This window comes from Elgaria multicarinata, chromosome 19 (assembly GCF_023053635.1).
Source record: "Elgaria multicarinata webbii isolate HBS135686 ecotype San Diego chromosome 19, rElgMul1.1.pri, whole genome shotgun sequence".
Taxonomy (NCBI): Eukaryota; Metazoa; Chordata; class Lepidosauria; order Squamata; family Anguidae; genus Elgaria; species Elgaria multicarinata.
In genome coordinates this window covers 4681758-4824316 of record NC_086189.1, presented here as the reverse complement: position 1 = coordinate 4824316, position 142559 = coordinate 4681758, and the positions used below count along the sequence as shown (strand labels likewise).

Below are 142559 nucleotides of genomic sequence, written 5' to 3'. Positions count from 1 at the left end.
TGATGTCCAGCCGGAATCTATCTTCCTGTAACTTGAGCCTATGTATTGCAGATGTATAGAAATTTGCCCTAAGGTTTTGCTTACATGCAAGAGAGGCTCAGAGAGCATAAGACAGTACAGATGGAGACAAGAAAGACAGCTGAGAGAGTCAATGGCTGTTCCTTTACGCCTGATCAAAGATTGGTTCCACTTCCACAGGCCGAGTTTGAGTCAGAGTGAATTTCAGGAAGTGGTTGCAGGGCAGCCAAGTTATTTGACTTTGCTGAAGGAAGACGTATACAGGGAAAAGGTTATGCTTGATGCATCTGATTTAGACGAGGTTGCCAGTCGCAGGGCCCAAAACCCAGGATGCTTAAGGAGAAGTTTGGGACTTTTCGAGTTTATTTGGAATTAACAAAGACAGCAACAATGGCAGTAGATGGAAGGCACAGGGATTTAGAGTAAGGTGCTTCGAAGGAGCCGGACCACCTTCTGATAACCAATTAGGAGCTTAAAACGTAACAGTGACCGCAGATGAAAATTTTATAAGGGGTATAAAACAGAGCTTCACCGCTGACTTCATTTAAGATCCCTAAAGCCTTTCCCATTTGTAGGCAAAGGGTCTTTAAAACGTGAAGATCCTTCTCCAGGGAATCATAGAATCATAGAATAGCAGAGTTGGAAGGGGCCTACAAGGCCATCGAGTCCAACCCCCTGCTCAATGCAGGAATCCACCCTAAAGCATCCCTGACAGATGGTTGTCCAGCTGCCTCTTGAAGGCCTCTAGGGTGGGAGAGCCCACAACCTCCCTAGGTAACTGGTTCCACCGTCGCACTGCTCTAACAGTCAGGAAGTTTTTCCTGATGTCCAGCCGGAATCTGGCTTCCTTTAACTTGAGCCCGTTATTCCGTGTCCTGCACTCTGGGAGAATCGAGAAGAGATCCTGGCCCTCCTCTGTGTGACAACCTTTTAAGTATTTGAAGAGTGCTATCATGTCTCCCCTCAATCTTCTCTTCTCCAGGCTAAACATGCCCAGTTCTTTCAGTCTCTCTTCATAGGGCTTTGTTTCTAGACCTCTGATCATCCTCGTTGCCCTCTTCTGAACACGCTCCAGCTTGTCTGCGTCCTTCTGGAATTGTGGAGCCCAGAACTGGACGCAATACTCTAGATGAGGCCTAACCAGGGCCGAATAGAGAGGAACCAGTACCTCACGTGATTTGGAAGCTATACTTCTATTAATGCAGCCCAAAATAGCATTTGCCTTTCTTGCAGCCATATCGCACTGTTGGCTCATATTCAGCTTGTGATCTACAACAATTCCAAGATCTTTCTCATTTGTAGTATTGCTGAGCCAAGTGTCCCCCATCTTGTAACTGTGCATTTGGTTTCTATTCCCTAAATGTAGAACTTGGCATTTATCCCTATTAAATTTCATTCTGTTGTTTTCAGCCCAGCACTCCAGCCTATCAAGATCACTTTGAAGTTTGTTTCTGTCTTCCAGGGTATTAGCTATCCCACCCAATTTTGTGTCATCTGCAAATTTGATCAGCGTTCCCTGCACCTCCTCGTCCAAATCATTAATAAAAATGTTGAAGAGCACTGGGCCCAGGACTGAGCCCTGCGGCACCCCACTCGTTGCCTCTCCCCAGTTTGAGAAGGTTCCATTGATAAGTACTCTTTGAGTCCGATTCTGTAGCCAACTGTGGATCCACCTAATAGTTGTTCCATCTAGCCCACTTTTAGCTAGTTTGTTAATCAGAATGTCATGTGGTACTTTGTCAAAAGCTTTGCTGAAGTCAAGATATATGACATCCACAGCATTCCCACAGTCCACAAGGGAGGTTATCCTATCAAAAAATGAGATCAAATTAGTCTGACAGGATTTGTTCCTGACAAATCCATGTTGGCTTCTAGTAATCACTGCATTGATTTCAAGGTGTTTACAGATTGACTTCTTTATAATCTGCTCCAGAATTTTCCCAGGGATGGATGTCAGGCTGACTGGTCTGTAGTTCCCAGGTTCCTCCTTTTTGCCCTTTTTGAAGATAGGGACAACGTTAGCCCTCCTCCAGTCGTCCGGCACCTCACCCGTCTTCCATGATTTTGCAAAGATAATAGACAAAGGTTCTGAGAGTTCTTCCGCTAGCTCCTTCATTACTCTTGGATGCAGTTCATCGGGCCCTGGAGATTTGAACTCATTCAAGGAAATTAGGTGTTCTTTGACCATTTGTTTATCAATCTCAAACTGCAATCCTGCCCCCTCAACTTCTGCTTCACTTTTTCCAGGGGGGTCATAGATCCGCTTTTGGGAGAAGACCGAGGCAAAGTAGGAATTGAGCACTTCAGCCTGTACTTACAGTACAGTAAGCCAATTCTGTTCTTTTTCTGTTTCTGTCTTAAGGATGAAAGGTGTGCGTGCCTGTTACTTTCCTCCCCCCTCCCCCAAGAATAGCCTTTCGTTCTATAATAAGCCATTTCTCTCTATATGGAACACAGCGGTCCTCAGCCTTGATGCGGACACTTTTCCTAACCGGTGTCAAATACGCGTAGACAGCAACTGGGAACCTGCCCTAATTTTAAACAGATGGTTTAAGGGAAAAATCACCAGTAAATTCTAATTTCCCTATACCGCTCCTCAGAAGATGATGATGATGATGATGATAATGGATGTGTGTCCATCTATTCATCTGTCTGTCAGTGCCACAGCACCACAACCGTGGAACCTCGACACCTGAAATTGGCATGCGTACAAAGGGGCCCCTGAGGCTGTGCACCTCAAGGTTATTTGCTTGTTAAATGCATTAATTAATTTTAACTGATTGTGTGATGCGTCTCTGTGTTGGAGCCAGCAGTAACATCTTCAGCCACAAGGAGGCAGATTTCCCTAACAAGTACAACGCAGTCCAGGCAGTTTGAGACCAAGGGAGATTACTAGGCCGATAATCCAGAATTGTAGGCCTGTCTCTCCCCGCTGCTGTGGGGTAACACATCTTCAGGGGATTGGAGTGGACAGACCCCATCCCTCAGGGAGCTATAGGGGTGCCCCATGGCAAGGGCCTTACCCAGGGATGCTAGTGGCAATGATTTCACGCAGACACAATGTGTCCAACTCTGTCAGCTGAACAAATTTGTTTGCAGACTTTGCAGTATCAACCTAGGAGCTATTCTAACCCGTACAATGAGAGCCAATTCGCTAGCGTATACTAGTGTACACACACACACACACACAGGTTCCAACAGGAAAGTCAGACAACTAGAGAAATGGAATCTACTGCACAGGACCATAAATGTTGGTTGCCAAACAAGGCCGTGCCATCGGAATCTTTCCAAGAGAAACAGTTCAACGCCCCACAGGCTCGAATGCCAGTAAATTACATTTTTTTAAAATGGCTCAGATTATTGTGTTTCCAGGCTCAGCTTCCTCAGGGGGGCCAGGATGAAAATCCAGGCCCTGTGTCTTTTTTGTATTAAAAAAAGAGAAAGCCCCAGGAGTTGTGCACTGGGGATTTGAGACACGTTAGCAGCTAGAACTGGCTTGATCTCCTGCATCGAGGGCCCAAAAGTCACTTACTTCGGCCAAAAAGGAGTACCTTTAAGAGAAAGATTACATGGGTACAATGTAAATACCACACATAAAAACATCAATTTTTCAATCAGAAAACACTTTAATCAGAAAACACTTTAAACTCCCCGGATGTACCATCAAGGACTTCAAGACGGCAGGTCTAAAGAAAATGAATTCAGGGGCTTGTTTGGAACGTGAGATTGAGGAATGAGATGATGAAGAAATTTGACTGGGTTTATCAGGGACTCAATAAGGACTAAGGTTTTTATGCACACGATAAAGACTCTTAGTACACCTCGTGGTTTGTAACTGTTTCAGAGAAAGGAATGCTTGTTGCAGATCTACCTGCTTAATTGTCTTTTTGGACTCAAAGCCTCGAGTTCGGCTTACAGCGTCTGAGGGAGAGGGTTGTAACCTACAAAAGATCATGCTAATTTATTAAAATATCTGAGCAACTAAAACGGTTGATCTATATTTGTGCTACACTTCACCTGTGATTTGAGGAGTGAATTCTGCTAATTCAAAGCATACCCCAACCCTTATCAGAGACGTTTACAACCATTGTTTGTAGATTGAAAATACCAGCGCCACTTTCTGGGTATGATTTAATCCCCTCTTCCTTCCCTCTGGAGGGAAAAGCCTGGGATTTAAGCTTTGCCATCAACTACCTGGAGCCCTAAGAGGCTGCCACATGCCAGCCATCCCTCTATTTGCAATACCCACGCTGTGAGTGCCGTTGCTTATTTAATAAAACGGCACCCTCCCACGCACAATAGGGAGGTATCAGGCCAGCTTTGCAGTAGGACAAAAAATATTTAGGAAAACATTCCCCCTGCAAGTGATGGATGGGGGAACTCAAACAGACTGACAGTGGGGAAACAACAGAACGCTGGGTAGGAGGAAGAACGGAATGGAATATTGATGGGGAGGGACTGGACGGCTTGCACAGTGAACGGGAACACCCCACACTGCAACAGTTTGTTGCAGCTCTTGCTCGTTTTACCCTAATATCTCATAGTGCACAGTTGTAACGGATATCACATTCTCATAAGCTGCTAGGAAGTGGGATATAACATACAACCAGGTTTTTAGTTTAGTTTAGTGGCATTTTAGTAACTAATTGCTGTTGTTTATGTATGGTGTATATATCCTGTGTTATTTTTGCATACACGTTTCGATTAACTGTTTTATGGCCTGTGGTTACAACAATAAGCGAAACTACTTCTACCGTGAATAAACACTGGAGCGGCAAGCTCTGGACGCCACCACAAGCATCTGCAACAAACCCTCTACGTGAGATTAAACGTCAGACATTCTGGTATTCGCAAGTCAGACAAGGACAGCAAAAAGGCACGGGAATCGTCCCCCTTCGTTAGCCAGGATAGCAAACCCGGAGCCACTGTGGTGCAGACGTTAGGTTGTCCGGTTAGCCCACTGCATTACCTTGAACCAGTCGCTCATTCTCTCTGCCAAACCTACCTCGCAAGGTTGTCGTGAGGATGAAATAATAATAAAACCGACACCGCATGCCGGCTTTCGCTCCTTAGAGCTGTTTTCCCCCACCCCAACCTCTGGCTGGATTGGACTATAACTCCTATCCCTACCCCTAACTATGATCCCGAAAGCTTAAGCTGGCCGGGGATGATGGCAGTTGTAGTGCAAATCATTTAGAGAGCCCCAGGCTGGGGGAAGGCTGCCTTAGAGGAAGCGCAGAATCAAAATGTAACCTGCACCCATGCCTCATTTTTTAAAATTTTATTTGCAATGCTTTGGAAAGAGAGGCGTGGCACCGAAATCCCAACCTGAAGCGTAGCTGCGGAGACAGTGACTGTGTTGTGGTGCTACCATGGGACCGTAGCCGCACCTTGGATAGTCAGACAACATTCGAGAATCACAAGCAGGGCAGGCGCGGGGGAAGGAGAGACTGGTTACAGGGAGCACACAACAACTCCCCTGTGAAAACAGCTCCACTGGCTTCCAGTCTGTTTCCGGGCACAATTCAAAGTGCTGGTTATGACCTATAAAGCTCTATATGCCTCGGGTCCAGGTTATTTGAAAGAACGTATTCTCCCTTATGAGCCTGCTCGTGCTTTGAGATCTTCTGGAGAGGCCCTTCTTTCAGTCCCACCTTCTTCACAGGCACGCTTGGTGGGAACATGGGAGAGGGCCTTCTCGGTGGCTGCTCCGGTGCTCTGGAACTCTCTTCCCGGGGAAGCTAGGCTGGCTCCCTCCTTGATGGGCTTTCGGAAGCAGGCGAAAACTTGTTTGTTCAAGCAGGCCTTTGGAGAATAATCCAGCCCTCCACCTATGTTAATGTCTTATAATTTTGTTGTGTATTTTTTAATTGTTTATGGGTTTGTTTCCCTCCCCCGGCCCATGTATATTTTAAACTTTGTAAGGCCGCCTTGAGGCCCAGCATTGGTCAAAAGGTGGAATACAAATAAATATAATAATAATAATAATAATAATAATAATAATAATAATAATAAGGACCTTGTGGGTTTTGACATGACCGGCACCAACACTTGGTACCCTTGGGCAGTGGCCAGCGTCCCATCACTCTAGCCGGGCCCTCTGCTGGCACTGCTCTAAGCCCATTCAATTTCCCCTCCACCAGTGGAGGCTGGCGGCTCTGATGTCACTGGGGTGGTGAGTCCACTCCAGGTTTGACTCAGAACTCTAAAAGAGCTCCACACCTTGGAGAGCAACTTTAGAGTTCTGACTGGTTCCATCTGAAACCTGGAGCGGATTCACTACCCCACTGACACCAGAGCCACCACCCTTCATTTGCCTCTGAGTAGCAGCCAAGCAAGCGAGTCCGCTGTTAATTCCCTACAATGCCCCTGACGGAGCATTGCTCTGGAGCATTATGGGAAATTTAAATGGTGGGCCGTAGCCACGCAACGCTGCTGCCTGCAACCACTGGCATGTCAGCCGCCTGCTCTCGCCGACAGAGGAGGGGGCCCCACAGGAGTCCATGCAGCCCAGCCCCACGCCCTCCCAAACCTGGAGCCGCCCCCGATCATCAAACCGCGCTGCAGATTTTGCTGCCATAGCATGTAACGATGACCAATGGCTTCATCTTGACCTGTATACCACTGTAAGAAATGGTCCATTCAGGAAGTGTAATTATTAGTCTGCAACATTATCAGTTACTCTAAATTGTTGCCAAACATGTTAGGTCTACAGGAGTACCTGATAAAGACTTATAGAGTTGAAACATAAATATGTTCAGGTTCTGAAGACATAACTGATATAGTTCCCCCATCCCCGAAATAGACTAACACAACTGTTATAGTGGTTTTGAAATAGACCAGCAGAACTGATATAATTGCTTTGAAATAGACCAGCATACCCCATTTAGTTGCTTTGAAATAGACCAGCATAAGGGATATAGTTGTTTTGAAATCCTACCTGATCATTTATGATCTTAAATCAATTGTCACAAAGCAAAAAGGGCAGAGTCCTCAGTAACAAGATCAATACCAACACTTCAGGTGTGAGAGACCTACAACACAGCCCTTAGGCCTGTTAGTTAGGGTGAATATATGGAAAGGAGGACGGGGCTCCTGTATCTTTAACAGTAGGTTGACCATATGGAAAGGAGGATGGGGCTCCTGTATCTTTAACAGTAGGTTGACCATATGGAAAGGAGGACGGGGCTCCTGTATCTTTAACAGTAGGTTGACCATATCGGAAGGAGGACAGGGCTCCTGTAACTTTAACAGTAGGTTGACCATATCGGAAGGAGGACAGGGCTCCTGTAACTTTAACAGCTGTATAGAAAAGGGAATTTCTACAGGTGTCATTTGTATGCATGCAGCACCTAGTAAAATTCCCTCTTCATCACAACAGTTAAAGCTGCAGGAGCCCTGCTAGAGTGACCAGATACAAGAGAGGGCAGGGCTCCTGCAGCTTTAACTGTCATGATGAAGAGGGAATTTTACCAGGTGCTGCATACATACAAATGACCCCTGCAGTACAAAAACCAAGATTTTTTTTAAATTTTTGTGAACCGCCCAGAGAGCTTTGGCTATTTGGCGGTATAAAAATGTAATAAATAAATAAATAAATAAATAAAAAGTCAAAACTCTATGTGGCATTTGATGATTTCCAAGTAGCCTTTGACTCGATTAATAGAAACAGGTTATGGGGCAAAACTGGCAGAGTTAATCTTAGATCGACGCCTCTCGATTTTGTTACAGCTGCTGCTGTACATGTGGAATGGGTAGGACTCGGGCAAAGGGGAGGAAGAAAGTGGATCACAGCCCCGGGGAGGGGGGGGGCAGCTAGATAATTTTAGACGCAGGATTCAATGGCCTTACAGGAGGGGGGCTTTAGACAGCCATGAGGGAGGGGAGCAGAGCTCAGGGGTGGAGCCCCCTCCCCTTTGCATGCAAGAGTTCGATCCCCGGCACATCCAGGCAGACTTGTTCCCGCGTGCGTTCCTTCAGTTGTGAAGCACCCCATTTAAGACTGCGTTTTATGGTGTTTTTATTTGTGTTGTACCCCACCTCGATCCAGAGGGAGAGGCGGGTAACAAATAAATAAATACATAAAATTATTATTATTATTATTATTAAGAATGCTCTCTTCCCCAACACCCCTCGCCTGGGCCATCGGGACAACGCAGCAACCAACGCTTGCCAACCCTGATCAAAGAAAGACAGGCTCTGAGCGTGTCCACCTTCCCATGTTGAACTCGCTGCAATCACAGCACCATGACAACTGCAGATATCACAGGGAATTGGCCAACCCAGGTGCTGAGTTGTTTGACACCTGCTGCTCCCTGGGTAGTCATCCGGGGGAGCCCACGGCCAAGGGAGCAAAGCCCCTCAGAGGCCCAGTCCTGGGCGCCCCACTGACTGCAGCAAAGCGTCTTCCTCCAGGCCTTGAACATGGTGCTGTTTATCGAGGGTGACCCTATGAAAGGGAGGACAGAGTTCCTGTATCTTTAACAGTCGCAGAGAAAAGGGAATTTCAGCAGGTGTCATTGTTTTGCATAGTGAAATCCCCTCTTCATCCCAACAGTTAAAGCTGCAGGAGCCTTGCCCTCTCTTTTGTAGCTGGCCACTCTAGTATAGCTCCTGCAGCTTTCACTGCGGTGATAAAGAGGGGATTTCACCAGGTGTTGCATGCATACAAATGACACCTGCTGAAATTCCCTTTTTAATGCAACTGGTAAAGCTACAGAAGCCCTGTCCTCCTTTTCATGGGATCAAAACTCTCCAGGTCCCACCACAGCTGCTTAACAGCTCAATCTGTTGCACTCCACACACACACACACACAGACACGAACGACTCTCCAGTGGGCAATAAATGGGCCAATTAATTTAGCAATCAATACCATTTAAAGCACGCTTGGTTGCCAGTGTGGCTCCGAGGCCATCAGAGGAACAGCGATGCACCCTGCAAAGAAGGTAAGGGTGCAGGGAGACAGACCCACCCACCCGGAGGTGCTGAGGTTCCCAGGCGACCTCAAATGCACAGTGGTGTGCCGCTACGTCTTGACACTTGGCATGTGCTCAGAGACACACGCCCTTCTTTCTTTACTCACACACCGCACATCTCCTGGGTCAAAACTCTAGAGGAGCACGGAATCACTCGGCACATGCTCAGGGGGCATGGTTTTCAACAGACTTGTCTTCAAACCCACCCACTCTGCTGCGCGGGGGCTTTTGCCTTGACCAGAGACAAGGGAGCTACAGTTTCCCACCTTAAGGTTGGGGGTGGGGGTGGGGGAAACACAAGCACTTTGCACGTCCCCAGAGGCACACTCTCCTTTTCCTCCTCCTTTGATAAATTCAAATCGGAGATGGGAGGTGTTAGTCGCCTTTCTGGTTCATGACGAGCTAGGGTGGTCTCTCCCCAGCGCCCGATGGAGAGGTCCTAGGGGTGCTTTGTACATGCTCAGAGGAGGAGGCATCCCGAAACAGGTGGCAGGGTAGGAATCAACCCAGCTTGCGAATAACAACCCCCCCCCCCGGGATGTCATCACGCGGCAAGCCCCCGCCCCCATCTGTCGTTCGCTCACCTCGAAAAGCTGCGGGATCTCCCTGCGGGAGATGTATTCCCTGGCGCCGGCCGGGCCGCTCATTGCGGGGCCGGCGATCGCCCCGACGGCGCGTCCAGCCTTCCTCGCTCGCCTGCCTGCCTCCGACTGCTGCTGCGTCGGCTGCCGCTCTCCGCCCCCGGGGAGGGGACCGGCGGAGGCAGCGGGCGGTGCGGGGAAGCCGGCGTGGGAGAGAGGGAGGGAGGGAGGGACGAAGGGCGCCCCGTCGAACCCAGGCGGAGCTGGGGCAGGCGAGGCGCTGGACGCGGAGGGGGAGATCTGGGGCGCGGAGGGGGAGGCGTTCCCTCGTAGGGTCGCCCTGGCTCGTAGGCAGGCAGGCAGGCAGGCAGGCAAGCAAGCCAGCCCGTGTTTCTCTCTCTCTCTCTCTCTCTCTCTCTCTCATGAGCTTGCCTAGTCCCTGAAATCTGGGGTGGGGGGTGGGGTGGGGTCTTGTTGATTTTAACAGCGCCATCCTAGGCACGTGTTCACTGGTGCCAGGCTATTTTGCGCCCTGGGCAGGTGAGCTGCTTTCACCCCACCCCACCTGGGGGGAGCCATCTTGCCCGCCCAGCCGAAGCGAAGCCAGGACGCTGGAGCGGGCAGGTGGGTGGCTTTGGAACGGTGCGCCCGGAAGCCGCCCTCTCAGAACCCCCATGGGAGAGCGGCTTCCGGTGCGGCGTGCGGCACCCCCCTAACCTTGGCGCGCTAGGCGGCCGCCTGAGTGGCCTCTATGGTAGCACCGGCCCTGTGTTCACATAAGATCATCTTTCCCAACCGAGCGTCCTCTAGAGAGCTCGGACTCCAAGGCCCATCACCCGTTGGGAAAGGGTCTCCTAGGGACTTTTGAGTCCGAGCTCAGGCTGTAGGGAAGGGGGGGGCTTGCTTGCCTCCCCAGAAAAAAAAACATCTGCCACCCCACCCCACTCCCCATTTTTATTTTACAAACAAACTATTTAACTTTTTAAGCCTGGGCCTGCTGAGCCAGCTGGAGGGCGCCGAGGTGGGGAAGGGGAACTGGTGGTCTTACTCCCGAGGATCCCTGCATCACAGCCTTCCAAAGTGGCCTTTCTCCGGCCTTGTCTCAGGATCTGCGGGGAGGGAGGGGCTGTTTGGTAGTGGCCTAGAGAGCTTTTGCCATTCACTCTGCTGCTTTTAGCGCCCACCACCCTCCCAGTTGAGGCACCAGTCTGGGCTGCTCCCTGGCCACCCAAGTTACAAACTTTGCAAGTGCCAAGCTCCACCTATCCTATCAGGCCCCTCCCCACCAGGCTCCACTCATAGCATGGGGCTCCTCCCCCACCTGACAACCCCCAAGCCTTGTGTCTGCAGGGCAGGCCCCTTTTTTGGGTTCCCCCCCCCCATGACCCGCATTTTGGAGCTCATTTCCCTACCTCTGCCTTCTGGGAAATGAATGTTTTGGGAGCAGCCACGCCCAGCATGGCAGCCATTTTGCAAAAGCACCTACAATGCTCTCCCCAAATGCCTACTGACCCCAAAGGTTTCGAGACACCAGTTTTATGGTTTTATCATTTTTGTTAACCACTTTGACAGTTCACTGGAAAGCTATCGGTGTAAGAAATAAATCATAAAATACTGCCGGGCTATTAAGATTTGCAGGAATGGTGCCATTACCCACAGTTTGTCGGGCCCCTAGGGAAAGTGGTTTCTCCTGTGCTGCTCCCAAACGATGGAATGTGCTCCCTGAGAACTGCAATTGCCCCTCACTCACTTGGCCTTTAGAAAGGGCCTGAAACACATCTTTTCAAGTTGGCCTTCCAAAATACATAGGGTAACCATATGAAAGGGAGGACAGGGCTCCTGTATCTTTAGCAGTGGTATAGAAAAGGGAATTTCAGCAGGTGTCATTTGTATATATGGGGAACCTGGTGAAATTCCCTCTTCATCACAACAGTTAAAGCTGCAGGTGCCCTGCCTTCTTTTAAATCTGGTCACAGTATAGCTGCAGTATAGCTTCTGCAGCTTTAACTGTTGTGATGAAGAGGAAATTTCACCAGGTGTGACATGCATACAAATGACACCTGCTGAAATTCCCTTTTCTATGCAACTGTTAAAGATACAGGAGTCCTGTCCTCCTTTTCATTTGGTCACCCTACATAACCCTCAATAGGGTGACCATATGAAAAGGAGGACAGGACTCCTGTATCTTTAACAGTTGCATAGAAAAGGGAATTTCAGCAGGTGTCATTTGTATATATAGAGAACCTGGTGGAATTCCCACTTCATTACAACAGTTAAAGCTGCAGGAGCTATACTAGCATGACCAGATTTAAAAGAGGGCAGGGCACCTACAGCTTTAACTGGTCTGATGAAGAGGAAATTTCACCAGGTTTTCCATATATACAAATGACACCTGCTGAAATTCCCTTTTCAATACAACTGTTAAAGATACAGGAGACCTGTCCTCCTTTTCATATGGTCACCCTAACCCTCAATGACTGAGTTCAACTGGGTTTCTAAGTTTAAAGCCCTAAATGGCTTGGGACCTCGATACTTGAGGGAGCGCCTCTCCCTATATCTGCCTGCCCGAGACTTGAGATCTGTTGGAGCAGTCCTTCTTCGTGTCCCACCAACATGACACATACGCTATGGTAGGACATGGGAGAGGGCTTTCTCTGTGGTGCCCCCCCCCCGGCTGTGGAATGCCCTCCCCTTGGAGGCCCGACTAGCGCCACCACTACCTTCATTTCAGCGCCAGGTTAAGCCATGGGTTTTCAACAAAGCCTTTGATGGCTAAATTCACCAAGCCTGTACATCGTTTTAATTAGTTTTACTGTTTTTAAATTCTATACTGGTTTTAGCTCGTTAATAGTTTAACTTGTTTTCAGCTGCGTATATTTCTTGTTTTATATTGTTGTATAATTTTATCTGTACGCCGCCCTGAGATCCTAGTGATAAAGGGCGGGATACAAATGTTTTAATAAAAAAATAAAATATAAGTGTAGACCCTGTATACCAGATTGGAATTTGTAACCCTAATGGCAGGTCAGCTCTGGAGAGATGGGAGTAGAGAGAGAGAAAAATATGAGATGCAAAGGTGACTTTGCTGGGGATGAAAACTCAGAGGAGGCCCATTACAGAAAGCTTTTTTTTTTTTTTAATAGGGTTTGCCACATTACGGTGATGAATAATTCAGATGTAGACGTTTGGATTGACTAGAAAGAAAAGTGCCTCCCCCAAATAACTGGGCAGTGGTTTACTTATTATTTTTGTAGTCTATTTGAATACCAGTGCATACTGAAACACAGGTGGCATTTAGAAGAGGCATTCTCCATTGTGTCATGCCTCTTCTCAGATGGGAATGCCTCTTCCCAGACGGAGTCAGCGTGGATATCTGCTAAAAAGCAAAGAATACTGTTTTATTTGGAATGGTTGTTTTACAAAAATTGTGGATTACAACCCAATTAAATCAAATAAAAGGCATAGAATCATAGAATAGCAGAGTTGGAAGGGACCTACAAGGCCATCGAGTCCAACCCCCTGCTCAATGCAGGAATCCGGATGCAGTTTTCAAAAGGAAGGCTTATTTTCCGTTCCAGGTACTGAGAAATCCTCTTTGCGCAAAGGTCCTCCCCTCAAATCAAATGGGAGGGGGAAGGCCATGAACAGAGATTAACTTTTAGTTTTATACAGAGGGAAAAACTTCCTATACTTATAATTGGCTACTAGCCCAAATCATCACCTTTAACGTCACCAGACATGCTCAGATAGGGAGAGACCCTGTTGACCTTGCAAAACTCCATTTTAACAGCATTTAACAACGTTAAGTTTGTTTTTAATGGACCTCAGAATTGTTTTTTAAATGGATACTGTTTTTTATACTGTTTTTATGTTTCCGATGGTTTTTTAAATCTTGTATACTTTTTAATGTTTACTGTTTTAACTTTTGTGAACTGCCCAGAGAGCTTCAGCTGTGGGGCAGTATATAAATGTAATAAATAAATATATAAATGTAATAAATAAATCACATGATTCCCTTAGCAATGAATCCTGGGACATTCCTGCCACATATTCCATTGTCTAACTAATCCCTGTCCACCACTCCCTCCCTGGTTCCCCCCCTGCTGTAGAGAAAGGAAAAAGCGTGTGTCTGTACAACCAAGCGCCTGGCGATTTAACCAGCGGGTAGGACTCATCCTTTACACCTGAATAAGCGACCTTACCAAAATAGGTAAATGGGGCTTACTCGTCTAAATCACTTAGAAATCACCCAAGGATGGCATTTTGGGGCAGGGAAATGAGGGATCTTGGAAGAAGGAGGGGAGAAAAGGGATGGACGAAAGGAATAGTGGGAAATCAGTTATTTTCCATAACAGTTGTTTTAGCCACACATGCAGACGGACCCAGAATGTCATCGATTTGTCAATTAAAAACTTTGTACGATGTATCGAGTTAAGGTTTCCATAACTGGTGGACAGCCATGCATGAAAAGGTATTGAAAAAGGAGTGGTCCTCTTGGCCAGCGCCCCCTCCCCCTCTTCTCTGGAGCCTAATTTTTTAACTTTTCCAGTATTTTCGATGAGGCCGCTTCGTTCTCGGAAGGAGGGTGAAAGGAAAAGGAGGGGGCCGTTGGGGCTGTGGACGCAGCTGGATGGGGTTGCAGTTTTTTCCATAAGAGTTGTGGGAAAGTTACTCCGTACGGCCTAAGGCTTTTTTCCACCCCTTTGGAATACGTGTGTGTGTGTGTGTGTTTCGGTTTTGTAATGTGAGACCTAAGTGCAGATTTGGGACACTGGAAAGAACACACGCACACGCACACACAGGCCAGACCAATAGAGGATATTTATAGGGGGGGGGGCATGCAGAGTGTCCATTGCCCAGGTTCAATCTGCTCCATTTAAAAAAGGGTCAGGTAGCAGGTTATGAGGAAAACCCTTCTCTGCTTCCAGCCCTTGGAAAGATGCTCCCAACCAGGGTCGACAATGTTGGACAAAGCGTTTGGCCTGGTATAAGCCAGCTTCTGATGTATTTAGCTACCAGGTTAAGTCTTCAGCATCCTCAATTTAAAGGTTTTCAGGTTGTGGGGCCCTCACACATCTGGGCTTGTGATCTCAGCGCAAGGGGTCACTTATGGCTGGCTTGAAGCCCATTTCCTTTTATTTTAGAAAGCCGGAAGCTGTTTGTCTGCCTAGTCCAGTATTGCTTGCTCTAACTGGTAGCATCTCTCCAGAGTCTCCAGTAGAGAAAAGTTCCTTCCCTTGTAGCAGGAGGTGCCTGGGATTAAACCAGAAACCTTTTACTTGTCTGACGTGTGGTCTGCGACTGAGCAAGCCCCCCAACCTAATTTTCAAAAGCAAACTCTGAGTTTTAGAACCCATTTAGGGTTCAGGAACACGCAACGCAATGTCAACAGTTCCTCTGCGGATGGGCAAACTGCCTTTTCCATCGGCTGGGATTTGCCACACCCTGAAGAATTTCAATTTGGGGTAAATTCCTGGGATACGGCAGATACCACATCTCATGGTGTGGTTTGTAACAAAAGAATGATGGGGAAAGGTCACCACAAGGTGATTTTTTAGTCTCTCTCTGATCTCACCAGGCCCTGATCCTCAGGGTGATTTTTGGACACAAAAAGACCCTTGACCATCAGGTCCTGGGGAGATCAGAGAGAGACCTAAAAGTACCGGGTTGGTGGAGCAGAAATGCCTTCTTGTACAAACTGTCTTCTTTCCGACATGAAAGAAGTCAAGAATTACTCACAGCTCTATCCTATGTGTCTCTACTCTACTCTGAGTTCAGTGGGACTGTCTCCCAAGCAAGTGCACGTAGGAATGAGGCCTGGCATTTTTCAGCGTGATCCTAGGCATGTTTACTCAGAAGTCAGTCCATTGGAGCCCAGTTGGGCTTACTCCCTAGTAAAGTGCCTTTTAGGATTGCCACCTGAGATTGCTACATAAATTAGGGTGACCCTATGAAAAGGAGGACAGGGCTCCTGTATCTTTAAGAGTTGCATAGAAAAGGGAATTTCAGCAGGTGTCATTTGTATATATGGAGAACCTGTTGAAATTCCCTCTTCATCACAACAGTTAAAGCTGCCCTCTTTTAAATCTGGTCACGCTAGTATAGCTCCTGCAGCTTTAACTGCTGTGATGAAGAGGGAATTTCACCAGGTTCTCCATATATACAAATGACACCTGCTGAAATTCCCTTTTCAATACCACTGTTAAAGATACAGGAGCCCTGTCCTCCTTTTCATAGGGTCACCCTACCTAAAATGGGCTAATTTGTAGGGTGACCAACTGTCAGGATTTCCCCGGATTTGTCCTGGTTTTTGTTCTTTCCATGGTGTCAGGGGGGATTTTCTATCATTTTCAATAATGTCCTGGAATGACACACCTTCCCCTTTAAGGCTGCCATTAGCATGGCAGGAGGGAATGACATGCTTTCTTGAGGCACATCATTCCCCCACCCTGAGCTCCAATTGAGGTCTTAAAGGGGAAAGTGGGTCATTCATGGACATTATAGAAAAGGCCCCAATTGGCGTGGATGGTGGTGGTGCAGAATGAAATCCTTTCCCCTCCTCCGCTCCAATCGGGTTCTTTAAGGTGGCGGGGGAATCACGTACTTTCTGCAGGACTCAGAAAGCTGCTTCCCCACACACACACACTAGGTGTCCTCTTTTTTGGTTTCCCAAATTTGGTCACCCTACTAATTTGGGTCGGGTTGTTTGAAAGCTGATAAGAGGGGGAGGGGAAATGCCACAGTATAAAAGATGTAGCGATATTTATTGTCATACAAATCATTACAAAACTCTTCTTTCGTTGCAGGTTTGGTGCACAGCGCCCAGCTGAGCACTGCAGACTCATTGCACGTGAGTCTGCAGTGTGCAAATCCATGACCATTTCTTTCTTGATGGACCCAGAAATGCGGGCTGGGCTTCAAGAAGGCGGTGTTGAAAGGATGCAGCCTTCAAACGTCTCAGCCCTTAGGGGATTTTCAATCCAAACAAATGGCATCATTAGTAGCAAATGCATTTTGACCCCTGCGGGCTTTCCCTCTGAACTCTACGTTGTACAGGTGTTTGATTGCCCATAAAAACGTGAGACAGTCAGTGGTCATTGTTTTGGTCCCAGAAGATGCAAAGGCCTCCTCGATGAGGCCACATGCTTCATTGCAGGCTTTTGCGTTAGGCAGAACTCTTTGTCCGGTTGAAAAAGCTCCATTGCAGGCTTTTGCGTTAGGCAGAACTCTTTGTCCGGTTGAAAAAACTCTGTGCTACTCAAAGGCTTGCGTACTACTTTATCAACGACTGAGTATACATAATAGGACCACACCTGCTGCTTGTCTCCAGGTACCTGGGCATTTTAAATGCTCACCAGAGCCACTCGGATCAATGAGCCCAGGTTGTGTTTTGCACTCGAGCTCCTAATAGTATCGTAATTCTGTAGGGCTAGGAGCAAGCTTTGTTTCTGCATCGCTAGGATTGTCATAGTTAGCTAGGATTATTGTACTTTTAAGGTGCATGGATGGATTTATTCAAAGATTTCTTTACTAGCGTTTAGGCCAAATGGTGGGTTTCTGTTGCCTTTTCAAACTATTACCATTTGGATGTTTTGACAGTGCTGACTTGGTTATTTATTTATTTATTATTGCATTTCTATACCGCCCAATAGCTGAAGCTCTCTGGGCGGTTACGTTTTGCTGTTCTTTCAGGCCACTGATTAAGACTGCTGTCGAAAAGTGTTTGACTTGTTCTGTTATAGTTTTTAGGTTCTATACGTTCAGGTTCAGCTGTTGAGATTTGCCATTGTTATATTGTTAAAACCTGTGTATTTATTTGTGTTAAATAAATAACACGTTTGCCGTACGTTCTGTAACTTAAGGAAAACTTACACAACTCTACAGGTAGGCCACCTGGTGCTCTTCCATCACCCTTGGCCATTGTCCGTGCTGGCTGGGGCTTATGGGAGTTGTATTCCCAAACACCTGAAGGGCCCCGGTTTCCTCACCCCTGAACTGCAGCATTACTACATTAGCACATTTAACAAAATCTGTCCTTGAAAATGGGTCCCACTGGGAAATTTCTCCCTCTCTGTGTCTAATATTCACGGAGTCTGAGCTGCACCACACTGCAGGTAGGGGGCGTACATAGGACATCAGCACCTAAAAGTGCCTGCATGTAGAAAACTAGCATGTCAAGGGGAAAGGGCCTAGCCTAGCCCTCTTGACAGTGCAGCTTTCTATGTGCAAGGGTTTGTTTGCTTTTGAATGTGGATATATCCCACGATATGAGCTCTCCCTCTGCCTTGTACAAGCTGGAGTGGTACTGTCCAGGGAAGGTTTTATACCAGGGGTATGCAGACGTTTTGGGGATCAATTCCCATCAGCCCCAGCGAGCATTGCTAATATTCAGGGATGGTGGGGATTGCACTCCCAAAAATCCGGACAGCGCTGGGTTGGCTACCCCTGATTTATCCTGGTAAAGGAAAACCAGGACTAAGTGAAGGCAGTTGCAAAGGAAATGTGGAATCCACAAGGGTCCACGTGTTCCAAGAAAACAAGTGGTTTAAAATCATTTTTCCGGTCTACCTTGCCAAGATCCCTTCCTCAGCTGGGCTGCAGCGGTGTGCATTGCGAGCCGCTAGTACTGCAGATTGTACAACGATGTGTGCTTGGGGTGCTGGCAGGATTCCACAGTCCGTGCAAGCTGCAGCTGCCACGGCAGAACTGGTCGTGAGAAAAGATCGTCCCTGTTCGTTCTGAGAAATACCGGCTGCCCTGAGTTGCAACCCCACAGGAGCCGCACCAAAAGAATTCTGCATGGGGCATGCACAAAATCCTTCCCAGGAGGGCTGGCGTTGTGCAAGCCGCTGTGTCTAAACACTCTGTATCTGCCAGGCTCAAAAGAAGTCTGTAGCTTTGGGCTAATGTAACGGGAAAAGCTGACAAATCCATCCCTTCTCCCTGAACAGCTACAACATTTTGCCATTCCCATTTTACAGGTGGAAAACCGAGACATGGAGCTAATCTGCATGAAGGAAAAATCCTGCAGCCTTACTAGGGCTTTCTCTTCCCAATTTACAGATCGGAGCTGTAACCACATTCCACCCTCCCTTGTTTTTGCCGGTTCCTTAGCATATGTTTCCTTTATACCGCCAGCAGATGGCACTGCTGTATTGCATGATTTAGATTTATTACCGCATTTTCGGTGACTTCTAAAGTGGCGGATTCCCTCTTGAAAACGGCGGGAGAGGCATCGAAAGTTGACGTCATGAAAAGGACCTGCAGACTCCCGAGAGTGAACAATCACAAATGCACACGATAATGTTACCAGCCTTCCCCAGCCCTTCAGGGGTGTTACACTACAGTTCCTATCATCCCCAGACTCTATAAGGAAGGCTGGTGTAACTTCACATGCAAGCATCCACACACTTGAGGCCATTTGTGTGAAGGGCCGGTGTGAACTGATTAAATAAAACTTAGGTCAATGAATTGTATATGCATTAATTGATTGATTGATTAGCCTACTAAGGGCGCAATGCAATGCATGTTTAGACCGGGGGGTGGGGAGTCCTAGACTCCCAGCATGCCCAGCTAGGGCATTGTTGGTCTTTTTCCTGTTTAGATTGCACTCTAAATTTTCATAGGTTTGCAAAATGGGGGAAGCGATCTGCCTTTGAAGCCAAAAGCACGCTTTGTTTTCAGGTGACGTAGGCAAATATCGTAGCAAGAATCTTAGAAGATGCTGCATCTGAAAGTTTCAGAAATATTGTATTCAAATATTACACACACACACACACACACACACACACACACACACACTCATAGAATAGCAGAGTTGGAAGGGGCCTACAAGGCCACTGAGTCCAACCCTCTGCTCAATGCAGGAATCCACCCTAAAGCATCCCTGACAGATGGTTGTCCAGCTGCCTCTTGAAGGCCTCCAGTGTGGGAGAGCCAAGAACCTCCCTAGGTAACTGGTTGCATTGTCGTACTGCTCTAACAGTCAGGAAGTTTTTCCTGATGTCCAGCTGGAATCTGGCTTCCTTTAACTTGAGCCTGTTATTCCGTGACCTGCATTCTGGGAGGATCGAGAAGAGATCCTGGCCCTCCTCTGTGAGACAACCTTTTAAGTCTTTGAAGAGTACTATCCTGTCTCCCCTCAATCTTCTCTTCTCCAGGCTCAACATGCCCAGTTCTTTCAGTCTCTCTTCATAGGGCTTTGCTTCCAGACCCCTGATCATCCTGGTTGCCCTCCTCTGAACACGCTCCAGCTTGTCTGCATCCTTCTTGAATTGTGGAGCCCAGAACTGGACATTCATAAACACACACACTCACTTGCCTGTGTTAAACAACTATATAGCCAGTCAAGCATTTCATTGATTAATCTGATTAATTGATCACACCTTGTGAACACGAAGGCACACAACCTGCTCTCAGGATCCAGACATCCGTTACCTGTCCTTCAAGTTCAAGAGAGCACCCATCTTCACCTGTGAGCTGCTGAGGGATGTGCCATTACTCGCTGGAGCTCAGAATGCTGGAATTCAAATCCCTACAGCCCTTCATGTCATTTTGTCCCGTTCCTCCTTATCTACTACTTTTTAGAAAGTTCATGGGCAGGGGGGCATAATTCATCTAAAATCTGGAATGTGGATTCAAGGTGTGGCCTTCTGGATTTCATTAAGTTCCCCTCCCTAATCTGAGCACTGCAAAACAACAATAACAAATCCCCCCCCCACACACACACATACACAAAATGGAGCTTACATTGGTAAATTGGCATCAATGCTTGCGCATGGATCTGGGTTGCCATGGCGATCTTGTGGAGCGCACATCAGGCAGATGTGCCTGCTTGACAAAAAGAGGGAAGAACAACTTGAGCTGGCCAAACACCAGGGTGGATAAAAATCAATGTTGTTGTTTTTAAAAAAAGTTGGATTTTTTTTTTTATTTAAATCGGATTTTTTAAAAAATAAAATGCTTTTTGAGGAAAAATCTATCTAAAGATAATTTTCTATTTAAGATACATTATAGTCCAAAGGTTATTCATTATGAAATGAGGATTCGTTTTTAATTATGTAGCATGAGGCTGTATATTCATGCAATGTTTAAGTTTTGGGGTAAACGGGTTCCATTCATCCATTCACAATGTCATGCTCTTCCAGAGTTTTCTGTAAGATTATTGGGCAATTTTTCCTATCTAGAAGATATGATCACATATGCTTGGTTTTACAGTTCTCAAAACTGAATTTGTGTCTGCAGAGATCACTGTCCCTTTGCGCCTTTGCAAGTCTATGTACACAGAATCAACCCCTCTACCTCTTAAGTGCTAAATTTCAAAAAATTCAATGAATAGAGTGCACTTTGGGGGGGGGGGTCACATGATTAAATCGAGTCTTTCTGAGTAGTGATTTAAATCGTGATTTAAATTATGATTTAAATCAAATTGATTTAAATCAAATCCACCCTGCTGAACAGAAGAGCTTCGGTGCCTGCGAAGGACAGCTGTTGCCCAGGAAGATTGAGAAAGTCAATTCATTCCCGTTTCACTGCCCTTTTAGTCCACCCAATCAAGGACGCTGAACAGCGGTTACAAGGATTTGACCCCCATTCACCCAGTGCCTTCAGGGCAAGCTTAATACAGACTTCACGGGCCTGGTGTCCTTCAGATGTGTTGGACTACAACCCTCAGCATGCTGGAGGGCCCCAGGTTAAGGGAGGCTGGTTTAATACAGGAAACGCCAATTCAAAAACTGGGTTAGCGATTGATTGCACATACTTGTGTGTCCATGGAAATTTCCCTCCTGGGGGAAATAGCAGCTTTTTCGGAGCAGGGGAGATTTAGATCAGGGCTATGGCATGGTGTGTGTGTGTGTGTGTGTGAAGTTTACCACCCTCTCCTTGGGTACCTTGGTCCCGAATTTGATTCCTCCCCAACCACTGTCCTAATTCGCAGCTCCCGTTGTGACAAGAATGCAAAGACAGGATTCTCTAAACCGAAAAGGGCTAGAGAAACGGCAAAACGTTAGCTTGAAGCTGCAACTCGGTTAAAGCTTTTTTTAAAAAATAAAACCAATCAATCCATGCGAGTTTTAGTTCATTGATGTTTCAGCTCAATTTGCATACATTTGCATGGGGGGGGGCAGCAAAAATATTTCTCAAGCAAGAAGCATATTTTAGTCTCTTGAGATGATGTGTACCTGTTAGCACTGTGCCAAATGTTTCAGTCTGTTTATTTCCAACCATTTGTTTGCGGGGAAGAGGAAACAAATTGCACCGAAAAATTGTGGGAAGGGGTGAGAATTTTGGAGAATTTTCTCAGGGTGTATGGCTTCAGGGCTTGTCTTACCATAAGGAGGGGGGAGCTCTTCTTTTACTATACCTCACCCCCATTCTACCCTTGCATCCTCTCCGACTGGTTAAGCTTCTTGGCCAGGATTTAGCCAGGTCTTCTGCCTGAGAGCATTAAGGAAAATCTCATTGTTGACCTGGCTTTTGTGCTTCCCCAGTGCTTTGGCATGATTGTTATGGGCTGCATTACACAAGAGGAGATGGGGTTTGAACTGAATACTTCCCCTCCATTTAGTTCCAATGACTTCTATTGAGACAGCACCATCTAGTGGCAGGAGATCATGCTGTTTCGCAGCTAATACCACTATAAAAGTGGTCCTTTTCATCCCGTGATTTCCAGAGGATTCCACGGGAGACATCCTGGTTGTTGACATCATGAAATCAACCCCAAAACTTCTGTGAGTAACCAATCACGAGTGTGCAATAAATCACTTGTTTAGAGGAACCCTGAGAGAGGCATTTTTGGTTTTGCTGTGTTGTTATTAAAAGTCCTTTTAACAAGGAGGAAGAGGAGGAGGAGGGCCAGGTCTTGGGGCACCTTCCAAGAAGCTCAAGCAGTCGCAGAGACTGCAAGGACAGAAAGAAAGAAAGAAAGAGCACACACATACACCCCTCGGCCACGTTCTTACAGTAAGGCAAGCACTGAAGCCCGGCACCCTGAGAAATATCTCCGAAATTCTCAACATCCCAACTTAAGAGGCAGAAGAACATCTGCTTCTTTCACAGGAAAATGAAGAGTTGCAAAAGGGCAGCCAGCGTTTTGACCCAGCACTAATACCTGTGCCACAGAAGATCTCATTGTAGAAGAGGCATTCCCCTCTTGTGTGAGAGAGGCGGGAGAATGCCTCTTTTAAACTGCCACCTGCAGTTTCAAGAACCGCTTCTATGCTTGCTGCGGTGCGGGCCACACTTGGAATATTGCGTACGGTTCGGTCGTCGCATCTCGAAAAGGATATTGTAGAGTTGGAGAAGGTGCAGAAAAGGTCTCGGGAATGAGGGACGCTGGAGAAGTCCTCCTACAGGGAAAGGATGTGCCCTCTGGGGCTTTTTGTTAGAAATATTGAGGATGCTTTATGCATGGTCTGATTCTACATAGAGCAAACATTCTACCAGTATAAAGTGGATTTCTGCTCTATTCTATTGCGGTTGTAAAAAGGCAGTTAACTTTTCTCTGTTGTCTGTATTAAGAAAAGGACAGACTGCTTTTGTAGTCTCTCTCTCTCATTTGATGATGTATTCTTTACTACTTTCTTCAAGCTCATCATAAAGAAACACTTTAATATACAACATCTGGTCAAGTCTTCTGTTGCTGCTATCTTTCGCTCTGCTAAATAAAAGTGATAAATCTCCCACAAAACATGAAGAGATATGTCACATATAACTCCTAACACACACACACAGAGAGAGAGAGAGAGAGAGGGAGAGAGAGAGAGAGAGAGAGAGTTTCTAATATTTTTTGGTTTAGGGGGGGAAATAATAAGCTGGGAGGGGCAGAACGTAAGAGATTGAAAAAATTATGCACGGTGTGGAAAAACTGGAAGGAGGAACAACCTCTCCTGTAATACTAGAATCCGGGATCATCCAATGAAGCTGATTGGTGGGAGATTCAGGATGGATGGACGGGAGGTCTTCTTCACAGCGCATAGTTAAATTATGGAACTCACCACCACAATTAGTAGTGATGGCCACCAGTAAGGATGGCTTTAAAAGGGGGTTGGATAAATTCATGGAGGATAAGGCTACTGGCTATTGGTCACGAGGCCAGGATCAGAGGCAGCAGGCCTACGTACCCCAGTTGCTGGAGAAGATGGACAGGAGGATGCTGTCGAACTCGTGACCTATTTCCCATTGGGGCATCTGTTTGGCCATTGTGTGAACAGAATACTGGACTAGACGAAGCCTTGGTCTGATCCAACAGGGCTCTTTTTACGTTCTTCGGTGTTAAAATAAATAGTATTTTTTTATTTTTAAAAAATCTGCTGCCCAATTAAATCGTGCCACCTTTTTAGTCAATTCAAAGTTTATTAAAAGTATTTTTTAAATTCAGTTAATCAAACTAATTAACCAATTAAATGTTACAACCCTAGCCAAAATGACAACCACATGGCGGTAATTATTCTGGCTTAAATAGTTCAGAAGAAGAGAGAAGACACCTGAAACGAGATGCAAAGCAAGAGAGGGTCACATTCACCATTGCTCCAAAGGAGGAGGCCAGTACCAAATTTGGAAGAAGAGCTGAATGTTTAAAAAGCTTGTGACGGTGGGCAGAGAGGTGTTTGGAGTTCTTTGTTGGCTTAAATCCCCACTTTTGCACACAGAGACAGCCGGAGAATTCCATTCAGAACATCCTGTGCTCAGAACAGAAGCGGCGTGTTTTGAGTTTTGCTTTCGTTTGACGAAAGTGGACGATCAGAATGAATTACGCACCTTCAACACAGTCCACGTGGGTCACGGGATTTGGGTTCTTGCTGCTGCGTTTGTTCACATGGGCTTTTCGTTTTGGGTTTTTTGGGTGTGTGTGTGTGTGGAGGATTGATGTTGCGTTGCCAGGGGTGACATACCTTTTTGGAAAGGGGTGGAGAGACCCTCAGCGATCAAAGTGCATGTGTCCGACTGGTACAATTTCACTGATTTATTTTTAGATTTGGGGGTAGGGTTTTTTTGCTACAAGAGTAGGGCTGTGATTGCTGGAACCAGGCTAGCATTAGTGGGCGTCCGCTGACCGGACAGCAGCTGACCGTTTTAAATGCTGCAACCCTATATTTGCCCCTGCCTGGGAACTCCATGGGGCTGACTCTTGAGCAGACATATAGGCTTGCACTGCGGGCGCCCCATCATTCCTTCTGCACCCCAACTTCTCCCACAAGCGTTTTGGCTTTGTGGTAGAGGAAGGATCATCCATCCTTTAGGAATTCCACGGAAGAGACGGTTGGCACTTTTGAATATCGAATGCTGCCGCTAGAGGCAGTGCTTTTTAAAAAAGTTCTTTGGAAGCAGAAGTGGAGAACCCTCTAGATCAGCCTTCCTCAACCTGGGGCGCTCCAGATGTGTTGGACTACAACTCCCAGAATGTCCCAGGAAGTGCAGTCCAACACATCTGGAGCGCTCCAGGTTGAGGAAGGCTGCTCTAGATGTTGTTGGACTACCAACTCCCATTATCCCCGACCATTAGCTGAGGCTGATGGAAGTTGGAGCCCAACAACCTCTGGAGGAGGGCTGCCGTTGGGTTAGATAAATTCACGGTCTGCCTGGAGGCTGCCTCCCTCCGCTTGCGGCCAACGTGGCTTCTGAATCTCCATTGCTGGAGGGGAGCAGAGGGCGGGAGGCAACCCGTGAGGGCGCCCCGTTGCATTTCTGCCCCGCTTGGGGGCTTCCAGAAAGCATTTGACTGGCGGGCGCGAGATGCTGGACGCTTCAGCAGATCCCCCAGGGGGCGTCTTGTGTGCTTATGCTCTTCGTGTGCTGCGGAGAGGGGATGCATTGTGCTCCAATCGCCTTTCAGGGCCTTGGAAAGGGGTCCGAGATGTGCGTACGAGCCAAGATTTGAGGGGCCGCTCAGCAAAACGCCCTCTGGCGAGCCTCAGGGCAGCGGGAAGCCACCACTGGGAATTTCCCACAATGCCCTCCGCAGAGTGTTGGATTGTGGGAAATTTACAAACGGCGCCTCACAGACCCAGAGCTCCGCCCCGGATGAACCAACGGTTGGCCAAGGAAGTCCACTACAGAGGTGTCCCCGCCCCGACTCCCCCGCCCCGCCAGCCAGCGGGATTGGCACTTGTGTGGCTTCGTCGCCGTCTCCCCCGTTTAGGCCTTAATCCCAGTCCGGGTGGGAGAACGTGATGTTGTAGAGGCTGGCCCATTTGCCAAAGACCCGTTTCTCCGTGATGAAGCGGTGGTGGTTGCCTTTGTGGCTCCGCTCGTTGTGGATGTAGGTGGCGCACTCGTCGGGACTCTTCGGCTCGTAGTAGTGGTACGGCATCTTGTGAGGCTGAGGCTTCTGGCTGTTGGAGGGGAGGACGGAAGGGCACCCAATGAGACAGACCGGGGCATAAAACCCTCCACGGAGCCCACCGAGAAGATTCGGACCGCCGGGCGGAGGGGGGGACGGACACTTACGTGCAGTAGTTCGGGGGGACCATCCCGTAAACGTGGACGCTGTCACACAGCTCGACAGCAATCACCATGGTAAACCAGCCCGTACTCAGCCACGACCGTGAGGACACTCTGCGGAAGGGTGAGGGAGAAGAGAAACAAGTCCAAGAATTGCGAAACGAAAGCAAAAGAGAACGGAAGGCAGATAGAGACACTCCTTCATCCCGACAGATTCTAGGGCGTTGTATACTCCTCGAAGTACAATATGATAAAGACGGCATACTCCTTTTATATAAAATACAAACTGGAGGGCCACCAAACCATAAATTTGTAGGGAGTGACAAGAAACGTTCAACATCTAAGGTCCTCCTCCAGGTGCCTACTCCGAGAGAGGCTCGGAGTGTGGCAACGAGGGACAGGGCCTTTTCGGTGGTGGCCCCCAGACTATGGAACGATCTCCCTGACGAGGCTCGCCTGGCGCCAACGCTGCTATCTTTCCAGCACCAGGTTAAGACTTTCCTCTTTGCCCAGGCATATGGCAGCACATCTTAATCACCCACATGTTTAGTTTTTTAAACGGTTTTTAATGCTTTATGTGTGTATGTTCTGTGTTTTAGAATTTTAAATTTTGTATACTCGTTTTTATCTTAATTTTAGAATTTCTGTAAACCGCCCAGAGAGCCCTGGCTATGGGAGCGGTATATAAGTGTAATAAATAAATAAAGTGTAATAAATAAAACCCAGTTTAACAAATCTTGTACATCTTAAACTGATCATCATCATTTATTATTATTGTTTTACCTTCAAGTACCCGCAGAGAACAAAATCAGATCACAACCTGTACAAGCGTACTGGAGGTAGCCAGCTGCAAATTGTACTGCTTTTAGGAGACCCTCCTGCGCACTCTCTGAGTGTGACCCTGGCCGACTGCACCAAAGTCCTACCCTGCTGGACCATGGCTGATTCTCGCTGCTACTTTGCCCCTGGTGTGTTCCTACACCCCACCTCTTACAAAGGAATTTGCCTGACTGTTGCCCACAATGAAGTAATTGGATCAATTCCTGGAGGAGGAGAAGGCTATCAATGGCTGCTAGTCCTGATGGCTAAATATCAAAGCAAATCAACCTCCAGTATCAGAGGAAATCAACCTGTGTACACTAGTTATTGGGGAACATGGGTGGGAGGGTGCTGTTGCACCATGTCCTGCTTTGTTGTTCCCTGCCCAACAGCTGGTCGACCACTGTGTGAACAGAATGCTGGACTAGATGGACCCTCGGTCTGATCCAGCAGGGCTCTTCTGATGTTCTTAGTTATATAGCATAGATGTTGGCTACCCCAGTAAGGTGAAGCAATAACTAGATTTTATTTCTTCGGCTTTCTACATACAGTTCTCCGTCCAGCATCCGTCCCTGATGCATTGAGCCGGAGTGAATTCAGTTCCAGCTTTTTCTAAAGAAGCACGCACCGTCTTGCCTTTTGACCTCTAGGTGGCAACAACCTACACAGATTTTTCACTGGTTGGTGTGTGAAAATCAAAAAATTACAAAAGAGGCTTAAAGACTGATGAATTGATTGGGAGAGACTGCTTTCCCCAACCTGGCACCTTCCAGATGCCAGTGGACTACAAATCCCATCATCCCCAACTGTGCTGGCTGGGGATGATGGGAGTTATACTCCAACGCCATCTGGAGGAGGTCACACATTCCCCATCACGTGCTTTCTCTGCCTCTGTTTCCCCATCTTCACAGGAACGCAACCCTTCTCCTTAGGTTGGGTACAGATCACAGCAGGGGCTACATTGGGAAATGTACTCCCAAGACTTCATAGACCCATTAGACTAGTTTTATCCATGGATTTTTTAAAAAGTAAGGAGAAGTATTCCGTCATGTGAGCTTCCACTTTCCTGGGTTACAGCCCGTAATCTGGGCCCCAGATACAGGTTTATCCAACCTAGCCCCCTCACTGAGAATTAATCTGGAGTGCTCCCCTGGGCAGGAGATTCCAGAGAAAGGGTAACACATAGTGGCAGCCATTACATCAGAGCAAATGGAGTGAAGAGAACAGGACTATTCCATCACCTCCACTGAGACACCAGCTGCCTTTGGCTCTTCCTTAACTGTCAACTAGCCAGCTGCCATTCCATCAGGATGAAGAGCAAAGCGAAAGAAGTGAACAAGACTATTCCATCTCCTCTGCTGAGACACCAGCTGCCTTTGGCTCTTTCTCAACTGTCTCCTAGCTGGCAGCCACTCCTTCAGGCTGCCTGAGCTGTTTTCATCTCAGCTGGTCGTCCTGAGAGCCATAACTTTAGGAACCGGCACCCGAGCTTCCTTTTCTCCCCTCCCCATCCCTTTTTCTTTGTGAGTTGTATCATTTAGGTTGTGAACTTGATAGCAGGGACTGTTTTACTGCTGATCTTTGTTAGCTGCAGGGTAAAAATGCTTTCAATAAATACCTTGAAAAACGTTTCCATCAGGGCCCTCATAATGCTTGTTTCTGAATGCAAAGTTGTGAAGAATGTTAGAAGTGCCATGATGGATCAGCCCAAGGGTCCATCTACTCCAGCACTCTGTTCACACCAGCCATTGACCAGGGGCCAACCAAGCAGGACATGGTGCAACAGCACCCTCCCACCCATGTTCCCCAGCAACTGGTGCACACAGGATTACTGCCTCGGATACTGGAGGTAGCACACAGCCATCAGGGCTAGTAGCCATGGATAGCCTTCACCTCCAGCAATTTATCCAACCTCCTTTTAAAGCCATCCAAATGGGCGGCCATCACTACATCTTGTGGCAGTGAGTTCCATAATTTAACTATGCACTGTGTGAAGAAGTCCTTCCTATTATTTGTCCTGGATCTCCCACCTATCAGCTTCATGGGATGACCCTTTGGGTTCTAGTATTTTGAGAGAGGGAGAAAAATGTCTCCCTCTCCACATTCTGCACACCAGGCATCATTTTGTACACCTCTATCAGGTCTCCCCTCAGCCTCCTTTTTTCCAAGCTAAACAATCCCAGCTGTTGTAACCTTCCCTCCCAGGGAAGATGCTCCAGCCCCTTCATCTCTTTAGTTGCCCTTTTGTGCACCTTTTCCAGCTCTATCATATCCTTTTTTAGGTGTGGTGACCAGAACTGTCCACAATATTCTAAGTGTGGTCACACCATAGCTTTGTATAAGGGCAGTACGATACTGGCCGTTTTATTCTCAATTCCTTTTCTTATAACGCCTAACATGGAGTTTGCTTCTTTCTTTCTTTCTTTCTTTCTTTCTTCATTATTAATTTATTACATTTCTATACCGCCCAATAGCCGGAGCTCTCTGGGCAGTTCACAAAAATTAAAAACATTCAAAGTATAAAACAACAGTATAAAACCATAATATAAAATACAATATAAAAGCTCAACCAGATAAAAACAGCAGCAATGCAAGATTACAAATTTAAAACACCAAGTTAAAAACTTTTATAGACTGCTAAAATGCTGGGAGAATAAAAAGGTCTTCACCGGGCGTCTAAAAGCATATAATGTAGGTGCCAAGCGAACCTCCTTAGGGAGCTCATTCCACAGCCGGGGTGCCACAGCAGAGAAGGCCCTCCTCCTGGAAGCCCCCTGCCTCACTTGCACACTGGGTGGACATTTCCTACATTAACCTGCCTGTACGTAGAGATTATCTGTGCAGATTCTTCTCCAAATACCCCTGACCCTTTGACATGAGACACGTGACAACCAAAAACAGGGTCTTCTTCATGGCGGCACCCCCTTTACTGAACGCCAAACTCCCTCCCTAATGAGAGGCCCGCCTGGCGCCTACTTTGCAAACTTTTTGTACGTTTTCCCAGAGCTTTCAAGATTTTTAACATGCCAGATTGGGCTCATTTTCAATCACTGCTTTTCAACGCTGATTTTATAGTGACATTATTCTTATTCTAATAAACCACTATTCTTATAATTGGTTTTAAAGTTTGCATGTTAAAAACAACTAACTTCGACTACGTTTTTATCATAATGTTGTATTGTTGTATAACGATAGAAAAAGCCACAGCTATAACAATATTACAATTTAATAATCACTAAGGCAATGAATTCAGAGCACAAATTTTGTTCAAGTTTTTATTCAAGTGTTTAAATCGTCGTAATATTGTTATCCCTGTGATTCCCCCCCCCCCCCCCGTTGCTGTACATTGTATATCAAGTATATATACTTTTCCCTTTCTTGGTTTGTATTGTTGCATAATCCTTGAATTTCTTATGAATTGTTGTGAACTGCCAAAAGAGTTTCCGCTATGGGGCAGTATAGAAGTGAAATAAATACTTCTGTTTTATGGTATTAATTTTATTGGTAGCGATGGGGCATTATATTTTGTTGGTAAACCACCCAGGGAAATATTTGGGTTGAAGGTGGTATAGCACAATATTTCAAGCAAACAAGAAACATCTTTCTTAACTTGAGAAACACATGGCAACAGCCCAAAACACACACATTCCATCAGGAATGTGAAACCATCTTGTGAAACCAAAAATACGTTTCTTGGTCCACCGCTACGTGTGCGTGTGTGTGTGTTTTAGATCAATTCGACCCTTTTAGTATTCCATAGCTGAGCCTTGCAGAGTGCAGCCCACCGAGGTGGGGGCCAGCCCTGGACTTTCCAAAGTTGTAAAATATAGCCGCTACACCACACCAGGGCCTAATCTACACCAAGCAGGATATAGCCCTACGAAAGCAGTATATGATATGTGTCAACGGGCCCCAACAGTTTTAAAATCTCTTCACTGGCTGCCAATTAGTCCGGGCGAAGTATAAAGTGTTGGTTATCACCTTTAAAGCCCTACGTGGTTTGGGTCCAGGCTACCTGCGGGAACGCCTTCTCCCATTCAATCTGCCCCGCACACTCAGGTCCTCTGAGAAGAATTTCCTTCAACCAATGGAAATTAGGCTGACAGGTATTACCCAGAGGACCTTCTCTTCTGCTGCTCCCAGACTGTGGAATGGCCTGCCAGAGGAGATCCGTCAACCTAGCAGTCTTTTAGCATTTAAGAAAGCTATCAAGACTGATCTCTTCTGGCAGGCCTATCCAGGGAAATTTTAGGATGTTTTTAGGATGCTTTTTAGGATGTTTTAACAATGTATACTATGCTTTTAATCAGTATTTTATTGTTTTGCACTTGCTGCTGTTCCCCGCCTCAATCAAAATGAGAGGCGGGTAAGAAATATTATTATTATTATTATTATTATTATTATTATTATTATTATTATTATTATTTGTCAGTGCACTTCAATACCACTATAAAGCAGTGTGTGGCTCCTGCCTTTGATATACCACTTTCATAGTGCAATATCCTGCTTGGTGTAGATTAGGCCCCGGTGTGGCGTAGTGGATAGAGTGTTGGACTAGGAGTTAGGAGATCCGGGTTCTAGTCCCCACTCAGCCATGGAAGCTCACTGGGTGACTTTGGGCCAATCACAGACTCTCGGCCCAGCCTACCTCACAGGGTTGTTCTTGTGAAGATGAAATGGAGAGGTGGAGGAGGATTATGTAGGCTGCCTTGGGTTCCTTGGAGGAAAAATGGCAGGATAGAATTGCAATAAAATAAAAGCCTCATCCCAATGTATCAACTGGTGGCAAGGTGCTAGAGACGGATTAAGAGAAAGACGCTGTCAATGTACCTTTCCTCCCCCTGTCTCCCACCCCCACCCCCTCCCAGGCCAGCAACATCAAGGCTGCAGGAGGTTGGAGGGCCGCCCACGTTTACCTGTCCTTTCCCGTCTCCATTCTGAACAGGTCGTCAAACTGTTTCATGCGGCTGGGGGAAGCCACAAAGGCCGACATGTTCGGGAAGGACACGCTGACCCGTTGGATGACCTTGATCAAGACCTTCTGCATCCTCACAGGCGGCCCCCAGAAGATGAGGACGGTCTCCGGGGTCTTGTTGACAAACTCCTGCGGTCTCTTCAGGACCCGGAAGATGCTCGAATGGGCCACCACCCGGAAGGTGGTCTTGTTACCCACGTCCGCCGCGTAGCCGGTCGTGGGAGCGTCGTTCATGCGGATGGTGCATTCCGACCGGTCAATGGTGGCCCCGAGTTTGCTCCCGAGGAGGTGGCTGGAACTGGTGACGATTGCGCAGTGGTGGCAGTGGCGGTCCAAAGTCTGGGAAGGAAATGGGTCGAGATAAGATCATTAGCAGAGCCCTGATGCTAGATCAAGCCAAGGGCCCATCAACTCCAGCACTCTTTTCACACTTTGGGCAGGCAGCTGTCGACCAGGGACCAACAAAGCAGGAGACGGTGCAACAGCACCCTCCCGCCTATGTTCCCCAGCAACTGGTGCACACAGGCTTACTGCCTTAGATACTGAAGGTAGCACATAATCATCAGGGCTAGTAGCCGTTGATAGCCACCTCCTCCAGCAATTTATCCACCTCCCTTTTAAAGCCATCCAAAGAGGTGGCCATCACTACATCTTGTGGCAGTGAGTTCCATAGTTTAACTCTACAAATTATGAAGAAGGACTTCCTTTGATCTGTCCTGGATCTCCCACCAATCAGCTTCCTGGGATGACCCCACTGGCTTCTAGTATTATGGGAGAGGGAGAAAACTGTCTCCCTCTCCACATTCTCCAGGCATCATTTTGTACACCTCTATCCTGTCTCGCCTTAGCTTCCTTTTTTCCAAGCTGTTGTAACCTTCCCTCATAGGAACATCAGAGCTTCTCTCTTTGGCCCCGATTCATACATCCTGCAAAATCGGGTGGTACATTCCTTCCTGTAGTGTGGCTTCACTTTTGCAGGCTCCCCTGTGTTGAAAAATAAAAACGAAACAAAAATTCCTCGTACTTAGAAAACTAGCATATAAGGCTCTAGAACCTTTCACGTTGATATGCTATTTTCTAGATGCGGGGATATTTGTTTGTTTTGGATTTACGTGGGGGAGCATTTAAAATACGGAATTCTCCCATTCAAAGAGAAACAAGTCCACAAACTCTTCTGTTGTGTCCCTGAGGCCACCACCTTTCATGCGTTTGGAGAAGGAAGATGTGACACAGGGAGCACGCTTCACAAGTGACGGCTTCCCACACAACTTAGAACCCAGTGCAATCTCTCCTCTGGCAGCGCTCCATCCCTTCTCCACCAGCCTCACTCGCCTTCATGTAATTCCTTGTCACCAATGGCGACCAGGATAGCATTTACAATACAAAGCTGCTTTACCCAGAGTTCCTTGCACCTGAGTTATACAATATGCCAGGACTGGATCGGAGGGCTGTGGCTGATTGCATTAGCTTTATTATGCCTGCAAGGATACCGCCCAGAGAATTTCGGCTATGGGGCGGCATATACTAAAGGTTAATAATGTTCCCCCCTCCTCCTCCCTCCCAGTCCCCTTTCCTTTTGTGTCGTGTCTTTTAGATTGTAAGCCTGTGGGCAGGGACTGTCAAGAAATACTTTTGTAAGCCACCGTGAGAGCCTTTTTTGGCTGAATGGCGGCATAAAAATGCTTAAATAAATAAATTAAATAAATAAATAAATAAATAAATAAATAATAATAATAATAATAATAATAAGCCCCACCCCCCCACCCCCAAACACTGGAAAATCAGCAAGACAAATGTGATGAACGATCCAGAGCTCCCCATTACCTTGTTTCCAGAGACGGGGAGGTATCCATTTTTCACCCCCCACTTCTTGAGGCTGGAAGGCAGAGAGGGTTTCGCTCTCAAGGTGTTATAATGGAAGACCTCATTCCGGTTGTTAGAGTTGTAAATAATTAGCAGCATGACCAGACCAAACAAGACCACAAGGACAACAGCATGTGGGCTCTGCAGGCCAAAGAAACGAGAACAGACAAAGGATGAAAGAGCCTGAGAATCATAGACTCATAGAATCGCAGAGTTGGAAGGGGCCTACAAGGCCATCGAGTCCAACCCCCTGCTCAATGCAGGAATCCACCCTAAAGCATCCCTGACAGATGGTTGTCCAGCTGCCTCTTGAAGGCCTCTAGTATAGAATCATGGGCTTGTAGATTTCTATTTCTACAGCTTCTTCTTCTTCTCTCCGGCATGGCTGTGATAGGTGTGAAAAGGACCTTGGGATGGTAGCCAGTCACAAGCTGAGCATGAGCCAGCAGCGTGACGCGGCTGCAAAAAAGGCGAATGCAATTTTAGGCGGCGTTAGTAGAACCGTGGCTTCCAAGTCACGGGCATCAATACTTCTGCTTTATTCTGCACTAGTCAGACCTCATCTGGGGTACCGTGTCCGGTTCTGGCTGTGCCCTTTTAAGACAACTGGATTGGGGTCAAAGGATGGCCATGTACAAATGGCCAGGGGTATAGCAAACAAGTCCTAGGAGGAAAGGTTCAAGGAACTACCGTATTTCTTCGATTCTAAGACGCCATCGATTTTAAGACGCACACTAATTTCAGTACCACCAACAGAAAAAAAAGCTTTGATTCTAAGAAATAATAAACGCACCTGTGATTCTAAGAAGTAGCCCGTTTTTAGAGATGGGAAAAAAGTGTGTCTTAGAATTGAAGAAATACGGTAGGTATGTATCGCCTGGGGAAGAAAAGACCGGGGTCAAAGGCAAAGACGTGTTCTCTGTGTTCCGACTAGATCCAGTGGGCTTAAGTTATAGGAAGGTAGATTTTGGTTGCACATTAGGAGAAGGGCTGCATTTGATGGTCTACGCCAGGCCATTTGAATTGCATGACTCTCTGGTATTGGTCTGCATAGGCGAAAGATAGACCGTAATGGCGTTTCAACTGCAGTTGTATCATTTATTTATTTTTTAAAATGGTGTGGATTTATTCCTGCATTTTATCTGTTATTTATTTAATTTCATTTCTATGCCGCCCAATAGCTGAGGCTCTCTGGGCATTTCACAAAAATGACCGATGGCGCCAGGTTGCCGCTGCTTTTGCTAAAACCCATGCTTTCTCTGCTGCGAGGGAGCGGTGGCTAATCCCGATGCAGAGGGAAGGCACGAGGTTTCTGGCGGCCATGCGGCTGGCCAGTCTGCCCCCACCCTCTGCCCGGACTGACGGTGACCAATCAGGGGTCGCCTTCTGCCCAGGGACGCCTCCGCATCAACACTGGAGTGAGATTAGATGGTGGAAAAGCCGTCTTCGCCTCGCTCCAGCCTAAAAAGTCGGGGTAAACCCCTGACTTCCTAAATACGGAGCTTCACAGGAAAGCCCTGTAGTGGCTTTGAGGTGGCTGCTGTGTCATATAACCGATGCAGCGCCAACGTGCACCCATGACGGGGCTTTCAGAGCGTGTAGGCAGCCCCCAAATGTTTTATTTATTTATTTCCTGCACATGCACACACACACCATAGATTTGAAGGTCTCGCTCCAGTCTGGATGTTTGTCAATTTCACTGAGGAACAGATAGAGGGACCAGAAGGAGAAGGCCATTGATACCATGGAACTTCCCCACAAAGTGCTGGTCTGAACAACGCTTGCAAAACATTAGTCCTCTATTCATTGTGCCTGCCGAATGGGAACACGGGAACTGTTTTATCTTTTGTACACACCACCAGGGGGGAAATTCAGACCATCATTATCCAGTGTCTTAGCATGCGACCCCAGGATATTATAGGAAAACTTCTGTGTGATGATCAACCCACCATAAATTACAAGTTAGCTCTCTTTGCTCTGGCGTGACGAAACTATGCAGCTGTTTTGGGAAGAACAATTGTTTTGCTTCACCTGTTTTCCCTTGTTTTATTTTCCAGTTTTGTTGTGAAGGCCTAGGTTTAAATGTGAATAAACTGCCCTCATGTTTTAGGAACTTGGGGAGCTACTTTATGGACCAAGATGGACTAAATCAACACTTGGTCTATCAAGCCCAGTAATAACTGATCTGGCCAGCATGGCTGGCTGGTGAACGCTGGGAACTGTAGGACTTTAATGCTGGGAGTTGTAGGACTTCTTTTTTCTGTCTAAACATGCATAGGGCTGCACCCTAAAACGCTAAATCCTGCCCCGTCCCTCCAGGGCCAAATGGCATCATTTCAACACTTGCAGGGATCCTTTTCATTTCTTAAATATTGTAAGCCGCTTTGAGGACTCTAGTTAAAATGAAATCAACTAAATAATAAATATATAATTATTTCTCAATAAAGTAACAATCATAGAATCATATAATAGTAGAGTTGGAAGGGGCCTACAAGGCCATCGAGTCCAACCACCTGCTCAATGCAGGAATCCACCCTAAAGCATCCCTGACAGATGGTTGTCCAGCCTCCTCTTGAATGCCTCTAGCGTGGGAGAGCCCACCACCTCCCTAGGTAACTGGTTCCATTGTTGTACTGCTCTAACCGTCAGGAAGTTTTTCCTGATGTCCATCATTTTATTGTTCACTGCTCCGGGATCTCTTTAGATATGGGGCTTTATACACACACACACACACACACACACACACACACACACACACACATATATATATATATATATATATATATATATATATATATATATTAGGCAAGGTGGTCACGCCTGCCCACCACCTGAATTCCACTCTTGCCCCCTAAAATGGTTCAATTTTTTAAAAAAGATTTAATCTCCCTCCCATTCTTATTTGACTCTATTTATGCACACAATTTATTGGGTAAAATCCAACGTAAGGCCTACTTAAGAGTGAACTTTTTGGCTACTAGGTGGCTACTAGGAGGAGGGCCTTCTCTGTTGTGGCACCCCGGCTGTGCAATGAGCTCCCCAAAGAGGTCGGCCTGGCGCCTACACAGTATTCTTTTCATTGCTGGCTGAAGACCTTTTTATTCTCTCAGTATTTTAGCACCTAATTTAACTTAAATTCAAATTTTGCTGTTTTAATTCTGTATTTTAATCCTATATCAATTTCTGCTGTGTGGTTTTATCCTGGTTGTGCTTTTTATATTGGATTTTGTATCTGGGTTTTTAGATGGTTGGTTGTTTTATTATGTTCCTCGTGGTTTTAATTTTTGTGAAACGCCCAGAGAGCTTCGGCTATTGGGCGGTATAAAAATGTAATAAATAAATAAATAATCTTAAAATAGTCGTGATTAACTTAAATCCCATTCATTTCAATGGGGCTACACTAAATAGAGCTTACGTTTGATTTCTCCCACTCTTTTTAGCACAGGGGGAGAGGTGTTGGAGGGTGGCCAGAGGTGGTGGTGGTGTGGGGAGAGAAATCACTTTCCAAAATGTAAACTTGTGGGGCCAGGAAGTCCAAAGCCTTCGTCAGATACCCCACGAGGGTGCTTTGCCCTGCCCTGTGTTGCCACCAGAGCCACGCAGGATTCACCAGGCCCACGGCATGATGGACCCCGTTGTTTTGTTTACCTTCTTAGCACCAGCACCAGCTGCAGCACTGAACAAATTTCTGCTTCATTTTATGCTACGATTCCCCAAATCTCCCCAGGCCTTGTTCCTACTTGCTAGTACTAGGGTGACCATAGAAACGGAGGACAGGGCTCCTGTATTTTTAACAGTTGTATTGAAAAGGGAATTTCAGCAGGAGTCATTTGTATATATGGAGAACCTGGTGAAATTACCTCTTCATCACAACAGTGAAAGCTGCAGGAGCTATACTAGAGTGAGCAGATTTAAAAGAGGGCAGGGCACCTGCAGCTTTAACTGGTGTGATGAAGAGGGAATTTCACCAGGTTCCCTATGAAAAGGAGAACAGGGCTCCCGTATCTTTAACAGTTGTATTGAAAAGGGAATTTCTGCAGGTGTCATTTGTATATATGGAGAACCTGTTGAAATTCCCTCTTCATCACAACAGTTAAAGCTGCAGGTGCCTTGCCCGCTTTTAAATCTGCTCACTCTAGTATAGCTCCTGCACTTTTAACTGTTGTGATGAAGTAGGGTGACCATATGAAACGGAGGACAGGGCTCCTGTATCTTTAACAGTTGTAATGAAAAGGGAATTTCAGCAGGTGTCATTTGTATATATGGGGAACCTCGTGAAATTCCCTCTTCATCACAACAGTTAAAGGTGCAGGAGCTATACTAGAGCGACCAGGTTTAAAAGAGGATAGGGCACCTGCAGCTTTAACTGTTGTGATGAAGAGGGGATTTCCCCAGGTTCTCCATATATACAAATGACACCTGCTGAAATTCCCTTTTCAACACAACTGTTAAAGATACAGGAGCCCTGTCCTCCTTTTCATAGGGTCACCCTAGCTAGTACTAGCCTTCTTGACTCTCGCTTATTTTAGGGAACTAATCCTTGCAGGCTCTCCAGGAGGCCACCTCGAGCTCCATCTGAGGAGCGTGTCATTTCACGCTCGTTCCTGGGCACTCACGGACTTTTCGCAGGTCCCTGACATGACGCCGTCTGCCTCTCGTGCCCCTCCGGGCCTTCCTTGCGCCGCAAGAAAAAACAGAAAAAGTCCGGTTGCTGTTCTCTCCTGCTGTGTGTGGGAGAAGCAGCGTGATCACAACGCCCCCGACTGAATGGGCTTCGTGCTCCTTGTTTACTTCCTGTTTGAAAACAGGACTGAGCGACAAAACCAGGAGCGGAGAGATCACGGTTGTCCGTGTTTTTCCCCAGGTGTGATGGAGCTCTATCTCTCAAATTGTTCCGCGCCCCCTTGCAGGCTGAGGCAGGGGTGAGCTGTTGAGAGACACTCTGTCCCATCGTCCCCAGCCAGGATGGTCAAGGGTGATGGGAGTCGGAGTGCTGCCATGGTGCTGGTTCCTCACGCCTGCTGCCTAGACCGAACTAGGCCCAAAGCCTCCCCCTATTAAAAATGTCTGGTACGAGCGTGCCCGCTTCTTTGCCATTCTTAGCAAGGCATCTGTGTGCATGCAGAAATTTTACTGGGACAAGGGGATCCAGAAAAAAATCATCTTCCATTGCTAAGCCGCCCGGTTATTTCCTCGTTTCAGCCATCTTTGTCGTTACCAGAAAATTCTCAGCGAGGAGGAAAAGGGAATCGGTGCACAGCACATGTTGATCGCAGAACGGAAGGCAAATTCCCCTAAAAACACAGCCTGCCCGACACCACCCACCTTGTACATCCAGATGCCCTCCAGATGTTTGGGACTAGACCATTGGCTATGCTGACTGGGAATCATGGGACTTGCTGTCCGACACATCTGGGGGGCTGCTGGTTGGGGCAAGGCTGATTTGCAGCAATCTGCACTTACAGGAGAAGGCAGGGATGAGGAGACACCGGGTTTGGCAGGTTCACGTATTTTCTAAGAACTCCCAAGATCTACCAACCGGTTGCAAAAGACATACAATTAGGCAGAAAGGAGAGGATGTCTCTGAGCACATTCAGAGCGTAGGAGTTTGTTTTCAGTCCCAAAACTGAGCTCAAAGTCCTTTCATACAAAATGTCTGCTCCTGGGTTACCCAAGCCTCTTGGACTTCCGGAGCCCAACTTAAAATTTAGAGAATAAAGAAATGTAGAGAACAATTTGGTAGGGGTGCATGCTTCTCCTCTTCACCTTCTGCATGGACTATTAACCTGTCGGAAACATTTTACGAAGTTCACACCGGCCTTTTCCCCAGTAGGGCCTTATTGCTCCTGGGGAAACGGAAAAACCTACACCCTTAAACATATTTTGTGAAATCTAGCAGACGCCCTTCTTACTGGGCCAGTAAGTCCTCCCAAGCCAGCCAGTCCTCGGAAAGCAGCCAGACCTCAGTTTGTTAAGAGGGAGAAGTGGCTCAATGTATGCAGAGATTGCCGTTTCGTTTCCTTTTGAACCGTAAGTGCTTTATTCTTGCCTTGTGCGAGTTAATTATTCAGTATTATAATGGAGAGAAGGGAAAGGGAAGCTATGGGATGGAGGGTGCTGAAAACATAACAGCCTGACGTTGCTCAAGTGCACAAATGTGCGTACGGTTCCCTGGATTTAATGCGCAGTCCTGGACTGCGCATTAAAACCAAAGAAACGTAACTGTGTTTGTGAATTTGAGCAATGTTTGTGCGCATAAGTCAGGGGTGAGCAACCTTTGTTTCCCTGAGGGCTGCACGTGGCGATAGGCAACGGATCAAGGTAAACACGCCAGGGGGCTCTCACACACGCAGACATGCACATGTGGAGCCTTCTCTCTCTCACACACACATACACGCTAACACACACACACACAGAGCTCCCCCCCACTCATTCTCAAACACCCTTTCTCAGGATGCATACCACAAACACACACACACTCATCTCAGCACATGAAGATGGGGAAATCTGAACCTACCTCCCTGCGCACTGAGATGCCATTGCGTCTCCCCGCCGCCCAGCTGATCGGCCCTGGGAACAGCTGAGCAGCGTGGATCATCTCATGCCTTGTTCCCCCCCCCCTGGCGCCGATCAGCTGTGGGAGGGGGCAGCGGGATGCACAATTTAAACGGGGAACATGGCATAGAATCATAGAATCATAGAATAGCAGAGTTGGAAGGGGCCTACAAGGCCATCGAGTCCAACCCCCTGCTCAGTGCAGGAATCCACCCTAAAGCATCCCTGGCAGATGGTTGTCCAGCTGCCTCTTGAAGGCCTCTAGTGTGGGAGAGCCCACCACCTCCCTAGGTAACTGATTCCATTGTTGTACTGCTCTAACAGTCAGGAAGTTTTTCCTGATGTCCAGCTGGAATCTGGCTTCCTTTAACTTGAGCCGGTTATTCCGTGTCCTGCACTCTGGGAGGATCGAGAAGAGATCCTGGCCCTCCTCTGTGTGACAACCTTTTAAGTATTTGAAGAGTGCTCTCATGTCTCCCCTCAATCTTCTCTTCTCCAGGCTAAACATGCCCAGTTCTTTCAGTCTCTCTTCATAGGGCTTTGTTTCCAGACAAAGCCCTATGAAGGGAAGAATGTGGGGAAGAAGCACCTGGTTTCCTGAATTACAAAGACAAAATTAGTAGGGGGCGGGGAACCTAAGGGGCAGGGCATCCCCAAAACAAACCAATGAGAATTGAGTGTGCTCAGTAGCCACAGAATGCTGGTGCTTGGAGGGGGGGGAGGAAAATCATGTGAGAAAGTTAATGGAATGGAGCATTTTGGTGTGGGGAGGATAACTGGCTGGTTGCCTGGAACTCTGAATTGAAGCAATCCCCACGGCAACGTTTTGTTGAAGGTCCTACTTGACCAGTTTCCATTTGTATATTATTATTATTATTATTATTATTACTACTACTACTACTACTACTACTATTATTAGCATTTCTACACCACACCATAGTCAAAGCTCTCTGGGCAGTTTACAAGGGTATGGAGCATTTCCTTGGGATTCCAACTTGTAAATAAAGTAAATGTTAAGAACATCAGAAGAGCCCTGATGCTGGATCAGACCAAGGGTCCATCTAGTCCAGCACTCTGTTCACACAGTGGCCGATCAGCCATTGGCCAGGGACCCACAAGCAGGACACATCACCCTCTCTGGCACATGTTCCCCAGCAACTTGTGTACATAGGCTTACTCCCTCTGATACTGGAGGTAGCACATAGCCATCAGGCTAGTAGCCATTGACAGCCTTCTCCTCCGGGAATCTGTCCAACACCTTTTAAAGCCATCAAACTTGGTGGCCATCACTTCATCATGTGGTAGCGAATTCCATTGTTTAACTATGCACTGTGTGAAGAAGGACTTCCTTTGATCTGTCCTGAATCTCCCACCCATCAGCTTCATGCGATGGGTTCTAGTATTACGGGAGAAGGAGAAAAATGTCCCCCTCTCCACATTCTCCACACCATGCATGATTTTGTACACCTCTATCTGGTCTCCCCTCAGCCTCCTTTTTGCCAAGTTGAACAATCCCAGCTGTTGTAGCCTTCCCTCCTAGGGTTGTGTACCCAGCTAGACCTCTATTAAGATGTTTAGTAGAGAAGCCAGGTTCTGAGCGATGTTGAAGAGCATACCATAGTCTCACTGAGTTCCTTGGGACGCACTGCAGCAACCGGACCACAAGTCCCCAGGCACACACTCAGTGTACGATCAATGCACATGTGCCAATCGTATGGGCGAGAAGTTGGGTTTTCTTCATACCCTCGCCACAAAAGCCTGGAATTTGGGAGGCAGATGTGGAAAGGAAGGGGAAGGAGCCCAGCCGTCTCTGGTTCTTACCTTGTGGTTTTTCATTTCGCTGTCCGGGCTTTAGGTTGGAGCCTTGTTCAGCATAACATGGGCACCTGTAGAGAAGTGAAAGAGAGAGGGTTATCTTCGCAGTGCAGCTGGGTGCTCCAAATTAGTTTACGCTTCCTGGGGCTGCCTATATGCACTCAAAGCCCAGCGGGGGCTGCAAATCGGGGCTGCATCAGTTATATGATGCAGCCACCGATTTACAGCCACCAAGGGCTTTTCCATGAAGCTTACCCTGACTTTTTCGGTGGGAGCAAGGTCAACCCTGCTCTTCTGCCGACTGACCTCGCTCCATGGTCGATTCAGGGGGTGCGAAGGGTTGAGGCCTACACAGGCTTGGGTTTTGTTTAAGCCTAAAGGCCCAAAAATCTCCTGATGGGAGGGGGCATTCCTTCAGGGCCGGTGCTACCATAGAGGCAACTCAGGCGGCCACCTAGAGCGCCAAGGTAAGGGGGGTGCCGAATTCTGCACTGGAAGCCGCTCTCCCACAGCGATTCTGAGAGGGCGGCTTCCAGGCATACCGTTCCAAAGCCACCCGCCCGCTCCAGCGTCCTGACTTCACTTCGGCTGGGCGCCCACCCAGCCAAAGCGAAGCCATGCCCGCCCCCCCCACTCCAGCGTCCTGGCTTTGCTTCGGCTGGCCGCCCAGCCGAAGCGAAGCCAGGATACTGGGGGGGGGGGGGGAATGGGAGGTCAGCTTCAGAACGGCCGCCCGGAAGTCGCTCTCCCAGAGCAGCTTCCGGCCGGGCACGCCATTCTGAAGCCGCCCACCCCACCCAGTGTCCTGGCTTCGCTTCAGCTGGGCGGGCAAGATGGTGCCCCGCACCCAGGTATGCTGGGGTGGGAATGGGGGTGTGTGTGTGTGAAAGCAGCTCACCTGCGTAGGGCGCAAAATAGTCTGGCACCGGCCCTGCATTCCTTGAGCTTAATTTTCCCCCTAAAGGAGTTAAGTTTCATTTCCCCAGTTTTAGGTTACCTGATTGTATGATTTCAGTTCTGGGGGGAGGGTATAAAAAGGGATGGAGTTAACTGTTCAGGAGGAGAGAGGAGAAGAACTACAGAGAGAGCTGCAGAGAGGGGCTCTGAAGAAGAACAGCCAGGAGAAGGCTGGAAGGGACTCTAGGCCAAAGCCTACAGGTGGAAGAGTAGCTAGGCTAGAGGAAACTGCGTTTTTATTTCTTTTATGCCTTTTAATAGAATCATAGAATAGCAGAGTTGGAAGGGGCCTACAAGGCCATCGAGTCCAACCCCCTGCTCGATGCAGGAATCCACCCTAAAGCATCCCTGACAGATGGTTGTCCAGCTGCCTCTTGAAGGCCTCTAGGGTGGGAAAGCCCACAACCTCCCTAGGTAACTGGTTCCATTGTCATACTGCTCTAACAGTCAGGACGTTTTTCCTGATGTCCAGCCGGAATCTGGCTTCCTGTAACTTCAGCCTGTTATTCCGTGTCCTGCACTCTGGGATGCCCTATTTGTGGACTTTCTAGGGGCACGTACTTCATAGAATCATAAAATAGTAAGAGTTGGAAGGGGCCTACAAGGCCATCGAGTCCAACCCCCTGCTCAGTGCAGGAGTCCACCCTAAAGCATCCCTGACAGATGGTTGTCCAGCTGCCTCTGGAAGGCCTCTAGTGTGGGAGAGCCCACCACCTCCCTAGGTAACTGATTCCATTGTCGTACTGCTCTAACAGTCAGGAAGTTTTTCCTGATGTCCAGCCGGAATCTGGCTGTCTTTAACTTGAGCCCGTTATTCTGTGTCCTGCACTCTGGGAGGATTGAGAAGAGTTCTTGGGTATTTACAGCTCTGTTTGAGTAAATGCCTTAAGTTTATCTGTCTTTGCCTTATGTCATAAAATCTAGTAAATACTTGTTGTTAAAACCTGGTGTTCAGGAGCGTCATTTACACTACGCCTAAAGCTTAAACCAGACGTCACTAAGAGGGGAAGGTAAAAACTTGACGTCCGATGAGAAGGGCTCTTAAAGAGGCAAAACATCTTTAAGGAGCAGATCAAGGGGTCCAGGTAAAGGAGGAACCTTGACAGGAGGCGTTCTGGGGAAATGGTCGCCGGAAGCCAGGAAGAGGGCAGGCAGACATCTCCGTTACCCGGATGGCCGCCAGAAACCCTGCTTGGGGATTATCCAACACCACCCCACGGGAGCGAAACCATTGGGTTTCGGGAGAACGCGGCTCCAACACAGCACCGTGAAAACAGAACACACACACACGGTCTTAAATCCACATCCTGAACCTCAGAAGAACCTTGACAGAGTCTGAGAGAAGCCAGATAACAAAAATGAGCAGAAGATCTGAAGGAATGGAGGGAGAGTGCATTTTGGTGCTATCCCACCTCTTATATGTGCTAATATTTTCCACTGGCACACATCACTTCAATGTGCAGCCCCCTATATTATCATTTATGGTGATCTGTCCACATATACAGGGCTTCTAGACATTGGTACATAGAGAAATAATTACTATTATCAGAGGAACAGTTGTATATGAAGCAGAGCTATTTTTATTATCAATATATAAAGGATCTAACAGAAGTATTAAATGTAATGGTGCCAGAATATATGGTCTTTGGCAATATCAGAAAAAATAAGTCATGATTTGCTTTTGATTCAAGGAAAGACAGAACCGTTAGCATTTTATGCCATATGGTAGGAATTTATTCAACATACATTACAACCAGATTTACAACAATATATGCCTGCTTATTTATTTATTTATTTATTTATCACATTTCTATGCCGCCCAATAGCCGAAATTCTCTGGGCGGTTCACAAAATGCTTCTGCTTTGAGCATCTGGATAATATAACAGCTAAATGAAGATTATTCAGCACACATTATTAATTATTATTATTATTATTATTATTATTATTATCATCATCATCTCTTTTCTTGCTCGTGGCGGTTTTTCTAGACGTACATGACAAGCTTTGCCAAGTCATGCTGTCTTTTATAGATTCAGGAATTTCCTGACAATTGAGCATGTTTTGATTATGACTGCTTTCAGGATGTTGACGAGGACGTATTTTGGTAGGCCCAGTTTTTGGTGGTTTTCTGTAAAGTTTTTTGATGTGATGCCAGTGACTGATGTGACTAATGGAATAACTGTGACCTTTTCCTGTAGCCATAGTTCTTCCATAGGCAGTGGTGTATATTTTTCTCTCTTTTCCTCTTCTTCTTCTATAACAATTTTGTCATCAGGTATTTCTACGTCAAAGAGGTAAGTGTTTTTCTTTTTTGCCTATAACTGTTATGTCTGGTCAGTTGCAAAGTATTGTCTTGTCCATATGAATTCATTATTATTATTATTATTATTATTATTATTATTATTATTATTATTATCCTTTTTTTCTAAAATTATATTAACCAAGTATTTTGTAACAGCCTATTAAGCCCCAGATGTTAGTGGACTGTTCTTTTTTTGGGGGGGGATGTTTTACATTTAAAATATAATAATGCTGTTATATTTTAAATACAATAATGCTAATATATTACTTATTCTTCAGTGTGGATCCTTATGGAGGCAAAATACGCAGACAAGAGGGAGGAATCAACAGGTTCAGGACATCCCAAGGTTTCCATCTGCCAAATGGGGATAAATGCCAATGGATAAATAGGGATGAATGCCAAGTTCTACATCTAGGAAATAGAAACCAAAGGCACAGTTACAAGATGGGGGATACTTGGCTCAGCAATACTACAAACGAGAAGGATCTTGGAATTGTTGTAGATCGCAAGCTGAATATGAGCCAACAGTGTGATGTGGCTGCAAGAAAGGCAAATGCTATTTTGGGCTGCATTAATAGAAGTATAGCTTCCAAATCGCGTGAGGTACTGGTTCCTCTCTATTCGGCCCTGGTTAGGCCTCATCTAGAGTATTGCGTCCAGTTCTGGGCTCCACAATTCAAGAAGGACGCAGACAAGCTGCAGCGTGTTCAGAGGAGGGCAACCAAGATGATCAGGGGTCTAGAAACAAAGCCCTGTGAGGAGAGACTGAAACAACTGGGCATGTTTAGCCTGGAGAAGGGAAGATTGAGGGGAGACATGATAGTACTCTTCAAATACTTGAAAGGCTGTCACAAAGAGGAGGGCCAGGATCTCTTCTCGATCCTCCCAGAGTGCAGGACACGGAATAACAGGCTCAAGTTAAAGGAAGCCAAATTCCAGCTGGACATCAAGAAAAACTTCCTGACTGTTAGAGCAGTACGACAATGGAATCAGTTACCCTAGAGGCCTTCAAGAGGCAGCTGGACAACCATCTGTCAGGGATGCTTTAGGGCGGATTCCTGCATTGAGCAGGGGGCTGGACTCGATGGCCTTGTAGGCCCCTTCCAACTCTGCTATTCTATGATTCTATGATTCTGTGTCACAGAGTAGGTGTTTGTCCCCATGTCTGAAGTACTACACATGACGAAAGAGTTTTGCGTTCTCCTCCAGAACTCAGGAATGTCTGCATTTGAGGCAGAGGCCCTAGAAAAACCTTCCAGACGGGTTCACTGTGCAGTTTTGGTAAATGCCATTTTATAAAAAAACATGTATGAAAAACACATCCTCCCCTGCGCGATGAAGAGATTAACTGGATGTGCACAAACCATGGAGAAATCCACTCAAACAGATCCCCGATTTAACATCGGCTATCTCATCAATGTTTAGCTTACAGTGGTCAGCCCCATCTCTCTAAAGGGATTTAAAGGGCTCCTGGATGCGTAATCCTGTTAAAAAGCCATACCTGGCAGATGGAAAGGACGGGGCTGGCGTCTAAGCTGGGACTTTATTATTCCGTGTACAGGAAGTATCATTTATCATTAGGCCAAAGTTCCAAGGCCGAGATGGATGGAAACGCCGTTGGCGGTGCTCAGCAGCACAGGACTTTGGGGCAGGAGTCAGGGCCCCACATTTTGAAGTAAGCGCAGCAATGCACATCTATATACTGTATTTCTTCAATTCTAAGACGCCATCGATTCTAAGACGCGCCCCGTTTTTAGAGATGTTTCTATGGGGGGGGGGGGAAGTATTCTGCCATGCCCGGCAAAGCCTGGGCATGGGGGGGGGGGGATTGCAGGCAGGTAAGGAAAGAGCTGTGGCCAATTCTTATTGGGCGAATGGTTTTGGCGCCACAGGGCTGGGACAGGTTACAAGTAAGCCCCAAACGAGACACTTACCCCTAACGTCGCAGGCCCACGTCCCCTGGTGGGGTGGGCCTTGCCGGGCGCAGGGTAACTGCCGGGGGCAGGGGCCAACCGGGGAGCACATGCAAGGGCCCGGAGGCTTCATCAGCTGCCACCACTTCGTGTGGGGAGCGGGAGCGGGTCGTTCACGAGGCGCCCACCTTCGGGCCAGCTCCAGCTGCCGGTGCTGAGGGGCCTCTTCCAGGCATGGCTAGATGGGCCGTGGAAACTCCCCGAGGTGCGAAGGAGCGGGCCGCACGTGCATTGCTGGCCCCGGCCCAGCGGAAGCCCCCCAGCAGTGGCAGAGAGACACCCCCCGGGCTCCTTTCCTGCACGCGTTGCGTGAGAATGGCGCAGCTGTGCGTCCCGCCCGGCCCCCGGCCCGGCAACTCACCTCCCGGGCGTCGCCTCCGTCCTCTGCCGCGCAGAACCAGCAGCCGCAGCTGTGCAGAGAAGCCAGTGGCGCCCGCCTCGCGCAACCCTCCGCAAGCCCAGCAGTGCCCGCCCGGCCACCCCGGCCACATGCGCAAGGCGAGGCGCACACCAGGCCCAACCCGGCCGGCTGTGCTCGTGGCGCAGCAGGCGGGGCCCGCTTAGGGCTCAGAGCTCCGTTGGCGCGTGTGTGAGCCCGGTTAGCTCCGGGGAGCACGAATAGGCCCAGGGCAGCCGTGGATCGTCACCAAGGCCCCCAATCAGGCCACGCGCATTCCCCGGCCTACATCGTGAGCACAGAGCCGCTTAGGCACGCTCAACAAGCCCTCAAGCCGCCTGGGCAGGGTGGAGGGATAACAGCGCACTTTGCAGGCGATTCTAAGACGCCACCAATTCTAAGACGCACCCCGTTTTTAGAGATGTTTATATGGGGGGAAAGTGCATCTTAGAATCGAAGAAATATGGTATTACATAAAAGCCCAGACTGCTCCTCCAAGCCAGTTATAATTTTTGCCCTCTTTCGCCATCTATGGACGTTCCTCGGAACTGCGGCCTTCTATGGACGTTCCAAGTTCCGAGAAATAGGTTTTGCCCTCTGGCGCCATCCAGCGACGTTTCTCGGAACTGCGGCCTTCTAGGGAAGTTCCAAGTTCCGATAAAGATAACTGCCAGGAGCTTCCAGCCTAGCAGATGGGCCAAAACCCACCAACCTCCTCACCAGACTGCTCCTCACAATTAGAAAATAGTGAATATGCCCCCAGCGTAAACGAACTGTTGTGAAAGATGCAGCAATGAGGGAACTGGTTAAAAAGAAGTGCTAACAAAATAAATACACCTGTCGTATGACGGGCTTTTTTGCTGGTTACCATATAAGAGTCCAGTGTCTAAAATTACCTAACCACACGGGCCCCAAAGGGAGAGCGGCAGAGCACAGACACGGCTTTCGTTGTGCCGGGGCAGAGTGTTGGAAGTGCTGATAAGGAAGTGGCGCCTGGGCATATGCAGAGTGCCTTTTGCAACATCACTCGTAGCCACAGGAGGACCCACAGAAGGTCATAGAATCCTAGAATAGTAGAGTTGGAAGGGGCCTCTAAGGCCATCGAGTCCAGCCCCTTGCTCAATGCAGGAATCCACCTTAAAGCATCCCTGACAGATGGCTGTCCAGCTGCCTCTTGAAGGCCTCTAGGGTGGGAGAGCCCACCGCCTCCCTAGGTCATGGGTTCTATTGTGTTCTTGATGTCCACCATTAAGGAATGCAAATCTGGCATATAGCCATATGTAGCCACCCTTTGGGGGAAGTGGGCCTTTAAATCCCTGGTTAAGGGACAACAATTTGGCGACCAACACGAAGGGACGGCTTCCCTGAGTTCCGCGTAGCCTCCCCGGTCCACCTTGCTAGCTCCTGTGTCGTTTTGGGAAGACGTGAAAAGCCAGCGCGCACTGGAATGTTTAACCAGAGGTTAATCCATCAGTCCATTTCTGCGCTGGGGCTAGCAAGGGGTACAAAAGGCGTATGCAGGAAAATTAGCTTAATCCAGCCAGGCGTGGTGGGGCACGCCTGAAATCCAACAAGGAGGAAGGAATTCTTCTGAGACTGGTAAGTTTTTTCTTTTTACCCTGAGTTAAAAATCAGACAAAGTGTCTGAAAGTAGTAAAGAGGCAGCTGTAAAAAGATCCACTTGCAACAGGCATCAAGAACAGGTTCCAGTCCTGTGAGTTGCCTTGGAGAGCATTGGATCAAAGGCGAAATAAAGTAAAAAGAGGATTGCTTTAAAGTGTAAGCTGCCACCCAGTAGTCAAAAAATGGGAGTTACTTGGTCAAGAAGAATTCCTCTTTCAACCCCAACCCCACTGAAGTGCATTTTAAGAAATTGGTCTAGATCAGACGTGACCAAAATGTCCAAAAGCAAATGAAATTCCTGTGTTCTAGAGTGTAACCACAGTAATTAAAACTTGAATGTGAAGCGGTTTGACCAGAAACGAGTAGTTTGAGTTATAATGTAATGTTGCAGTTAAGTTTGTTTTGCTGGCATAGAGGAAAGATAAGAAAAAATGTGTTACATGTAAGAGAGAGTGTGTGTGTTCATGTTTTTGTTACATGATGAAGTCGACTCAAATGTCTTGTGAGTTACAAGGGGGAGGAAGGGGGGGAAGAGAATGTGGCTTTCTTCGTTTCTCCTTCCTCAGCCCCTGCCCGGCAGTTGCCTGCCCACCCTGTTGCAGCCCAGGCCCTGCCCCCTGCTTTTGATGTAAAAAACTTGCGTCACCAAAGAGACAAGGAGGTGGAGAGCCTGCAAGCCCCCCCCCTCTTGCCCTGGAGCTGGCGGATGGAGGGGGGGAAATTGAGAGGTTTAGAAAAAATTGGGAAGTAGAAAAAGCCTTTCAGAAAGCCTCCCTCCCAGTGGCCACTAGAGTGAGAAGGTGAACGCTATGAATCTACAGTAACTCAGGATCCAGGGAAACAAAGAGATGAAGATGTCCTCTGTAGAAAGAGAATTTTGTTTTCCACGCTGTTATCTTGTCCTTTTGGACTCTGGCCAGGTTATCAGTGTCTTGCGGGAACATAGCCAGACATTCCTTTTACTGGTTGCTATGCAGTGAGACGTTAACTCACAGTTTTCCAGGAAAGAGGAAAAAAAAGAGAACCCACTCACCCACCCACCCCCGACAAAGCCAAGAAGTCCAAAGTCCAGTGTGGGATCAACACTCACAAAAGTTCAAAAGGCACAGGTCACAGAGAAAAAATAAGAAGATGAGCAACTTCACGAAAGTTGTAGCAAGCACCCACCCAACTGTCTCAGCCAGCTATTTTTAATCATAGAATAGCAGAGTTGGAAAGAGCCTACAAGGCCATCGAGTCCAACCCCTGCTCAATGCAGGAATTCACTGTCAGCATTCACCAAGCTACATTTCCACAGCCGCAGATTTCTTACCAGCCGCACCTGCTGTGGACGCCTTAGTCTCCTTCTGTCCCTGAAGTGGAGACTGCTTCGTTAGAGACAAGAAGACGTAAAGAAGGAAGAGGAGTGGCAAAAGGAAGAGGGGGGAATCACCCTTGAGAAGTACCCAGAGATAGTACCCATCTGCAGGCAGAATGAGCACTAGATATTAATGAGTGTCCTGGCAAGAAGCCACCATGGACAGCGAAGGGGTACGACAATGGACTGTGGAATGTTGAAAAGGCCTTGAAAACTTGAAGTTTTAAGTTCTGAGTTTTTCCCCAAAGCACACCATCTGAAGGGCCAGCAAAAGAGAGACATTTGGGAACAATTCCCCCCCCAAAAAATGTTCCCACTCCAGGAGACTTTTAACCCAGATGGAGAAAAGGCACTGATATATGTCCTCTTTACCACGTTTGATTTATTTAATTGGTGAAACCAGAACCCTTCTCTTAGAGAAGATCCCGTAAAAATGCAAGGGACGTTTGCCTCAATCTTCAGAAGCCATCACCCACCTGGGGAGATGTGCAGACCATGCTGAATGAACTTTTCAAAATGCATGGTGGAAACACGAGCTAGGCCACAAGCAGAGGCAGAGCGGCTGCCAGGAACGGGACCAGCTCTGGCTGAAGCCCTCCCTGACAAGGAACCCAATTGAGACCCCAACGCAGTTGCAGGGAGAAAACGCCCTTGTCAGATATAGAAGGCTGATCATGGAGAGCCTTAAAACAGCCATTCCAAAAAAACCCACCAATTTGTCAAAATTGGAAGTCAAGCAAACTCCCACAGAAGACCCTAGAGCCTTCTTGCAAAGATTGTTTGATGCTTTTAGGTGCTACAGTGACATTAACCCAGAAGCCAAAGAAATTTCCAAGATGCTAAACACCATGTTCATGGCCCAGTCAGCCCCAGACATTCGAAAGAAGCTGAAGGAAAAGAGGCGGGGAGACTGTGGCCATGGTGTAGGGGAAATGGTTATCCCTCTCTGGCACACATTCAGTATTGGCATACCATGCTGAGATGTGCTGGAACACAAGGATAACACTTTTAAGATAAAGCCTTGCTAAGAAACATCTTGGCACTTGCTGGCCATGCCTTGGAATGTGCTGACGCAAAAGCCACAGAATACAATACAGTATTGAAGACACTATGCTATGATCACGTATTTCCTTAACCCTTATATGGTATATTCATGCTGAACACACACTAACAGCACCTTCTGTGCACGAGGTAATCATGCATTTAACATGCTGTACTTAACAACCAATCATAGCTTGTACACAAGAAATGTAACCACTTAGTTCTTAATAAAAACCAGGACGGGGCCGCCTGTTTGGGATGCCTCCCCTTCATGCAGTTGGACTCCTTGCCAGTTAGTTACCACACCATGGCACAAAGAAGGAGGCCAATCAGGATTTGGCTTTGCTCCAGTATACCTTCTAATCACTACAAATTCAGAAGAAAGATGTATAGAAGCTGCTGTGTTTTTGCTATGAAACCCTAAATGAAAAAAGCTATAAGGTATCAAGAAAAAAAGCCCAATTGTGCCAAAAGGAGGTTGTGTTTTTGGGCTACCAGTTAACAAAAGAGACTCAGACTTTGGGGAGTGAAAGGGTGCAAGCTATTCAACAAATGCCCCGTCCAGAGAACCCCAAAGCCCAGAGAGGTTTCCTACGACTTACTGGTTTCTGCAGGCTGTAGATTCCAGATTATGGGGGGAAAGCTAAGCCTTTATATGAGCCCCTTACCAAGAAAATATCAGTAGCTGGAGATGGAATAAAGAAATAGAAAAGGCTTTCTTTGAAAATCGTGGTGAGTGCAGATATAGAAGTGCACATGCCACATGGAGTTCCACAGATCCTTGGTGTCACTAGCGAGAAGTTCCTGAACTCATCACAACCTGCTTGAGAGTTAATCCAGAACCCTCAAGACCACCTGCACCAGATAAAAAGCAGCTCATAGACAATGGAACCAGGAGATCAGAGTATGCAGTAGTCACGCTGTGCGACATCGTGGAAGCAAGAGGCCTGCCTCCATGTGAAACATGATACTGAAATCTTGAACTTGCTTGAAGCTGTCACCAGGCCAACTCAAACAGCAGTAGTGCATTGCAAGGCCCAGCAGCACAGAAAGCAACAAGAGAGGGAACCTCAAGAGCTCCAGTATTAGCCCTTGGACCCCAGGTGAAGTTACCAGAAGAAAATCAGCTTGCAGAGAAACTGAGAGCAAGAGAAGAGAGAAGAAAGATAGATTGTGGATCCTTCCAGAAGAACAAATGTTGGTGCCAAAATTAACTCTCAGCCATGTAATCCAGAGACATCATCAGAGCACTCACCTAGGAGCAGATTCCCTGACCCAAAGTCTCCAGAGAGTCATGGTGAGACCCAAGATGCAGAAGAATGGCCGACCAAAGAGTGCAGCGATGCCCTGTCTGTTGTGCCAATAATCCTAAAGTTTCTCCAAAGCTCCCTCCTGGAGCAGAGAAGCATGGACTCTTAGCAAGTGAATCGTAGCAAGTGGACTTCTCCAAAGTCCCCAGGAAAAGACACTTGAAGTACCTGTTAGTACTTGTGAATACTTTAACCAGATAAACAGAAGCCTTGAAAAGACAGCAAAAATCTGTCAAGAGACTCATTTGAAATGGCCAGAAGCTTTGCCCCTAGCCTACTTAGGGTCTGCATAGCCTCTAGAGCCAAATTGGGAGTTAGCCCATTCGAATTGTTGTGTATGGGAAACCCTATCCTAAGAATCCAATGGTGGTGCAAGGGAGCAAAATGCATGTAAGGGGGGAAACATGGGTCAAAGGTGATTTGCAGTCCCTGTCTGCTGTGTTGTTTTTCTCTCCACAGATATTTCCACGAGCAGCTTGCTTTGCCAATGGATACGTCTATCCATAAGTAGGGTGGCCATATGACCGGATTTGTCCGGGTTTTTGATGGCAAATCCGGGAGGGGGAGGGGAAACCCGGATTTTTTTCAAAGAGCAGCTCTAATGGGAATTAACAAAAATACTTATAACTCTGTCATTTTTTAAGATAAAGATATGAAACTTGGCACAATGGTAGCTCTTAGGAAGGGCTTTAGTCATACCAAATTTGAAACAGTTCCGTTCATCCATTGATTTTTTAGGAATTTTTTAAAAATTGAGGTTTTAAAATTATTATTTTTTAAACTGTCATTTTTAAAGATAAAGAGCTGAAAGTTGGCACCATGAAACCTTTTAGGTAGAGCTTTAGCCGTACCAAATTTGAAACAGATCTGGGGGCAGTAGCAAACCCTGTTAACAACAACAGCAGCTTGCAATGAGTGAAGATACAGTCAGAAAAGATATTTGAGGGAAGGGGAGAATGTAACACACAGAGTATAGCAAAAGCTTCAAAGTACAGCAAAACCTACAAAAGTAGGAGTGGGTGAAGTTAATTTCAGATACAGTGAATCTCTCACTTGTTCTTTATTTCAGTGATTTTAACATTAAGATGTTATGTAGAACAGATTTGTCTTAAATGTGTGCTGTAAAATCAGACTTGTGACCAAGGCTATGTTTGGGTGGGTACGCCCCCTTGGTACTGGACACGCCCCCTTGGGGTGACCATGTTGTCCTCCTTTTTGGTTTCCAAAATATGGTCACCCTATCCATAAGTTCCAGGCTAAAGATGAGGTCCTGATCCTGTCATGGAAAGACGAACCTCTACAACCCAAATAAAGAGAGCCGTATCTTGTAATCCTCACCACCCATGCAGCAAGTAAAAATCCAGGGAATAAAAGTTGTATCATACCAGAGTGAAAGCAGCCCCAGACATGTTGTCTAAAGAAAAGAGTGTCACTCCCAAAGCTGACACAAACAGGACAAACAAACTAATAACACTTAAGTTTTTATTCAAATGAGAAGAAAAAGTTGGAAAATGTGTTGTTCACCCATAGAGCATTTCTTAGTGCCCTAGAGTGTTTTATGGCCTTGTTACAAAAAACGTGGTGCAAATGTTTTCCCTGTCCTTTCTAGAATTACACGTTTTTGGTCTGTGTACTCTGAGCATATACAGAGTATAATTTCCCCAGAGCAGTTGACAATCTTTGTAATTTTCAAAAAGTCACTTCTCAAAAGCTAAAATGAAAGTTGGAACTGTTTTTAACACCATGTACCTTCATCGCTGATAAGAAACTTGTCCTGCTGCCAAGAGAACATTATTCTAGACTTGTTTAACTCAGTAAGACTTTGTTTGATTCCTCTTTACAAAGAAGCTCCGTAGTTAACCCATGTCACACCAGAACTCGTGTATTACTTTGTACAAAACAAGACATTGTTTTCCTAGTTTTCCAAATGTCTTAGAGGATTTATAACAACATCTTGAAATAGCCATAGCAAATGTCCCCGAGACTTCTTGGTTGTTGAAAACTATACTAGTCCAGTGTTTCTTATGATCTGTTATACAGTACAAATTGTGCTACATAGTGTAATGTCTTTAAGAAAATGTTGTCAACTTCATCTAACCAAGTATTGCTTGTAATATCAGCTACCCAGGACCCAATCTAGAAGAATCGAAAGGGAGCAAAGAAATTCATAGAGATGAAATACTTTGGTCGAGGGGTAAAGGTCTGCTCTGTAAGCGGGTTAAAACCCTCGAAAGGGGGGAATTGATGGCCCCAGGGAGAGGTTTCATCTCTCTAATGAATGTAATGTGCCAAGGGTTAAAGACGGCTTCTCTGCCAAAGGGTGGCTACATGTGGCTATATGCCAGATTTGCATTCCTTAATGGTGGACATCATGTCCTAGCAGACAAAGGGAAAAACTTTCGACCAATAGAGCATCCAATGAAACCTATGACTCATTGAGATTGTGCACCCTAACTTGAAAATTGAAGGCAGATGAACGAATCTCAAGAGGAAAGCAAGTTTACTCAAAGAATTCCAAATTGACTGGAGAGGTGTGTTTGGAAGGAAAGAAAACCCGCAGAGCAAAAAAGTTGCATTCATCAGGACAGAAAGACTCTGGAGACGGGATAAAAATGCTCTAACTCTGAGTTGTATTTTCTAGTCCAGAAGTGGGCAAAAGGTAGATCAAGGCCGTACAGGCGATTTGCAGGAAATCAGCGGGAATGCTAGCTCCTAACGGTTGAACAATGGTGAGACAGGTAATTCCTTCTTGCTCCACTCAATTTGCTTGTTTTCCAAGCTGGAACGGGTGTATCTGAGATTCACCAGATCAAGAGTGAACACAGCAGCTTTAAGGACCGTCCCCACTCAGTGATAGATCTGCAAAAGCTTTATCGAGCGTTTGGGGCTTCAAGAATTAAACTATGTGGGTAGTGTGGTCCCTGAAACTTCTCTCAAGCCGGACAGCACAAGCAGGGCATCAAAGAATACATTTTAATTGCTCAGACGGCCTAAGGAAATACCAAGCTTTATTTAAGATGAGGCAGATTACAGACATTCCTAAATACACACAAGTTATAAACACTAAAAACGCAGTGAAGATAGTAGCAAGCGTATTGATAACACGGTAAAACCTCGATTCTGCTCAATCTAACCGTCAATTGCAAAGCTTCATGTTTACTAATGGAAGAAGGGTGGGCAAAGCCGGGGGTCTCAGGATCTCTCTATTAAACTGATCAAACTCTGGCCTTTTATAACCCTCACGATGCCAATGGTTTTGTCTTTAATTCAGACCTGGTCATAGCACCATTCCCATTTTTCTCAATGTAACCAGGTCTGCCACCGATACTATTAATACCCAGACGGAGGTATCCCTGCTAAGCTGAGCTACGTGCTGCTTCCGTTCACGGCTGCCTCCCTTCATTTCCAAGAATCTATCCTATTACTCATAACTGTCTCGCAACGCATACTTGCAGAACTAGCCCCAGTTTCTTACCAATTCTACACACTACTATGCCTATATTGCCACAATGGAAACGACCAGAACGTCTCCCTTGCTCCCCAAAAGTTCAAGCAACGGGAGAGGAAGGGGGGGGGGGAACTGAAGCAAATTTGTGTGCAAGCTCCAGTTCTGGTCCTGAAAACCATCTGCATGTGCTCAGAGGCACCCTTGTTCTGTCGTTCTACTGTCCACTTTCGTATTTTGCACCCGGCTCCGGCTAGTGGCAGTCAGGGTTCAAACGGAAAACAAAGCAGACCCTAAAGCATGTCCGTGTCCCTTCCCCAACAGAAGAAGAAGAGGAGGAGGAGGAGGTGGAGGAGGAGGGGAGCAGTGACGGAGGAAGTTCAGAATGAGGAAGCAGCTGATAAGAGCTGAAGTGTGCAAAGTAAAAGGGTTCAGGGTGAGAATTAAGTGAGTGAGGGTAGGCCTTGGGCAGCAATTTAAAAGGGAGAGGGGTGTGTGACGCTGGAATTAGGAAACGGCGTGAAAAGCAAGAGAAACAGCCAAGACACTTACAGGCTGGGGCTGACGTCTGCCTCTCATTTCGGATCCTCTGCTTTGTGCACCACAGTCATCACGCCTGGCAAGATCAGCCTCTGCCCCACCCAGAACGTCGTAAGCAGCCAGAAGAAGAATTCCTTCAAGCTGCTTACCAGAAACACAAGAGAAGTGACTGTATGCACGGGAAGCCCCGGGGTGGCTGTGCGGTGGCGCTGCGACGATTATACGACGCAGAAGCCACTGTGCAGGCACCACAGGGGTTTCCCAATAATAATAATAATAATAATAATAATAATAATAATAATAATAATAATAATAATAATAATAATTTATTTGTTACTCGCCTCTCCCTCTGGATCGAAGGAGACAAAGAAACAAGGTGACTTTCTCCAATTTTTTATCCGGAGCGAGGCAAATACGGCTCATCCACCATCTGCCCTCGTTCTGGAGTCACGGTGGAGGCGTGGCCGGGCGGATGGCAACCCTTGATTGGTCACTGTCCATCCGGGCAGAAGGCAGGGGTGGGCCTGCCTACCCGAAAGCCCACGCCACCCTAAAGCATAAAAAGCGCGAGGTTTTGCTTTTAAGGCCATCCGAATTGGTGGCCATCGCTACATCTTGTGGTAGTGAGTTCCATAGGTTAACTCTGCGCTGTATGAAGAAGGACATCCTTTTCTCTGTCCTGCACCTCCTTCTCATCTCCCATGGCAATGGAAGCCTCCATAGCTGGGTGGGTGGGCACGTACTCTCCAGGCCTCCCTTTAGACAGGCAATTCTCACAGTTTGAATTGTTCACAAGAGGCCTTATCAAGAATGCAACTGAGAATGGGGCCTCAGCTGATCTTTTATTTGTCCAAACCTTTTCTTCTTCTATTGATAATGCTGTCACTTAAGTTTGATTTGTTAAATATGAGAAGTCCACACTGCAAGGCTGTACCGGGGTGGATGAAACTTCTTAGATTTAATCCATTTTCGATGCCGTGCCGATAATACCAACAAACTCTACGACAGCTGCAGGTAGAAGAAGTCACTCCCATTGATACAAACAGGAAAAAAAGGTCACCCGAAAGCTGGTGCTACCCAAAAAAAAGTTCTTGGAAGGCTGACTCATCAACTGTTGTATTATCACGCCCTGAAACATTGTGTTACGATTAGGCTGCATTCATTCATAACATTGCAAACACTTAAGTCTAGGGTTCCTTTTTGCTTAAACTTTGATTTTTAACCTGTTGGTTGTTTTATTATGGTTTTAATTTTTGTGAACCGCCCAGAGAGCTTCGGCTATTGGGTGGCATAGAAATGTAATAAATAAATAAATAAATAAATAAATAAATTTCTTTGAGCAGCCCAAATGCTTGTCCAAACTAGACGTTTTCAGTCGGTCCCTGAGCAGTTGTTTTCGTCTTTAACAAATGACTGGCACAGGGTGGGGTTGAAGCCAGATTCCGGCTGGACATCAGGAAAAACTTCCTGACTGTTAGAGCAGTGCGACAGTGGAATCAGCTACCTAGGGAGGTTGTGGGCTCTCCCACACTAGAGGCATTCAAGAGGCAGCTGGACAACCATCTGTCAGGGATGCTTTAGGGTGGATTCCTGCATTGAGCAGGGGGTTGGACTCGATGGCCTTGTAGGCCCCTTCCAACTCTGCTATTCTATGATTCTATGATTCTATGAGCCGGATCATGCCCATGCCCAGTGGGAGGGGATTTAACCCTTTCCTCCTCCACTCATGGTTCCAATCAGTAACCCACCCACCCCGCTATTTCCATGGGAGATCCAGGACAAATAAAAGGAAGGACTTCTTCACACAGCGCCTAGTTAAATTATGGAACTCACTACCACAAGATGTAGTGATGGCCACCAATCTGGATGGCTCTAAAAGGGGGTTGGATAAATTCCTGGAGGTGAAGGCTATCAATGGCTACTAGCCCTGATGGTTGTGTACTATCTTCTCCAGTATTCAAGGCAATAAGCCTGTGTGCACCAGTTGCTGGGGAACATGGGTGGGAGGGTGCTGCTGCACCATGTCCTGCTTGTTCATCCCTGGCCGATGGCTGGTCGGCCACTGTGTGAACAGAGTGCTGGACTAGATGGACCCTCGGTCTGATCCAGCATCACGGCTCTTCTGATGTTCTTATGCCAGTTCCCTCCCATTGCAAACAGTGGAGGTGTCACTGGGGCAAAGAGTAAAAGCTGCCCCTCCTCCCGCCTTAACATGTATTGTATTTCTTTATTTACAGTCAACAGACCAATATAAAACAAGAAGATACACCATTATTATAAACAATACAACGTAGGGATAAAAAATAGGGAGTGTTACAAAACCACTAAAGATACTAGATTGTTATTTGTTGGTTTCTGAAAAGGGGACAGAATTGGGTTATTGGGGCCTACCATAGTGAAAAAGGGAGGGATATATAGATAATAAAATTGCTAATCTGTGGATTTAAGCACAATCAACATCCATAAGAGATCTGGTGCAGATGGCCAAATTCAGGAATTTGGCCACCTGCTCAGTGGTAGATTTACTGGAGCCCTGAAGTAGACTAATCAGGAGTGACTCAGGGGATCGTCCAGGGAGACGTTGCATAATAGGACATAATAGGTCTTTCCTTGCCTGTTGGTAAAAATTGCAATGGAAGAGCACATGCAGAATGGATTCCACCTCGATGTTATTACATGGGCAGTATCTGTTTTTGGATGGAATTTTCTTATATCTGCCCTCCAGCAACTTGGAGGGGAGGACGTTAAATCTTGCTAGGGTGAATGCCTTCCTGTATTTGGGAATGGTTAACCAACCCAGGTATGGCATTCCGTCTTTTCAAGAAGGGACTGGGAGACCCAATGATTGGGGGGAACATGGTCCCCAGGCAGTTCCCCGGAGCTCTTGGTGGACCGCCTTAACATGGTCCCGATCCAAATCTGGCTCCCCTGCACCGTGTATTTTGTTTTATAAAAAACACAGCTACACTAAGGCCTGCTACACCTAAAGAATACGAAGTCTTCCGCTCGCTGCAGGTCAACAGCAAATAAAATAGGGTGACCATGTGGTAAGGAGGACAGGGCTCCTGCACCTTTAACAGTTGGCTAGAAAGTGGAATTTCAGCAGGTGCCATTCGTATGCATGCAGCACCTGGTGATTTGTTTTTAGCTGTGTATATTTACCTTTTGATACTGTATGATTTTATCTGTACGCCGCCCTGAGATCTTTTTGACATAGGGCAGGATATAAAAGTTTTAAATAAATAAATAAATAAATAATAAATTCCCTCTTCTTCACCACAGTTAAAGCTGCAGGAGCCTTGCCCTCTTTTGTAGCTCGTCACTCTAGTATAGCTCCTGCAGCTTTAACTGTTGTAATGAAGAAGTATTTCACCAGGTGCTGCATGCATACAAAGGACACCTCCTGAAATTCTCTTCTCTATACAACTGTTAAAGATACAGGAGCCCGGTCCTCCATTCCATATGTTCGCCATAAATAAAAATGTGCCAGTAGCAGAAGCAGCCTGCAAAAAAATATCCTTCATGGAGGGCGTGGAGCGTGCAGAAAGTCTTAGCTTTGATCCCAGGGCATCTGCAGTTCAAAAGGTCCAGCCCGGCATCGAAAGTCCTCAACTTGTTCTTCTGCACAATCTGGATTCTGAATTGCCCTTTGCATCTCTGCAAAGATTTGTTTTTCCGCTTATGCTTAACTCCTCCACTCCTGGCTGTTGGGGCAAACGGATGGATATCATACGTTCCTCCCACAGACTGGGAGCGGATGAACAAGGATTCAAATTAATGGTAGAAAAAGGCAGGGTATAAATCAAATAATTAAATACATAAATAAATACGGTGTAACAGCTGACCCTGCAAATCAAGTCCCAAAGTCCAGGAAGCTGTAGATTCTTCTTTGAGAGAGGGAGAATCCCTTTAACAGAGGCAGTAATTAGCCCATTCCTGGAAAAAAAACCTAACCTGGACCCGGATAACGTTAACAACTGTAGATGAGGCGGGTGGCTACCAAGAACAGGGCCTTTTCTCCTGTGGCACCCCGGTTGCAGAATTAATTTCCCAGAGAGGTTCACTCTTTCCGAGACTAGTTTGAAGACCTTTTTATTTTCCCAGCCGTTTTAGTCCTTGTTGTTTCAGATCCGTTATTGTGTTTTAAATCTTTTCATAGAATTATAGAATAGCAGAGTTGGAAGGGGCCTATAAGGCCATCGAGTCCAACCCCCTGCTCAGTGCAGGAATCCACCCTAAAGCATCCCTGACAGATGGTTGTCCAGCTGCCTCTTGAAGGCCTCTAGTGTGGGAGAGCCCACAACCTCCCTAGGTAACTGGTTCCATTGTCATACTGCTCTAACGGTCAGGAAGTTTTTCCTGATGTCCAGCTGGAATCTGGCTTCCTTTAACTTCAGCCCGTTATTCTGTGTCCTGCACTCTGGGAGGATCAAGTAGAGATCCTGGCCCTCCTCTGCGTGACAACCTTTGAAGTATTTGAAGAGTGCTCTCATGTCTCCCCTCCATCTTCTCTTCTCCAGGCTAAACATGCCCAGTTCTTTCAGTCTCTCTTCATAGGGCTTTGTTTCCAGACCCCTGATCATGCTGGTTGCCCTCCTCTGAACACGCTCCAGCTTGTCTGCATCCTTCTTGAATTGTGGAGCCCAGAACTGGACGCAATACTCTAGATGAGGCCTAACCAGGGCCGAATAGAGAGGAACTAGGACCTCACACGGTTTGGAAGCTATACTTCTATTAATGCTGCCCAAAATAGCATTTGCCTTTCTTGCAGCCATATCGCACTGTTGGCTCATATTCAGCTTGCGATCTACAACAATTCCAAGCTGCCAGGTTTTATTTCGCTTTGACTTCCAGACTGTCGTTTTAAACTTTAAACGTTTAGATTGTATTTTGCGGCTTTCATTGTTGCGAACCGCCCCTAGAGCTTCAGCAATTGGGCAGTGTAGAAATAAAATAAAATAAAATAAATAAATTAAAAAACACACAACACAACTCTTTCCTTACCAGCTGTTCCTGCTTCCCTTTTCGTATCAAACTTTAAAACTTCCTTTAATGGCCTGGTACTAATAGAAGATTGTGCAGCTGATATGTAGCAACACTGTCCTTCTACTTTCCACAGCTACTAAACGTTCAGTTCTCATCGGGCTGAGCATTTAAAAAAAATTTTTTGGTTTTTTTTTGTGTGTGTGTGGGGGGGGGCAGCTGTACTTCAAACCTCGTGATTATTGTGCCCCATGCTGAGGATGCATTGCATTGGCTACAATCTCTTGTATTGGCTAGAATCCTGTCGGCACGCACCACTTGTGACAGCTATTAGAAGGTGTGATGAGCTCGATGGGAACTCGAACCAGTGCCGCTGTTTAACATTTGTACTCAGTTTCAGCCTCTGCGGATTTAAAAGCCACGGGAAGACATCCTGCAGGAAAATCACCAATGGAAAAAAAGTTTCTCTCTCTTACCGTGGCGGGATGTCTCACGCGGGCAAAGCAGGATGCACGGTTGCGGTGGGTCCTTCCCTTCGTGGGGAGCCCTGAGAAGGTGCCAGTCCCGGGTGCCGGACCATCTTTCCATGATCCAGCTGCTATCTGCTTCCCTTCTTATCACATCATTCCTACGGGATAGATCATGACCTCCGAAGGGCTTACATCCGTTTGGCCTGCTCTTAGAAAGCTGCTGAAGAGAAAGGAAGAAACGAATAAATGAATCCTCAGGGGATATCCAATGTTAGTCCTGTGTAGTTGCAACGAACTCAAGCCCCATTCATTTCAATGGGTCTACTCTACGTAGGACTAGCGTTGGCAACTGCCCATCAGCATCGTCATCAGGTTTAAGGGTACTTGTTTCCAAAGCCCTGAACACCTCAGGACCACTGATCTCTTCCGGCAGGCCTATCCTGTAGAATTTTAGGATACTTTTAGTATGCTTTTAGGATGTTTTAACAGTGTATACTATGTTTTTAATCAGTATTTTATGCTTGCTGTTGTTCCCCGCCTCGATCCAATCGGAGAGGCGGGTATGAAATAAATTATTATTATTGTTGTTGTTGTTGTTGTTGTTATTTTTAAAAGATCTGATCACCTTCCGTCCTGGGAGTGCCCAGGATTTTGGAAGCCTGGTCCATGATGGCTTGGAATAAGTCCTTTTGTGTTGTGGTGGAACAGTGCCAGCCATACGTGTGCACAGCACATTTTATTAGGGCGTGCACAGCGATTCCTTTTCACTCCTGCTACCAGCAGCAACGGTGCTCTCTCGGGGGCTGTGGTTTTCAGTGTGGTGGCAGGGAAGCTGGAGGACCACTCCTACTGCCTCTGGATCCCCCTCTAGATGCCTATTCAATCCCCCCCTCAACTCGGCACTGATTGCTTGAGATATTAGGGTGTGCCTGGGCACACCCCTTGTGCACGCCTATGGTGCCAGCTCCAGATTTCTGATGGCCCTAGGCCAAAACACAACCCATGGGCCCCCTCCCTCAATGAGTCCACCTTCTCACCACCAGCTGGTCTTGCACCTCATGCTCTTTCTCAACATGTTTATCTGACAGACAGAGAGCCAGGGAGCCAATAAGTAGTGTCATCTATTGCCGCTTCTCCTCATAGAATCATAGAATAGCAGAGTTGGAAGGGGCCTACAAGGCCATCGAATCCAACCCCCTGCTCAATGCAGGAATCCACCCTAAAGCATCCCTGACAGGTGGTTGTCCAGCTGCCTCTTGAAGGCCTCTAGTGTGGGAGAGCCCACAACCTCCCTAGGTAACTGGTTCCATTGTCGTACTGCTCTAATAGTCAGGAAGTTTTTTCTGATGTCCAGCTGGAATCTGGCTTCGTTTAACTTGAGCCTGTTATTCCGTGTCCTGCACTCTGGGAGGATCGAGAAGAGATCCTGGCCCTCCTCTGTGTGACAACCTTTTCAGTATTTGAAGAGCGCTTTCATGTCTCCCCTCAATCTTCTCTTCTCCAGGCTAAACATGCCCAGTTCTTTCAGTCTCTCTTCATAGGGCTTTGTTTCCAGACACCGTCCCTGTTATCTGGCCCAGAGCAAGGGGTTGGTGAACAAGGAGGTTGCAATGGGGAAGAGGGAGAGCAACTCCAGGGGGTCTTGTCAGTGGGGCCCTACTGTGATGTGGGACCTCAGCCAGTGCCCAATTATGCCTACTTCTGACGCCGGCCCGTGCCTCTGGAACTCCCCACCACTACAAATTAGACAGAGGCCAACCCTTCTGGGTTTTCAGCGCTTACTGAAGACATCCCTTCCCCAACAGAATTTCCCACGGAGGTAACCTTCTCTTCTGCGTACTGGAATAATATACGGCATTTAATTCTGATCTTCTACTGTACACTTTTGTACGCCGCTTAGAATTTTTCCTTTTCACATTAGGGATTCAGGAGCAGTGCTCAGCGAATAAGAAAGCAGATGGCTGGGTTTCCGAATGCCGGAATCAATCTGGAAGCGGCTTCGCCTCTTAGGCCGATCTGCCGGTGGGAGGCGGGGGCTGTTTATCTGCCTAAACCAGAGCAAAGTGCATGATCACGCTTGAAATAATCCCCTCCCCCCCCCCGTCACTCATTCCCAATTGATGTCCATCTTTGGCAGAGCAGCTGTTCTTTGGGTGGGGCGGGGGAAACCAAGCGAGATCAGATCTCACGACGCAAAACACACAAAATGCACAAGTGACCGGGCGCTGTCCAAGCAACTGAACGGCACCGAACGCCTGCAGACCGGCTTCTCGGAGGCATCCCGGATGGGGTGTTACAATCGCAGAAACCAATCTGTATTTTGTACCCAGGAGTTCTCCTTCACTGGGGGCTTCTTCCCAAAAAGCAAACCTGGTATGGCTGAGACCTGAGCTTGCTGGAGAAGATCCAAGCCAGAAACTTCACAAACCAGGCCTCCACCACCACAATTCTCCACCTCATCTTCCGTATCCCTCAACACCCACCCTTTTTTTCCTGCATAACTATGCTTGCTAAATAATAATAATAATAATTAAGCTTTATTTGATTTTATTTTCTTCTTGGCTGGAAATATTGCCACTCTATGGTCACCATGCAGTCCACAAACACACACACGCACACCCCAACCCCAAACACCCTTCTTTTCCAGCTCCATCACCACCCCTTGAAGATTTGGGGAATAAATCATTACACACACACTCACACCAAAGCGTCAGCAGGTGGGACCCATTGTACAGACGCCTGGGTCCCTAAGGAGGAAAGCCGCCGTCTCTTTCCCCAACTAAACAAACAAACAAAAATAGTAGATCCCCCCCTTCTTCTCCCAAGGGCCTGTTTGTTGTCAACTCACCCTCCTGACAGGCACTCCAAACCCAGGGAGTGGAGGAAGGGAAAGGGTGGGTGGAAAAAAACGAAAGCTAGAGGCAACCAGCGAGAGACCTTCTCGAATTGTCAATGCCACCCGGCTAGTTCCAGATCCCAGCAGGCCGGGTGGCTACAGCTCCCCTTCCAGGCTGGTAACCAGTTTTACTTCCACATCCCACCAGAAGAAGAAGCTGTTAAAACCTCTGGGATCCATGGGGGGGTGGAGGGTGGAGGGAGAAGGCGCATGGATTTTGCATGCTTCTGGGTCCTAGCACACCTCGATTTCCCTCCATGTTCATGCTCCATGGGAACAGCAAATCAGGAGATGCCCTTCCCTGATCTTCCTCTTCCTCCTCTTCTTCATGCGCGCTGGTCAGATTTCAGCTCTTACCAAACAAACCGGGGGGCAGCTCTTGGGCGATGCGCTGAGAACGGGGAGGCCATGCGCTGGGGAAAGAGACGTGCCACTGTTGTTGAAGATGTGAGACTCCACCTTGCAGTTGGACAGTTTCAATCAAAGGGAAGACGAGCAAAAGTAGTCATCATGCCCCAATAACAAACCACTACCCTGCACGGACACTTTTGCTCTCTCCCTCCACCGTGGCCTCTAGCCCTCTCACTGACGAATGGGGCCAGAGCCGGCTGCGATTCGTTCTGTGACCCCAGGGCATGGGGCAGTTGAGAGCCAAGGGTGTTTCTTTCTGAAAGGGAGGAGAGGATGGGAGGTCCCTGTGGATGCTCCTTGCCCGGCCAATGGATGGGGCCAGGCTGCTGCTTGTCCGGTCAATGGATCAGAACCCCCAAAGTGGCAAGCATTGTCCTTTAAGGGTGGCTAGAGGCAGGATGCAGGTTTCCTGGGCGAAAATAGGCCACCCTGGGTATAAGCTGCTTTGAGAGGAGGAAGCAGGGCCATTCCGCCAGTCCTGTTAAAAGAATTAACGCCCCTCCCCCTCCTCTTCCACCCCTGTTCCTATTTCCTTGTGTGTCGTGTCTTTTTATTTATTATTGCATTTATATCCCACCTTTTTTCCTCCAAGGAACCCAAGGCAGCGTACATAATCCTCCTCCTCTCCATTTTATCCTCACAACAACCCTGTGAGGTAGGTTGGGCTGAGAGTCTGTGACTGGCCCAAAGTCACCCAGTGGGTTTTCATGGCAGAGTGGGGACTAGAACCTGAATCTCCCGACTCTCAGTCCAACACTTTAGCCACTACACCACACTGGCTCATTTTCAGGGCAGGGGAATCTCTGGTTTTAACTAGTGTAAATAGTGTAACTAGTGTTAGTAGTCTGAGAATGGCGGGATAAAAATAGGTTTGTCCATTTCCCTCGCAACTGGAAACACTTTACGCTTTTGAAATAAACATACTCCAAAGAAACCAGCGAAGGTGAAAACAAAACAAAACAAAAGATGTTTGTTTTTAAAAAGATCATTTATGGTTTCTTGACGCTTGAAGTCAAAGCCACGTGACATCAGATCAGGCACTGTTTGGGGCGAAACAAACAAACCGGTAGTGAACCCTTCAGGTATAGGAGGCTGTTTGGCATGGAGCCAAGAAACATAACGTTTTGCTGTTAAAGCTTAAGCTTTGAACTTTTTCAAAGTTTCAAATTAAAAAAAAAATCTTTAAAAAAAAGTTTCTTTCAGTCTATTGATTCTGTTGCTTTGTGTCAACTTTATTTCATCTTTCTGATGTCATCGATCTCTTTTCATCTCTTGTTTTTCTCTCTCTACTCCCTCTGGTGACCTTTCAGCTCTTCCTCCGTTTCTCTTCCTCCTCCTCTATCTCCAACTGACTTTTCTTCAGCTTCTTTCTGAACACGCTGTGCCTGTCCTTTCATGACCTCACAGGAATAAGCGATCTCACACATGCATATGCCCAGTGTCACATGTTACATTGCATGCCCAGTGTGGCGCATAATCATCAACCTCCGCTTTGCCTCATGCCTCTCCCTTCCCGAGCTGCCCAAATTACAAGCTTTGAACTTTTTCGAAGTTTAAATTTTCCCCGCGCGTCTATACAGCTCAAGCTTCAGTTTAAAACAAACATGAGCAAAATCAGTCTGGTAGATTTCTAATAATAAGCCTTACAGTACTGTATTCGTACATAAGACTGATGATGGATGGTGGTTGACGATACGTCAGCTGCTCTTTTTAGCGGAGGATAAAGGCGTTGAGCAACTTTCATAAAGCAGAGCGTCAACGTAGACGGAACGTACTCTAGGCACTGGGTTTCCGGTGGTGCAGGAAGCCCTGGACTGTACTTCCTGGTTCAGCAGATACCTACCCGTTTCCTTGGTTACTCGAACTCCAGTTGCCATGGAAACCCCACATCACTTTCTCACTGATTTCTCTCTGGTGCGGCAGCTACAGAGGAGGAGAAAAAGCCAAGGAAACTCCCCCATTTTGAGCCATCACTTAAAAGCAAAAACCTGCCCTCACTTTGAGCAGGAATGGGCAGCTTTTGCTTTTTCCCCATGTTGACGATCTGCTATCCGTCGATACTAGAAATTTGATAAATAAAATAAACTCTGACTTGTGGGGCGGGTTTTTCCGTTTCAAAACACGTTATTTTAGACTTTTTTTGGTTACGTTTTTAACTCAACAACAGACAGCATGGTCCTATGTCTATTTACTTGGAAGCGTGGTGCAGTGGTTAGAGTGTTGGATTGGGACTTATGAGATCAACATTCTAGTCCCTCTTGACCGTGAAGCTCATTGGGTGACTTTGGGCTGACCATCTTGGCCTCGCCTACCTCAAAGGGTTGTTGTGAGAAGAAAATGGAGAGGAGGAGGAGTGTTGCGTTGGGTGCCGTGCAAGAAGGGGGAAAAGCCGGAAAATAAATGTCATAACAAATCAAGAAAAATAAATGTAGAAGCTTCACGGAGTCCAACTTCCTAGTCGAAACAGCTACATGGCCATCAGCATCTAAGGCATTTCGCAAACTGGTGCCTCCCAGAGGGTGTCAGACTACAAACCCCATCAACCTTGCTGTTCAACCTCTATTAATATGACCCAGATTAGACTACTGCAATGCGCCATACGGGGTGGGTGGGCTGCCTTTGAAGACTATGCAGGAATGGCAGCCCCTTCCAAAAAGTACATCTTCATACAATACAGAATTTAGGGAACATGCTACTCCAAAAGGTGGTGATGGGCCCTAGATTGGGTGGCTTTAGATCAAAGGCAGGCGTTTTGGCCTACAGTTCCAATCAGCCCCAGCCAATGGTGAATGCTGATGGGAGTTGTAGGCCAAAAGGAGGGCCACAAATGGCTGGAACAACTCCCTTATGAGGGATGGTTTCCCAACAACGTTTCGGACTTTTTAGAGGTGTACGAGATTATGGATGGTGCAGAGAAGCTGTGTTTCTCTTTCGCTCTCTGTCATTTGCCCCAAGCCCACTACTGGGTGCATCCCATGAAGCTGAGTGGTGGGAGAGGCAGGACAGATAAAAAGGAAAGGCTTCTTCACCCAGCGCATTGCGAAACGGCGGGATTCACTACTACAAGATGTAGTGATGGCCGTCAAGTTGGACGGCTTCAAGAAGAGATTAGACAAATTCCTGGAGGAGAAGGCTATCCATGGCTACTAGCCCTGATGGCTACGTGCTCCCTCCAGTATCAGAGGCAGTAAGCCTGTGTGCACCAGTTGCTGGGGAACATAAGTGCGTAGATGTTGTTGCACTCATGTCCTGCTTGTGGGTCCCGTTGATAGCTGGTTGGCCACTGTGTGAACAGAATGCTGGACTAGATGGACCCTTAGTCTGATCCGGCAGGGCTCTTCTGATGTGCCTAACGGGCTCAAGTTACCGGAAGCCAGATTCCAGCTGGACATCAGGAAAAACTCCCTGACTGTTAGAGCAGTGCGACAATGGAATCAGCTACCTAGGGAGGTTGTGGGCTCTCCCACCCTAGAGGCCTTCAAGAGGCAGCTGGACAACCATCTGTCAGGGATGCTTTAGGGTGGATTCCTGCATTGAGCAGGGGGTTGGACTCAATGGCCTTGTAGGCCCCTTCCAACTCTGCTATTCTATGTTGCAAAGGACTACCTTTCTAAAAGTCACGCACCACATTTCACAAAAAGCAACATGTTCCCTTAAGCGCAGATATTATCCGTTGCAGAAGCGTCAGGCGTGAAATAGCTCCGAAACGCTTCTGGCCTTGGGAGAAAACGATCCTTTCTGTACTAACCTGGGGGCAGGAATAAGAATCCCAATCAAGATTGTAAATACCCCCAGGCGTGGGGTGCGGAGGAAATTACAGGGACCAGCCTCCTTAGAAAACCAGTGCTAAAGAGTATCAAGAAAGAAAGCAGATCTTTTAAATATTGCAGCTTAGAGGACACATGAAGCAAGGGAGACCTAATTGCTCGGGTCAGCTGAGGAGACCAGTCAAATTCCCGGTTAATCCCACATTTAAGAATATTCAAGAGATGCTTTGTTCCCCCTGCCCATCCAGGAAACAAAGAAGGAATTGTTTCTGTACCACCACCGGCACCCTCTGTGCTGAAGTCTGGAAGAGAAGCGGGGAGTCAAGCTGAGTCAGCGTATTCCAAGGCCGGCCACCTGGCCGGCCTTCTTTTTGTTCAGAAAAAGAACAAAAAAGTTGTTTAGTTGCACTTGGAAAACTTTTAACTCCCTCTGCCCCTGGAGGACTAGCGTATAAACCAGGAGTCGGGGTTGTTGTTGGACTCTAACTCCCATCAGCCCCAGCCAATATGGTTGATGGTCAAGACTGATGGGAGTCGGAGTCCAACAGAATTTGGAAGGCCACCGATCCCCCCTCTCTTCCAAGCCCTGCTACAAATACTCAGCTTTGCATATGAGTCCTCCTGCTCAGTCCCTTATGGCCTTGCAATTCCCTCTGTTTGGTAGACAAAGCTGTTCACAGGGAGAGGGGCTGTTGCAAGCAGGGCCTTCTCAGTTGTGGCCCCAGTGCTGTGGCTTTCCTGGATAAGCAAGCCTGCCAGGGTTTCGCAAGGAGCTGTAATATATTTTTGTTGTTGTTGAAAAACGGCATGGATTTCCGGGATATGTACACCAAACTGGACTTTTTAACTTCCTCCCAATTTAGAATTTGATGTTATTTTGTAAAACAAACACAAAAATACTTAAAAGCAGTTACATCTTCAATAGTGAAAAAACACGCCCACTTAGAGCTTCTCCCAAACTGAATTTGGCTGAAGGAGGTTTCCTTCTTTGAGGCCTGTTTATTTCACGGTAGCCAATTTTGCATTACCCAAACTCCCTCAACCAAACTATCCATATTTTTTTGGGGGGGGGGGTTCTGGGACTTTTAGAGCCATCCCCTCCAGTATCAGAGGCAGTATGCCTACATACACCAGATGCTGGGGAACATGGGTGGTAGGGTACTGTTGCACTCATGTCTTCTTTATGGACTTCCCAAAGGCATCTGGTTGGCTCCTGTGGGAACAGAATGCTGGACTTGAGCCTTCTTACATTTTTCATGCATATAGCTTTTTTACAGAGTAAAAAGGCAGTTCCCTGCCCACAAGGAGGTTACAATCTAAAATGATTATGGAGCTGAGGGGTGGGGCAGGATTGACGTCTGCCCAGAAATTGTACTGTAGGACAGAAGAGTCAAATAATAAACATACAACTTGGTCTGATTTGCACAAACGCAACGGCGCTGCAGAACCTTGGAGCGATGTTTATTAAGTACCTTTGGCATTGATCCAGAGACGCTTTGACGGAAGGCCACACCAGACCGGCAGGGAGTGTACGAAACAGCGAGGAGAAGCGGGAGAGGAAGACACACGCCGGGTGGGGTGGAAAGGTTTGGCTCAGGACCTGTGCACATTCAGCATGTTCAAGAGGCAGCTGGACAGCCATCTGTCAGGGATGCTTTAGGGTGGATTCCTGCATTGAGCAGGGGGTTGGACTCGATGGCCTTGTAGGACCCTTCCAGCTCTACTGTTCTATGATTCTATGAACCAAAGGGCTTGTTGTACTGGCTAGCCTTGCAAGATTGGCGTACGGATTCCTTTATAGCCAGCCCAAGCCTGCACCACCATCAGAGTCCATGAATGCAAAGGCCAGAGTCCCTTTTCTACAAAGGCAAAAAGTCCCGGTGCTCTCACTCCCTGTATTTCGGAGGCAACATGAAAACTAATCTTCTGCTCTACACGCCAGATGACCACCTTCTGCTTCCTGTTCAGGTCTTTTTCATTATTATTTTTAACCAGCCTCTTTCGATTCCCTGTTTCATTCAAGACTTCCTCCTGGGTTATGGGAAAACTGGCGTGTCAAATCTCCCCGCTTTTTGAGATGAGACATCTTATAGCAGCGCTTTCGGCCAACAGCGTGGACACACACACACACACACCTTTAGAAAGAGATTCCGGGCCAAACTAGACAACACAAGAAATCCACAATTGCATTTCAAAGGAAGAATTTGCAGGCGTGGGGTAAGGTGGGTGAAAAGGTCCACCCTGGGACCATGGGAAGGGAGGGCTAGCCCTTTGCTCCACCTTGCTGCCCAGATGAGAAATCTCCAATGACCTACTGGGCCTCAACATAATTTCCTGCTTCCCTAAACTGAGATATTCCCCCAACCTCTGCCCTAATGATGCTGTCAGCCTCGAAACCCTCATCAATTGTGAGATTATAAAATTATCTGATGACCGAGGGGGCAGTAATAGTCCTGGAAAGCTGGTGCCAGAAGAAATGGGTTTGTCTTTAAAGGCGCCACAAGACGTTCCTGCTTTTTGTCTGCAACAGACTAACACGCCCGCCCACCCCTCCTAAGTACATTTTTTGGAATCTTGAAAACGCCTCCAGCTTCTATTCAGTGGAAAGGCTTTGATGCCAATGGCAACTGTGAGAGAGAGAGTGGAGGGGAGGAGAATGAAATTTAATAGGGATAAATGCCAAGTTCTACATTTAGGAAATAGAAACCAAATGCACAGTTACAAGATGGGGGATACTTGGCTCAGCAATACTACAAACGAGAAGGATCTTGGAATTGTTGTAGATTGCAAGCTGAATAGGAGCCAACAGTGCGATATGGCTGCAAGAAAGGCCAATGCTATTTTGGGCTGCATTAATAGAAGTATAGCTTCCAAATCGCGTGAGGTACTGGTTCCTCTCTATTTGGCCCTGGTTAGGCCTCATCTAGAGTATTGCGTCCAGTTCTGGGCTCCACAATACAAGAAGGACGCAGACAAGCTGGAGCGTGTTCAGAGGAGGGCAACCAGGATGATGAGGGGTCTGGAAACAAAGCCCTGTGAAGAGAGACGGAAAGAACTGGGCATGTTTAGCCTGGAGAAGAGAAGACTGAGGGGAGACATGAGAGCACTTTTCAAATACTTAAAAGGTTGTCACACAGAGGAGGGCCAGGATCTCTTCTCGATCCTCCTAGAGTGCAGGATACAGAATAATGGGCTCAGGTTACAGGAAGCCAGATTCTGGCTGGACATCAGGAAAAACGTCCTGACTGTTAGAGCAGTATGACAATGGAACCAGTGACTTAGGGAGGCTGTGGGCTCTCCCACACTAGAGTCATTCAAAAGGCAGCTGGACAACCATCTGTCAGGGATGCTTTAGGGTGGATTCCTGCATTGAGCAGGGGGTTGGACTCGATGGCCTTGTAGGCCCCTTCCAACTCTGCTATTCTATGATTCTATGATAGAGAGAGGGAGAGAGATTTTCATTGGGACTGCTGCATATGGAGCAGAGGGACTGTTACCTCCTCTTTCCACAATCCCAATTTCTCTACATGCACACCTGCAATTCTTTTTTTAAACAATGCGGCATGCCAAATGGAGTCGTGGATTTCTCACATCACCTAGGTCCAGAACCCGGCAAGGCCCAGGTATTTAGGACTGCCGCTCTCAAAGGATTTGGCCATCTTTCGGCAACGGCCAAGGGAATGAAAGCATGGGCTTTGCCAGCCACTCAGACACAGGAAGGAAGGCCACGCCGCAGGAAAGCCTGCAGCTCAGCGACTAGGTTGAAAAAAGAATTTGATTTCCATCAGTCAGGTCATCAGGGAGCCTGTCACTGTTCAGATGTTGTTGGACTCAAACTCCCATTCGCCCCAGCTGGGCAGGGCTTGAGGCACCTCTAGGGGGAACCAGCCTATGCAGTATCAGTCCGCCCCACAGTAGCCAACTTCCTGTTTCACTCCTATTTCCCAGCATGCATTGTGTGAAGCACAGGAAATCCCGTCTGTGGAGTAGAGCAGTGCCGGTTCAACTCGAGACCCCAGCGTGGGCGGCGTTTGACAAATTATTACGACGGCAAATATTTTTCACGCACCTTTCAATACAGTTCTCTCCACCCACCCGGAAGTGGGATTTTCAGGGAGGACGATACACCCCAAAGTGCAGAGGAAGTAGAAAAGAATGAAAAGAACCGTGTCCTTGATTCTCAAGTTGAAAATTTTAAAAATGCGGGCGACGGAAGGGAAAGGGGAGAAAGAGGTACGGAACTCAAATAGACCACTTCCTCTCCTTTCAAAATACAAGTGTACGAAAGTCAATGCTTGCCAAAACCACACACACACACACACACACACACGGAGCTTTCGCATTGATTTTGGGAGATCAAACCCACAGAAACCCCCCAAAAGGAGAATGCCAGGCTCACGATATGCCGGCACAAGTTATATGTGGTCTCCGCACAGCAAACACGTTGCACCCTCTTCATTCCGGTTCTGCAATGGATCTCAAATTATTCCCACCCCGGATCACTCAAAAAATGGCAGTGGACCCCTAAATAAGCTTTCTTTGTCTTCTACCAGTCAAAAGCACCTATATTACTCATATTTTAATAACACCCTTCTTTTCCTCCGGCAGTGGGTATCGTCATTAAAAGCAGCGATGTATTATGAAAACCATGAGCTGTAGGCTGAAAGTTGAAGGTTGAAGGGTCCCTTGCGCTGGTAAAAAAAATTAAGGGAAAAATGAGCCAACTGCCCTGGTTTTTTGCCAGGTTAGGCTGCTTGATCAACTAGTCCTGGACAAAACAGCGATATCACGCTCAGGAAAAGCCAAAATCAAGAGCAGGGCCAAACTTTCGGCTTTTTTGTCCCCTTTCGGTGGATTGCAGTAACAGACGCCTTCCCAAAGATGACTCTCTCTCTCGAAGTAGATTCTCCAGGCCAGCGCAATGGCGTCACGTTGTCCATCAGCGATACTGGCATCACAGACACCTTCCCTTCCCAGCAGTAAAAGGGTGCGTACGCCGGGGGCGTACCCCTTACCCATCCATCCACGAGGGGTGAGTGAAGACGATGTTCCTTTTCTTCGCCCAGCGCGAAAAGACCGCCTTCTCCGTGATGAACCGGTGCCCGCCCCGGGGGGCTCGCTCGTGGGCCAGGTACATCTTGCATTCGTCCAGTCTGCCCTTCTCAAAGTAGTGATAAGGCACAGGAGGTTGGCTCTGTTCTCTGCCAATCACAGAGGGTTAAGACAAGAAAGGGGAGGTTCAGTTAACCACTCAGCTTTATTGCATGCTCAGTGGTCATCAACCCAGCCTGAACACGATGATTATTATTATTATTATTATTATTATTATTATTATTATTATTATTATTATTATTATTATTTTATTCTCATTCTCACTCATGGAGTTTCTTCTAGATGGACATGATGGGCTTTGCCAAGTCATGCTGTCTCTTACAGATTCAGGAATTTCCTGACAATTGAGCATGTTTTAAGTATGACTGCTTTCTGGATCTTGGTGTGGATGTATGATGGTAGGCCCAGTTTCTGGAGGTTTTCTGTATAGTTTTTTTATATGATGCCAGTGACTGATATGACTAACGGAATAATTGTGACCTTTTCCTGTTGCCATAGATCTTTGACTGCCATGGCCAATGGTGTATATTTTCCTCTCTTCTCCTCTTCCTTTTCAACAACATTTTTGTCATTTGGTATTGCTATGTTGATGAGGTATGTGTGTTTTTCTTTTTTGTCTATGACTGTTATGTCTGGTCGGTTTCAAGGTATTGTTTTGTCAGTATGAATTGTTCTGTCCCAGTGTGACTGCTTTCTGGATGTTGGTGTGGATGTATTGTTGTTGTTGTTGTTATTATTATTATTATTATTATTTCTATACCACCTCATAGCTGAAGTTCTCTGGGCAGTTTATAAAGATTAAAAACCTTAAAAGCACAATTTAAAAATATACAAAACACAAAGCAGACAAATTACACAGAGACAACATATATCTAAAAACAACTTTGATCAATCAGTGTCAGGAACCTACAACTGGTGCAGCTAACTTGCTCCCCCCCTTTTTTTTTTTGGTTTTGGCTTTTCCTTCAGGGCACCGGTTCGACATCACGAGAGCCTGCTCTTCAAAATTTATCCTGGCACGGCTGCTGATAACATTAGGTATAGCGTGATGAGAGTGAACAGGGAGAAGATTTTTCTCCGTCTCTCAGAAGTCCAGAACTCAAGGTCAGCTGACGGATCGGATCAGCGGGCCGCTCCGGATGGACAAAGGAATGCACTGCCTCACAAAACACGGAATTTACGGCCTGTGATGCCACGTGACAGAAGGGGACATTCAGAAGAAAGCTCCTCGCACGTTGACAGGAGAGCAGGGTTGTGCCACCTGAGTGGGACCTTTGGATTTTATCCAGCACTAGTCCTACTGAGTAGACCCAGTGAAACAGACGGGTCTTAAACTAGTCTAACATCAGATACAACCTGTTGGTCTGATCCATCAGGTCTCTTCTTTTGAAACACTGGGGAGGGGGGGGGGGCAAAGGGCTAGGTTTGGCTTCCTACTCAGAAACATAGACCCACGTTCCCGCCACCCCACAGCCGTACCTGCAGTAGTTCTCGTTGACCATGCCGAAGACAAAGATCTGCTCGCACAGCTCCAGCGCCAAGACCATGGTGAACCAGCCGGTGCTGAGGAAGGAGCCGGATTTCATCCTGCGGATTGGATGGAGAAGTCAGTTTCGACATGCGTGCCGGGAGGGAAAAGTTGGACTTGTGCTTGTATGGCAGTAAACGGGAAAGAGACGTCGCTCAGTGACAGAGGGCACGCTTTGCACACAGAAGGTCCCACGTTCAGGTGGCAGCAGTGCCAAATCAGTGCCCAGATGCCGTAACTGACTGGATGAGGGCCAAGGAACTCTGGCTCAATCCAGGCAGGACAGGAGATTAATTTCATTGATTTATTACCAGTTGTTTACCCACAAACAATTTGCGGAGAAAAATTCAATCTAACGAAAGGTTTAATTAAATGTTGACTGGGTTGCTTTAAACCATAGGTGTCTCTTAATCCCTTCATGATTTGTTTACCGGCTGTAAGTTCCTGGCAAATCATTGTACATTGGCCTGCACCTGGGATTATAAAGGTATACAGAGATTTTTTTTGTCTTCATATTTCGTTTGGCTCCGGTCTGCAATAATTTATGTTTGTTGAATGATACTTGACTTTTTTTTGATATTGAAAATAAAACTTTACAGTACATTCTTATTGAAGATAGCCTAATTCCTTTTTTTTAAAAAAAAAAAAAGTTTTATGGATATAAATAAACTCCTGACTTTGAATTATAGTAAAAAACGTTGTTACTCGTGAAATCTGCAGGTCAAGAGCTTTCGAATGAAGTGTGTTTACTGAGAATCAGTCAACAGGAATGCAGTCAAAAATGGATGACCATCTAACCCCCGACTTTGAATTTTATATATTTAAGATGTTTATACCAGCTGAGGCTGGTGGCTCTGAAGTCGGTGGAGCGGTGATTCCGCTCTGGGTTTCAGTCAGAACTTTAAAGGAGCTGTCCAAGGTGCAAAACAAAAGACAACGAGGAATTCACTCCATATAGAAAACTAGCCCGCCAGGGAGAAATGGTAGCATACCCTGATATGCTAGCTTTCTATCTGTAGGGAACAACTGGACAGGAGGAAGCAGCCGCTGCTGCTATCTAAAGTGGTACAGTCCAGTCGCTGGTTGACCATCTCAGCAGGCAGTGGAGGCTGGTGGCTCCGATGTCAGTGGGGCGGGGAATTCGCTCCAGGTTTCAGGCAGAACCAGTCAGCATGCTAAGGGCGTTGCACCTTGAGAGCTCTTTAGAGTTCTAACTGGTTCTGCCTAAAACACGGAGCAGACATTGGAGCAACCCACTTGCATTGATATCTACCGTTTTTCCCCCTCTTGCAAGGAACTGCAGGCGGTTCTCACGGTCCTCCTCTTTTCTGTTTCATCCTCACAACAACCTTTTGAGGCAGGTGAGGTTGAAAGCCAGGGACTGACCCAAAGTCACCCAGTGAATTTCATAAGAAGATAATAAAAACAGCCCTGAGGCTGGATCAGGCCAGCATTCTGTTCCCACCAGCTGTCGACCAGGAACCCACAGGCATAGCTGAGTGGGGACTAGAACCCAGGTCTGCAGAGTCCCAGCCCAACACTCTAACCACTACACCACACTGTCTCTCAGCTGTCGTTAGTAGGTGGCTCACCCCCCTGGGCTAGTGGTGTTCCCCTGTTCCGGAGGGCGTTGCGCTCCCCCTGACGCAGGAGTGTGGCGCTTTAGGCCGTCGGGCCAAAACCGGCTCGCCCGGGACCCCTGTCCAGCCCGCTGTCCCCAGACAACCCCGAGCGCTTTCTCCCACCTGTTCTTGCCCGTCTCTAGCTGGAAGAGCTCGTCGCAGTGGGCCATCATCTTCTCCGTCAGGGTGTAGAGACGCAGGCCTGGGTACATCTCCTTCACCTTCAGGAGCGTCCGGTAGGCCAAGCCCACCTTCTCCCGGTTCATCAGCCTGGTAGGGCCCCAGATGACGTAGACGGTGTCGCGGGACTGCTTGAAGAAGTAGGACTGGTTCCTCAGCAGCAGGGGGATGCTGGTGTGGGAGACCACCCGGACGGTGCTCCGGCCGCCCACGTCCCCCTCGTAGCCCTGCGTGGGGGCCTGGTTCATCCGCAGGACGCATTCCTTCGCGTCGATTTCCTTTCCCAAACGCGAGCCCAGCATCTGCCCTGAGCTGGATACCACGGCGCACTGGCGGCATGGTGCGTGAGCCAGCGGCTAAAGGGAGAAAGAGAGGTCAGCCCCCGAGAAAGCCAGGAAAATGAGAAGAACCTCATAGAATCATAGAATAGCAGAGTTGGAAGGGGCCTACAAGGCCATCGAGTCCAACCCCCTGCTCAATGCAGGAATCCACCCTACAGCATACTTGACAGATGGTTGTCCAGCTGCCTCTTGAAGGCCTCTAGTGTGGGAGAGCCCACCACCTCCCTAGGTAACTGGTTCCATTGTCGTGCTGCTCTAACAGTCAGGAAGTTTTTCCTGATGTCCAGCCGGAATCTGGCTTCCTGTAACTTGAGCCCATTATTCCACGTCCTGCACTCTAGGTGATTGAGAAGAGATCCTGGCCCTCCTCTGTGTGACCACCTTTTAAGTATTTGAAGAGTGCTCTCATGTCTCCCGTCAGCCTTCTCTTCTCCAGGCTAAACATGCCCAGTTCTTTCAGTCTCTCTTCATAGAGCTTTGTTTCCAGACCCCTCATCATCCTCATTGCCCTCCTCTGAACACGCTCCAGCTTGTCTGCGTCCTTCTTGAATTGTGGAGCCCAGAACTGGACGCAATACTCTAGATGAGGCCTAACCAGGGCCGAATAGAGAGGAACCAGTACCTCACGTGATTCGGAAGCTATACTTCTATGAATGCAGCCCAAAACAGCATTTGCCTTTCTTGCAGCCACATCGCACTGTTGGCTCATATTCAGCTTGCGATCTACAACAATTCCAAAATCCTTCTCGTTTTTAGTATTGCTGAGCCAAGTATCCCCCATCTTGTAACTGTGCCTTTGGTTTCTATTTCCTAAATGTAGAACTTGGCATTTCTCCCTATTAAATTTCATTCTGTTGTTTTCAGCCCAGCACTCCAGCCTAACAAGATCACTTTGGAGTTTGTTTCTGTCTTCCAGGGTATTCGCTATCCCACAAGGAGTTGGTTGACATGGATTGACACAGATATCTGACTTTGTGGGCTTTCCTTCAGGGCATGGGAGCCCATCACGACGAACGCCTTCAATTTTTATCACGGCACCGCTGCTTAGAACATTAGGCATAGCGTGATGGAAGTGATTTTGGAGAAGGTTTGTCTCCATCTCTCAGAAGACCAGCAGGTCAATGATGGAACGGATCAGGGCAGAGAGAGGGATGTTCTGCCCCACAAAGACCGCGATTACCCCTGCATCGTTGCCCCCTTTCGATCTAGGAGGCGGGCCCAACGAGGGGAAGGGAAGGACATTTTAGCAAACGCTTCCGCCCCTGCAAAGAGCGCCCCCTTTTGGAGATCTTGGGCGTGCGCCTGCAGAACGAGGGCAAACCGATGTCTGCCGTCCCTCCAAACTGGCTTTGCGCCATCAACATCCAGTAGCACCTGGCTGGCTGGTGCTGGGACAGCCTCGCACTCGCTCCATGGCACATCAAGAAGGCAACTGGGATTTTTGTTTCTTGTAGGAAGCCAAAGCAGATGCCAGCTGGACAGCAAACAGCCGAGGAAGCTTGTGAACCAGGAGGAGAGGTGTTTGTGCCCCGTGAAAAAAAAAAAATTTTTTAATACATTTTTTCCCTGACCCAAATTAAATTAAGTCCAATTAAGTGAAGCGGACAGGGGAGTTGTCAGTACAAATTCCTGCTCAAATTCCTGGCTCATCGTTTTTAAAGTTGTTATACTGGTTTTAAACGTAGGTGAATTTTGCTTGTTTTTGTGGTTTTTTATTTATTTATTTATTATTTTATTTATTAATTAATTACATTTCTACACCGTCCAATAGCCGGAGATCTCTGGGCAGTTCACAAAAATTAAAAACAATTTTTAATCTTCGTATATTGTTTTTAAGTGTTTTTTATCTTACGTGAACCGCCCAGAGAGCTTCGGCTGTGGGGCGGTACACAAATGCAAATAATAATAATAATAATAATAACCCTCTGCCCTAAACACTTCAATTCTCGTTCATCCAAGGCATATGCCAACGTCCCACATGTAACTGCCGCGATTTTATTTATTTATTTGAAATATTTATATACCACTCCCCGTTGAAAATTTTCTCGGTGAGCCAGCAACTGGTGTATATGTAATTCGCTCTACTTCCAGTGCCATTGTGTACAGAGCCAAAACAGACCCACACACACACAAAAGGGGGGGTATAAGCAGACTTGGGGAAACCCCAAAGTTTGCAAAAGTATTTTTTTTTAAAAAAAAAAACTTCTTTAAAAACCTTTTTTTAAAAAATCCCCCAAACAGCTCAAATGAGAACTGAGTGTGCTCAGTGAGCAAGGGATGGTGGTGGTGGAATGGAGTCTCCTGGAAGTGGGCATGGCTGGCTGGATCCCTGAACAGGAGATTTCCACAGTTCATTGTTGCAAACTGCACAGAGAGCTTCGGTTATTGGGCCGTATAAAAATGTAATTAATTAATTAAAAATAAAACATTTGGTTGCAGATGTTGCTCATCTTCCAGATGTTTCTTGGAACCCTTTCTTGACCACAAACATGCGTGACAGGGGCGACATGAGGTGCAGTGTCTGTCTGTAACTTTACAAGCTCTAGCGAGGGGGGTGGGAATCCCATTTTCTAATGCATCCCTGTGTTTATTTTATTATTGCATTTATATCCTGCCTTTTTTCCTCCAAGGAACCCAAGGCGGCATACATAATCCCCCTCCTCCCCATGTTATCCTCACAACAACAACCCTGTGAGGCAGGTTGGGCTGAGAGTCTGTGACTGGCCCAAAGTCACCCAGTGGGTTTCCATGGCTGAATGGGGACTAGAACCCAGATCTCCCGACTCCCAGTTTAACACTTTAGCCACTCCACCACACTGGCTCACTGTGTTGAATCATCATCATCATCATCATCATCATCATCATCATCATCATCATCCCACCCTGCAAGTAGAAAGCTAGCATGGCAGGGAACAGCTAAACTGCCTTTGCTTTGAGAAAGCTTCAATTTTTTTAAAAAAATGTTTTTGTGGCTGCCATTGCTCCTAACCCCGAGGACCGACTCACCTTCCCATCGGGGACGCTGATGTAACCCTCGAACTGGGCGGCTCCCGCCACGGACGGAGACTGCCTCTCCTGTTCTTCCGGACGCCGGCAGCTGAGCCAACACAACGGCATGCAGAAGTGGGGGCAAAGCAAGACGTAGGCCACGGAGCCGGCACACACCACCACCAGAGTCAAGAACAGGCGGGGCTGCAAGAGAGAAGACGGGTTTTCCAGTCAGCAGACCGAGGGATGCCCATCGCAGCAAGGCAGGAGCGGATCGCGTGAGCTCAAGTCCCAGGAGGGTAGGTTTAGGTGGGACATTACAAGAAACGCCTTCGCGGTAAGAGCTCCTTAAAACTGTTATGTATTTTAAGAGTTTTAAATGTTTTAATGCTGAAGTGTATTTCATTATATTTTTAACTTTTGTATATTTCGATTTATAGGTTTTAACTGTGTATGTTTTAACTTTGTAAGCCGCCTTGAGGCCCAGCACTGGGCAAAAGGCGGGATAATAATAATAATAATAATAATAAGAAGAAGAAGAAGAAGAAGAAGAAGAAGAAGAAGAAGAAGAATCATCTTTGTATATTGATGGTGCTATATAAAGAAAAAGAAGAAGAAGAAGAAGAAGAAGAAGAAGAAGAAGAAGAAGAAGAAGAAGAGGGGTGCCGTGGCAGTGGTGGGCGGAGCCAAAGGGGCGAGGATAAAGATCAAAAGGGCCGGGACAGAAATACAAAAAACGTCTGTTGAGGATGCAGTTGCTCTGGACATTATTTATTGGATTCACAACATGTTTACCCAACGCTTCAGTCCAGAAAGGCTCCCAGAGGGCTTACACAGATTAATAATAAGACAATCCAGGGCCTCAGGTTTACAATCTAAAAGGCACGACACGAAAGGAAAGGGAATTGGGAGGGAGGAGGGGGGAAATGAAGAAGCAACACTCAGGCACCAGTTCTCAGGGCTGGCTGGGGGATACTGGGAATTGTAGTGCAACACATCTGGAGAGCCCCAGGTTGGGAAAGGCTGCAGCAGGGCGTCAAGAAATCCTTGGTGATCTACTGCAAATCACCAGAGAGCTCCCTGAAGCCCTGATTTACCTTCTTCGTTTTCATCACGGCGTTTTATCTCATTTTGAAATCAAGTTAACAAAGTAAAGTCAATGAAAAGAAGTAGGAGAAGCATGAGTAAGAATACATCAAGATCACTGAAGAAACAAAGGAGTTCGCGAATTATTATTCTTAGTCAGTAACCAATATGTTCATGGAACTTCTGCTGGAAAATGGCCGAAGTAGGAGCTCAGTAACTAAGGAAAAAGTAAAAATGCAATTTATGCAGCAATACAAAAGGAGTGTTTGGGAATGTTATTATGTGTGTGTTAGAAAAAAACCCTAGGCAGCTGTATTTGGTTGGAATTTGATGAAAAGTCTGAAAACTTCATCAACAGAAATAAATGGAAGCCAGGATGTCTTAATAATGCATGATTCCTGCACTGAGCAGGGGGTTGGACTTGATGACCTTATAGGCCCCTTCCAACTCTGCTATTCTATGATTCTATGAAATATGAGCCAGAAATTCTCAGGATGTCACTTAAAAGGTTGTCACACAGAGGAGGGCCAGGATCTCTTCTCGATCCTCCCAGAGTGCAGGACACGGAATAACAGGCTCAAGTTACAGGAAGCCAGATTCCGGCTGGACATCAGGAAAAACTTCCTGACTGTTAGAGCAGCACGACAATGGAACCAATGACCTAGGAAGGTGGTGGGCTCTCCCACACTAGAGGCAGCTGGACAACCATCTGTCAGGGATGCTTTAGGGTGGATTCCTGCACTGAGCAGGGGGTTGGACTTGATGGCCTTATAGGCCCCTTCCAACTCTGCTATTCTATGATCCTATAATTCTATAACTTTCTTAAAGAGAGCTCCAGCTATTGGGCGGTATAGAAATGTAATAAATAAATAAATAAATAAATAATAAAGTTAGATTCCTTGCTTGCTACATTTGCAAAGTAAGTTTATATATAGTCAAAGTTGCCTAAATTCTATTAACTCGCTCCTCTTCTAGCCTGATGTACAAAGTTTGATTCAAAACTGCCCTGTTGCTGATCCCTCAAGACACTCGTTTGAATAAAAAACCTCTTACATCATTTCCAGAAAACGCACAGGCTTCAAGATCGGGGGAGCGTCCACAGGAAAACGATCCCTAGGTGAGATGATACGAGGAAGCGAAATACAGGTGCGTGGCCTTGTATTTCCGATGCTCAAGTTACGGGCACCGCCAGGAGAGCGGCAGCTTTCGCCTACATTTTTCAATAAGTTCCTTCTTACATCCAAACTTCAGGGAACCCTAGTTCGTTTAAACCAGCCTTCTCCGGCTGTTTCGGACTTCAACTCCCATCTGCCCCAGCCAGGAATGGCTAATGTTCAGGAATGCTGGGCGCCGTGGTAAAAACAAAACAAAACAAAAAACCGTTAGAAGTCATCCGGAGGCTCGGGAAAGGCTGGTTTAAACTCCGGTTAGTTTGAATAAGCCAAAATCAAACCATGGTTTAAGAACCTAGCTTGTTCACGAAGCATAATTTAAACAAGCTGCTACCCTCCAGATGTTTTGCACTACAGCTCCCAGAATCCTTGACTATGCTGACTTTGGCTGATGGGACTTGTAATCCAAAACATCTGGAGGGCTGAGCAGGTTTTAAACTAAGTGGAGTTCCAGCAAATCTGAAAACGATGCTGCTGATCCTGTCTTTGCGCCTGCACCAAAGGGAGAAAGGGGGCACATGAAAACCTTTGAGTTTTGCGCACATAACAATATGCATAGTTTAGCCTCACATCCAAACCAGCCATGTGTCAGCTTTAGATATGTTATTTAGCCCATATAACTATACCGCCCAGACAGCTTCAGCTATTGGGCGGTATAAAAAAGAATGAAATAAATAAATATCCCAGGCCGGTTGTTAGCCAAAGCCCAGGCAACACCGGTCCTCTGCAAAGCCATTGTTCCGTGATCTAAGCGGGTGTGGAGTGGTGTGGTTTTAAGAGGCTTGCGTTAGACACCGTAATTGGCTCAGAGCTTCCTAGTGGGGGTTACAAATTAGCAAAGAAGCTTATCAGAATATCAGTGTTACAGGAGAATGGAAGAACTGGAGAACAGCCACACTAGACCAGACCAAAGGCCTAGCAAGTCCAGCAATCGTCCGATGTGGATCAACATGTGGAATGGGGTGAAAAACATTCCCGTGCTGGGTGTGTTTCGATGCTCTTCGGTTTTACAGCGTGTTTAAAGACGGGAAGCAAAAGAAACGCAACAGGGTGTCTCCTCTTTTTTTTTTTTTTTTTATAATAATTTTTATTCATTTTCAACACTATATAAACATAGATAAACATTTCCAAAATATAACTGAAACAAACACAATAAGAAAAAAAAATACATCAAATATCTGCTGCATACATATTGAATAATTGTTGAGTACAAATATCAAAAACTATTACATATGCCTTATCACACTACAACATCTTCATTCTTAACATAAAAGTGCACCCCCCACCTCGGGATCATTCTTGAGTCCAAAATCTAATCATTTCTTCTGCTGGTGGTTTCCCACTTCCCTTAGTAAACACGAACACTAGGAACTGTTTCCAGATTCCTTCGAACTCATTTATTTTAGTTACGCCTTTTCTCCACTTAATATTGCATGTCAGTTTATCATTAATGGCTATGTCCCATACTACTTTATACCATTCCTCAATAGAATATTCCCCTTGGATCTTCCAGTTCCTAGCTATCATCAATCGTGCTGCAACCAACAAACTCGATATCAGCTCTATAGTTCCTTTTCCACACTTTATATCTTCAAATAGTGACAGCAATGCTATTTTTGGTGTTTGTTCTATTTTCATTCCCACTATTTCTTCAATTTCTAAAAACACCATCTTCCATAATCTTTGTACATATTTGCATTGCCACCACATATGTAAATACGTTCCTTTTTCCCCACATCCTCTCCAACAATTTGCTGAATGTTGATCACTTATCTTATTCAATCTAACCGGGGTTAGGTACCACCTCCATAAAATTTTAAAATAATTCTCCTTTATTCTTACTGATAAACTTCTCAACACTCTTTGTTTCCATAGTCCCTCCCAGCTCTGTCGCCCTATTTGTATCTTCAAATCTGATTCCCAAATCATTTTCTCTGTATTCTCTCTAAACTCCTTCTCTAACAATATTTTATATATTTCACTCATTAATCCTTTTGAAACTATACTACCTCCTTTTCCTTTCTCCTTACTTACTACTAATTCTTCAAACCTCGTCATCTTTCTGCACATTCTATTATCTTTAATCCACTTTTTATTCCATTGTTCTAATTGACCATATTCTAGCCAAGATAGCTTCTTCTCCTTTAACAAATTTTCCATATCTTCTCTTGTTTTAATATCTCTTACCCAATCCTTTAATTTTATTTTATTTTTCTCTTTTAATATTTTACATAATCTGCCCTTTAGATCCTCTGGGAAATTCTTTAACATTATTATCGGTGCTAAGGGAGAGTTGCTCGGAAGCAGCTTCCCTTTAAATTTACTCCAAATTTCCCATTGAGTCCTCAGGAGTGGATTATCTATACTTCCAACCCACTTTCTTCCTCCATCTTTAAAAAAAACATTCTCCAGATTCATCTCTACCTTACTTATGATTTTTTCTTCCATCCAATATAAATCTCCTACTCCCATAATTGCTTCTACAACATGTCTTAATCTATTTGCTACGTAGTATAATTTTATATTTGGGAGACCCATTCCCCCCTTTTTTTGGCTTAGGTACCAATTATTTTTATTCACTCTTGCTCTCTTTTCTCCATTACAATATTTATTAATAATATTTTGCCAACTTTTTATCTCGGTTTCTGATATTTTTATAGGTAGCATCCTAAATACAAAATTAATTTTAGCTAATATCTTCATTTTTATCAAAGCTATTCTCCCAAACCAAGATAAATTTAATCTTTTATATTTTTCCAATTTCTCTAGTACCTCCTTCTTTAACCTCGTTAAATTTTCCCTTTCTAAATTCTCTAGATTTTTTGTAATTTTAATTCCCAAATATTTAATCTCGTTCTTAACTTTCAATTCCATTCCCTTAAATTCCCAATCCTTTTCTTCCTTCTTAGTATAGTTAAACAACATCATCTCTGATTTAGACCAATTTATTTTTAACCCTGTAATTTCCTCAAATTCCCTCAACTGATATTTAATTCTTTCTAATTTTCTTAATGGATTCTTAATGGTCAATAAAGTATCATCCGCAAACATGTTTAGCTTTATTTCCCTTACCTCTCCAATTCCTTCTAATTCTTTATCCTCCCTTAGTGCCTTCGCCAAAACTTCCATAACCATTACAAAAAGGACCGGCGAGAGCGGACATCCTTGTCTTGTTCCTCTGGCTAGTCGTATCTTTTCAGTAAGTCCGTCATTTACCACCACTACCGCCGTATTTTGGGAATATAGCTGTTCTATTACATTTTTAAATTTATTTCCAAATCCCAATTTATCTATAATACTCTTTAGTGCCTGCCAGCTCACACAATCAAAAGCTTTAAAAATATCTAATGCCATAATACCTGCCTTAATATTTGCTTTTTTTATTACATTTATTACATTTAAGACTCTACCCACTAAATTATGCATATGTCTTCCTACCACAAACCCACATTGATCTGCTCCTATATATTCTGCCAAAAATTTATTTAGTCGTTTGGCCATAATAGATGTAAAAATTTTAGCATCCTGATTTATTAAAGAAATAGGTCTATAAGAATCGGGATTAGTCAAATCTTTATCTGGTTTTGGGATCAGAATTATCACTGAATGTTCCCATGATTCAGGTATCTTCTCTCCTGATAATATCCTATTATAAAGTTCCATTAATTTTGGAACTAAACAATCTTTGAAGACCTTATAATATTCTGGACCCAAACCATCTGCTCCTGGTGATTTACCCACTTTTAACTTATCAATAACCTCTTCAACTTCTCTTTGAGTTATTACTGACTCCATTAACTCCTTATATTCTGATTTTATTTCCTTCTTTATAAACCTTCCAATATACTCCTCCACCTTTTCTTGTTGAATTTCTTTACCCTTGTACAATTCCTGATAAAATTCCTGAAAATTTTTTATTTTAGCTTTCATTGCATGACAATAATTCCCTCGGCTATCTTTCAACGTTTCTATCCCATTCCTCCCTTTTTCTTTTTGTGTGAGCTTGGCAAGCAACCTCGAGTTCTTATCACTGTTTTCAAAATATTCCCTTTTCATATACATTAAATTCTTTTGAATCTCTTCTATATTTAAGTTTTCTAATTGTTTCTTCTTAGCTTGTATTTCCACTAATTTATATTTATCTTTACTTCGCCAATATCTTTCCTCCAAGTTTTTAATTTCTATCTCTAACTTTTCCTGTTCTGCACGTTGTTGTCTTTTTAAACTACATGTTTCTCTAATACAGATTCCTCTTGCTACAGCCTTCATGGTGTCCCAAATGACTGACCCAGCTGTTCCTCCTTTTTCATTAATTTCCCATGACTCCGACAGTTCCTTCCGAATTTTATCTACTATTTTATTGTATTTCAATATCTTTGTGTTCAACTTCCATCTATATGCCTCTTTATAATCTTTCTTAACTGTAAATTCTAAACTTAACAAGGCATGATCAGTTACTTTTATTACCCCCATTTCCATTTTACAAATCCTCGTTGCAAAGTCTTTTGAAACAAATATATGATCTATCCTGGAGTATGTATGATGAACTGGGGAAAAGTATGAGAATCCAGGCCTATTCCCGTTAAGTAAGCGCCACGAATCTAAATAATCATTTTCTTTTACTAATTGATTCAATATAGTCATATTGTTCCTCTTTTCAGCATTAGTGGGATTTGACCTGTCCCTTTTATTATCCATAACCATATTAAAATCCCCAGCTAATATAGCATACCCCTCCTTAAATTCTTCTATTTCTTTAAACAACTTTATAAAAAACTCTCTATGCCTCTCATTTGGGGCATAAACATTAATCAAAGTATAGACCTTTCCCTCAATTTTACCTTTTAACATAAGATATCTACCCTTATCATCCTTTTTTACCTCTTCTAATGTAAACCCACTTTTTTTTGAAATCAAAGTGGCCACTCCATTTTTTTTTGATGTCCCTAATGACTTTTCATAATAGGCTAACCACTTTAATTTTATCATATTCGAATTCTCGGAGCCTTGGTGTGTCTCTTGGATCATTATAATATCTGATCCCTCTTTATTAAGCATTTGTTCTATTCTCTTCCTTTTCACGACTGCCCCTAAACCTTTAACATTGAGTGTTGATACCTTTATCTTTTTATCCATAATCACCCTTTTGAAATCTCTTCCGATCCCTTGTGCTCAGCAGTTCAAACTTGCTTACATAAAAACACAAACTCCATACATAAAACCCCCACCCTCCTACCCCAATCCCTCCTCCCCTACCTTCCCCCCCTCCCCACCCCCCCACTCTAATCCCCCCCCCATATCCCCGTGAGTCTAGTACTCCAGCCATCTACTTTAAAGGGGGAGGGGGGAGGCAGTGCTGTGCCTGGCCGGCAGGTTTCTATATTAGCATTTTTATTTGCAATTATCTCCAAACATAATTAACAATTCTCTTACTCTCCAGATGTCCCAGCCTCATTCCCTCCCCCACCCACTCCAGCCCCATCTGCTTCCCCATCCAGACCCAGCCTCTTCAGCAAATCTTTACCTTGATCCAATGAGGTTACTCTGTGTTCCCTCCTCCCATATGTAAATCTTAAAAAAACCGGGTAACCCCATGCATAAGGAATTTTATTCTTCATTAATGTTTCCGTTATTGGTTTAAGACTACGTCTCCAATTTAATGTGCGTTGAGAAAGGTCATTGTAAATTTGCACTGTTTTGCCTTTATATTATATCTGATTCTTAAATCTCAATTCTTTCATAATTTGCTCTTTTTTATAATAATTACCAAATTTCACCAAAATGTCTCTTGCCCCTTTGTGGTTTTGCCCCCCCCACACGATGGACTCGATCCGGATCCAATCCGTTTATTGATATATCAGGCATCAGCTCCTTGAACCAGTTCACGATGATTTCTCTAAGATCTTCTCCCTGCGACTCCTTTAGCTGCTTTATTCAAAAAGTAGATCTACTAGATTAATCTTCCAAGGCAATCGATCACAGTACCCATTCTTTAAATTGTATATTAGTTGATTTCTCAAAAGCCTCTTATTTCTTCTGGTCCAAATCCGCTTTAGCCTCTATCTTTTTGATCTTATCCGAATTTTCCGCCTTTTTATCCGCTAAATACACAATTGATGTCTAAATTCACTCATATGCTGATCCATTTTTTTAAAATATAACAATGTTATTTTCAGCTATAATGGCCCTGATCTCCATCAACGAGGGAGGGTTACTACCACTTTCTCCTCCTTCAGTCATATTTTTTTCCTTATTTGGTATTGTATCCAAAGGGACTGGGTCTTTATCTTCCTCCTCTTGCTCAACTCCAGGGGCTGTCCTTTCCAGGAGGGAGAGGTATGCCAAATTATGATTTGAAAGTTCCTTTTTTTATGATTTGAAGGTTTCTTATTTTTTTTTCTTTTTTTCTTTTTCTTTTTTTGTATATTAAGCTTTGCCCAACTTTTGATCTTTCTTTTAACGTTAGGCATGGGACTCTTCTGGGTAGGGCATAAATCTTAGAGTGTAACTCACTTCCTTAGCAACTTATGCTGGCTTCTCTGTTATATATCAAACACTTTTTCCTTCTTCATGAGGGGGGGGGAATATCCAGTTCACAACAGCATTCACTAGAGGGGATCAGTTTAATCATTCGCAGCCTCTCAGCTTCCCACATCTCCCTCACCGAATGCCGAATGCAGCTTCTTCCACCTTCTCTCCCCCCCTTCTCACCACGCCAATAAATCCAATCAACAACTTCCACCTTACAAAGCCAGCATTTCAATCGTTCCCATGTGAGATAAGAATGAAAGGTTATAACACAAATCAATGTCCAGCAAGCATAAATTCCTTCTTTTTAAACTGCGTCAGTGTTTGCTCTTTACTTTCGGTTTCGATAGTGTGATGATAAGGGTAGATAGACATTGTATTAAACATCAATCATCTCACCTCCCTTCTTCAAATTTCTCCACTTTTCCAGCTCCTGTGACTTTTATAATCATTTTCTGTCGTTTGCTCAAAGATTTATGCCCATTAGAAGAGAGATAATTGCTTTTTCCGGCAATCGCCGCTTAGAGCCTCAGAAGAAACCCGCCATTGCTCAGGCGGCCAGCTCCGCCCCCCCAGGGTGTCTCCTACAGTGTCTTTTGAACACAGTCCCCCAGGAATATCTTCCACGAGAGCAGCGTGAGAAAAAAGAAGCAGGTGTGTGTGTTTGGGGGAGCTGAATGTGAAGGTGACCCCCACAGTGGACGAAGAACAGGGGTGTAAATCGACGTCCCACCCACGCCTGCTCCCGCACCGTATACTTACAAGTGCCTGCATCCTTTTAAGGTCTTATCAGCCATGTATCCACCTTGAACCTCAGGGGGCAATGCCCTGAAAAACAACAACAACACAAAAACTAAGACAAATACATGGTTCACGGGGCTAGTTCTCAGTGACCCCTCAGCAGCGCAAGGGCATTGGGTAGCTTTAGGGAGATTCTGTAAGCCAGAAAATGCAAATATTCTCGAGGTGGGGAAGAAACACAGAATAGCCTCCCCACCCGGTGTGCCTCCGGATGACTTGGTCTACAACTCCCAGCGAGGTGTGGGTGATGGGAATTGTAGTCCCACACATAACAAGGGCGCCCAGTTGGGGAAGAGGCTGCAGCAAGACATCCAGCAGAGTCTACAGACCTAGATTTTGGAGAAGGGGGGAAATATCTGTTTATTTAAGACGTTTAGGAGTCCACCTTCCCCTTAAAAGTGCTCAAGGCAGCTTGGGACAGGAGCAGAAAAGAAGGTATTAAAGCCACGAGGCAGAAGATGAAGCGAGAGATCAGGAAAACAGCAGATTAGAAACCGCAAAACCGGGGAGTTTAAAATGTCAAACCGTTTGGCAGGACGGACGCTCGCCAAAAGAAAAAGGCCTTTGCAAGCAGGCAGGGGGAGAACGAGACGGATCTCTCTCAAAAAGCAGGCCTGGGCCGGCCGGCATGAAACGGAGGTGGTTAATGAGCCATGGTGACTTATTACCACCACCCCCGAACGTGTGCCGGTCGCGTGCTTATAGTGTCAGATCGCGGCACTTTTCCCCAACCTGGTCCCCTCTTGGACTACAACACCCATCTTCCTCAGCCAGCATAGCTGGGGAGACTGAAGAACAACCCTCCTCCAGAAAAGTGTTTGTTTTAAGAATTGCATTATGTGTTTAGCCTGGATTTTCACCTAGAGGTTTACAAATCCCCGCTTCCTAGTTTATCCTCACAACAGTCCTGCGAGGTAGGATAGATTTAGAGACAGCGATTCGGGCCATAGCCCCCTGGGGAGTTTCACAAGTGTTCTGAATCTAGGTCTCACAATCTACTCGCTGCCTAATCCAGATGTCCTGAACCAACACCCATAAACTCCAGCCAGCATGGTCAACGGCCAGGAATGCTGGGGGATGCAGTCCGAAATACCTAGAGGTTTGGGGAAAGCTGCTCTACCCACAACGTCAAGTGGCCACCACAAAATGGGACCCCTTCCCCCGAGCTACATGGATTCTCGTCTGGAATCGAACCCAGGTCCTCTCGCCCTCATAGCGAGAATCATAACCCCAGACCAACAACTGGATTCGTTACAACCGACGACCTCGGTCCACAACCTGATACGAAAACTAAAACACCTGCATGGTTAGATCCCGCTCTGCTTAGGAATTTATTCATTTATTTGTGTTCCATCACCAGAACACTCTCTTCCAGGGGGTTTCTAACTCAGTGCCTGTTTCAAAATGCTTGTCCACCACGCTGTCTTCTTATATAGAAAATACATACTATTAATCATAATTCATAAGGCTAATATGTTTACCCCGCACAGTATTTGAGGAGGAGAACACAAGAAGAGCCCCGCTGGATCAGACCAAGGGTCCATCTAGCCCAGGTACCCACGGGAAACCCACAAGCAGCCCAGGAGCGCCACAGCACCCTCCGGCCCATGCTCCCCAGCAACTGGTGTACACGAGCCATCAGAGTAGCACACAGTCGAAGAGACATACTTGTTGCATTCCGGCTGCAGACAAATTCATCCTTGACGTTTTTAAAGCGGGGAGGAGGAGGAGGAAGGCGCGGCCCTCCGGGTCTGATCGGACTCCAACTCCCATGATCCCCCACCCGTGGTTCTGCTGGCTGGTGGCGAAAGGAGTTGCGGTCCAGCATGAGCTTGGACTCATTCAGAAGAATGAAAGGGGGGGGGGGAGGCCGGCTTCGCTCCGGGCTCCTGGCCCAAATGCAAGACGGAAACCCCCGCGCCCCACCCTCCGAGGGGGCTGGGAGAGGGCGGAAGGCGGCTCGGCGCCTCTCGTTCCGGGCGGTGCGTGGCCCAGCAAGGGGGGAACGGAGCCGCTCTGCTCCAGGCCGGGGAGGCGCGCCACGCCGGGCGAGCGCCAGGGCGCGCTCCGGGGCCACGGGGCGCGCTGGGGAAGGGGGCGGGCAGGCAGGCAGACGGCGGCGGACCGGGCCCATCGCTCGGGAGCTCCCCCCGGGGGCTGCGGGAAAGCGGCCTCCCCACCAGGCACCTACCAGCCTCAGCCGGGCTCCGCCGCCGCCTCCAACATCGCGACCTCTCCAAAAGCGCAACGCGACGCACAGGCCCCGCCGGCCGGCTGGCGAGGCTGGCGGCGGCGGCTCCTCCTCCTCCCTTCGGCTGCCTTCCCCTCCTCTTCCCCTCCCGCTCCGGCTCGCCGAGACCCCGGAGCCGCCCGTGGCGGTGGCGGTGGCGGCCTTCGGGCCCGGAGAGCCGAGCTCGCCACGGGAGGCGCCGCGCGGTACTTCGGTGCGCCCTGGGCGAGCGCTTGGTGCCGCCCGGGGTGGGGGCAGCCGGCCCGGGATGCTGCTGGCGACGGGGGGCCGGGAGACAAACCGCTCCAGCCCAGAGGCCGTGTAAACGTGACCAAAGCGATAAGCCTGCAGACGGGACGGCTGGGCTTCCCTGGGAAGGGCAGCCGGCCTCTGATACTGGAAGCCAGAGATCCTGCCCTGAGGCCTTATAATTCGTGCTAATGAACCATTCTGTCATCTATCTATATCCATCTATCTGTATTGCAGAGTTCTTTCAAAAGGTTGAGGTGGGTACTAGGGGATCTGCTACCTTCGATTTGGTTCTTACTAACACAGGACTGGATGAAAGTGGGGGAAACTTTGGGTACAAGTGACCACACATTGTTCCCGTTCATGATTCTGACAAATAGTTTGGTGAAAAAAACAAAACACCAATCAAACAGAAACCATGGATTTTAGGATGGCCGATTTTAATATAGTAAGAGATATAGTAAGGAACATAAGGGTCACTGTTCACACAGGGGTCAAACAGCCGTCGGCCAGGGACCCACAAGCAGGACTTGGTGCAACAGCACCCTCCTACCCATGTTCCCCAGCAACTGGTGCATACAGGCTTACTGCCTCGGATACTGGAGGGAGCACACAACCATCAGGGCTAGTAGCGCTTTATAGCCTTCGCCTCCAGGAATTTATCCAACCCCTTTTTGAAGCCATCCAGATCGGTGGCCATCACTACATTTTGCGGTAGTGAGTTCCATCATTTAACTATGCACTGTGTGAAGAAGTCCTTCCTTTTATTTGTCCTGGATCTCCCGCCAGTCAGCTTCATGGGATGAACCAGGGTTCTAGTATTTTGAGAGAGGGAGAAAAATGGAAAGACACCATGGGAAGAAAACCTTAAAGGCAAGAGCGTTGTAGCCAGCTGGGATTTCTTGAAAAGGGAATTAAGGATAGAATCATAGAATAGTAGAGTTGGAAGGGGCCTAATAAGGCCATTGAGACCAACCCAATTCCAATGAGGAAGAAAATGAGACCTCAAAAGAAGCTGATGTGGCTGAGTAGGCACCTCTCGAAGGCATGGAGACTAAAGAAAGATGCTTACTTACTGGAAATGGAAGGAAGGGCTTGTGACCAAGGAAATCGACAAAGATTCAGCCCAGAAATGTAGGGATGAGGTCAGGAAGGCAAAGGCAGAAAATGAGCTCAGGCTAGCCAAAGCCAGCAAGAAGGGTTTCTTCAAAAGGTCAGCAGCAAGAGGAAGGCCACAGAGGTGGTGGGCTCATGGCGTGCAGCAGTGGGAGAACTCTTAACATGACCCAGAGAAAGCAGAGGAAGTCAACTGCTGTTTTGCCTCTGTCTTCACATCCAAAGGAAATGATGAGTTGAGTGGAATAGGCTGGGAATGAACACGGGAGGGTGTGGAACAGTAAGGACGTGATACAGGAACTTCTAGCCAATTTGGATGACTTCAAGTCCCCAGGGCTAATGAATACACACTAGAATATTGTAAGAACTGGCTGAAAAGCTGCCAGGGCCTCTGTTGATTATCTCTGAGCAGCCCTGGAGAACTGGGGAGGTGCCAGAGGACGGGAGAAGAGCAAATGTAGTCCCTCTCTTCAAGAAAGGGGGGGGGAGAGGACCCCAGTAATTACCGACCAGAGAGTCTAACATCAATCCCTGGAAAGATGTTAGAGCAGATAATAAAGCAGCAAACTCGGCCACTTCACTGCTCACTCCGAATTCCAGAACATTTATGAAGAAGTTGAAAAGGGTTGGCCTCAATACCGATCCCTGTGGGACCCCACTATTTACTACCCTCCATTGGGAGAATTGACCATTTATTCCTGCTCTTTACTTTCTGTTCTTTAACCAGTTACTGATCCATAAGAGGACCTCTCCTCTTAAGCCATGTCTCCTAAGTTTGTTCAGGAGTCTTTGGTGGGGGACTTTATCAAAAGCCTTTTGGAAGTCCAAGTAGACCATGTCCACCGGATCAGCCCTCTCGACATGTTTGTTGACACTCTCAAAGAATTCTAGTAGATTAGTGAGACAGGATTTGCCTTTGCGGAAGCCGTGTTGATTCTTCTTCAGCAGGACCTGCCCTTCTACATGCTTACTAATTTTGTCTTTGGGAGAGGAAGCGTTTGCACCCTCTGATGGCCTCCGTGGTTAGCATCAGGAAAGAGGGGGAGATTTTTTTGGCCAGTGCTTTATCTAGACACAATGGAAGGTTCAGCGACAGCTGTATCCTCTTCCTATGAAGTCCGCAGCACTTGTAGTTAGGAAAGTGCTATTGGGATTCTTCAGAATTTGCTGGGTATTAGAATGTTAGCTGTTGTTCTCTTCCGATCCACACCTCACGTCGGCTATAGCAGCTCTGATTCCCCTGCGCCTTCTCCCATTAAGGGGCAGAGGGCGGGGACACGGGGCAGGCAAAGTTAAACTAAGGAATCCACTACCACAAGATGTAGTGATGGCCACTAATTTGGATGGATTTAAAAGAGGGTTGGATAAATTCTTGGAGGAGAAAGTTACCAATGACTACTAGCCCTGGTGGTTGTGTGTTTTCTCCAGTATTCGAGGCAGTAAGCCTGCGTGCACCAGTTGCTGGGGAACATGGGCGGGAGGGTGCTGTTGCACCATGTCCTGCTTTGTTGGTCCCTGGTCGACAGCTGGTGGGCTACTGTGTGAACAGAGTGCTGGACGAGATGGAGGGGGTTCAGAACAGTAACACCTTGAAGAGCTCCTTTGGAGCTTTTACTGATTCTGACTGAAACATGGAGCAGATTCCCCACCCCACATTTTTATACCGCCCCATAGCCGAAGCTCTCTGGGCAGTTTACAAAATGTGGTTGGGGAGTGGAGGGACACACTCCAGCTGAGACTCTGGCACACAAGGGACTCTTGTTTTTAGGAGCAATCTACATGTCCTGGTTAACCGCTGCCTCGTTTGTTCCTTTAAATTTGCCTTTTGGGGAAACTTCTTCAAAATCATAAAGAGCGTTGGGACGCCTTACTTGCTGTTTATTATGCCATCGGTTTTGTGCACTACAGCCCACTTCATCAGAAGCAGAGTATTATTCTGAGACAGTTGCAGAGAGACAGACAGTGGGGGCATCTATATGGCACTGCTTCCCCTATTGATTCCCCCCCAAAACCTGCAGTATCTCTGCTGTGATGCTGCATCAGTAAAAGCTACATGGCAGGAGTGAGTGTGGGCTACGCAGCCAGGAAAATGCGCAGCACCATTGTCACACAGCAGGAATGGGCAGCAGATATGAGTGACTGAAAACCATCAAACCCTTTTTCCCCGTCAGCTCTGCACAACTTTGTAGTTTTGAAAGCCTGTAGCTGTGCACCTCTGCTGCTACAATTCAGTGAATTTATGCGTTATACATAACTGTCCTAACTATAGTTCCAGAATGAGACTTTAGTGCTGCCAGGGTGGCCATTACTAAACACTCACCTGTAACCCGCCTCCTGCCCTACTGTGCACTGGGATCTGCCCCCTAACTTTACCCACTCTCTTATTCTGAAGTGTAGCCACCATTGACACACAAACAACCGTGGTGACATCAGGGATTAGCACAACATGGCTGCAACTTGGTGGCTATGTCATATAAACAATGGAGCACAACTGCACAGCCATGATGATGTATATACAGCATATAGGCGAGCCCAGGGAGAGAAAGAGAAAGAGAGGGTTGACAGGGGTCAGATTGCAAATCAGTAGGTCAGAGAGAAAACGCAGACCTGCTAGCCTTTTCAGTTTCTTTTTGAAGTTCTCCAGAACTGCTATGGGCAGTTCCGCAGCGCAGATGTCAGGAAATGAGTGTGCAAGAATGCTGAAGACACGTTCCACGCAGCGCACGCTTTTATACGCTGCCGCTGCTATGGCTAAGCCATACTTTGAAATGCCAGTCGTACCAGTCACATGGAAGACCAATATGTTTTTCTGCTATACCTTCACCTACAAGAAGCACCAGCGTCTTCTGGCCTTTTCCATTCTGTTTATGGCAGAGGAAATCGCATACAGCAGATGGAGAACTTCCTGGAATGTGCAATAACACTTCCTGTCCCTGCTGCTGCCTTCCCCAACCTGGAGTCTTCTGTATCAATACCGCTTATCACCCCAGAGAAACTACATCTCCTATAGCAAAACAAGTAAGAACTCGAGCAGGTCGCCTGGTACAGAAGCCACACCATCTACAAGACTATGTTTAACTTTTGGGGGGGGGGTAAATGGGAGTTGTAATGTATTGTTGGTTAAAATAAAAAAGGAAAGATGTATCAATAGGTAGAACTAAGTGAGACACACAGGAAGTCAGATGGAAGAGGAAGTCAGGGACACAGACTTTGATTGAAGGAATACTCGCCCAATCAGGACGTGACACAGCAGTCAGTGACTCAGCACTCTCAGGAGTCCGTCAGGGCTGGAGAGAAGTTAGTTAGAAGCTATGTTTGTTTGAGGCAATAAAAGTTTTATTTTTATATAATACTGCATTCCTCATTTGCAACAAACCTATCTTTGAAACATCTTCTGTTCCCATCAGCCCCGAATAGCATGCCCATGGGAGTTGCAATCCAAAATATCTGAAGGTTGGGAAAGCGCACACACACACACACATCACACACACACACACACACACACACACACACACTTTGACTCTCAGCCAGCCATGTTTCAAACCGTGTTGTCACTGCGATAAGATTTCTGTTTTATTAAAGACCACCGTGGGCAGGGCTGGCGCTAGGGAGTTGGCCTCATTGGGCATTTGCTGGCAGGTGCTAGGAGGGCCTGGTTGTAGGAAAAGGCCATAGGGCCCATGCCAAGAAAACAACCACAAGCCTCACACTTGGAGACAGTTAGCAATTACACAAGTGCCTCAAGCAGTGGTAGGATGTTTAGATGTCAACACCGCTAACTTTAAAAAAAGAAAATGGCTGCCATGAACCAGAGGCTGTGACGAACCCAGTTCCTGTCTCCAAAGGAGCTGATAATGCCCCATAACAGGAAGAAAGAATCATAGAATAGCAGAGTTGGAAGGGGCCTACAAGGCCATCCTGCCTCCAAACCCATGCTCAGTCCAGGAATCCACCTTAAAGCATCCCTGACCGATGGCTGTCCAGCTGCCTCTTGAAAGCCTCTAGTGTGGAAGTGCCCACGACCTCCCTAGGACATTGGTCCCATTGTCGTACTGCTCTTACAGTCAGTAAGTTTTTCCTGATGTCCTGCCAGAATCTGTCTTCCTGTCACTTGAGCCCATTATTCCGTGTCATGGATTCTGGGAGGATCGAGAAGAGATGAGATGAGAAGAGAGAAAGGAGCAATTTGAATGCGGGGTACTTTTTTTGGGGGGGGGGAAGCAGGGGAGACAGATTTGCCTATACTTCTTAAGATGGGCCTGAGCAGAAGGTAGGACGGGTCAACTCCCAGCATTCCTTGCCGTTGGCCATGCTGGCACGGGTTTCTGGGAGTTGAAGTCCAAAACATCTGGAGAGCAAGCTTCCGCCCAGCCCCGCTCTGAAAGACATCCTTAAACACAAAGCACTTTTCTTTTTAAAATGTTTTTACCTGCATCGGTTTTTCCACCTTACAGAAGCCGGGACTATAAAGGGGGGGGGGAACACCCCGTCCTGTCGGTTTGGTACCTAAAACTGTTCCAGGGCTCCCAACAAGGCAACCGGGATGTTCAGGGGTCTGGAAACAAAGCCCTATGAAGAGAGACTGAAAGAACTGGGCATGTTTAGCCTGGAGAAGAGAAGATTGAGGGGAGACATGAGAGCACTCTTCAAATACTTAAAAGGTTGTTGCACAGAAGAGGGCCAGGATCTCTTCTCCATCCTCCCAGAGTGCAGGACACGGAATAACGGGCTCAAGATAAAGGAAGCCAGATTCCAGCTGGACATCAGGAAAAACTTCCTGACTGTTAGAACAGTACGACAATGGAACCAGTTACCTAGGGAGGTTGTGGGCTCTCCCACCCTAGAGGCCTTCAAGAGGCAGCTGGACAACCATCTGTCAGGGATGCTTTAGGGTGGATTCCTGCATTGAGCGTGGGGTTGGACTCGATGGCCTTGTAGGCCCCTTCCAACTCTGCTATTCTATGATTCTATGATTCTAAGGGAGGGGCGTTTGCAGAGATGTTTCAAAAACAGGTAGTCACATGTGACGCCCAACATCAATGCACTCAAAGGCATGCATGCGCCCTTGCCCGTTGTCTGGGAAACATTAAGCAGTTGGCACAGTTCCAGTGTAGCTGAAGTTTCGAGAATTCAGCCTACGTTTCTCTGGAGCACTGGTGGTTTTTTGTGTTTTTTTACCCATTTCCTGCACTTAAATGCATCCTTGAGGACCAGCTCCATAGAACTTGATGGGGCTTACTTCCAATTAAACCTGGATCAGGCTGTTCGCGTCAACGCAAAGAGAAACAGTGAAATGGTATTCATCGCTAGGGAAACCGAGGCACAGGGAAGTCAGACTGGAGCCAGCATCACGCTACTTCAAGAAAAGGACTCCCGGAACCAAATCGCTACAACTCTGAGACCGCTGTGAAAGAAGGATATCAGAAACTTGTTTGTGTGATTGCTGAACAACCTGCCGCAGCAATAAAGCACTTATAATCCTTGCGATATCTCACAGAAGCTGTTCTTTCTTTCCTTGGGCTTTCAGGGCTTCATCACGCACATGGGTGGAGCGTACATGGTTGTTACTCTCCGCAGTGCACTGACATCCGCTCTGCTCCATCATTGTTACAAGGCAGTGCTAGCCGTCCCTAAATCCCGGCTTTTCAGTGCCAGAAAACTCATACTTCTGGTTGGGGGCGGAGAACCACCAAGGTCATCCAGAGAGAGGCTGGTTCCCTGACCCTCTCCAGGTTTTCCCCACCACTACAGATTAATTAACGGGAATGGGGAGTAAACAACCCACAATACTGGCTACCCATGAGAGCACTCCACCGACAAATAAACCCCACTCCGGAAAGCATCGCACTAGCCCTTAGCGCTACATCACAGAAGTGAATTAACACAGTCCCTTTGCAACTCTGGTGCTGCGGAGCTCCGGAGCTAACGCCACATCACAGAAGCTAATTAACGAAGTTCCAGAGTTAATTGAAGCAGAAAGTGCATAGACAGCTCTGGAGCTAAGACCACATGATAGAAGTGAATGAACACAGTTCCTTTGCAACTCTGGAGCTGCGCAACGCCGAAGCTAACAACACACCAGAGAAGCAAATTAACAAAGTGCCAGAGTTAATGAAAGCAGAAAGTGCATAGACGTCTCTCAGTGGGAATGCTAAAGGAGTGAACGGGGGGAGGGTCACAGGCCGCACCGAAGTCATCGGCATGCCCAGAATTTAAAGCAGATCAAGTGCCTGGGAGCCACTTTAAATAAAAGGAATGGAGTAAAAGCACTCCCCGATCCTGCGCCTTTTCCAGGCAGAAGAGGGCGGTTGGGAATGCGTTGGCCACAACATTACGTGCCACAAAGGACCTCACAACGCAGCCAAGCCATGGAAAAACACCCACACCCCAAACCCATGGAAAACGGTACAGTGGTTTTCTGAAAGAGTGCAAAAGGGTTTTGTATACCAACATGGGAGACCGGGCAGAAATCACTACAAAGGGAGTTTTCCCCAAAGCCACCTGGCTTTGCATCTTGTCCAGGGCTGGCGCCAAGGCTAGGCATGGTTGGGCAGCTTCCGAGGACCCTCACCCCAGGAGGGGCCCTTCTCCATTGCAACCTGCTTGTTCACCTATGCCTTGCTATGGCCCAGACAACAGTGGGGTTCAGGAGGAGGAGCAGGAGACGCATGGCCTCCTGGCTCCCTGGCTCTGTGCCCCCCCCTCAAAACAAGCAAAATGAGGGAGAGGATGAGGAACAAGAGCAGCTGATGGCAATGGTAATGTCGTGTTTCTCAGAAACTCCTGCTTTCCAGGGGAGGCAAATGACGAGTCTTGCAAAGTAATCCACAAAGCTGTTATTAAGCAACAAACTCTCTTCTACTTGAAGAGAGCCTAACCTTTCGGAAACGTCCCCCTAGGCAAAACTATGCAAACTAAGCAAGACAATTGTCCGACTAAGAAGAATCGGAAGCCACTTCCCAAATGCCCATAACTTCAGAGAGCCTGGTGTGGAGGCAGGTTCTGGCGTAATCGAACTGACTTTCTCACTCCTTCCTTCAGCTCTGCGCATTTGAGCTTCCAGCAAACCCTAGCATCAGCTAGTTTGTCTGGGCCCTCTCCTCCGGAAGAAGGCTCACTTCCCACCGAGTGTGTAGGATTTGGCCTTGAGGAGATAAGCTCTGGAGAGGGCTGACTCCCAGCTGGGGAATCGCCCATGAGAGCTTCCTCCCCCACTGGTACAGGCTGGCTGGTGTCTGGCGCCACCTCCTCTAGGTCCGAATCAGATTCTGATTGATTACCTGAAACACCTTCTCCCAAAACAGGGGCAGTAGGGTTAGACATGACAGGTGGTGAGAAGGTAGACCCACTGAAGGACCAGGGGATGTGGCAATGGGGCTGTGCCTTGCCCAAGAACCCACAAAAACCTGGAGCTGACACTGGTCTTCCCCTTCACCACAAATACTCATAGATACTTACTCTAAGAATGTATTATACCAGGGCAATGCGGGGTTAAAAAAATAACAATAGCAACATGTTCCCTTTAGCATCTTTATTTTATGTTTTAAATCGAGAGCAGGTTCTCTCCCTTTGCCATCAGTGGGTTGGTGCCACCATGCTTGCGGTCTCCGGCACCTCTTTTTCCTGGACCTTCATCTCATTTGGGCCCCTATAGGGCTACGCCAAAGAACAAGGTGCACACTCGCACACACCACTGTTGGTTCCGGCATTATGATCGCCCTGAGTTTCAAACCGCACCATTGCTGATTAGTGTCCAGGATTCATATCTAAATCCCAGCGTCAACCTCACCCCCTGGCAAACCGTTCCCCCAACACACGCCTGGTGGAAATCCGTGCTCCCTTGCCCTACCGCAGGTGTAGGCAAAAGATAATGTCCAGATGTTTTGGACTTCAACTCCCAGCATTCCTGCCTATTGGCCGTTCTGGCAGGGGCTTCTGGGAGTGGAAGTCCAAAACATCTGTCCATCTACTTTCCACCCTACAGCCTAATAATATGGGGAGGAGATGCCACTTTTCTGCGGATGCTGCCCCCTGATGGCCAAATGCCGCCACAGCGCCTCCTGATGCTTTGGAGACACGCCGTCCGAGTGTCTCATCGTACTTCAGCTGGCTTTTTCCCTCTCTGCGAGTCACGCAGGGATCTGGGGACTCTGGAGAAAGGCCGAGGACGTTTCCCTCACCCGCCCCGACGCCCCCTGCTCATGTGGTGTGGTCTTCCACCCACTGGCAAAGCCTCCTAGCGTAGCAGGCCGGGCCGACCGTGGAGAAGTTTTGCCCGCGGTAGCGGATGCTTTTCCAGAGGTGCTCCATCTTCTTGCGGAAGCTGTACACTGTGAAGAGGTCGATGATGCCGATGAAGTAGCGGTAGTCCGGCCCGTCGATGACATGCAAGGGGTTTCTGCAGCTGGGCAGCAGGCGTCTGTTTTCCAAGATGTACGAGGGGTCTTCCTCCAGGCTGTGCAGGCTCAGGCTCTGCAGCAAGAGTTCCACCCTGGTGGAGGAGTTGGACGCAGGGTCGTTCCCGCTTTCCCGCATCAAGTAGGGCACCAGAACGTCCCGCATGAAGGTCTGGCTCTGCGTTGACGCCTCCTGGTCCTTCTCACTGCTGTGACGCCGGCTGAGGTACAGGGCTAGGACATCTTGGATGGAGCTTTTGCTTTCGGGGGACAAGGTGTACGACTGTTCCAGGTTGGAGGGGATCGTGCTAGCAATGGGGGGCAACAGGGGCATGTATTTGGGTTCAGCACCGGCCGGTTCGTTGGTACAGAAGGAGCCCTTGCAGCTGACCGACCTGTTGGAAGGTGACAAAGAAGTTCTAAGGCATTTTGGAATGTGCGTCTCTCTCTCTGTCTTTCTGTCCACCTCTCTCTCTCTCTCTCGATGTTTGTCACTCTGTCTGTGTCTCTCCCTCTGTGTGTGCGTCTGTCTGTCTCTCCCTCTGTGTGTGCGTCTGTCTTTCTCACCCTCTGTCTTTGTCTGTCTGTCTGTGTCTGTCTCTCTCGCTCTGCGTGTCTCTGAGCTCCATCACTCCTTTTTTTTTCCTGGTTTGCCCCCGCGATATCCACCTCCGTTTCATTAGCGCATCAAGCGCTGGTCACTCTCACGTATGCATGTTGCTACGCTATTTCAGCACTATTTCAGCCGGTGTATCTTTTCAGCTGTGCTGGCGCCCGCTTCCCGGTATCGCTACTATGATGGCAAAATCTCATTTCACTCGATTTCTCTCCGCTATTGCGCACCCCGCCCCTTCTCCTTCCCCCTACAGTTAATTGGCTGTTTGGGCTGTGATGGACGTGGGCACCCTCCCCGCCCCATTCTGGTTTTTCAGTATGACAGTTAAGCGTCTAATGGCCCTCTGGTGCAGCTTGCCTTTTGAAGGATTTGCACAGCGCCAATCAAGACACCTCAAAAGGGATATAAAAGGACTTAGGAAAGTGCAGAAGCGGGGGGGGGCTTGGTGGCTCCATGGCAACCTGAGGGCAGGTGGGGGTGTTTGCCGGAGAGGCAAAGGGCTCCCTCCCTCTCCTCTCCCCCACCCCCGTGCCCATCGGAGCTGCGTAATACCACATTCCAGCAAGCCCTCCTTTCCAAAACCCATGGAGAGGAGGGGGGCGTTTGATCAAGTGAGTGCCGTTTCCGTGTTCCGAATGGAGATTATGTTTCCATCTCTGCGGGGTGTTCCCGGCTGAGCGCTTGACCGGCTCCTCATTGCAGTTGAATCTTGCTCCCCCCCACAAAAAATTCTAGCAAATCTAGGGGTTCCCGGTGCTGCCAGGAGGCCCCACGGCCATTGCAGGAGGCAGCCATTGCGGTATCAACAATGACCAAGGGCCTTCCTAGACGAGGCCTTAGCGCGCATTCTGTCCCGGCTTCCCTGCTGTGCGTCCAGATGACGCACAGGGGAATCCGCAGACAGGCCGCGCTGAGGCCTGGTCTTACCCGCCATAAGCGAAGTCGCTTATGGCGCGCCTTTTCCCCAGCTCCGGCCTCAGGCCGGAGCTGGGGAAAGTGTGGAGAGTTCCGCGGCTTTTCGCGGCTCCTCGCTTACTCGCGAGGAGCCGCGAAAAGCCACGGACCTGGCACGATGCGCTGTGCCCATCGTGCCAGGAGGTGGGTGATCCGGGGGGGGGGGAAGATGGCAGAGGGCGACGAAGGAGATGTTGGGGGGGGGGGCGGAGGGCGACGAAGGAGACAGCGAGGTGATGGCAGAGGGCGACGAAGGAGATGTTGGGGGGGGGGGCGGAGGGCGACGAAGGAGACGATGAGGTGATGGCAGAGGGCGACGAAGGAGATGGTGGGGGGGCGGAGGGCGACGAAGGAGATGGTGGGGGGGCGGAGGGCGACGAAGGAGATGGTGGGGGGGCGGAGGGCGACGAAGGAGACGGCGAGGGGGGCGGATGGGGGGGATTAAATTAAAAAAAAACCCTTACCTTCTCCGGCGGCTTCGGGCCCCACATGGCCCCTTTAAAAAAAAAAAAACATGGCCGACGCTGCAGGGCTTCCGTCGTCCCTGCGGGTCGGCCGTCTAGGAGGCTGGGCGGCGCGCGTTAAAGTTTGCACGCCGTCGCCCCGCCTCCCTGCCGGCTTATCCCGGCAGGTCTAGCAAGGCCCCAAGTGTGTGTGGGGGAGAGAAAAGAAATAACATGGATAATAAAAACGAGGAAGAATGGAAAGTGAGGCCTCATGCGGGGCGGGGGGAGGAAGCAGGCAGAAGTGGATGGATGAGAAGGGTTGAAAATGTGGGGGGGATTGTAGCAGCGGGCAAGGAAAAAAGGAGGCATCGAAACAGAGAGCAGGGAGTTGCAGCAGTGAAAGTACGGTCGACCGATCGTTCGTTCCAACCGACACGGCAGAATGAGGAGAGGAATTCAAATGGCGCGCTGGAGGAGAGCCACCCCGCCTTCCTCTTTCGTCAGCGAGACCGCCCTTCCACAAAAAAACCGGGGGATGTTCCAACATAGCAGCAATACACGGGGGTGGAGGAGCGGTTTTATTGAGCATTGGGGGGAGGGAACCGGATTTCCCCTGCTCCGAAATAAGATGGAAAGGGGAGGGGAAGAGGCGAGATGAGTGCAGGACAGGGGCGGCGTCATGTGAGTACCACGCTGCAAAAGCGCAAACCAGGCGTGATGAGAGTGCAATAAAACAATGGTGTGATGGGGCGCTCTGCCTCTCTGTTTGTCTCTCCCTGTGTCTGTCCATCTCTCCCTCTCTGTCTTTCTCTTAGTGACTGTCTCTCTCGCTCTGTGTGTCTCTGTCTCTCTCTGTGTCTGTCCATCTCTCCTTCTCTGTCTTTCTGTTAATGACTGTATCTCTCGCTCTGTGTGTCTCTGTTTGTCTCTCTCTGTGTCTGTCCATCTCTCCCTCTCTGTCTTTGTTAGTGACTGTCTCTCTCGCTCTGTGTGTCTCTGTTTGTCTCTCTCTGTGTCTGTCCATCTCTCCCTCTCTGTCTTTCTGTTAGTGACTGTCTCTCTCGCTCTGTGTGTCTCTGTTTGTCTCTCTGTGTGTCTGTCCATCTCTCTCTCTCTGTTATCTTTCTGTCTGTGTCGTTCTCTCTCAATGTTTGTTGCTCTGTGTCTGTCTCTCTTGCTCTGTGCGTGTCTCTCTGTCTGTCTGTCTCTGACTGTGCATCTGTGTCTGTCTCTCTGCCTCTTGCTCTGGATCTGTCTCTCACTGGGTCTGTCTCTCTGTCTCTGTCTGTCTCGCTCACTCTGGCGCTGTCTGTCTGTCTCTCTCTCTCTCACTGTGTCTCTCTGTCTTTGCTTAGAACCTCCATCAGCCCCAAGCAGCATAGCCAGTGGTGAGGGCTAAATGGGAGCTGTAAGCCAAAACATCTGGAAAGCCACAAATGCATCTTTGCATTTCATGAGCACTTCTTTTAAACACACACATGCGTACACAAACAGCAGCAGGGGTGTGTGTGCGTCTCTGCTCCTTGCTGGGGTCGCAGCGAGAGGGTGCCGCCATCCCAATGAAAAGCCCTTCCCTGATGGACCTATTTGCATTGGGAAGAACACGCTCCCCCCATTGACGCAGCGCAAAAAGTAACTCTGGGGGCACAAATTTATTGGCTGCGATCCACAGAAGTATCCACTCCTCCCCTCCCCTGTGGCAGCTATTTGCATTTTTTTAAAAGAAAAACAAAGTCTACATTTTGGGGCACGTCCACTGGGGACACCTCTCCCGACATGAACCTCCCCGCTCACTGCGCTCAACATCTAAGGTCCTCCTCCGAGTGCCTACTCCGAGGGAAGCTCGGAGGACGGCAACAAGGGAGAGGGCCTTTTCAGTGGTGGCCCCCCAATTATGGAATGATCTCCCTGATGTGGCTCGCCTCACCCCAACATTGTTATCTTTTCAGCGCCAGGTCAAGACTTTTCTCTTCTCCCAGGCATTTAACAGCATAAGTTGAGTTTTAACTGACTCCAGAACTAGCTTTTTAAACTAGTGTTTAAAAATTGTTTAAAATATTAGCTGTTTTTATGTTTTAAATTTTTGTATATTGATTTTTAATGTCCAGTCTTTTAATCTTTGTAAACTGCCCAGAGAGCTTCAGCTATGGGGCGGTATATAAATGTAATAATAATAATAATAATAATAATAATAATAATAATAATAATAATAATAATAATAATAATAATTTACAGCCATCGGGTCAGCTGACTGCCCCCTCCTCCGCTGGGCCCTAGGAAGCCCCACCCTCAGGTCTTCTTGCTCAGTTTGAGTCATTCCTCTCTGGTGTTGGGGGCACTGGCCAATGTCCTGCTTCCTTCTCCCCACTCCCCAAAATCCCTTCCTTATATCTTGAGCCCTTGGGATGCAGAAGTGCTCTCAAACACACACAAGGCGTTCGACAGACTCAAGTGGTACCCAGGTGGGGATGCTTGGAGTTTGTAAAGACCACCCTCCCTGTGTTTCTTAGATTGGCATCCTCCGAATCAATTCCCCCCCCCCAATTTCCTGAATTCGCACAAATTCGCACCTACGCAAATGAGCGAATCCCCCCAAATGTGCATTTGAATGCTCTAACCTAGAGAAAAATACGCATTTTCGGACAGTACATTTTTTTAAAAAAAAACCAAAACCAAAAATGTTTTTGACTAAATTTGTGTACAATTCCATAAAGTCCACCCACCCACCCAAAAAAGTCCGCCTGGACCCTTCTCCCACCACCAGCCCGGCCTGGCTTACACTGTCCTGGCGATGATATTGGCAAGCGCCTTGTTCAGGATCCGCTCGTCCTCATGCAGAGGCTGCAGCCCCACCAGGAGACTGTAATCCATCACATCCAAATCCTTGAGGAATTGTGTGTCCAGTTCGACTTGCTGAATGAACCAGGCCCGCTGCTCATCTGTGTGGATGACAGAGGGCCTTAGAGGACGAGAAAGAGACTCACATGCAACAAAAGGCAGTCGTGTGGACCGGAAGAAAAAGAAATATATATCCCTAAAGCCCTGATGCTGCAATACCCTGATTAGGGCCAACCTGAAAAGATCACCTGAGAAACTGTGCAAGCTTTAGAGACCTACAGAGCTCTTTGTCGGGCAATTTGTTAAAAAGGCAGGTTGGGGGCCTGGGGAGAAAAGTGACTCAATTTATTAGTTCCAAGTATAATGTGTGTGTGGGGGGTGGAAGAGTCTGCAGGTCATGAGGTAGTTACGGGAAGGCTTTGCTGCCCCCAAGTATCCTGGGAAGAAGGTGTGTGTGTGTGTGAGGGGTAATGTTGCATCCTCCATTTTGGGGATTGAAAGTCCAGCTATTCTCAGGAGGCTTTCCCACTGTGGATGAAGCAAATGGGCCCCTTTTGCCAGGGCATCACAGACATGAATCACAAAGAAAACAGGAATCAGAAAGGAAACCTCCCCAAAGCCAAGATATTGCACCTCTGTATTTTCGTCTGAAAAGTTAAGGGCATGGTGGTGTGTGTGTGTGTGTGTAGTACCCTCTGTCAATACTCAGTCTTAAGTCGGATGTGCATTTCCTTCGCTGGTTTGTGTTTGTTTGATGTGAGTTTCTTTTCCTTCGCTTGCTGGCGTTTGTCCCAATTCCCGTTGCTCCTTCTTTACCGTTTCTCTCTCTCTCTCCTACGGGCTTCTCTACTGGCAATGGAATTGCTTTATATGTTATTGTAAAGCGCCTCGATGCCAGAAATGGAGAGGCGGCGCTATAAAAAGGCTTTATATAAAATCATAAATAAATAAATAAATAATATGCTGGGATTCTGGCCCCGCCCACTCCTGGAATGTGCCCCCCCCCATGAAATGGATCCACAAGTACGATTACCATAACATGGTTCCAGGCGTGGGCTCCGGGTGGCCCAAGGGTTGGCCGTTTCCAGACGGCGGGGAAAGCCAACACTGTGAAGAACCTACCGAGACAGATGACGTTTTCTCCAAAGTTGAGATCCTTCAAGACCACAATGATTTCGCTGCCTTCCGGCGCTGCGTCGCTCCACCGGTCAAGCTGGCAGCCTTTGATGTCATAGCTGTGAGCAGAAGACAAGGGACCGGTCAATTCCAGAGAGGCTGGATTCGGAATGCTCTGTCTTTGGGGGACCCTCACAACGTCCTTGCGAGGTAGGTTAGGAAAGAAATGTAGCACGGCGGCGGGGGCGGAGAAGAAAGAGAAGAAATGTAGCATGTCAGGAGGAAAGAAGATGACAAATGTAGCAGGTCAGGGGTGGGGAAAGAAAAGAAATCTAGCAGGTCAGGAAAGAAAAGAAATCTAGCATGTTGGGGCGGGGAAAGAAAAGAAATCTAGCATGGCAGGAAAGAAAAGAAATCTAGCATGTCAGGGGCAGGGAAAGAAATCTAGCATGGCAGGGGAAAAGGTAAGCCTCATCCCCAAAGAGCCCAATAAACAGAAAAAAATAAACATCACCATAACACAATCCTATTTATTTATTTATTTATTTTATTACTGCATTTATATCCCGCCTTTCTTCCTCCAAGGAACCCAAGGCGGCGTACGTAATCCTCCTCCTCTCCACTTTATCCTCACAACAACAACCCTGTGAGATGGGTTGGGCTGAGAGTCTGTGACTGGCCCAGTCACCCAGTGGGGTTTCCATGGCCGAGTGGGGACTAGAACCCAGACCTCCCGACTCCCAGTCCGACACTCTGGCCACTACACCACACTGGCTTTATTTATGTTTTCTCGGAAGTGAATCCCACTATGTCCAATGAGGCTTGCTGCCAAGTAATTGCACAGAGGCCCGGAGGCCCGGAAGAGCGGACCCTCTGTCGTCATCTGCTGCCCATGCAGGTCCGGGGCCTTCAGCAAAGAAATGGCACCGCCCCTCTCGGGCCGTGCTTGGAACTCACCGCTCGACAATCCTCTCGTGCGGGTAGAAGATACTCTGCATGATGATGAAGTATTTCTAGAGGCAGAAAAAGAACACAGCAGTCAGTCCGTCCGTTCATGAGAGAGCTCAAAACCTGCATCTTCCCGCGTGGTACAGTCCTCTCCCGCTACCCTCAAGCCAGGTGGTTTGAAAGGTGAAATCCCCAACAGGCATTCTGGGAGCGGTGGTGTGACAGGACTGTACCACATCAGAGTGTCCCACAGGACTGGACCACATCATGCTGGCCTGGGGGTGATGGGCATTGTCATCCAAACACCTCTGAAGAGGGCTGGGTTCGAGAAGGCTGAGTTAGGGGGAGATGATACGCTGCACCATCTTGTTGCAGGGCGCTTCTACTCATAGCAACAGCTGTGGGGGGAACTTACCTTCTTCTCTTGAGGGACAATGATACTGTGAACCCCTGTTGGAAGGAACAGAACAAGAATATGGGTGAAGCAGGGGGAGGATTCAGCCTGAAAAAGACTACAAAACAAGGGAGACAGCCTTCTCAGTGGTGGCCCCTGACTATGGAAAGAGCTCCTCCCACCGGCTGGCCTGACGCCGACACTGGTATCTATTCAGTGCCAGGTTAAGACTGTCCTTTACTCCGAGGCATATAACGGCATATGATGATGGGGCGCTTATGCCAGCCATCTAAACAGGTCTAGTATTCTATTGGAACTCTTTTTAGCTGCCTAAATTGTTTTAAATTTGGGATATTTAAAGTTTTATGCTGTATTTTTAAAGTTGTTGTTGTTTATTACATTTCTATACCACCTCATAGCCAAAGCTCTTTGGGCAGTTTACAAAAAATTAAAACATTAAAAACGATATGCAAAATCATAAAAACATACAACAGGGCGTATACACAAAGACAATATACATCTAAAAACAACCTTGGGGCTGTCAGCCAAACCTAAAAACAGATTCAGGGTCAACTAAAATTTATTTTATTTTATTTTATTTATTACATTTTTATACTGCCCAATAGCCGAAGCTCTCTGGGCGGTTCACAAAAATCTCATCACATGCTGCTAAATGCCTGGGGAAAGAGAAAAATCTTGACCTGGAACCCCAAAAATATCCATGTTGGTGCCAGGCGGGCCTCGCCAGGGAGATCATTCCATAATTGGGGGGCCACCACAGAAAAGGCCCTCTCCCTTGTTGCCATCCTCTGAGCCTCCCTCCAACGTTGCATTTTATTGTCTTATGAATTGCTGTAACTGCCCAGAGAGCTACTGAGTGGTATAGAAATGAAATGAATGAATGAAAGAAAAAATAATAGCAGACAGCAATGGCTTTCAGGTGATTCTGTTCATCCATTAACGGAAGCCTGGGGATCCCGTAGCCCTGAGAGCTAAATCTGGCCTTCCTGCGGTAACAATATGACCCTCTAGGGATCCCCAAATAGAACAGTGCATAAATCATTATGGCCCCATTCAGAAGACACCTTAAACCACAGCTTTATCCATGGTGGTGAAGCCAGAAAGCTGAGCTGTGTTCAGAAGGCACCTTAAACCACGGCTTTAACCATGGTGAATAAAGCAAAAAAGCCTTATTCAATGTGGTTAAAACCATGGTTTAAGGTGTCTTTTGAACACGGCCTGGCTTTCTGGCTTAACCACCATGGTTAAAGCCGTGGTTTAAGGTGTCTTCCAAACAGGGCCACTGTGGTTTTACCGACTTTTCCCTCATTCTAAAAGGTTGAAGCACCCCTTCTATGGTTTACCTTCTGGTAGTAAGAGCGTTAAGCTATAATATGCTGGCATTGGGGCCCCATCCCCTTTTAAATTTTCTTTTCTTTTATTTATTTAAAACATTTCTTGGCCAGCTTTCCGGGCAGAAGGTTTCCCAAGGCAGCTTACAACAATAAAATACATTTAAAAAAGTAAACTATTACAAGCAATAAAAATATAAGCACAATAAAAAAGCAGTTACAAACAATTAAAGCCAACAATAAAGGCAGCAAGGACAAGAACAGCAGTAGCAGCAATAACAGTACTCCTATCAAGAGAAGGCCACAGTAAAATAAAATGTTTTCAAGGCCTTCTTCAAAGCCTGCAAAGGTGGTGCGTGGCAGACCTCCGATGGGAGTTTGTTCCAAAGGCGTGGGGCCACTGTGGAGAAGGCCCTGTCCCGTGTGATCACCCCTTTGCCTTTGACTCCGCCTGGTGCTTCTCACCCAAGAACTTGACGAGGATGGAGTGAGGGTATCTTTCCATGTGCTCGAGGTATTTGGGCAGGTTCGAGAGGAGGAAACGGGTCTCTCGCTTGGACTGCGTCTTCAGGAAGAAGCGTTTGTCATTGCTATTGAGAAAAAGGCAGAGACGGTTACTGTTCCAAGAAGGATGGAGGCACGAGAACTCAGCCTGATTTGCACCTCACTGGGGTGTGTGTCCGTGTCCCAATGCCCACTTCCCACGGCTCCTTTCGTAGAATTGCCTGTTATTGTTTAAACTCACTTTCCCCAACCTTGTGCCCTCCAGATGTTGTAAAAGCATCTGGAGGGCAAATTCCCAGCATTCCTGATCGCTGGCCAGGCTGGCTGGCTGGGGATGATAGGAGTTGGTGTCCAAAACAACTGGAGGACACCATGTTTAACAATTAAGTCATGGCAAGACATGATCGTGGCAGCAGGTTGATAAAATGAAGTATTAAACACACAAAAAAGGAAGAAACTGCTAAGGTTAGTGGTCTGGTGTCAGCATCTAGCCAAATTTGGGCAGCTGCAGGGGGGTCAGTGCCCAGAATAGCCCACCAGCATCGACGCCCATTCTGCTTCCCTACACCACCATGTTACATTTCCCAGAATGCCCGGTGCAGCATCACTCCAGGGCATTGCAGAAAATTCAAAATGGCCAAGCCATCTGCTGCTGGTACTAGACAGGCTTCTGGCAATAGCATTTGCTGGATCATACTCAGTTCTGGAGTGGCTGCAGCCCAAAAAAACCCCACCGTTCCTCTGGAGCATAAAATAATCTTAACCAAATCTTCGGAATTGGCTAGTCTATCCGAAAGCGGTGCAATGAATTCCCTCCTGGGATCAGAATGAAACTCCAGGGAGAAAGAGAAAGAGAGAAAGAGAGAGACAGACAGAGAAAGAGAGAGAGAGAGGGCATCACGACCGACACCACGCCAAGTTAACACACGGTCAGCACAAATGGATTCTTTGTGCCCATTTTGACAGCTAAAAGGCTGATATGGCAACCCTGGAAGGATAAAGGTTCACGTCCTCTAATGCAACAGATTGTGGACTTAGCTTTCAACATTTCAGCAGATGGGATATAGATGCCGGTTGCGAAGAGAAGCTAATATGGATACTTGGTCGGCCAGGATCTCTTCTCGATCCTCCCAGAGTGCAGGACACGGAATAATGGGCTCAAGTGACAGGAAGCTTCCGGCTGGACATCAGGAAACACTTCCTGACTGTTAGAGCAGTACGACAATGGAACCAATGACCTAGGGAGGTGGTGGGCTCTCCCACACTACAGGCCTTCAAGAGGATTCCTGCATTTAGCGGAGGGTTGGACTCGATGGCCTTATGGGCCCCTTCCAGCTCTACTATTCTATGATTCTGTGTATAATTCTTAGAAAGCCGTATTTCCATATGCCACTCCTGGTATCCATTTAACAGCACAGCTATTAATGAGGACAGAAGCTAAAACATTTCGCTCAAAATATTTTTTTTTAAATGCTCTGTTTTTAAAATTCTATTTTAAAATAAAATATTTGTCTTTCTATCTTTCACCCATCCACCCACATCCACTTCATCTGCATGCATTGAAATTGATATATTCAAATCTATGTAGCTATCATTTCTTGCTTTTCTTCCTTCCTTCTTTTTTGTTTCATTTTGTTGAAATTTGACAATAGTAATAATAATATATCATTATCCAGATGCAAGGGGCCAGCTGGAGGGTAGATTGCGGTCAAACATTAGGAGAACCCGCTTGGCAGTAAGAGGAGTTCGACAATGGAACCCATGACTGAAAGGAGCTGGGGGGGGGGCGGGCTCTCCCTCGATGGGGGGGTTCAACCAGAGGCTGGGCAGCTCCTCATTTCCTGCATCAAACAAGGGGTTGGACTAGATGAGTCCAAGAGGACCTCTAACTCTGTGATTCTAAGATGGATTGTAATAGCATATTTGTTTTAGGTGTTGAATGGGTAGTAGAACAGATAGCTGGGTACCACCTGAAGCAGTTGCCTAGGAAACTCCCATAATACTAGAACCCAAAGGAGTCATCCCATGAAGCTGTTTGGTGGGAGATTTAGGGCAGAGCAAAGGAAGGACGTCTTCACACAGCGCAGAGTTAAACTATGGAACTCACTACCACAAGATGTTGTGATGGCCAGCAATTTGGATGGGGGTTTAAAAGGGGGGTTGGATAAATTGCTGGAGGAGAAAGCTAACAAGGGTACTAGCCCTAATGGTTGTGTGTTATCTCCAAAACCTATTTGAGGCAGTAAGCCTGTGTGCAACAGTTGCTGGGGAACATGGGCGGGAGGGTGCTGTTGCACCATGTCCTGCTTTGTTGGTCCCTGGCCAACGGCTGGTTGGCCACTGTGTGAACAGAGTGCTGGACTAGATGGACCCTTGGTCTGATCCAGCAGGGCTCTTCTGATGTTCTTATGAAACCTACTCTGAAATCCAGCCCTGGTCGCCACTAGTAAGAATATTGTCCTGATTCCCCACAAGGTGAGGAGACTTTCTCTTACGTGAGAAAGAAGTCTGCGCTGCTCTTGGAGTTGCTGATGAACTGCAGGTAAGAACTCTCGCAAGAAAGCGACTTCTGGTAGTTCTGATCCACCATGCCAAGGAATTGCCGGAACCGGGCAAAGACATGGCCGGCATACGTCCGCATCTCAAAGCCCTGCCACGAAACGGAACCCGGGTGGGGGAAATCAATACAGTTAAACAGGGATGCAAAAAAGGGCAACCGAAATGAACAATTCATTTAGCAAAGTCCCTGGTTCGAGTCCCGCCTCTGCCCTAGGGGAGATGCGAATGCCCGGTGTAAGGCAATCAAATAAATCTTAAGTCAATAAATCATATAAGCTTTAGTCAATGAATTGATTGATTAGCCGACAAAGGCTGTGATCCTAAGCACGTGATTCGTTTGGCTTCTGTTGTTCACAGGAGGCAAGAAACATTGAAGTAGGTGAGAAATTGGGTCAGGCTCCTGGATGCGGCCTGAAAGTCATCCACATCAGGGGTGCCGGTCTGTGGCCTGTTAGGAACCGGGCCGCGCAGGTGAGCTGCTTCCACCCACCCCCACCCCAGCGTACCTGGGCTCGGGGCGCCATCTCGCCTGCCCAGCCGAAGCAAAGCCAGGACGCTGGGGTGGGAGTGGGGCGGCTTTGGGATGGTGTGCCCAGCCAGAGGCCGCTCTGGGAGAGTGACTTCCGGGCGCGCCGTTCTGGGGCCTCCTGCCCACCCCGGCGTCCTGGTTTTGCTTTGGCTGGGTGCCCACCCGGCTGGGGCGGGGGCGGGACGCTGGAGGGGGACGGGCGGGCGTGGCTTCCCCAAACCATCCCCTCAAAGCCCCCCCCCCCCAGTCCATGGAAAAATTGTCTTCCACAACTTCCTGGTGCCAAAATGGTTGGGGACCGCTAGTCCACATCACCCAATGCTTTGGGAAACGCCCTGTGATCCCCTTTCCCTCCACCACGAGTGCCTACCTCATGGGTCTGTTTAAGCACCGTGGTGAACTCTGACTCACTCCGGACATCCTTGCAGAGAGAGAGAGAGAGAGAGAGAGAGAGAGAGGGCGTCAAAGACACAGCACTGCAAGAACAACTCTATTCACCATTTTTCCTCCTCGCGCCTTTACTCGTTTCCACTGAGCTCCGGCTATAGGTCAAGGACACAGCGTTCTTACGTGTAATGCATCTGAGTTTCTATGTTACAGACATTTCACATGTGTGTGAGTGGAGTGCAGGGTGGGGTGGGGGGCGACCAGGATTTGGCAACGTGCGCGCACGAAGCTTGGGAGGGAGGGAGAGGAGAGGCTCCGTACGAAGATGAGAAATTCTGAACGGGGGTGGCGGCTAGGCTAAAGTCATTTTTTGAGAATTTCATGTTTCCCAGTGGCCAATCCCAAAGCCTTAGCCCAAATCCAGGCTGCCTGGGGTCCCAATCCAGCATTCCAGGATTCCCCCAGTTGGGAATATTGTAACCTCATCTGCACGTTACAGGAAGGGGGCAATGTTGCTGTTAGTTCGTGGGAATTTCAGGCACAGCTAGCCTCAAGATTTCCTGTGATTTTCTCCTCTTCTCTCCTTCCTCCCCCGCCTCTCTCTCTCCAACCTCCTCCATGGTTGGGTGCAGTTGTGTTTGCTCACTCTCTCCTCCAAGTGTTATGCGTCACACAGCAATGGACCAAACATACACTGTTTGAAACTCTACGCTGTACCTGCATTTTTATGCAAGAATATTGTGACTGAACCATTTTAACCTTTCCTTCACTAAAGAAAGCTGTAGTGTCTTCCTTATTCTTGTGTGCATGTGGGACTGTTAAATGCTCATTCGGTTTTGCCTTTGTGTTTTCCTCTGCTAAGCTACCTTTTTTAAAAAACACACGCAAGCATCATTATCAAATAATTCCCATCAGCCTCTTTTCTCCGACCACAGTTTATTTTCTGCAGTTTCCCCCCCCTCCCTCATTCTATGCAGTCAAAATCTCTCTCCTAAGTCTTTGTGACGGGCAGTAAAGAGCTTTGACCTAAAATATGCTGGTGTTTTGGCCACGCCCACCACGGAAATGTGCGCCCCCCCCCAAAAAAGCTTCTCGGGAATCAAATTTGGCCCTTGGACTGAAAGAGGTTCAGTAACCCACCCACCCAGCCTACGACAAGAGCCAGATTCTATAACGGCAACATTCCCAAAGGATTTGTTTTAATAAGAGAGGAGGTTGTTATCATTCAGAAAGAAAGAAAGATTTTAAAATCCAGCCTTGTGCCCCCAACTGATCCTCACTGTGGTCGGAAGGTTATCAATCGCATCCTGGACAGAAGCTTTGAGTCCCTCCTTCAACATGCAGGTCAGTTCGTAGAATTCGTGGTCCTGGTTGACCTCGAAGAAACCCAAGAGCTTCCACTGTTGACGGATTCTCCAGAGCATCCGATACAGGAGTGGGTAAGAATTCCGGCGTCTCCTCTGCACATCTCGCTTATCGGCCTGATGGGGAGAAGGCACAGAGAGAGAGAGAGAGAGAGAGAGAGAGAGAGAAGTTAGCCATGTGAGGCAGGGGTTGTTTTTAAAGCAAATTTTCCAACTGCGCAAATGCCCTGTCAGACACACACACACACATACACACACTCCGCCCCAGCCAAACACATTATTTCTCTTTCACGACTGGACAGATTATCACCAACACTAGTAGCACCTTACACTTAAAGACATATTGACAGAGCCAGACGGATACCCAGGAAGGACGACAGACCAAGGCCGTTTCTACACCTGCCTTTTTTCCAGGGATCATCCCTGTGCATGCAAATGACATACAAGGGATCCTGGGAGCAGGCAGGGACAACCCCTCCGTTTTCCTGGGATAATCCTTAGGTGTAAAAAGGGCCCAAGAGAAATACACCCACTGGTGGTCACCTGCAGCCCCCAACTGAAACCACTGCAACGGATCATCAGTGAAGTCCAACCCATCACCCGCACGGATGCTTCTCTCTCACAAGCCTTGGGAGGCAGAGCAGCCCTGGCCTACAGACCACCTCCCAACCTGAAATGGATGCTAACCAGCAATAGCACAAAGGACAGAGACACAGGCAGAGGGACCAGACCATGCCATAGACCCATGTGCCAGCTCTGCCCCCACATCTATGCAGGCAACACTGTCATAGGACCCAACAACATCAGTCACACCATCCAGGGCTCTTTCACCTGCATCCATATATAATTTGTGCTACATGCCATCCCTGACTTTGTCTATTGTTAAGTTCTTGATAAACACATACGCATAACACACGTCTTATTTTTTCACCACTTTTTTCAACTGCACATTATCAAATTTCCCAACTGCACATTTTGTGTCCAACTGTGCACTAAAAAAAACCCTAATGTGAGGAGGAATGCAGTGCGATGGAGAAACGAAGCACAGATTCATTTTTATCAAGAAACACACACACACACACACACACACACACACAGAGCGAGAGACACAGAGAGAGAACAGGGATGGGTGAAAAAATTTGCTGGATTCACATTTTATTTATGGTATGTTGACCCCACTCTTCAGCTGAAAAAAAAAATGCTCCTGCAGCATCTGATAAAGATTAATAATGAGACAGCCCCTGCCCTCAGGTTTACAACCTAAAAGACATGACACGAAAGGAAAGGGGATTGGGAGGGAGGAGGTGAAAAAAGCAAAACTCAAGCACCAGTTTGTGGATTTAAGCTTTTTACAGGTGTTCTTTTGCTGCTGCTGTTTTCCTTCTCTGACCTATGAAGAGGGCCAAATTAGTGAGATGACACAGTTCACACCTCCCAGAATCGAACATGGACCCAAACGCAATTTACAGCTGGAATTCAGCACATTTCTGAGTTTATTTATTTATTTGTTACATTTATATACCGCCCCATAGCTGAAGCTCTCTGGGCGGTTTACAAAAGTTAAAAAGAGTAAACATTTTAAAAATATACAAAATTTAAAAACATAAAAACAACAGTATAAAAACAGGCTACGTTCGCGATGAGTTTGCGATGAGTTTCGCAAAAGAAACGAAGGCCAGATCTACACTAAGCAGCGCACGAGACTTTGAAAACAGCTTGGAAACGGTATACGGCGTGTGTCCTGGGCCCCAAGAGTTGTCAATACTGTTATAAACCGTTTTAACGCAGTAGTGTAGATCCTGCCAAACAAACAAACCGAAGCGAAACAAAAAATGTTCGACAAGATGCTCAGATTTGGAAGGATGGGGGGAAAGTGGAAAGGGTATTTTTAAAATCTGTACAAACTGGATGTAGTCAACGGATGGAGCTGTATAAAAGTATGTACGTTTGAGAAACATCATTTCTGTGCAGGAAGGAAAGGAGTTTGCACGGAAGCGCAACAAAATGTAAACCCGAGGACATCCGCAGAATGTGCGTGTGGGGCCGATGGCCCCACCCTGACTTTCAAACACTGGAGGCCGGTGGCTCCGATGTCAGCGGGGCCGTGAATCTGCTCCGGGTTTCAGCCGGAACCAGTCAGAACTCTAAAGGAGCTCTCCAAAGTGCGGAAGGAGCGGCGTTTTAAGGAAATCCAACCGCAAAGGGTTGATTCACGGATGCCACGCGAATGCTGGGGAAGGAGAAACTGCCCCACGCCGTGGGCCTGATCCACCCAAGCTGGGGGGGGGGCTATTTGGGGCAGTATACTGGCTGCCGGTCAAGCCTCCCAAACTCTCAAAAGTGTCAGGACTGTGAGCCGGAGAGAGGGATAGAGGGAGGAATCATGGAGAAACGTGGAGGGGGGGGGGGAGGAGGAGGAATGGCCGGAAAGGTGTCCTGTGTACCTGTGGCTTTGGAGCCATCATGGCAGGTGGGCTTGATGACTTCTGAGAGAAGCAGGCTGGCGATGGTTCTAATCTCCCTAGAAACCATGGAACTGATCAGAGGTTCCTAGCAAGGCTGGTCCAGTGGGCGCCACAGGCGTTCCGTCACAGGAGGAATCAGGTCGGTCTCCAGGCCCAATTCCAGGTACTAGTTTTAGCCTTCCAGGGCCCAATCATTTTGGAACCAGGATATCTCAAGGCAGGCCTATAACTGGAGGAGCCTGACCATGCCTTAAGCTCAGCATCCAGGTCTTTCTGTCTGTTAGATCCATGGGTACCAAGGACAGAGCCTTTTCCGTGGTGGCCCCACACCTTTTGAACTCCCTTCCTAGGGAAATATGCCTGGCTCTGTCATTGCTGGTCTTTAAAAGAACTTCCGGAGAGAAACTACAGCTGGTACAAAACAGGGCAGCACGTTTACTAACAGGGGCTAGCCAAAGAGACCACATCACGCCAGTCCTTTTCCAGCTTCATTGGCTGCCAGTCCAGGTCCAGGCCCGATTCAAAGTGCTGGTATTAACATTTAAAGCCCTAAACGGCTTGGGGCCAGGTTATCTGAAGGAACGTCTCCTCCCATCTGTACCTGCCTGGACCCTAAGGTCATCTGCAAGTCCTTCTCCGTGAGCCCCTGCCAAAGGAAGTGAGGCAGGTGGCTACCAGGAAGAGGGCCTTCTCTGCTGTGGCACCCCGGCAGAGAAATGAGCTCCCTAAGGAGGTTCGCCTGGCACCTATACTATACTCTTTTAGATGTCAGCTGAAGACCTTTTTATTTTCTCAGCATTTTAACAGCCTAGCAATTTAATATTAACGTTGTTGTTTTAAATGTGTATTTTAAATCTGTGTTAATTTCTGCATTGCTGTTCAATTTTATCCTGGTTGTGTTTTTATATTGTATTTTATATTATGCTTTTATACTGTTTGCTTTATATCCTCTGATGCCATGCTTCTCGCCTGCCCAAGGACCTCCACTTCCCTTACTCGGCTTCGTCCTTTTTCTTCTGCTGCCCCTTACGCCTGGAACGCTCTTCCAGAACACTTGAGAACTACAAACTCAATCACTGCTTTTAAAACTCAGCTAAAAACTTTTCTTTTCCCTATAGCCTTCAAATATTGAGTTTGTTCTGACTCTATACTGTTTAGCTGCACCCTACCCGGTGCCTGTTTACACTTCCCTGTGCCTGTTCGCATTCTCCTTCCCTCTTTATTGTTTACTACAACTTATTAGATTGTAAGCCTACGCGGCAGGGTCCTGCTATTTACTGTGTTATCTGTACAGCACCATGTACATTGATGGTGCTATATAAATAAATAAATAAATAAATAATAATAATAATAATAATAATAATAATAATTAATAATAATAATAATATTTTGAATGGTTTTCACGGTTTCAATTTTTGTAAACTGCCCAGAGAGCTTCGGCTATTGGGTGGTATAAACATGCAATAAATAAATAATAAATACATTTTTATTCAAGCCTGCATTTGGTTCACTTTAAAAAGGCTGTGCTTTGATGTTTTCTTTTTAAAAAATATTGTTGCTGCTTATAAATAAATGGAGTTTATGGAGATTTTATTCATCATTGTCTGCTTTGCGTATTTTCAACAAAAAAAAAATATTTTTAAACCCGCCCAGTCTGCCTTGAAAAATGGGTTGGAGGTATTTTCAAGAGAAAGAAAAAACACGGTTTCAGCACCAGTAATTAATGACAGAACTTATTTCCACAAGATCTGGCAGTGGCTTAGATGACTTTAAAAGAGTTTTATACAAATTCACGGAGGAGAAGAAGGTCTACCAGTGGGTATCAGTTGTAATCCCTAAATGGAAATCTGCCTGTGAAACTGTCCTTGAGTGCCATTTGTCTTGGTGGAAAAACAGGGCCCAGATCAAATAAGTAAATAAAAATATTTCCCATCACCCACTACCTGGCCCTGTTAACTGGAGGTGCCTGGAATTGAACCCAGGGCCTTCTGCACGGAAATCCAGAGCTTTACCGCTGTACTATGGTCCCTTGCCTTTACACTGTCACTGTCACAACCATGAATACTTTTATTTTGTGGCAAAGAGATGCAGGACAAACATCAAAGGACTTGCCTCCATCGTCGATTCAAGCAGGCAGGTTCAAACTCTGTCAATGAAGAAAGCGGAAAGGGTTCACATTATTTTTAAAAAGGGTAAACTGAAAATCTCAAACAACACCCTTGAAAACATGGCTCAAACCTTTGCAGGCCATCTTTCACTTTGACCCCAAGATCTCAGTTTGGCCCTGTTCAGACAACACGCAAAATTGTTATGGTTAAGCATTTTGTGCTAAACATTATGGGTTAGAATGCCGTGTGTGAACCATTCTTAACCATGGGGCCTACATAACCACTGTTTAAACACACTCGCTAACCACTTGCTGCAAAATGGTTAGCAGCCTAACCATGGCTTAGTATGTCATCTGAATAGTCCCTTTGTCTTCCACACACCGTAATAATCTCTTGGGCTGATGGAAAGCAAAATCTGTCCTGTGCCACCTTGCTCAACTGCAAACAACCCATGAAGATAACCCAGGGTTTGTTGTTGGGCTGCGAACTGGATTGTTCGTGCTTAAGAAACCATGGTTAGTTCACGCAGCTGGGTTCAGCCAACACGATAACCCTCATTTCAACAACAACCCACACTCAACCCAGATTCAACCCCTGTGGGTTATCACGTTGCCTGAGCCCAGCCAATATGGATTAATTAGACCTTTTACTTTAAGGAGTTTCAAGGTTTTTGAGCTCTTGTACACAGACTGGAGTTGAGAAGAGGCAGTGCTGGATTAAGACAAACTGGGCCCCTAAACCAGGGCAGGATTCAAAGCCTCATACCATAAGAATAAAGAGGGGAAAGTATATTACACAATAATAAAAGGGTAATGAAAGAGTACCATGGAATATTAGGGGGTGATTGCAGTTAAACAGATAGCCTTCTCTGAAGATGGGTATAAAAGCACTAACAAAGTAAGTTGATTTGAACTTCTTTTAAAGTGTCTCTAGCCTGCGTTTATCGCCTACAATACTAAATGCTGCGTTGCCACGCTTTCTCTATATATGGCAACTCTGCTATCAGTCACACCGGTCTCCCCAACATAATTAAACCAAAAGCGGTCATTATAATGCATCTTAGTTATCGCCAACGTATTTTGAAGCCCCTCATGATGTGGTCCAAAGCCATGGCTTTCTTGGCTTGTTCCTAAATCCGGCCCTGGGAGGAGGGGAGGCACATGGGGGGAGGGAAATGTTTCCAGGGCTTTGGAAGCCCTTTTGAGTAAGAGCTGCAAGACTGAGATTCAGAACACGCCCAGCCTACCTAGTTATTTTAAAAAGATGAACCTTTCATACCTAATTATTATCTTGTGGCTCCTCAAATCCATACAGAGGGAGACACATACTTAAAATCAGGGTGTTTGTTGTTTTAATTATAACTCTTGTTTCCAGAATATTATAGAACTGTGAAGCAGGCTTTGAAGCTCTAACTTGGGAACAGGCCTCCAAAAGACAAGAGAATTCCCTGGGCCAAAGCCTGCACTGAAAGAAGCCAGAAGCTTTGATCCCAGGCAGGCTGGCTACTATTTGTAGTCGCCAGCCCAGCTCTGCTCCAGCATCACGTCTTGAAATGTAGGTGGATATTTCCTTAAAGTGTTCCTAGAACTTTAGACCTGGAGAGGACAGTGGAGAACACCAGAGGTCATCTAGTCCAACCCCCTGCTCAAAGCAGGAACTGCACTGCAGGATGCAACGTGAGCCCAGGGCGATGGCTGGGCTGCCTCTGCTTAAAAAACCTCCAGTGAAAGAAAGAGCTGGAGGCCGTTTGTCACAGTCTTACTGTGACGAAATCCCTCTAATGTTTATCAAAAATCAGCTTCCTTGTGATTTCCATCTATCAATGCCAGTTCCTTCCCTCTAGAGTCTTAAAATACTCGTCAGCCCCACTTTCCTAGGAGTTTACCACACTCTTAAACTCACTAGTGACTTGTTTTAAGCTTGTGTACTCTTTTTCCTAATTTCCCTCTCTTAGGAAATGCTAATTTCTAAAGTTTCTCTCTCTCTTCCCCTGTATTTGTACAATCCATATTCTGCCCAGAGTATTTCTCACCTTTGCATTCCGCTTTTCCTCCAAATATCACCCTTGCATTCTTTTCTTGCTGTCCGGAGCAACAGAGAAAATGTCTTCCATGGCTAAATCATAAAACATGTCAAGATATGTTTTTGATTTCTTTATTATATGTATTGGATCTCTTGCTTGAAAGCTTGATCCATCTCAAGAATTTCAGACAGGTAGCAGCTTGTACAATAAATTGGAATGAAAGCCAGGCAGATAATTTATATTAGGTAAAGGTTCAGACTGTACTGTGGCAACAGACATTTTGACAACTCCTTTCTACACAGTGGTCTCCCAAGGAAAGAGATCATTCTTTTTAAAATGGGGGAGGGGGTTCTTTTTAAAAAAAAAAAAAAAAAAAGTTAAAAGGAAATTTAGGCGCTCAGACTGAATTATTTGCCGTACTTTCTTAAAGGACAAAACACTCAACTACACTTTTTGGTCTGCAGAGCTGGGAAACGCCTCAAGGCTCCAATACGCCATATGCACCTACGTTAGAGTAAGCACCCTTTGAACACAGTGAGACGTCAACGTACCTAGGATGGCATAACAGACCTTGCCCAAGGATCATCTTGCAGATATGCGAGAGAGCTCAATTTTGGCAAACAATCCGCTGGGAAATTAACCAGTTCTGTCAATGACCATCTTTCCTGGTTCCTGCCCAGAGTTTTAGAGCTCTTTCTTAGTGAAGCCATGGAAAAGGAGTCAGGGTGGGAGGCAAGGAGAGACCCCTCCTCTAACTACATACTGGCTTTTTGAGATCCCAACCCAACCACCCAGTTTATACGCCTTCCATCCCACCAGATTACTGGGTATGTGTGTCATTCCATCACCTCTCCAGTATTAGGGTGACCCTATGAAAAAGAGGACCGGGCTCCTGTATCTTTAACAGTTGCATAGAAAAGGGAATTTCAGCAGGTGTCATTTGTATATACGGAGAATCTGGTGAAATTCCCTCTTCATCACAACCGTTAAAATGCAGGAGCTATACTAGAATGAGCAGATTTAAAAGAGGGCAGGGTTCCTGCAGCTTTAACGGTTATGATGAAGAGGGAATTTCACCAGGTTCCCCATATATACAAACACCTGCTGAAATTCCCTTTTTGATCCAACTGTTAAAGATACAGGAGCCCTGTCCTCCTTTTCATATGGTCACCCTCTCCAGTATACTAAGAGTAATTACCTTATTTCCAGATCAGCTGGAGGCGGAGGCTTGGGAGAACGTCAGCTTTCATAGTCCAAAACTCTCAGCATCTCCGTCATCCAGGGACTGCAGGACCGCAGAGGCCTTTTCCTTTAGGCTTCAGGAATGCTCCTTGTACCCTTTCTGCCCGGTGTACTGCAGAGAAACTGATGCCTAAATCAGTTTGCGACATCAGCCTATTGACAGCAATGCAGGTGACAGAGCATGAGGGAGAGGCAGAAATGGATAAAAGCCCGTCCCCATCCGCTGGATATGGCCCTGCCAACTGGATGCAGAGACCAGGGGTGGGGGGAAAAGGTCCGCAAAGCTGGAAAAGTTTCAAAATAAGACTCAGCATTTTCCCTGCACGCCTCGCTCAGCTTAACTCATTGATTTCCACAGCCCTGCAAAGGGAATTCTGAGAGAGACAGAGAGAGAAAGGGGGGGGGGTTCATCCACATGGATAAAATGCCAGTGGTGCTGTCAAAATCAGGTGAATGAAGCCATGCTGAAGGAAGATGGTACAAAGCTACCTTATGTCCATCATCTGTAACTTCATCCTTTCAGATGGAGATGCAAAGCATGGACTTGCCCAGCAAGCCACAACCACTGCTTGGCACTCAGTTAAATAAATCTTACTCAATCACGTAAGTTTTTATTGATTGACAAGGGTAGGAGAACCCATGGCCCATCAAATCCTCTTCATCATCATCATCATCATCATCATCATATTTTTTAAAAATATGTGTATCCCGACTTTCCTCCAAGAAGGCATCCGTGATCTTCCTCCTCTCAGCCTCACAACAACCCTGTGAGGTTGGTAGGCTACGGCTGAGAGGCAGCAACTGGCCCAAAGTCACCCCGCCCAGTGAGCTTCACGGCTGGCTGGGGTCTCCCCAGTCCCATGCTCTAACCACTACCCCATACCAGCACTCAGTTGTTGGACTACAGTCCCCATTATCCCCAACCATTGGAGCTAATGGGAACTGGAGTCCAGCAACATATGGAGGGCGCGCAAACTGTCCGCGCCTTTTTGAATGGAGATGCCAGAGACTGAACGCAGGACCTGGTAGATTCCTGCATTGAACAGGGGGTTGGACTTGATGGCCTTAGAGGCCCCTTCCAACTCTACGATTCTGACCTTCTGCACGGAAAGCGGGCGCTTCAACCGCTGTGCTGTGGGTCCTTCTCTGCTCTTGCTCCAACCATGACAGTTTTTCATTTGGCGGGGGGGGGGGGGGGAGAACGGACTCACCTTTGTTGTGGGGAGATTCAAACCCTTCTCAGTAAACTCACCCAAATCCATTCAAACTTGGGAGAAACATGAGAACTCGCTGCATTTTAGTGCCCCTGATGATCTTCGTCAAAACATGTTAAGCAATTTTTTTATTTCGTCAAAATGTCCTATTTTTCCAGTAGTGTTTTGCAGCTTTGATTCCCGTGTGTGTGTGTGTGTGTGTACTTCCTTCGCAATCATTGGCCAGACATTTCAGTAAAAGGAAATTGCCTTTTTTTTTTTTTAGCGAGCCAGAGATTCTTCTGCCTGCACACTTTTCTCCTGTTTTTTTCCAAAATCAAAAGGAACAGATGCAAACTTCGTTAAACGAAAACTGGACTTCCAGGCTGAGGCCTGGATTATCTCCAAGGAAGAACTGAGCCTCCCATAAGCCATGTCCCAAACAAGACAGACAGATGTTCGTTGGGTGCTCTTTTAACATACAAGAAGTCGAACTAAAGCAATGACAAAGAGGCAGATCCTGAAAAACTTATCCACGGAGAATCCAGCCCGTGTTTTATTACCAGATCTATCAGCATCGGTTGCATACCAATGGGAGACATAGAATCATAGAATAGCAGAGTTGGAAGGGGCCTACAAGGCCATCGAGTCCAACCCCCTGCTCAATGCAGGAATCCACCCTAAAGCATCCCTGACAGATGGACACATGATAGCACTCTTCAAATACTTAAAAGGTTGTCACACAGAGGAGGGCCAGGATCTCTTCTCGATCATCCCAGACTGCAGGACATGGAATAACGGGCTCAAGTGACAGGAAGCCAGATTCCGGCTGGACATCAGGAAAAGCTTCCTGACTGCTAGAGCAGTATGACAATGGAACCAGTTACCTAGGGAGGTTGTGGGCTCTCCCACACTAGAGGCCTTCAAGAGGCAGCTGGACAAGCATCTGTCAGGGATGCTTTAAGGTAGATTCCTGCAATGAGCAGGGGGTTGGGCTTGATGGCCTTATAGGCCCCTTCCAACCCTGCTATTCTATGATTTTATACATACATAAACTGTCCAGGGTGGGTGGGTATTGGACAAACCCTTCAGGGGTGATAAGAAAACTGCTTTATTGTGATGAGTTTAACACATTTTGGGCAGGAAATCTACCTTCCGTAATAAAACCAAGCACAGAAATATGAATTCACTTTGCTCCGTCTTCTGAATGCAAGACGAACACCAGGAGATAGCGTAAAGCATTCTGTTGTGTGTGTGTATACAAAATTTTGGCCACCCCTGGGTTATTAAAGCAGAACCGACTTGTCCGGGCTAACGTTTATACCCCCATTTAACAGACATACAAGCTGAGCTGCAGAAACCTCCCCCACCTAAAGGATGCTACAATTACGAAGCGGCGGCGATATCCCAGGGGCACCAGCAGGGGGTGCCGGTATGCTGCTTGAATGGAAGCGCTGGAGATTCGCTCGGCAGAGGAAAGTGTGCCGATTTCAGCCGCCTGGCCTGCTTTAAAACAGTGTGGTCCAAAAGATGGCTGCAAATGACAGGACCCCGGGGGGGGGGGGGAGCACACCCGCTCCTGTAATTTTTCCAGGCAAGGGGTGGGAGGGCAGGACGGAGGAAGTTACTCCGGGGGAAGGAAGATACAAAAGTGTCGGGGGCTTAGAGAAGGTTGCCAACTGGCTAGCTATCATTGAGCATCTACCCGGGGCCACTACCGAGAAGGCAGCCCACAAGTCTCTTCAGCAGCCTGCTGCCCCTCCTCCCTTTCTTCCTACGCCGGTTTGCCTGCTTTCTCCAAGCGTGCAAGCACCACCAAGGTCAGCATCCTGCTCTCTACACCTTGGGTCGTTTTAAAGAAAGGGCAAGCAGTTGGATAAGGGGGACCGTGGCAAGGACGTGGGCCTGGCTCCATCTTGCTCATTGCCCTCCCCACCTCCAAAAAACCCCCTCCCCCACAGCCTGACATCCCTTGGCAGTTTCTGTTCTTAACTGCAGAAACTTCGTCTGCAGGAATCGGCTGGGGAGGCTTTTGGGGTGTGGCACCGCGACCTCAATGGCAGCGCAGATCAGACGGCTGTTCAAAGGGAGGGGGCTCTTTCAGAAGCCGGCACCCATCCCAAAGCACCGATTGGGGAATCCAGAGAGAGAAGGGAGCGTTTTCTCCCAGAGAACTCAAAGTGCCTGGATCACTTTCAACTGACCCTCCCGTCTCCCCCCACCAAAGGGGATCTGGATGGGTGAAAGCCACCTGGTACACTCCAGATGTTTTGGATGACAACACCCAGGGTTCCTGGCTGGGGCTTATGGGAGCCGGTCCAAAACATCTAGAGGACACCAGCCTGCTTACACTTGGTGTACCAGTAGTGGCCCCAATAAAAACAACAGCTGGTTTGCCACTGTTGTCTAAGGACACAGAAAACTGATCTTATCAAGTGTTGCCTGTATGTAATCCTACCAATGTTGGTTTGCTCCGGTGTCATTTACAGGTATTAGAAAGTGCGAAGGAACGTAGCCCGATTCAGGTGTTCCTTTCCCTCCTGAGGGTGAGCAAGGATGAGAACTCCAGCCTTTCCGTCCCTGTCCTCCATCCTCCACCAGGTTGGGGGTTCTGAATGTGTTTGTAGCTGGGCTTGTAAATTTGGTTTCTAAATTGTCCAGGGCGTCGACACAGGAAGAGCAGGACTCTCATTGCAGATAGTCAACCGCCAAGTCACAGAGGGTGAGAAGCTGGCATGCTCATCCCCATCACGTCGGGGATTTAGAACATCTGAATAGGGTTGAAATCAAGAGGAATGCCGGAATAGGAAACTGGGAATTTAGAACACCTGAATAGGGCTGATATCTAGAGGAACGCCAGAATAGGAAACTTGAGAATTTAGAACACCTGAATAGGGTTGATATTGAGAGGAACGCCAGAATAGGAAACTGGGAATTTAGAACACCTGAATAGGGCTGATATCTAGAGGAACGCCAGAATAGGAAACTGAGAATTTAGAACACCTGAATAGGGTTGATATTGAGAGGAACGCCAGAATAGGAAACTGGGAATTTAGAACACCTGAATAGGGCTGATATCTAGAGGAACGCCAGAATAGGAAACTGAGAATTTAGAACACCTGAATAGGGTTGATATTAAGAGGAACGCCAGAATAGGAAACTGGGAATTTAGAACACCTGAATAGGGTTGATATTGAGAGGAACGCCAGAATAGGAAACTGGGAATTTAGAACACCTGAATAGGGCTGATATCTAGAGGAACGCCAGAATAGGAAACTGAGAATTTAGAACACCTGAATAGGGTTGATATTAAGAGGAACGCCAGAATAGGAAACTGGGAATTTAGAACACCTGAATAGGGTTGATATTAAGAGGAACGGCAGAACAGGAAACTGGGAATTTAGAACACCTGAATAGGGTTGATATTAAGAGGAACGCCAGAATAGGAAACTGGGAATTTAGAACACCTGAATAGGGTTGATATTAAGAGGAACGGCAGAACAGGAAACTGGGAATTTAGAACACCTGAATAGGGTTGATATTAAGAGGAACGCCAGAATAGGAAACTGGGAATTTAGAACACCTGAATAGGGTTGATATCAAGAGGAACGGCAGAATAGGAAACTGGGAATTTAGAACACCTGAATAGGGCTGATATCAAGAGGGACACCAGAATAGGAAACTGGGAATTTAGAACACCTAAATAGGGCTGATGTCAAGAGGAACGCTGGATTACGGAACTGAGAACTTAGAATGCCTGAATAGGGATGATACCAAGAGGAAAACACAGGCCCAAAAGCTAAACGGAGAATGGGGCAGAGGGACTGAGAGAGGGAGGAGCGGCAGGGTCAGAGGAAAACTGGAGCCCCTAAAAAGAGGTTGAGGTTCAATTACAGCAGACTTCCCCAATATAGCGCCCACCAGATGCGTTGGACTACCCACTCCCATAATTCTCAGCCAGCATGGCCAATGGCAGTCCAACACATCTGGAGGGTGCTATATTGGGGAAGACTAAAGTAGAGGAACTAGATTTAGGGTCTAGGTACGACACTGGGGAAAACATCCACAAGGACCTGGGGAGGCAGAGTGCAAAACCCGCTTGGTCCACGTATTCCAGCAGGTGGTGCAGAAGAGCAACATTTGGGTTGTTTCCAGGAGAAACCCGCTTGGAATCCATTTGGTCCGTGCACCAGAAGCGACGTCCACGCTGGCGCAGGCCGACAAAGGCAACGCTCATGTTCAGCTGCACTTTCCGTCACCTGCTGGGACCTGCAAGTTCCTGGGGGTTGAATTGTCGTCCAAAAAACACACCGTTAGAGCCAACAGCCCAGCAGATTTTCCCTGACTCTCCTTCCACCTCGCCGCCTTCAAGCCGCCTTCTTGGCAGACTTCCGGTTCTTCCACGAGACGATGGCGATAAAAGCTCCTACCAACACAGAGAAGAGAAACTTAATTCAGTGCAATGCCAGGGCCGGCCCTACCGTGAAACGGAGTGAGGCAGCTGCCTCAGTCGTCAGATTTGAAGCGTCCTAAAACGGTAGCAAATGATTGCTGTATATATACACATATATTTACTGCCAGGAATGCGGAGAGGAGTTTGTGGGATTTCTCACCTCCTGTGCCAAAAATGCCGTGGAGGTCTTTGGGTGTCGGGCATCCTGATTGGTGGCGGTTAGCACTGTTTGCTGCTCCGCCTCAGGCGGCAAAATATCATGGGCTGGATAATGGAGAAAAGCAACTTTTGGGGGACAAGAGAACTATCGGGAGTTGCGAGAAAGCAGTGCCCCTCATCATCATAATAATAATAAATTTATTTCTTATCCACCTCTCCGTTTGGATCGAGGCGGGGAAGTACAATAAGTATAAGTACATAAAATTGATTAAAAACATAGCACACATTATTAAAACATCCTAAAAACATCCTAAAATTCCCCTGGACAGGCCTGCCAGAAGAGATCAGTCTTGATAGCTTTCTTGAATGCTAAAAGACTTTTAAGTTGACGAGTCTCTTCCGGCAGGCCATTCCACAGACTGGGAGCAGCAGAAGAGAAGGTCCTCTGGGTAATACCTGTCAGCCTAATTTTGGCAGACTGAAGTAGATTCTTCCCAGAGGACCTGAGTGTGTGTGGTGGATTGCACGGGAGAAGGCGATCCCGTAGGTAGCCTGGACCCAAACCATTTAGGGCTTTAAAGGTGATAACCAACACTTTATACTTCACCCAAAAACTAATTGGTAGCCAGTGAAGAGATTTTAAAACTGGTGTAATGCTGTCCCCCCTAGGTGTACCGGTGCCCAGCCTGGCTGCCATATTTTGAACTAGTTGAAGTTTCCGAACTAGGCACAAAGGTAGCCCTATGTAGAGCGCATTGCAGAAGTTGAGCCTCGAAGTTACCAGCACGTGCACGGCCGTCTTTAAGTCTTCTGACTCTGGGAAAGGGCGCAGCTCAACTCATAGTTGGATTTTTCATGGATTGGGGAAAGAACTTTATTTTTCTCCTCCTAGGCTTCAACGTAGGCCTCCTTTGCCTGCTCTCATATGAAAGAATGAAAGCAAACGAATGAGTGAACAGCCATAGGAAAGTCCAACTCATACAGAGATTTCCATCCTGCTTTTCAAACGCCCCTGCACCACTTGGAGCAGCTTCCAACAACAAAGAACCATAATGCAACACTTAACCAATGCCAGAAAGGTCTTTCTCCTGTGTCGCACCCGAACTGTGAAATGATGCACTCTCTTGAGAATTCACCCCCAATCTCTTGGCTTCTAGAAAGGTTGTGATCTTTTAAATGCAGCCTGTTAAATTATGGTGCTGTTCTAATGTGTTAACGGGGGTGGTGGGCGCACACACACGTAAAGACAACTCATATATAAGGAGCGCCTCTCCTTATATCTGCCTGCCCGAGATTTGAGATCTGTTGGAGGAGCCCTCCTCCACATCCCATCACCGCAACACATACACGATGGTGGGACATGGGAGAGGGCCTCCTCTGTGGTGGCACCCCGACTGTGGAATGCCCTCCCCTTGGAGGCCCGACTGGCACCAACGCTGACTTTAATCCAGCACCAAGTAAAGACACGGGTTTTTAACAAAGCCTTTAATGGTTAAATTCACCTGGCTTGCACATGGTTTTAACTGTTTTAATTGTTTTTACTGCTTTAAAATTTTATACTGGTTTTAACTTGATTCAGGGTTTAATTTGTTTTTAGCTGTGTATATTTATTGCTTTATATCGTATGATTTTATCTGTACACCGCCCTGAGATCCTACTGATATAGGGCGGGATACAAATGTTTAAAATAAATAAATAATAAATAATTCCACTCCCACCCATCCATCTCAGCAGGCAGGGATGGGGCGGGGGTGTCTAAACTTTCCTCCCTACCCACGGACCGTTGCTGGGGGGCAGGGAAGGTGCTGTATGGAGCAGCAATTGTCACTGAGATAGTTGCTCCTCCACCCCTGCTAGAAGCAGGAAAACAGCGGTCTCAGAATCCAGGGAATCTCAGCCTTTCCCCTGCAGCCCACCTCATCAGCTGGGTCACGGGGAAAGTGGGGAGCGTCCTGCCCACTCTGGGGACTGCACAGGGAGTGGCCGAGGGCCGCAGGCTGCGTGCCCTGGCTTTAATCTTTTACTGTTTCTAACGTTCTTGTTTCTGACTGCTCCGCCTTGACGGATTTTCAGGGTGGCATATAAACGTTAATAATAAATAAAATTGCATCAGTTATATCGTCAACTTAACAGTCTTCCGGAATTTAAGAAACCCATAAAGACTGATCTCTTCCGGCAGGCCTGCCCAGTTGAATTTTAAGATGCATTTTAATAATATGCTGTATTAGTTTTATATTTATTTATTTATTACATTTCTATACTGCCCAATAGCCGGAGCTCTCTGGGCGGGTCACAACAGTATAAAACCATAATATAAAATACAATATAAAAGCTCAACCAGATAAAAACAGCAGCAATGCAAAATTACAAATTTGAAATTTATTTATAGATTGTTAAAATGCTGGGAGAATAAAAAGGTCTTCACCTGGCGTCTAAAAGCATATAATGTAGGTGCCAAGCGAACCTCCTTAGGGAGCTCATTCCACAGCCGGGGTGCCACAGCAGAGAAGGCCCTCCTCCTGGTAGCCCCCTGTCTCATTTCCTTTGGCAGGGGCTCACAGAGAAGGGCCCCTGAGGATGACCTTAGGGTCCGGGCAGGTACATACGGGAGGGCATATATGTTTAATCAATTACCGTATTTCGATTCTAAGACGCCATCGATTGTAAGACGCACACTAATTTCAGTACCACCAACAGAAAAAAAGCTTTGATTCTAAGAAATAATAATCGCACCCACGATTCTAAGATGCACCCCATTTTTAGAGATGTTTATATGGGGGGAAAAGTGTGTCTTAGAATCGAAGAAATACGGAATATGTATTTTATCGTGTTTGCATTTGTGTTCTACCCTGCCTCTATCCAGAGGGACAGGCGGGTAACAAATTATTATTATTATTAGAATTTTTATACATTTATATATATGAGCATCGTTGTGGGACCAGACGAAACGCCCCCGGTTGGAGCCCTTCTTCCAAGCTTCCAGTTTCTACGCCGCCCGAAGGCAGACGCGGCTGTGACTCACCTACAAAGAGCAGCAACAGGAGTCCTGCAACAACAGGGATGATCACGGAGAACTCCCGTGGCAAGAAGTACTTGTGAATCACGTGGTCACTCTCAATGAAGGGCTGGAAGAACAGAAAAGCAGGAAAGAGCATAAGAACCTAAGAAGAGCCCTGCTGGATCAGACCACAGGTCCATTCAGTCCAGCGTTCTGTTCACACAGGGACCAAACAGCTGTTGACCAGGGACTCACAAGCAGGACATGAGTGCAACAGCACCCTCCAACCCATGTTCCACAGCAACTGGTGTATCTAGTCTTCCTCCTCTGACACTGGAGGTAGCATAGAGCCAGCAGGGCTAGTAGCTATTGATAGCCTTCTCCTCCAGGAATTTATCCAACCCCCTTTTAAAGCCATTCAAATTGGTGGCCATCACTATATCTTGTGGTAGTGAGTTCCATAGTTTAACTATGTGCTGTTTGAAGTCTTTCCTTTTCTCCGTCCTGAATCTCCCACCCGTCAGCTTCATGGGATGACCCCTTTGGGTTCTAGTATTATGAGAGAGGAAGAAAAACGTCTCCCTACCCACGGACTCGACACCATGCATAATTTTGTACAGCTCTATCATGTCTCCCTACAGGGGAGATTTACATCCTGCAAGTAATTCACTGGAAGAGAAACTTCCCTTCTTTTTCTCCTGGAGGCACAGGCAGCCTCCAGGAGAAAAAGGCCATCCAAAATGGTGGCCATCACTACTCCTTGTGATAGTGAATTCCATAGTTTGACTAAGCGCTGTGTGAAGAGGTCCTTCTTTTTCAGCTCTGTCAAGACCTGTTGCAGAGCCTTCTTGGTGATGGCCCCAATGCAGTCAAACTCTCAGGCAAGGGGCGCTGACCCGAGCTTTGGAAGCAACTTTCAGGGTGGGGAGTGCTCCAAATTCTCCCTACAAGCTCTGTGCCCCCATGCCCTGGTTCTCATTGGCAAAAGCCGCACACTCCAAACACATCACCCAGTGTGGCGTAGTGCCGGTGAAGAGAGCCAAACTAGGACCAACTGGGAAGACCCCGGTTCAACGCCTCCATGTCTCAGCCACTGGACCAATTGCTCTCTCTCTCTCTCCCTCTCTCTCAGCCTAACCTCCCTCACAGGGTCAGAGTGAGGATAAATGGATTGGGAGCATCATAGCCACTGCCTTGAGCTCTTTATAGGAAAGGAGGGCTATAAATGCAATAATAATAATAATAATAATAATAATAATAATAATAATATTTCTTGCCCACCTCTCCATTTTGATCGAGGCGGGGAACAACAATAAACGATAAAATACATAATACTCAATTAAAACATAATATACATGGTTAAAAACATCCTAAAAAACATCCTAAAAACATTTTTAAAACATCCTAAAATTCCCGTGGATAGGCCTGCCGGAAGAGATCAGTCTTTATAGACTTCTTGAATGCTAGTAGACTGTTAAGTTGACGAGTCTCCTCCGGCAGGCCATTCCACAGTCTGGGAGCAGCAGAAGAGAAGGTCCTCCGGGTAACAGTTGTTAATCTAGTCTTTGCTGACTGACGTAGATTCTTCTCAGAGGACCTGAGTGTGCGGGGCGGATTGTATGGGAGAAGGCGATCCCGCAGGTAGCCTGGACCCAAACCATGTAGGGCTTTAAAGGTGATAACCAACACTTTATACTTTGCCCGGAAACTAATTGGCAGCCAGTGAAGAGATTTTAAGACTGGTGAATGAATAAATAAGCACGTGGAGTCTGTACCAGTATAACAATCCAGGTGGTATAGTATGCAAAGAGAACGAGGCTGAAGGCTACCAAGCCGTACCCAACCAACTGGTCGGTTGCAGTGGCCTAAAACACAAGAGAAAGAAGAAATCTTTGTGTCATTCCCATGATAAGGCAATCGAGGTACGAGGCACACACCTGCAGATTTAAGTCCCTAACAGCGTCCAGCTCACCTGGGTAATCAGGACGGTTAAGCCAACAGGACATGGCAGTAATTAAATAGGAAGTTTTGCTTCTACCAAACAGGGATGTACAAATGCAATTATGAGGTTGTCACTGGAGATAGCCAAGGGGAGCATAACTGGAGTAGCATTTGCCTGAACGGAGCCCCTTCCTCTCGCGGAAGGCTGATGCCGGATCCAACCCAAAGGAGGAAGAGCGCCAAGTGGATCAGACCAAAATGGGGTGGATTCCTGCATTGAGCCGGGGGTTGGACGCGACGGCCTTAGAGGCCCCTTCCAACTCTACTATTCTATGATTCAATGAAAATGGATCCATCTGGCTAGATGAGGCTCCCAAATCCTGCAGCCCTCTGAGCGCAATGCCAGTAGTCCAGATGTGCTGCATGACTACAATTCCCATCATTCCTGGCTGGGCGGCTCGCCACAAGGGATGGGGGTTGTCGCCTCATATATCTAGTGGAAAGCTGGTGCACAGGACTGTAGTCTTGAAATGCAATCCTGTGCAAGTTTAGCGAGGGGGGGAAACTCCTACAACTCCCAGCATGCTGGGAGTTGTAGGACTTCCCCCCCTCCCTAAACATGCACAGAATTACAGTCTTGCAAAACTTTTGACAGTTCAGGGATTATTTTAAACCCACAAAATTTGGGAGGAGGGTGGGAGGAGCATTGCAGCCCTAAGATATTAATTGCAAATGGATGACTCCACCCCCTTCCCAAGCCCAATTAGCTGATTGCCAAGAAAGGAGAGAGGAACAGAAATTACCCCCAAAATCTGACCCTGAAGCCAAGCAGAGAAAACTCACCATTGCAATTTGGCCAGAACTGACTTCCTCTCTCTGCAGGGATTGCTCCACCCGCTTCCAAGGCTGACTTACTTCCGGCCAGGCCGACCAATCAGAGCTCACAGAGCTAGAGAGAGAGAGAGAGCGAGAGAGAGAGAGCGAGAGAGAGCGCAGTCAGACGTCACACAGCCAAAGAGATAAGTCAAAGGAGAAAGTGCAGAGAGGCACACGAGCCTAGACTTCCGGTAAACTTTAAAACCACCACATACCTGCTCAATGAAATAGACTAGCTTTCCCCAAGCTGGTGCCCTCCAGATGTGTTGGACTATAAATCCCGAAAGCGCTGAAAAGTGGCAAGCTCTGGTGCTTCAGAAATCATATAAAAGTTGTTTTATTGGTTAATATCCAAACGTAATATCCAAGGGCAGGCTAGAAATATTTGGTTATTGGCAATAACAAACTCTAATATCTATTCTGTGGCATTGACAAGGCAAAACGTCTAGGGATATTTTGCGTACTATTCTGGAATCTCTTATTGCACTTTTGTTGACAGCAAATGTGAATATAAGAACAGTTGAGACTTAACATAGCTTTGTTAAAGGAATGCAATTTAATTTTCGAGTGTTGTTCCTGTTTCTATTTTAACTTATATATTTTAAAAATTGGTATAGCGCCTGACGAAGGACAATCAGTCCGAGACGTTGAGCAGAACACGTTTGGATATTAACCAATAAAACAACTTTTATATGATTTCTGAAGCACCAGAGCTTGCCTCTTTTCAGCGCTTTCGTTACGTGGTGCAATTTCCCCCCTTGCGTAGTCACATCAGGACTATAAATCCCATCATCCCCAGCCAGCTGGGAGTTGCAATCCAACACATTTGGAGGGCACAACAGGTTGGCGATGGCTGAAATAGACTGAACCCTTATTTTCTGAAATAGACTTATTTGAAATAGACTGAACCCCATGTTTCTTATTTGTAGGACTTCCCCCCCCCTCGCTTAACATGCACAGAATTACAGCCTTCGTGAGAGCTTCAGCTATTGGGCGGTATAGAAATGCAATAAATAAATAAATATTTCTACAGAGCCTCTTTTATTGTCAGAACTCTGTTTTTATTCTTTTATTCTATTACGTCGTTCCCTGCTCCGAAATCTTCTGGGTGTGGAGTGACATATAAATATTGTAAATAAATAAATATATTTTCTATTTTTTATTTTATTGTGGCAACAGGGCTGCTGTTGTCCCAGCCACAACCTCCTTGTCCAACCTGCAATATATGGGCTTAGCGGACTGCATTTGCACTGGAATTTCCATCAGGATGCAATCCTATGCATGTTTAGACGGGGGGGGGGGGGGAGTCCTACAATTCTTAGCCTCTCTCCCATCAGCCATCTTTTCTCAGGCATGCTGGGAACTGTAGGACAATTTTCTGTCTAAACATGCATGGAATTGCACCCTAAGTTATTTCACAGGAAGAAAGGCCAGAGCTAGAAAGATCAGGGACGGTTCCCTACCACTTGCTTGGATGGTGTCCAGAGGCATCACAGCTTCTTTGAAATCCTGGAGTTTGTTACTGGTTTCTATGGGTAGCTGTCATTTCTGCCTTGCGGGTGGAGGATGGGGAAAGGAAGAATTAAAAATGGCTTTCTCAGTGTGAACCAGGAAAGGATCTATCCAGGCAATGACATGGTTCCCTCTATACTTTTATGGACCACGTAGTTCTCTCTATGGACGCAGACTGTGGGCAAACCATGGAGAATGCCCTCCTCTGTATCATAGAGATAATATTTCTTAATGTGTAGAATGATACGCAGGATTCCAGCTTCCGGTACTCTTAGGCTTTTCCCTCCTCCCCACTGAAAAGAGGAGCAGAATTTAAAGCCGTCCTTGCAAAATAGTAGAGAAATCCAGGATTTTAGTATAGGTGCAGTTGGGCAGCACCTTGCTGCTGCCCTTGCCAAGGAAAAGTAAATAGCAGTGACTGGAGTTTGTGAATTTTGTAACCTGAGTCTTAGTCCGTGTGAGTAATGTGGGTCTAGGTATAATAGTTATAATGCATTTGTTCATATTTAAGCTAAATCATGTGGAGGCTTAATTCCCCTCACCGCACACACAAAGGAACAAGCTTTGCCAAGTCATGCTGTCTTCTACTGATTCAGAAATTTCCTATTTGCTTTCTGGATGTTGGTGTGGATGTATTTTGGTAGGTCGTTTCTGACGGTTTTCTGCAGGGATTTTATTTAATGTGATGCAGGTAACTGATGTGACTAACAGAATAACTGTGATCTTTTCCTGTTGCCATAGTTCCTTAACTTCGATAGCCAGTGGTGTATATATTTCTTTCTTTTCCTCTTTTTCTATAACATTTTTTGTCATTAGGTATTGCTATGTCAATGAGGTAGGGTTTGTTGTTTTCTTCTATAACTGTTATGTCTGGTCGATTGCAAGGTATTGTCTTGTCTGTATGAATTGTTCTGTCCCAGTATATTTTATGATCTGCATTTTCCAAGATTGTTTCGGGTGAGTATGTATAGTATGGTGTAGATTGTTTGATGAGGTTGTATTTGATGCCCAGTTGTTGGTGAATTATTTTTGCAGCTGTGTTGTATCTGTCTATATAGTCCATTCCCGTTACATGGTCTATTGTTTCTCCGAATTACTGTTGTGGTATTGCAAACTGGTCAAATAGAAAGGCAGAGTAGAAATCCAGTAAGGGAAACACACTCACCAGAAACCCTCACAATTAGCGCTAACCCCAGTGGACATGTACCCCATACAGGGCCTAGCGAGGGGACAGTTAGTAAGAATTTTCTTACCCATGGAGGCAACGCAGAATTGCAGGGCAAATCCCACCTCCTGTCGTACAACGATTGGTTCAACGGTAATGGACAATACTGATCTACCTTATAAAGTTGTTGCAGGGATTACCGGGAGTGTAGTTATAGGGAATTTAAACACAGCGCTACAAAAATGCTAAATATTCTATTACTTCATGGTCAAATCTTTAGCTACAAGCCCCTAGTTGCATTTTGGTGCCAGAGTGGGAAAGTACGGTCTTCCAGATATTGTTGGACTCCCAATTGCCACAAGTGTGGCCAATGATCAGGGATAATGGGCGCTGTAGTCCAACACCCCCTAGTCACAGAAACTCCAACCTAAGTCTAAGGTCTTTAAAGCATTTTGATTTTGGGGTTACCTGCTCCAAACCCTCAGGGTAGGTGAGGCAAATGAAATAGACTTCTTAGCCTAGTCATTGGTTATTTTCTTTCTGCTGGGGAGCAGGGATGCAAGAGGCTTATAAAATCATGTTTTATGTAGAGAAAGTGGGTATTTTCTTCCTTTCCCATAATACTAGGATGTCAGGGTTGCCAAATGAATTTGATGGGCCATAGATTCAGGACAGACAAAAGGAAGTCCTTTATGGAATTCACTATCACATGATAAAATGATGCCGACAGGTGGAATTAAATAGCTTTACGGGGGGGGGGGGAATTTGGCAAATTCACGGGGGAAAGAAGTCTATTAACGGTGGTTAGGCATGATGGATAAATAGAACCTCCATGTTCCAGTGCAGCCTGCTACTGAATAACAGTTCTATTTTCTTCTTGTTTTTCTTGTGAGCTCCCTAGAGCTATCTGGTTGGCCACTGTTGGGGAGACAGGATACTGAGCCAGGATACCAGCAGGGCTCTTATATTCTTAAGCAACCAACAGTGTTGTATCAAGAGGGTTTCTGGCCTCCACAAACAGTAAAGAGCACAATGAAAAAGAAACAGCCAAGACAGATCGGATGTGATGTACCAAAACAAAAACACCTTTATTTTCCCCAAAACCGTAATGACATTTGACATTATAGTGATTTCCTCTTTATATTTGTGGCTTCTCTACATTAGGAACCAGATACCAGAGAATACAAACACAATCGGTTGAGAAAGACGGCACAGCATTCCTTTAGAAAACCGAAACACTAGAGGAGCAAGTTAAAAACTGTGGGGTGAGGAGGGGGAGATACCACACCAGACTCATTCTCCTGCAGCCCCACAAACTTTTTCCAAGAATCCTTGAAAACCGAGCAGCAGAACTAACATCTCTTCCGTACTTGCTTTTAATGTCAACGGTGTCTTTAGGTTTCAATCTGCTCTTAGGATTTCAGAGTTTAGAAAGCGTTAAAACTATCTCTTCAAGCCACTTTTGAAGTTTGCATAGTCCCATTTTTCCCTTTCCAAAAATATCTATGCGCGCCCTTTCTCTCACTATAGAATTATCTGAATATAAATCGAGCGCAAGTCTCATCTGAGCTTCAATAACTTTCCAAGAAAATAAACGAGATCTTTCTTCTCTCTCTCTCTCTAACCCCCTCAAAAATATGGGCTTAAAAAGCAAAACTAGCAAACATTATTTCTTGAAGCAAGGTAAAGAATTAGAGACTATCTTCTTTTAAGTTCCCAAGTTCCTTTTACATCACTAGGGTGGGGTGGGCAAGGTGAGAGGAAGAGACACCCCCCCCCCTCGCTAGCTGGGCAGGGAAGAGGAAAGGTTAGCCAAGGATAGCCAGATGCAGAATAAGGTCTCTTTGGGTGTAGAGGATCCTACAAACAATTGCTACCAGGCATAGAGTTTGTGGGTGCAGCCCAAAGAGACCAGCCCTGTCTACAGGGCTTAGAAGAAGTGGCAGACATTTCCTTAGCTAGCTCAAGGAAGGGAGCAGGAACAAGTGGGTTCACTTAGCAGCTCCTGAGATCAAGCGAGGCAGAGATCTGCTCTCTTCTTTTGCCCCTCTCCAGGAGGGGCAGATTTAACTTGGGTATTCTAAAGCGATGCGTACCTGGCTGGGGGGGGGGGGGGGGGCGGAGCCTCCCAGAGGTTGACAAGGCGTGCACATTCCAGCTGTGCAGCCAGAAATCTTTCTTTTAAAGGGCGTGGGGTGGGGAGTGCACAGAATGAAATATAATAATAAAAAAGCAAGCCATTCAAGATCTGAATCAAACCATTTCTCCAAGTTTGAGCCATTCTCAAAAGAAAACAACCATGCCTTTAAAAAAGAAGTAATAATGGAAAGGAAATCACTTCTCTGAAGAAGCTAAGGGCAGGCAGGTGGATCCAGGATGTCTCCACCGTTGCCAGATGGAGAAATCCAGTCCCCAGGCCCCATTTGTGCTTCCGTCATTGTACTGGCTTTCCATGACACTGCTGTGTGCTTTCTACGTGCAGTGGGAGTTCAGCATGATTCATTCAACTTCCACATACAGTGATTTAGGGAGGAGTTGCCTCATTCATCCCTGCACCAAGTACATTATACTGGAGACCCTTTGCATTCTTCAGAGCAGGTTTTTGAAGATACCAAAACACAGAAAGTTTTATCTTAACTCCAATCTGTTCCCATTTAGCACTGGGCGTGAGAGTGAAAGAGAGACCAGCTCTGTTCCCGTCTTTTATCAAGCTAGAGTTTTTGCTCCTATGAAACATTTTGCACAACCAAGGGCTTGCACATCAGATTGGGTCACTGGCAAAAATAAATCCTGAAAAACATCCAGATTTTGGAATATGATTATTAAGAAGAAAGGTCTTCAAGCCCCTGCTCTCCACACCCACAATGTTAGGAATAATAATCCCCCCTCCCCTCCCCCAAAAGAGAGAACAATGAAAAATGATTTAAAAAGAGGGGGGGAAAGCTGAACTCCAGCCTGCTGGGTCAATAAACACAATTCAATACACTTCAAGATCAAAAGAAGAAAAAAAGAAAGGAAGGAGGAAAGGTCTCCAGACGGAACCAGTGCTTTGAGAATTTCAATTAAAAAGCAAAAAAGTTCTCCAAACAGTATCTCCAAGTCAACTAGGAACTAAGACACCAATCACGCCGAGAGAGATAGAGCTTGCTAAGTGACCAACATTTTAAGCAGCAGCAGAATGGTTGGCTGAAATAAAATGTTTCCAGCTTTACCACCACAGATCTACTTCACAAATGGACTCGGCTTCAAAGAGCCACAGGCGTACTTTTAGGATGGACTGTGGGCGAAATCTAGGATTCTTCCCATTCAGTTGGTCCTTACTTGCAAGGAGCACCTGGGGTCTTGGATTCGCGAAGGCTCAGCACGCGCGAAGTCTGCTTTAATTGCAACTACGCGTTTGAGCGCCAAGGATTTCAGCAGCTAGCAAGCTGCCAACTGCCTGAAGATAAAGCCCCCAGAAGTCACTGTTAACAAAACAACCTTTGCTTAATCCATCCTTACTATACAAAATGCAGCGTGGGGTAAAGGCTGGAAGCCGCTTCCTGTACAC

At 46.9% G+C, this 142559-nt stretch overlaps 4 protein-coding genes across 9 annotated transcripts; all 4 read right to left on the bottom strand.

The window, feature by feature from the left end:
* Positions 1-23910: 23910 nt before the first annotated feature.
* Positions 23911-65485, bottom strand: ST6GALNAC6 (ST6 N-acetylgalactosaminide alpha-2,6-sialyltransferase 6). Of its 3 annotated transcripts, none has more exons than XM_063144514.1 (7): positions 65293-65485; positions 62451-62664; positions 42052-42116; positions 33637-33816; positions 31754-32151; positions 26025-26132; positions 23911-25909 (listed from the first exon to the last, which is right to left on the bottom strand). In XM_063144514.1, the coding sequence occupies exons 3-7, from the start codon at positions 42064-42066 to the stop codon at positions 25720-25722; spliced, it is 891 nt and encodes a 296-aa protein (XP_063000584.1). In that variant the 5' UTR covers positions 42067-42116; positions 62451-62664; positions 65293-65485; the 3' UTR covers positions 23911-25719. The 3 variants fall into 3 exon arrangements, with proteins under 3 accessions (XP_063000584.1, XP_063000585.1, XP_063000586.1); XM_063144515.1 differs by having other exon boundaries at positions 62451-62661; XM_063144516.1 differs by lacking the exons at positions 62451-62664; positions 65293-65485 and adding an exon at positions 57004-57062.
* Positions 65486-73691: 8206 nt separating this feature from the next.
* On the bottom strand, positions 73692-93287 carry ST6GALNAC4 (ST6 N-acetylgalactosaminide alpha-2,6-sialyltransferase 4). Of its 4 annotated transcripts, XM_063144508.1 has the most exons (8): positions 93068-93287; positions 92545-92674; positions 91073-91205; positions 90838-90903; positions 81308-81493; positions 77904-78316; positions 76110-76217; positions 73692-74719 (listed from the first exon to the last, which is right to left on the bottom strand). In XM_063144508.1, exons 4-8 carry the CDS (start codon positions 90847-90849, stop codon positions 74530-74532), a joined length of 909 nt encoding a protein of 302 aa, XP_063000578.1. In that variant the 5' UTR covers positions 90850-90903; positions 91073-91205; positions 92545-92674; positions 93068-93287; the 3' UTR covers positions 73692-74529. The 4 variants fall into 4 exon arrangements, with proteins under 4 accessions (XP_063000578.1, XP_063000580.1, XP_063000579.1 ...); XM_063144510.1 differs by lacking the exon at positions 91073-91205; XM_063144509.1 differs by lacking the exon at positions 92545-92674.
* A 9307-nt stretch (positions 93288-102594) lies between these two features.
* PIP5KL1 (phosphatidylinositol-4-phosphate 5-kinase like 1) lies at positions 102595-109861 on the bottom strand. Its single transcript, XM_063144511.1, has 4 exons — positions 109795-109861; positions 108844-108956; positions 107663-107822; positions 102595-103262 (listed from the first exon to the last, which is right to left on the bottom strand). The coding sequence occupies exons 1-4, from the start codon at positions 109833-109835 to the stop codon at positions 102671-102673; spliced, it is 906 nt and encodes a 301-aa protein (XP_063000581.1). The 5' UTR covers positions 109836-109861; the 3' UTR covers positions 102595-102670.
* A 16564-nt stretch (positions 109862-126425) lies between these two features.
* On the bottom strand, positions 126426-136355 carry DPM2 (dolichyl-phosphate mannosyltransferase subunit 2, regulatory). Its single transcript, XM_063144751.1, has 4 exons — positions 136300-136355; positions 135291-135380; positions 133540-133642; positions 126426-130331 (listed from the first exon to the last, which is right to left on the bottom strand). Exons 1-4 carry the CDS (start codon positions 136300-136302, stop codon positions 130273-130275), a joined length of 255 nt encoding a protein of 84 aa, XP_063000821.1. The 5' UTR covers positions 136303-136355; the 3' UTR covers positions 126426-130272.
* Positions 136356-142559: the final 6204 nt, after the last annotated feature.

Excerpts from the sequence above, each read along its gene's own strand:
- DPM2 (XM_063144751.1), bottom strand. Across the intron at positions 133,643-135,290 it reads CCACCTGGATTGTTATACTG|CCCTTCATTGAGAGTGACCA; the intron begins GTACAGACTCCA and ends CTGTTCTTCCAG. Across the intron at positions 130,332-133,539 it reads CCTGTTGCTGCTCTTTGTAG|GAGCTTTTATCGCCATCGTC; the intron begins GTGAGTCACAGC and ends CTGTGTTGGTAG.
- PIP5KL1 (XM_063144511.1), bottom strand. The coding sequence starts at position 109,835 with ATGCAGAGTATCTTCTACCCGCACGAGAGGATTGTCGAGCG. Across the intron at positions 107,823-108,843 it reads AGAAAACGTCATCTGTCTCG|ATGAGCAGCGGGCCTGGTTC; the intron begins GTAGGTTCTTCA and ends TCATCCACACAG. Across the intron at positions 103,263-107,662 it reads AATATCATCGCCAGGACAGT|GTCGGTCAGCTGCAAGGGCT; the intron begins GTAAGCCAGGCC and ends ACCTTCCAACAG.
- ST6GALNAC6 (XM_063144514.1), bottom strand. Across the intron at positions 32,152-33,636 it reads TCCCCGTCTCTGGAAACAAG|ACTTTGGACCGCCACTGCCA; the intron begins GTAATGGGGAGC and ends TTTCCTTCCCAG. Across the intron at positions 26,133-31,753 it reads ATGGAGACGGGAAAGGACAG|AGTGTCCTCACGGTCGTGGC; the intron begins GTAAACGTGGGC and ends ACCCTTCCGCAG.
- ST6GALNAC4 (XM_063144508.1), bottom strand. Across the intron at positions 76,218-77,903 it reads CTAGAGACGGGCAAGAACAG|GATGAAATCCGGCTCCTTCC; the intron begins GTGGGAGAAAGC and ends TCCAATCCGCAG. Across the intron at positions 74,720-76,109 it reads GTCAACGAGAACTACTGCAG|AGAACAGAGCCAACCTCCTG; the intron begins GTACGGCTGTGG and ends TGTGATTGGCAG.